General features: G+C 35.7%; 1 protein-coding gene across 1 annotated transcript; it reads left to right on the top strand.

The window, feature by feature from the left end:
* Positions 1-20,419: 20,419 nt before the first annotated feature.
* Positions 20,420-119,945, top strand: NCKAP1 (NCK associated protein 1). The gene is made up of 31 exons (XM_047773023.1): positions 20,420-20,820; positions 35,235-35,345; positions 56,665-56,757; positions 56,952-57,008; positions 57,711-57,853; positions 57,938-58,028; positions 60,645-60,782; positions 61,571-61,619; positions 64,811-64,967; positions 67,948-68,004; positions 69,814-69,910; positions 70,280-70,386; positions 71,637-71,769; positions 75,764-75,845; positions 77,444-77,502; positions 83,804-83,949; positions 85,713-85,845; positions 90,533-90,652; positions 91,302-91,441; positions 92,284-92,415; positions 94,944-95,162; positions 95,344-95,474; positions 95,715-95,812; positions 103,633-103,726; positions 108,506-108,588; positions 109,144-109,224; positions 111,635-111,728; positions 114,052-114,168; positions 114,759-114,868; positions 115,987-116,076; positions 119,019-119,945. Exons 1-31 carry the CDS (start codon positions 20,713-20,715, stop codon positions 119,133-119,135), a joined length of 3,387 nt encoding a protein of 1,128 aa, XP_047628979.1. The 5' UTR covers positions 20,420-20,712; the 3' UTR covers positions 119,136-119,945.
* The last annotated feature ends 16,823 nt before the right edge of the window (positions 119,946-136,768 follow it).

The raw sequence follows: 136,768 nt of genomic DNA, 5'->3' as shown, positions 1-136,768 counted from the left end.
ATTTATTAGATTAAAAAAAAAAACAAAACTGGTGTGTAGACTTGTGAGGTAACATTTTAAACAAAATCTGCAGAAGTAATTTTCTTCTTTTAAATTTTCTAATTATGTTTCTATATGCGGATTAAAACATAATGCATGTATATTCTGACTTCTGACCTATATTTTCATTATCAGTAAAACTGCTTGAAGAAGGCTTCATGCAATAGACAGTGTTTATAAGAAGCATTGCAGCCAGTACTTTCAAACAGAGTTTCAGTACTTGGGAGTACAAACATCCAAATTTAAAAAACAGATCAATTATAGAATGCTCCTGATTACAAAAGGATGATTTGTTTTACAAAAGAAATCGCAAGAGTTCTTTAAGTAGAATTTTTTCTTATCCCACCTAAAATAAAACACGATTTTAAATGGACTTAGACATAATGAATAAACACATGTATAAAGTGAAGTTGCACTTAAAGAACACTTATTCACAACTCCAAATATCACAATTTTTGTTGCTGTTGAATCTTTCTGACTTAAAATTAAAATAAACCAAATTTCTACCTGTTGAAATGAGTGAGATAATTGGCCCAGGGCACCCTAAAATGAAGAACTCAAGAAAATTTTTGCATCATTTAGACAATCACATGTTTATCAAAAACAACTCCAACCACATTCATTCCATGTATTTATCATAAAATGATAAAAAAATGATTACCAGGTATTGAGCACATATTACTTGCAAGATTGTGTGCTTATAAGCAATTTCTGCATTCTTAGTATTATCCATTAGGTGCTTACTGATGTTTTACACACATTATCCCATTTGATCCCACCGCAAATTCATTATGTATGTGGTATTATAATCATCTACATTTTATAGCTGACAGAACTCAAGTGCAGAGAGTACAAATAACATATCCTACATTTCACAGATCATGAGTTTAGATCCACAAGTAAAACCCAGGTTTGTTTCAGTCCAGCACCTTAGCTCTTGTTTACTATGGAATACTACGCTGCCCCCAAAATAACTGTAGTTAACAAATATTTATTGAGCATCCACTCTGTGCCAGGCACTGTTATAGTCACTGGGGATGTAGCAGTGAATAACAACAAAGTCCCCTCTTTTATGGAACTTATACCCAAATGGAGGAAACAGATGGACAAACAATGAATAAACTAAATTTTTATTCTAAGTGAGATGTTAATTTGGGACATGCTAAGTTTAATTTGCCTTTTAGTCTATAAAATGGAGATGTCAAGTGGGAAGCTACACATTTGAATTTGGACTTCACAGAAGTTCTCAGCTGAAGATGTAAATTTTGAAGTAATTGACTTAAAGATGCCATTTAAAGCCATGACTGAATGAGGTGATCTAGTAGTGAATGTTGATAGAGAAGCCTGAGGTGTGCCTTCATTTAGGGGTCATGAAGATGAGAGGGATCCAGCAAAAGAGACTAAAAAGTAGAAGTCTGGGAGGTAGGAGGAAAAGAGAGCAAGATTTGAGGATACAAATAAATGTTTCAATGAGGACAGTGTGATAAGCTCTGACATATGCTACTGAGAATGTTGAATAAGACGAAGACAGAGCTAAAATATTGAATTAAAGGCCTTCTCAGCAAGAATAGATGCTACATTCTAACACTACATAAATATTATCTGATTTAATTCTCATGGCAACCCAATGAGGGAGGTAATTGGGTTGGTAATATCTAATCCAATGGGTATGGTAATATCTATCATATTTTTACAAGCAGGGCATTTAATCTGGAAATTAAAGATTTGGGGTTCCTGTCATGGCTCAGCGGGTTAATGAACCTAACTAATAGCATCCATGAGGATGCAGGTTTGATCCCTGGCCTTGCTCAGTGGGTTAAGGATCTGGAGTTGCCGTGAGCTGTGGTGTATGTTACAGACATGGCTCAGATCCCACATTGCTGTGGCTATGGCATAGGCTGGTGGCTACAGCTCTGATTGGACCCCCAGGCTGGGAAACTGCATATGCTGCAGGTGCAGCCCTAAAAAAAAGACTAGCCTTTGGTCACAAAGTTTGGATTTATTAGGTCTTAGTAGCCAGGATTGTTGAACACTGCTACATCTTATTCAAAAACCCATGTTCTTTGCACCACTTCATTCTGTGAAGGATGGGTAGAATTGTTGGCTGCACATTGATAGCTTTAGTCCCTGTTGGTAATACTGAAATACCAACATGCCTACACCAGCACTGGATACTGACATGCTGATTCTTAGACTCTGTACCATTCAACTCTTCATTTTACAGAAGAGGAACCAAGGTTCAGAGAAGTAAACTGATATGCCTGATGTCACATCACTCATGGTCCCTGGTCTCTTGACTTATTACCTAATTATCTCTTGACTTACTACCTAATGCTTGTTCTACTGCATGATATGGTTAACTAAAAAGTCCTTTAAGGGCAAAATTCCTTTTCATTAAGCTAGCCTGGTGCAAAGGAGTTGCAGGGATAGCTCTCAAATTAGAGAGATTAAAGGGATTTAATAGATTGGAAGTGGAGGCAGATAGAGGTCATATTCAGAAAGTATTAGAAAATTCCCTTCTATAGTGTAACTTCAAGAAATGCTGACCTCCCCCACTTTCTTACCAGGAATTTACCCTCCTCTAAATATCTTAAAAAAAAAAAAATTCTTTGCCTGCATCCATGACATGTGGAAGTTCCCGGGCCGGGGATCAAACAAATGCCATAGCAGTGACCTGAGCCACAGCAGTGACAACACTGGATCTTTAACCCACTGAGCCACCAGGGAACTCCTAAATATCTTTAATTATGTTGATTGTTAAAAATATGTATGTGTAAAGTCTATATGATGTTTTATTTAAGATAAGAAGCTGATGGGAGTTCCCTTCAATCCTCAGTGGTTAATGAACCCTACCAGGATCCATGAGGATTTGGGTTCAATCCCTGGCCTCGCTGTGAGCTGTGCTGTAGGTTGAAGATGCGGCTCAGATCTGGCGTTGCTGTGGCTGTGGCATAGGCTGACAGCTGTAACTACAATTAGACCCCTAGCCTGGGAACGTCCACATGCCGTGGGTGCAGCCTTAAAAAGCAAAAAATTACATTAAATTAAATTAAATTAGAAGCTGAGAAGAAATATGACAAAATTATGTATTAAAATCATGAAGAATATTGGATAATATTTAACTAAGTTAAATCATTGGTGTATTAAATTGCTACAATATTTGAGGAAGCATTATTATTATTTTAACTCTAGTTACTATTACTTACAGTACTGATTTGGTCCCTCATCTTGCACCCTACACAATGAAACCTTAGAAGTTTCCTAGAAGAGTAGGGGGAAAAATCTAAATTAGGGAGAAAAAAAGTTTCTTACTGATTAGTATAATTATTCAAAATAATTTTTATCATGACGTTTTGGATTTGATTTAAAATGACAGGGCAAGCTGGGTTATACATCAAACAGAATTAGCCGTATGGTTTTAAGTACTGAATTTGGGTGATGGATACATGGGAGGGGCGGTGTTTGAAAATTTGAAAATGTTCACTATAAAAAAGTAAACCAAAAGTAGAAAATAAAAACAAAATTTTAATCAAAGTATACACCTTTGTAACCCCTGAAAGTTGTCAATCTCTCAAAAAATTTAAGCATCTTAAAATATTTTTGTTGAAGGAAAATAAAAGGCAAAAAAAAAGGAAAGGAAACAAAAGAAAACAAAAAAGATGAAATGATATAACCAATTAGATCAAGGGAGACAGAGAAAAACTAGGCAAATAACCGTGAAAGCTTTGGGAAAGTAACTGAAGAACGTTTTTGTAATACACTCTGGGTTTTTCTTTCTTTTTTTTTTTTTGATGTTCTTATTTTCACCCCTCCACCTTAAAGAGCAGTAACATCTAAGAAGTATTTTCTTACCATTTATTTTACATATTAAGTATGTTATTAGTCTTTAAGCTTGGTTTAGACTACTTTGCAATGTTTTTAAAAAGTAATTTTTATTCATTGTACAATATTACTTTTTAAACTATCTGCAATTTACAGGTCCTTCCATCCTCAGAGATCAGTACTGCATGGAATTTTATTATTATTATCTTACAAAGAGAGAATCAAGATAACCTCATTGTGCATGTGCGCATGGGCTCATGTGCAGTGATGTTTATATATGGCTACTTAGTCTTGGCAGCACAGAAAACTCTAACTCAAAAGCTGTAGAGTCACACAACATGTGCTCATCTCCACGGTAACCAGTTCTAAGATAAATACACTTCTGAACAATGGTCCCAAAATAGTCTGTTACCCATTTTTGTAGATTTTTATTGTACCAGCAAAAAACAATTTTGGAAAATCTTGTTCCATCCCATAACCAACAAAAATAGAGACAACAAACACATACTCAAAACTGCAGAGAAAATATAGTTAAGTGTAATGACAATTTCAATAATAAACTCAAAATTTCATTTGGTCTGGTTTTCATTTTATGCATTATCTATACTTACTGTTTCTCCTGCAACTTTTTGGCTCCCTCCATTTGAGTCACTTATCCTTTCTGAAATTTCTCGGCTATATAAGGAAAGGGAAGAAATTATCTCCTAGGTCTATTTAACGCTAAACTTTTATGATTTTCTGATTTCTCTACTCAAGTTGAACCATTACGAAAACCTGAGCTCAGGAAATAAAAGCAACTGAAACCTAAGTCAGGCAATCTTTCCCCCTTAGATTAAAGAGAATTTTAAAACTGTTTGCTATGATGACTAGAATGCCACTCCTACAAATCCGAAATATTTCAGTCTCTTTTTTTCCCCATTCAAATTGGCTATATTTCCTTAGCATTAGAATATCTTAATTTTCTAAAATGAGGACAGAGTGAGGGATTCTTACATTGGTGAAAATAACTTCTGCAGTTTTAAAGATGCTCATTTTGCATTTACTCCTCCACATCTCCACTGGAGATTCAGAATCAGAGTCCTCTGAGGTATTGGAGATGAGCCTCAAATGGCTAAGCCAGAGCCTGTGTCGATGGAGAGAACAGTAAAAAGCAGGAGTGACCCAACACTTTTCAGTTCCTGGGAAATGGAAAGCTGACTCCATGGGCTTTGGTGTCTCTACTACTTCCCCTCTCTCACAACCTCCAGTGACATTAAATTCTCCATGCTCCAAGATTTAGAGGAAGAGCAGGAAAGTTTCCTTGATTCAGGCAGCTTTAGACAAAATTATGACACCATGCATTTCCTTAGAGAGAAATCTTTACTTTAAGCCCAACTCTAGAAGTAAATCGTTTTTAACTTTTTTCCTGTCTTTGTAGTGCCACATCTCCACAGCATTTTTGAATGCTTACTCCCTTTAGTGAAGGGAAACTTTCTCTTATCAGGGAAGAGAGAATCTTTAGAACACAGCCTAGCCACACCGCCAAGACTATCATCGTTATTTTTCCCCCTAAATATACTAAGTCCTCTTCTATCTTGCCCTCAGTATGAGGCTGCCTCCTGACCAAACTCATGCTAACAAAGGAAAAAGAGGGACTGGAAAATTTGTATTTATATTTTAGATAAAAATACATTTTAAAAGTGGTCAGTGCTGCTGCAATTTTTTAGCTAAACTGAAGGATGATGGGAATTTTTGAAAGGGTAGAGCAGCACCATGGAAATGCCTGCAAAAGGAATGGTTTTGCAATAGCCTTTTCAATCCATGAAAGTGATAGATTTTGTGTTGGGCCTTGCACGTACAAAGGGATAGATTTTGTGTTGGGCCTTGCACGTACCACAAAGGATACAAAGAATCTTAAGTGCAAAGTTCATTTTGGTTCCAACAGGTTAGTAGATTTTGTGCCTCAAAAATTAAATTTGGAGTTCTGGTCGTGGCACGCAGTGGAAATGAATCTGACTAGGAACCATGAGGTTGCAGGTTCAGTCCCTGGACTTGCTCAGTGGGTCAGAGATTTGGCGTTGCCGTGAGCTGTGGTGTAGGTCACAGATACGGTTCAGATCTGGCATTGCTGTGGCTGCGGTGTAGGCCAGCAGCAGTAGCTGTGAGTCAACCCCTAGCCTGGGAACTTCCATGTGTCGTGGGTGCGGCCCTAAAAAGACAAAGAAGACAAAGAAAAAATTAAATTCGATTAGCCTTTGTCCATAGTCCAAGTGGGTCTTGAAACTCCTGTCCCTGCCTTGTCTTGATCCCCTGTCAGACCACAAAGTTTCCATGTCCATTTGAAGGCCTATTTGTCTGAATAACTTAATCCTGGGTTACGACCTTTAAAGGGACCTGAAAGACAGTTTAATATTTCACTCACTTTCTCCCTTCTGCTATAGTATCTGAGGTGAGAGAAAGTATCACTGTAATACACTAAGAGATTATGGTGTTACCATCATATCAGGTTCATGATCTACTTGTTTTCATTATAGGGCCGATTCTTTTTTTTTTTTCTTTTTTTTTATAGGGCCGATTCTATCTATAAAGACATAGTTTTTAGTTCTCAAAATCTAATAGAAGACCCCAAATAACTATCAAAACTCCAGCTAGCAACAGTATACAAGAGGTTTTAGTTAAGACCTGAATATCCATGTTTTCTTTCACTGACGTGGAATTGCTTAGAATTTTCTTGGTGTAGTTGCTCTATGACTCCTGTAACTATTCCTTACTACGAGAATTTAGATTGTGTCTAATCTATCTTATTATAAATAGTGTCTTTTAGTTTAGTTTAGTTTTTTGTTTTTTGTTTTGTTTTGTTTTGTTTTTTGGTGGGGGCACCTGGATATGAACTGGGGATAAATAGTATCTTTGTGCACATTTTTTTTTTAAATTTAGGATTTTTTTCTTAAGGAATATTCCAAGAGCTGAATATCCAATATATAAATACATAGCCATATTTAGAAGGCATGGATATTTTGAGTGTTCTCTATACATATGCCCAAAGTGATCTTCAAAAGTATTATAGCACTACATGAAAATTCCCTTTTTACTACAAAATAATTTACTTTTCTTTTTCTTTCTTTCTTTCTTTCTTTCTTTCTTTCTTTCTTTCTTTCTTTCTTTCTTTTTTTCTTTTTAGGACCACACCTTTGGCATATGGAAGTTCCCAAGCCAGGGGTCAAATTGGAGCTGCAGCTGCTGACCTATGCCACAGCAACACAAGATCTGAGCTGCGTCTGTGACCCACCAGAGCTCCCAGCAACACTGGTACTTAACCCATTGAGTGAGGCCATGGATCAAACCCACATGCTCTTGGATACTATTCAGGTTCTTTACCGCTGAGTCACAACAAACTCCCATTTTCGTTTTAAACTTATTTTTTCTTGTTTGTCAAAGTATGGAGTCTTGCTGCTCAAAATTTTGGAAAACCCTTTTTCCCCCCACATTAACAATTCATGAAGAAAATACATTTTGGATTTTTGTATGTTATAGAGAGGAAAAGGCATTTGATATCACAAGCTACAAAATTATAAAGACTAATATTTCTCTACTTTATTACAGCTTTTTTGTGCAATGACTGTTCTTACAGTGAATCAGGCTTAACTTAAAATTTAATTTAAAAATTAAATTAGACGTTCCCGTTATGGCTAGGCAGTAACAAACCCAACTAGTATCCATGAGCATGGGTTTGATCCCTGGCCTCACTCAGTGGGTTAAGGATCCAGTGTTGCCATGAGCTGTGGTACAGGTCACAGATGCTGCTCAGATCCCTCGTTGCTGTGGCTGTGGCGTACACCTGAAGCTGCAGCTCTGATTCAACCCCTAGCCTGAGAACTTCCATATCTGCGGGTTTGGCCCTAAAAAGATACACACACGCACAAATTAATTAATCAAGCTTGTTAATATAACAATTTAAATTTCCTAAAGAAGGCTATAGCCTATACTGCTAGCAAAATTGCTCTTTTCTGATTATTTGGAAATAAAAAAAGGAGAAACTATTCTTAGACTGAATCAATCAAAATGGTTTGGTAATAATATCTAGCAAATATTTAATACTAGCTGAAAAAGGTTTTATTTATTTATTTATTTATTTAGGGCTGCACCCCAAATGTGTGGCGGTTCCTAGGCTAGGGGTCAAATCGGAGCTGTAGCCACCTGCCTACACCACAGCCACAGCAATGCCAGATCTGAGCTGTATCTGAGACCTACACCACAGCTCATGGCAATGCGGGATCCTTAACCCACTGAGCAAGACCAGGGATCAAACCTGAGTCCTCATGGATGCTAGTCATATTTCCCACTGAGCCACGACAGGAACTCCTGAAAAAGTTTTTTAAATCAATAAAATATTTCACTTTGATTCTGAAAGTTACCTAATTTCTTTCAAATTGTTTTTGAAACAAATACCAGCCAGAGAACTTTTAATTTTCATGATCAAATTTGCCTGAGATTAAAATATAGGAAACAAGCATTGGGTGAGTATTATTGTAGACAGGACAGGTAGAACAAGGCCTGGTGGCTTCATGCCTGACAGTCTTCAAAGAAGTGTGAATCACCTAGAAAAAAAAATGCGATTGTTCAGTAGGGGAATTATCTTTCTCTCTTTTAACCCAGTGACGGTGACACACCAAAATGAATGTGCGGGCTTCATTCTTCACTTGCTTCTCAAAGAAACTAACATTTATCAGACAGTGGTATATCACATGCTATTAGCTTAGCTTCAGCTTGATAGATAGATATGTATTTAACTGAACTTAATACATTTTACCACTTGGTTTGGCTATTCCTAGGCATGTCTCTTGGATATTTATTCTTACAGTCTTCTCTTTTAAAAATGTTGCCAAAAATTACCATCAAGCACCATGCAAATAAAATTAAGCCTCATTAAGAATACTGTTTATAAGTCCAGTTTGAGGACTTATTGCATAAAAGAATTTTAGTTTAGATTATAGATAAATTAAAATCCTTTATGTTCAAGTTTGGGAAAGCATTAAGTGTCAAAACTGGGTAATGGGTATATGGGAGATCATTATACCCTTTAATTCTTTTTAATGTTTGAAACAATTTGTAATTAAGAAGTAAAAAAAAATTCCCACTAAAGGTAGGAACACCTCTTACATAAAAGAGACATAAATGTAAGACCAGATTCTATAAAACTCTTAGAGGAAAACATAGACCAAATACTCTCTGACATAAACAATATCTCCTCAGATCCACCTCCTAGGGTAATGATGATAAAAACAAAAATAAATAAATGGAACCTAATTAAACCTAAAACTTTTTGAACAGCAGAGGAAACCATAAACAAAACAAAAAGACAACCCACAGAATGGAGAAAATATTTGCAAATGAAGCAATTGACAAGGGATTAATGTCCTAAATATACAAACACCTCCTTCAGCCCAAACAGAAAACCACAATCAAAAATTGGGAAGAAGGGATTCCCGTTGTGGCAGAGCCGAAACAAATTGGACTAGGAACAATAAGGTTTTGGGTACAATCCCTGGCCTCACTCAGTGGGTTAAGGATCTGTCGTTGCCATGAGCTGTGATGTAGGTCGCAGATGTGGCTCAGATCTGATGTTGCTGTGGCTGTGGTGTAGGCCGGCAGCTGTAGCTCTGATTTGACCCCTAGCCTGGGAAACTTCACATGCCATGGGTATGGCCTTAAAAAGAAAAAAAAAAAAAAAAAAAAAGGAAGAAAATCTACAATCTAAATAAACATTTCTCCAAAGAAGACATATGGATGGCCAAAAAACACATGAAAAGATGCTCAACATTGCTAATTATTACCAGCCAAAATGGCCATCATCAAAAAGTCTACAAATAATAAATGCTGAAGAGGATGTGGACAAAAGGGAATGCTCTTACACTGTTGGTGGGAATGTACATTGGTGCAATCACTGTGGAAAACATTACAGAGGTTCCTCAAAAAACTGAAAGTAGAGTGACCATTCAATCCAGCAATCCCACTCCTGGGCATCTATCCTGAGAAAAACATAATTCAAAAAGATACATGCACCCCAGTGTTCACTGCAGCACTGTTTACAATAGCTAAGCCGTGGAAAAAGCTTAAATGTCCATCAACAGAGGGATAGATAAAGATGTGGGGAGTTCCCACTGTGATGCAGTGGAAATGAATCTGACTAGCATCCATGGGGACACAGGTTCGATCCCTGGCCTTGCTCAGTGGGTTAAGGATCCAGTGTTGCTGTGAGCTGTGGTGTGGGTCGCAGACAAGACTCAGATCTGATGTTGCTGTGGCTCTGGCATAGGCTGGCAGCTACAGTTCCAATTTAACCCCTAAGCTGAGAACCTCCATATGCTGCAAATGCAGCCCTAAAAAGAAAAAAAAAAAAAGGTACGTGAATATAATGGAATATTACTCAGCCATAAAAAAGAATGAAATAATGCCATTTGCAGCAACACGGATGGACCTAGAAACTACCACACTAAATGAAGTTAGACAATGAAAGACAAGCATCATATGATATCACCTATGTGTGGATTCGAAAAAAAAATACAAATGAACTTTTTTGCAGAATAGAAGCAGACTCACAGACTTTGAGAAACTTATGGTTACCAAAAGAGACAGGTGCGGGGGAGGGGGAGTGTGGAAGGGATGGACTGGGGGTTTGGGATTGGCATACAAATACTGACGTATATGGAACGATTGGCCAGCAGGGACCTGTTGTATAGCACGGAGAACTCTACCCAGTATTCTTTGATAATCCGTGTGGGAAAAGAATCTGAGAGAGAATGGATATGTGTATACGTATGACTGTGTCACTTTGTTATATAGCAGAAATTATCACAGCCTTGTAAATTAACTATACTTCAATAAAACTTAAAAAAGAGTTTCTAATTGGTTATTATTTATATTATTTATTTTCTAATTATATATACTGCATAAATAAAAAAATTTATTTTAGATTATAGACAAATTAAAATCCTTTACATTCAAGTCTAGGAAAGCGTTAAGTGTCAAAGCTGGGTAGGGTAGATGGGAGGTCATTATACCCTTTAATTCTTTTCATGTTTTAAGTGATTTGTAATTAAAAAGTTAAAATTAAAAAAAACCTATTAAATGTAGGAACAACTCTTGACATAAAAAAGACGTAAAAGAAAAAGACCTCTTTCACATATATGAAACTACTCTGTTTCCCATAGAGGGAAGAAAAAAAATCCCTTAATCCTAGTTTTCGATTATCTTTTTCACATGATCTTATTCCACAAGGAGTTTGAAGCAACGCACCTAATGCTGATAATTGCAGACAAGTCCATTGCTTTGTGTCAAATAGTTATTTAACATTAAATGATGCTGGTGGTATTTACTGTATATTTACTTTTTGCCTGTCTGAAAAAGCAATGGCAGTGTGAAACATAGGGCATATTTCACATTGTAAAGGGGGAATTTGCCACCTGGCATAGAGGTCAAGAGAGGGGAAATCTTCACTAACAAGAACATATGGCCAACATATAAAGACATATAAATGTCTAAGTATTTGAAAACCTAACCACACTGGATTTTCTTAGAATTCATTGCTTTTTCCACTTTTGTGATCCTTTCATATATCCTATGTCCCTCTCTTCCTCATGTTAAGTTTCACTTCTTATTAATCCAGTATGCATAGTGTGTACCAGCAACAGTTTTCCAAATGTTCTGCTTTATACAACGCAGCTTTGAAAGCTGAAAAGCTGGCTGGTTCTGCTTTAGCGGTAGGCTTCTGAGACTAAATTTACAATTTTTCTGCAGTCATTCTGAGGCAGACTAACTATGGCTTATGTAATGTGCAGAAACCACAGGCTTTCTTTAAGGCAATGTATGTTTCATTAAGGAGACAGCCAGCCCTTCATTACATTTGGCAGAAAGAGAAAGGGCTTTGCAGGCAAATGGTAACTTGCACACAATTCAAAAACTTAGTGCTAAATGAAAGTTTCCGGTTTTTTCTCCTTCACACTAAACTGTTTAGTCCAGGTATTCAATTGAAAGTAAAGCAAACAATTTGAGTTTCATGCTTTCGATTCTCCTTCTTTCGTTCTGTTGGAAGTGCCAAATGTCTAGCAGCCAGAGGGAGGCAGATAAAGAGAGAACTTGAGCAATCTATAGTGGGATATTTAGTCCTGATAAAATGTAGGTTACAAGGTCTACCCTATCACTTCTGTGGAAAGATTACCATAGAGTCAACTGTAATCCACTGAACAGATCAGGAAAGACATGCTTTTTACATCTCTACATGATGATCTAAAAAGTTTGTTTTTTACAAGTTCCCATTGTGGCTCAGCAGGTTAAGAACCTAACATATGTCTGTGAGGATGTGGGTTTGATACCTGGTCTTGCTCAGTGGGTTAAAGATCTAGCATTGATGCAAAAGCTGCACAGATTGCAGAAGTGGCTTGGATCCAGTATTACACTGGCTGTGGTGTAGACCATACCTGCAGCTCCAATTCAACCCCTAACCCAGGAACTTCCATAGGTCACAGGTGTGGCCTTAAAAAGAAAAAAAAAAAAAGGTTTGTTTTTCAACATTAATGTTAATTATACCAGACAGTTAACATATGATTACTTGGGTATGCAATTGCTTCTATTGCACCTTTTTGGATGGACTCATTACAATCCAGAATGGCTCTGAAGCTTGGGTCTATGGGGTCTTATATAGGCTTTGGAGAGACTATAAACACTTTAAAGTTATACTAAAAATTTATATATTTTTATTTACAGAATGCCTAGCTTTACTAGATTTATACGGGATTCATGGATCCAAAGCTAATTAGGAACTTTAGAACTAAGAATTAATTTGGTCTATAAAGACCAATGTGTAAGAAAAAATGATTTCAGCTTTGTTTTTGTTTCTGCTTTAACTCCTTGGGGGAGATGGGTCAAGAAGAGTTGTTCTCTTCATTCCTTTCTTCTGATTCAATTCAGGAACCTTAAGCTTGCTTGCTTTCTGCCTTCGTTTCTTTCTTTCTTTCTTTCTTTCTTTCTTTCTTTCTTTCTTTCTTTCTTTCTTTCTTTCTTTCTTTCCTTTTTTTGGGCTGCACCTGTGGCATATGGAAGTTCCTGGGACAGGGGTTGAATTGGAGCTGCAGCTGCCAGACTATGCCACAACCACACCAAAGTGGGATCTGAGTCACTTCTTCCACCTACACCACAGCTCATGGCAATGCCAGATCCTTAACCCACTGAAAGAGGCCAGGGATCAAACCCGTATCCTCATGGATACTAGTTGGGCTCATTTCCACTGAGCCACAACAGGAACTCCCCATAACCATTTTCTATATAAATCAACTTATATATATATCAAACTATTCTATAATTAAAATCTGACATAAGGAAGTATTTATACATATGCTAAAGTTTGTTTTAATATGCTCCTAATATTGTAGAATCTATGATATAGAATAAGTTAATAAAAAAATACTAGCTGGGAAACGTGGCTTTCCTCTCTTCACAAACTGAAAGTTAATTGCTCACCTTATCTTCTCAAATATAGTGCAAATAAAGACCATTGGGAATGGAAGAAATACACAAAGTGATTGTGGAAAATTTGAAAAAATTCTTATTCTAAATGTTTGTTGGGAAAAGAGCAATCAGTTGAAGTAATTAGAAACAATGGAAGAAATGATAAAAGTGTAACATGCAAATAATATAGGTGGGACAGTTAGTGTTCATAGTTTTAAAGCAGAAAAATAGAATTTGAGAACTTGGTATAGTAATGGTTAAGTAACACTGGATTTGAATTTAAGGGGTAATAGAAAGTTGAATTTAAGCATCAGTGAACACTTGACATACAAATATTGAGACTTTAGTGATGTTTTAATGAAGAAAATCATCTTGTAATGAGTATATTTTAGTGTAATGTATATTTTGTAATAAGAGAATATTTAATGTTCTTAACATTTGCACATAATATTAGAAAATAATGTCCTTAACATTTGCACAGTCAACACTTAGAAGCTTAATAATTATGCTGTGTGTCTAACATGAACTTGAAACAATGTCATTTTCAGAAATCATTACTTTGAAATAGGAATTTGTCAGGCAAAGCAATGTTAATACAATTAGGTGGGTTTTTAATTTTTTTTTTTTTGGTTGAATGCAAAAACATGGAGTTAGCTATGTTATTCCCTAACTACCACTCTCAACTCCTTTGCCCCTTTCTCTCTCCATGGTACTCACCTAAAACCTACAAAGAAAAATCTACACACTTTCAGCTCTTTAGCATCAGGTACCAACGTAGAAAACCACAAAACTGGGCAGACTGTGGCAATAAGAATAATCACCATAATAGTAGTAACAACATACATATTTACTCACTGAATTATACAAGGTATAGTCCTAAAAATTATCCCATACATTTCTCAAAAAATCTAATGAGGTAGGCACAATACTCCCCACTGAAGGTGAAAAACTGAGTTTTAGACTGCTTTCATCACATGTCTAAGGTCCATTGTAAGTGGCAAAGCCAGGATTCCAACTCTGTCAGTCTGACCCCAGAGCCTAGGTTTTTTCTGCTAACCATTTAAATATTTGATATCAAACTCAAATAAACATTCAATATTTCTGACATGAGACACCTCCCCCTTTTAGGCTGATGAACTATTTCTAGTTCATTGAGAAAATAGAAGATGTGAGAAAACTTTCTTATCTTCCCTAAACCAATTATACTGACATCAGTGTACTCATCAAGTGGTTAATAGCCTGAGCCCAGCCCCTTACCAGCTGTGACCTTAGGCACAACTTCCTCATCTGTTTAATAAGAATGATAAAGTGCACCTATTTCAGAGTTTGTTATAATAAAATACGTTGATCCATGCAAGGCACTTGGAACAGGGCATGACACATTGCAGGTACTCAATAAATGTTTGCTAATATTGTTATCTTGTCTTTTTCTGAAACCTCCAATCAAAATCAGTTTGACTAAATATCGTCTGCTTCTTCTCCACCTCTTTTCTTTCTGTTCTATCAAGACTTCTACACTTTTGATTATTCTTCCTCTCTGTACTGAGTTTAAATCTCTCCCTCTCTATAGGATAATCTGATAACTATCCCTGAAAATAAACCAAAGTCCCTCCTGTAATTTCTCCAGCTACTGCCCTAGTCTCTGGTCCCCTTTACACTCCTGTTCAGTCTTATTTGCTGACTTCAATTGTATCTGATTCCTAAAAGCTGGAGTTCTTCAGGGCTTTGGCTTAAGCCCTGGTTTCCTTTTAAAAATACTCTCTCTGAAAATGATCTCATCTTAATCCCATGGCTCCAAATAACATCCATATTTTGATGATCCCAAATTTGTATCTCTAGATCTCTCCCTGTTAAATATCCTTCCCAATTTTTGAAAGCCTGTTCATCCAGGGTAGACTAAATATAAAAATATAAATGGATTTTATGTTCATTTGGAAGTTGAGTATCATAGGTTTGACCTGGATCCTAATTCAAGTTTTACCATAGATATCACCAATTTTACAGGTAACTTCCTAATATTTTAAAATACTTAACATCAAATTCCAAAGACCAACCAGTAAGTGTATGTATATGTATGTATATGTTGATATGTCATCAATGAATATTCAGGTATAAGTTTAAGCATAATAAATTTATAAATCAAAAGCAACTCAAAAATTCTCTGTACTGGAAAAAGTACCAAGGAGAATTAAAACCAATCATAAACTGAAAGTGTTCATTACACTAGAGTTTTTGTACAGAAAAAAACCTGAAATTCTTTGAGTGGCTTTAAAAGGAAATTGATATTCTTTTATGGCTCAGAGGGTTAAAGACCCGGTGTTGTCACTGCAGTGGCCTGGGTCACTGCTGTGTTGTGGGTTCAATCCCTGGCCCAGGAACTTTCTTTTTCTGCAGGTGTAGTCAAAAAAGAAAAAAAGTATGTCTTTAGCTTTGCAGAGCAGAAGCAAATAATCATGTTTGAAGTGCATTATCAAGATCTGGCAGACTATATGGTGAATTTAATTGGATGTGAATGGTCAAGATTAAGTCTGTAATTAATTTTTCATTGTTTTCTTTTTGAACTTTTGGGATCAGTTCTATTTCTGGCATGTCTTCTGCTGACTGCTAGAGACATCTTATGTTTCATTTAGACATGTCTTGGTTACTCCTTTGTAATACTAAGTTGCAATCTCCAGCTAACTCTTGACTCTTTATTCATTTACTGCAGATACTAGGATACTGTTTCTCCATCTTTTTCTTATTCACTTTCTTAATCATTTTTAGTTGAGTAAATTTGAAAACTTTGTGTTCTTTGGATTTGTAGAAAAGCAGAACTTGAAGTATTGATTTAGCATATACTGTCTATCCTTTTTATGACAACACTTAAAATACAGTGAAATTTCTCTATAGTCTTTCCACAGCTATTAATCCAGAGTTGGTTCCTCTGTGTATATGATCCAACTATATGCAGTCTTAAATTGAAAAAGTAATAGTTCTGGAGTTCCTGCTGTGGCACAGTGTGTTAAGGATAAAGAGCCCATGTTGTTGCAGCTGTGGCATGGGTCACAGCTACAGTTAGGATTAAATTCCTGGCCCAGGAACTTCCATCCACCATGGGTGCAGCCATAAAAAAAAAAAAAAAAAAAAAAAAAGAGAGAGAGAGAGAGAGAGAGAGAAATAATATTTGTGTTTACATAATCTGACCTTTCCCCACAGCCTGATTCACTTTTCTCTTTCTGTACTTAATTTTGTCAGAAGGTAGCACTTTCACAGTAGGAAGGGATAGAGGACAGACAAAACAAAACAAAACACCAATAAATATCTATGAGACTATATCTAGGTTATTTCTCAGAAAAATTTCTTGAAACATGCCTAGTCATACATGGCTGCCTGGTTAGAGGTCTGATGTGAGGAGAAATGTTGCATTTGTCTTTAAGAATAAGTGGAACATTACCTTTGACAGGAGATAATCCTAATCAAAGGGCTTTTACCCTAAGAACACAAGAAGATGCTCGTCATTAATTTTCTCTCTTTTTGCTTTAAATAGGGAAGCAACAGAAGTCTGGGTGATTTAAAAGGCAAACTGAAATATACATCATGATTAGCAAAAAAACATTACAGTGATCATTCTCATTCTAGTTTCTGGAGAATGCAAAGCTAAAGAAAACCACCTAAAAGACCTAGTATATCAGTAAGGGGAAAATATGACATAGGCTAGCTTTTAATTGAAAATTTAGTGAAAGGACTGTTTGTGAAGGTTTAGGAAGAGCTGAGGAACTCTAGCAGAAATTATAGAATTCTGTTCACTGGGTGCATGACAAATTTATGCCATCCAACTTGTTGTCAGTGACACTGAAGTAGTTAAGGATATGCATGAACTTTGGAGTCAGACTGATAAAGGACCCAATACCAGCTTTACCACTTTCTATGGGCGTGACCTTCAACAACTAAAAAGATCTCTCCGTATCTCAGCTTCCTTATTTGTAAAATGAAGACAATAATATCTCAAAGGATTATTGAGAGAGGTAGATGAGGAAATGTAACTCAAAGAGTAGTACTTAATACTAATGTAAAAATATTTAATAAATATTAAAATTGACTGTTAGTCTTTATTTTATTCCTAGTAATGATACTATAATGTTGATCACAAAAACTATTGTTACTTTGGATCAAGTTTGACAGCAAGTGATAAAAAAAATCCGGATAAAAGAAGCCTAAATAAAAGTTTCTCTTTACACAAAATCCAGATATAGAAAGGGCAGGTTTAGTATTGGTAATTCTGTCCTAAGAAGCCCACTTACACCTTCCATTTCTATGTTCTGCCATCCTTAGTGAGTTCAAGGGGATTAAAATCTATATTTTACACAGCTTCACATCTCCTCTTAGAACAACAGCACTTTGCACATTTTAATTATTTGATTGTCCAATGCAATCTTAAATCTGATAATTATATAGAACAGAAAAGGATTCTTTAAATCCATCCAAGATTCATTCTATAAATGATTGAATTATTTATAGTACATATATAAAAAGCTGTATGCCATAGCCAAAGATTTGTTTCTGAAATTTTGAGTAGAACTGTATTTAAGTGAATCACTGTAAAATATATTTGAGGGCCCTATTATGAATTCATAAGCTATTATGAATTCTTTTATAAAGCCAAATTTATTCCTCCACCAATTTAAATATTTTCTAGTTTGGATTTTCAAATGTTTTTCTTAGAGTGGGTACCATTATATTTGTCTCAGTAAAAAATAATTTTTCAAATATATATAATTTTTTAAAAGTCAAATTTATTGAGATATAATTACATACAGTGAAATTTTAAGGCATACTGTCCTGTACTAGCAAACTTCCTAAGATTACTCAAATACGAAGCTATCATCTACTTTCTAAATCTCTGTGAAGGCTTATAATTTAAAGATCTCTGAATATATTCTGGGGACAAACAGCAGAAATCTCAACTAAAGTGAAACTATTTGAAAATATTTGGTATCAAAGGAACTGTGAGGACAATGATGAGGGAAATAAAATCTTCAATCATCCTTTTAAAAACAGTTTTCTAATCATTTAAACAATTTTATGCTTTTGCAGTTAAACTATAGCAGGAAAAATTCTACAAGAGGGGCAATTTTTGTAAGAACTTTATAGCCTAATTTGCATGATATGACACATTTTCAAAGACTGAAAACTGAAAGGATATATAAGATGACATATACTAATTACACTTGCCATAAAATCATAGAGGAATGGCAAAACAGATGATTATTACATTAGCACTGACAGTATACTTTTTACTACACATATGTGCAAACTTTAAAAGGGTTGGTTTTTAATAACAAAATGCATTTTAATGCAAAATACAGAGAAATGCAAGAATAGTGAATACTTCATCTACACCTAATGTTTTTTACTCAAATAGACATATTCCATCTAATCTCAGGTCAATATGTCTAAAAATTAGTTATAATAAAAACTGAATAATGAGGCTCAGCATTGGGTACTGAGTTAAAAATAGCTATGAGTGTTTTAAGTTCACATGGAAACACGATGGTGGCTCTTCTTGAGTAACAGTTGTGTTCAAATTTTAATATGGCACTCTTTTCTTGTTCTTTTTATATAGTACTTTTGAAAAACTAGAAAATGATATAAACTTTCATTGTGGGACTCTGTAATTCTGCCTCTGGTTACATTTGTTTGTAGTCGCTGAAAAGTGCTTATCTTTACTCCCCAACCTCCTCACAAGCATCCTCTCCTTCCCAGGTCTGCTTTATCTCAGGTTCCAGACCCTTACCTCCAATAAATCAATATTTAAACTATTAGGTTAGAATGTAACTAGATAAATTAAATGACCCCCGACCTGTTAATGACTAATAATAGCTCCATAGGTGATCTCTCAGATGTGTTTGTATTAAAAACCTTCATCACAATTTCCTTTGCATAAAGTGTTTTCATTAAGCCAATGATAGTTTATTTATTTTTACAAGGTCGTTCATTGAAGGTGGCATAGTATTTTGTCACTCACTTAAAATTAATTAATATAATATAAAAGATTAACGCATGGAAGGAAATTAAAGTAAAAAACAAAACAAAACAAAACACATCAAAACAGCATGAATCGTCTCTGCTGGAATCCCCACTCCAGTCAATTGTAAAAGTCCTTGATTTGCTCACTTTTGGAACCATGTCTAATATACTTGACCAGAAGGAGTGTCCCTGGGGTGTGACTGGGAGGAAACTGACCAAGAAAAAAAAGAGATGGAAAAGTAGAATACTGCAAAGAAGGAGTGGGGATTTGGGGTGGAGGCCAGAAAAAAAAAAAAAAGTGGGAGCGTTCCTTCATTTATTGAACAAACATTTTTTGCCTAGCACATGCCATTGCTTCTTAGCGTCTTCTCCGGAAGGGTGATCCTCGTCGACAAATTCCAGATTCTGATTATCTCAGGAACTTGATTTGCCCTCGCTTCCGACCTCCTCTCTCACAAACTGCCTTGAGGCGGGGGAGTTGGGATTGGATGGGGAGGAAAGGAGAGGCGAGGCCCGCTTCGCAGAGCACAACATCTGCTGTGTTCAGCCAGGAGCGTCTGTCAAGCAGTGGGAGGGAAAAGCGCACGGTGCCACCAGCCCACTCTTGGGCGAAACTCTCCAGAAAAACACCCGCCCTGCCTCCGCCCACCGCCTCCCCAAGAGCTTCTGCTGGTTTTTTCGGGAGGTGGTGCGGAAAGGCAACTTTTGGGAACTTAAAACAGAGGGGTGTGCGGCGAGGAGAGAAACGTGACTTCATCAGGTCCCGGCTTAGACTCCCAAACCCGGATCAAGGGCAGTGGGCGGTCCAAGCCCGTCGGGTCAGGTCTGGGACCCCTCAGCCGCCTCTCGGGCCGCGGCCGTCGCGAGGCCGGGCGGGGCGCGCTAGGGACCCCAGGCGCAGTTCCCCGTCCGCCCTCGCGGGGGCGCCGGCGCGGCTGATCAGGTGACCGAGAGCTGGTCCCGGGCTGCGGGAAGCGGCCTGGTTCTCAGCCGCCGGAGACGCCGCCGCCGCCGCCACACCTAGTGGAGGAGCCCGGGAAGGCGGCTCGGTGGGGGTTGGGGCTGAGGGCACCGGGGGGTGGGGACGGAAGGGCGGCAGGCGGAAGGCAGGAGGCTGCCGGGGCGCGGGCTGCTGCGGGGGAAGGGGCCCCGAGGCGTCCGCCGCGGCTCGCTCTGTCACCGGCGCGGAATTGGAGCGCGAGGGCTATGGGCGCGCTCCCCTGAGGCGGAGGTCGCGGGCGGGAGGGTAGAAGGCCCGACCGAGGTAGCTGCGGAGGCCGCGGGCCGGTGACTGGGCGAGAGGCAGCCGGCGGCGGCGGCGGCGACGACACTACCACCACCACCACCACTATCACTACCACCATGTCGCGCTCCGTGCTGCAGCCCAGTCAGCAGAAGCTGGCGGAGAAGCTCACCATCCTCAACGACCGCGGCGTCGGTATGCTTACCCGCCTCTACAACATCAAGAAGGTGCGCACGGCTGGCGAGGCCGCGGCGGGGTCGGCGGGTGGGCTGGGGAGGGCTGGAAGGCCCGGAAGGCCGGGGCGGGGGGGTCGGCGGGCGGCGCCTGGGGTAGAATTCACGGCCTCGCCGGGGCAGGCCGGGCCGGGGTCGCCGGGAGGCGCCGCGGCCTAACGCGGAGTCCCGGCGCCTCTCCCGGTGGCTCGCCGGCCGATCAGTGTCAGAAAGAAGCCATTTCCCGGTTCCTAGCGGCGAGATCCGGCGGGTCCGGCCCCGCTCGGGGTGAGGGGCACCTCCGCCCCCGAAACGGGGTCTACGGAAAAGGGGGTTGGTAGTGGGTGGGCAAGATTCTGGGAGGGGGATAGGAAAACTTGGATGTTCTGTAACTGAGGCCGAATGGTAGGAATCTGGCGGAGATGGTAGCAGGTTTTTTTCCCTCAATTTTTTGGTGTGTAAGTGGAAATGCAGGAGGGGGATGGCTAATCAGGATGAACCCCGCATCCCTTCCACTTTGCCATTTTATTCTATATTGCGAAATAAAAGCCATTCAAGAGCATATTGGCGATTTGGAATTATTTCATCTTGAAGGTGGAGAGGAGGGGGAAGTGAGGGTGGAACCAATTTTCTTCTGAAATACTTCTGGGTTGTGAGTCACTAGAACAGGAATAACAACCTTCTCTCTCGTTCCTCTTTACTCCTCCTCATTTTAGTTTTTCCAACCATGTCTGATAGTACCAAAGCATCATTTCTTAAAGTTCGGTGTCTATAAAATAAAAATAAATATGTTGCTATTATTGCTGATTTTATAGAGTAGTCTCATAACTTGAGTAGCTCTAGCTAATAGGTCTGTTGGAAGTCTTTACATGCCTTCAGAGTAAAGAATGGAAGGCTGAATTGGAGTTAAGAAAAATAGGTGTTAAGATAGAACAAATATATTAATTTATCTCAGGGGAAAAAAAGACATCCTTTTCCTTTTAAGACAAAGTAAGTTTTAAATAATTCAGTAAAGAGAAAATTAAGATTTTTTTCGTACAGTCTAGATCCTGAGAGTTTTCAGTCTATATTTGATATTATATCTTCATAATTATTTTTGTCTTTTTAATGCATCATGAATATTTCCTGTAGTTTAGTCATAGCAGTAGAATTGTAGCCCTTGTAAATTAGGGCTACTGAGGAAAGAATTTTTTTTTTGTCTTTTCTAGGGCGGTACCCGCAGCATATGGAGGTTCCCAGGCTAGGGGTCTAATCAGAGCTGTAGCCGCTGGCCTACACCACAGCCACAGCAACGTGGGATCCGAGCCAAGTTTGCGACCTACACCACAGCTCATGGCAACACCTGGATCCTTAACCCTCTGATTGAGGTCAGGGATTGAACCCGAATCCTCATGGTTCCTAGTCAGATTCATTAACCACTGAGCCAGGATGAGAATTCCTGAGGAAAGAATATTTTTAAATATTTCATATCATGGGGTTCAAGTATAAAGTTGATTTATTTAAACAATTTGATGTAGACACTGTATTCTAAAGGAGAAGACTGTCCTGGCTTAATGGTGATGAATTTTGTATAAGGATAGCTAATGTTCCAGTTGCTCACCTGGATGTGAAGATTGATTGACTCTGAATTTAGTGTAATCTGGAAGAGTAACTGCAACATGTCTGTTGGGTTTGTCACATTTTATGTAGCAGGAGCTTGAGGGTCATTACAAAAAAGCCCTCTGCATTTACCAAAGAGCCTTGATTATAAATTCATGTAAGTTCAGAATAATTTAGACAGTATTACTTCTAGGTTGCACTGACCTGAACTTTTTTGTGAGATTATGCACCTTAACAAACTTGGAAATTGGTTCCTATATGATCTTTGTTCGGAAAAAATCCGAGCAAGTCAAACATTACTAAAAGTTACTAGACTCGTGGTATTGCGGTTAAAGGAAATGGTTATGATGGTTTCCAGAAGAGGAAGTGAGAGTAACATCAAAAGTGGTTTGGGTATATGGCAAAATACCTCTTTTTTTTTTTTTTAAAGCATTCACTATAAACATTTTTATGGCATAAATACAGTCAAACTTTGTATATTTCACCTTCATAAATGAAATAATGTAAAGCCAAATTCTAAGCATTTGAACTCTTAGAATTCCAATTCACTGCCTTTCCTCAAAAGCATGTTTTTTCACTTCCTGTTTTGAGAAACTTCAGGCTCTTGTATTATTGAACTAGTAAAACTTCAAATAAGTTGAATGTGATCACTATATTCAAGTGTCTAGTATTTTAAGTTACTGAAATGTTATATTTCGGCACTCAACACATTTATAATTTGTTGAGAAATAGTTTTCTACCTTGCCTGATTGTGAGTTCTCTCTGGATGGGGCCATTGTTGCTCATTTTTGAATTACTAGTACTTAGGGCCTTACCTGGTCCATGAGGCATTCAGTTAGGACTTGTTGAAATGGATGAATATATTATGTACATTATATTTTTTGTTTATAATGTATATATGAATGTATCTATAATCTTGCTCTAGTTTTAATGATATTAGCTTTTGGTCTGTCTCCTTGTGTGATTTTGCATACAAATACATCAGATGGATTTTTAATGTTTCAGTCTGAATAGAGTTGTCTCTAAAGGCTGGCATATCTTCCTGGCTGGTTAGGATTGAAACATTTGTTCAGAAATCTTGCCAAAAAAGTAAGATCCGTTTACCATGTGTTTGTAAGGTTCCTGCTGTCTACATTTTTATGACAGTGTAAACCACATAATCTTTTTAGTCTCAATTTCTTATAGTCCTCAAAAAAACATTCTACTACATAATACGTTTCTGCCAATTATTACATTTTTATTAATGCATCTGTATATTAGCTTATCTATCAGATATGATTACTGTTCTCTATTTCAACTATAAGTCTGCAGTGGAAATATTTTAGTGAAGAGTTCCCGTTGTGGCTCAGTGGAAACGAATCTGACTAGTATCCATGATGTCACAGGTTTGATCCCTGGCCTTGCTCAGTGGGTTAAGGATCAGGTGTTGCTGTGAACTGTGGTGTAGGTTGCAGATGTGGCTTGGATCTGGCATTGCTGTGGCGGTGGCTTAGGCCAGCGACTACAGCTACAACTGGACCCCTAGCCTGGGAACTTCCATATGCCCAGGGTGTAGCCCTAAAAAGACAAAAAAAGAAATGTTTTAGTGAATGTACACAATGAAAAATACTGAAGTGACCAAAGTAATAAACTATTAAGTTACTACTATCAAGAATAATAGGCTTTAATGCTATATTTGGGAAATGTAACATGGTTCCTGTAAAATGTTGCTTTTTTAAAGAAAATGTCGTTGATTGAAAAAACCTGGAGATCTTAATATGTACAGGTTATGAAAATTTTGAATTCGTATTCTAATCAGGAACGAAAGAGCGTACATAAAGTAAGATTCAGAGAAAAGGTGAAAGTGATAGGTAATTTTACATTTAAATTTATTTCTTTCATAATTCCTTAAGATTTTTTTTAAATGAGAAGTATGTCTTCCCTTTTCCAAATCTAACAATGCTATTCACATTTACAGTGATTTTTAACATTTTCAGGCTACCTTTATATCTACTACTGTGGTATGGCAGGCAGTGTGGTGGTGCAAGTAAAGAGTTCTGGGTCAGAAGTTAGGAGACCTGCCTTCTAATCTCCAGCCTGGCATTAAGAGTTGTGTAGGATTGGGTAGGTGTCTTGACTTCCCTGAGCTTCATTTTTCCTCAGCTATAAAATGGGGAAAATTAACTGTGAAACAAACACGAACGTCTCCAGCTCTATGTTCTTTACAGTAGAAGTTAAGCACTCATTTTAAACAGTAACTGAGCTCAATTTAGTTTTCCTTAATATAGGCATGGTAATGCCTGCTGTACTTATTTCAAAAAATTTTGTTTGTTTGTTTGTTTTGCTTTGTAGAGCTGCACCCACGGCATATGGAGGTTCCCAGGCTAGGGGTCAAATTGGAGCTGCACCTGCTGGCCTGTGCCATAGCCACAGCAACACCAGATCCGAGCTGCGTCTACGACCAACCTACACCACAGCTCACGGCAACACCAGATCCTTAACTCAGTGAGCGAGACCAGGGATCCAACCCACAGCCTCATGGTTCCTAGTCAGATTCATTTCCGCTGCGCCATGATGGGAACTCCCACAGAATTATTTGTGAAGATAAAAGATAACGATGTGGAGATAATTGAAAATTTCTGCAAATATAAGATAGTATTTGTTTAGGAGTCCCAGTAACTTTTTAGGGCAACATTTGTTTTTCTGAAATTTTATTGCTCTTTAGCAAAAGTGTATAGTGAAATCCCAAAAGAAAACATTTTAGCTGAGCTTAAAAATATTTTTCTTGTTTACTTTTTTCCCTATCTCCTGTTTTTTTCCTGAACTTGATAACTCTACCAAAAAAGTTTCATATTTTTCATCTTGTTAAATTATTGCTTCAGTTCTAAAGCACAGAAATAGGAAAAAGACTCACCCAACTATTGCACACTTTTAAAAAATGGAGTATTTTTCAAGTTTCAATGTAGTTTTACTTTTTTTTGTAATTAGAGGAATACTCTCCCCAGTCTTTTCCCCCTGATTTTAGATAAATTTATTTCATGAGGAAAAAAGTAGAGTAGCAGAGTAAAATTGAAAGTCTTTAGCTGTTACCTGCTTGTTTAATGGAGCGGGGGAAAAAATGTATGTGAAGGATGCAGTCAAGGTAAAGGGAGGGGAACCAGCTTTAGTTTTCCCTTTCAGTGCTAGGTTTCTCTTCATTTAGAGCTTTATTTTCTGTTAGTTAATCAGGAGCAGAAGCACCTTATAAAGGTTGGATTCTGACAAGTTCTAGAGTATTAAGTATTGTTAGTATGTATACTTTTTTTTCTCCCCCAGTGAGATTTCATTATCAATATCCCTAAAGTAAGAAGGAAACATCATAAATCTGAATTTAAATAATATATATATTACATAAAGTCCTACTGCATCTGTTTGTAACTTTTCAGGGAAGCTGCTTGTAAAAATAAGGATTTGATTAATTCTATTTCTTGTTAGGCTGGAAGGTAGGCTGAGGAGATAAATGTCACTGAAAAATACTTATGAAAAAGAATTATTTTTATTTTTTCAAGTAGCAGTGGTAGATTATCCATTTTGTGTTTGCTTTGTAGAATTGTTAAATAACTTAGAGTTTTTTTTATTGATTACGAAAGGAATACATGCTTATGCTTATTGTCAAAAATTTAAACATGACTTCAGAAATTCTTTGCCTGTTCATCACCCACTTTTAAAAATAAGCTGTATGTACTTAATACTCTTTTTGTACAAATGCTGACATATGTGCATGCATATTTTATTACATTATGACTAAATTAGATTCTTTCCAAAAATAAAATTGAAGAAGCGGCATAGTACAGTTTACAGATAAATTAAATTAGGATTCTTAATCTATACCTGTGTACTTACACTTTAAGAAAACTAAAAGGCTGGGCATACTTAGCTAGCTACATCCAATATATTAAAAGTGAGGAAGTCCAGATAAGAAAGTCTCAGTACTGAAAATTCTAGTCCTTACTGGTAAGGATGATTAAAAATTTATGTATTTCTGTTAATTTACTGGCAGTGTTACTGTTAAGTAAAATTCTAGCAGCAATTTCAGATCACATTCAGTAGATATACATTTTATTTTTTACTGGAACTAAAACAGTTTTCTCTTTATTCAAAAACATAATGTGTAATAAAAGTAATGCTAGCCATTGTTTATTGAGACTCTATTATATGCTAAATTGAAAAAGTCTTTTATTTGTTCATAGATGTGGGTGCCTATTCTACAGATAAAGCTATTGAATTTGGAGAGGTTAATTTGCCCCTTTTTTTTTTCTTTTGTCTTTTTTAGGGTCTCACCCTCAGTACATGGAGGTTCCCAGGCTAGGGGTGGAATCAGAGCCATAGTTGCCAGCCTACACCACAGCCATAGCAGTGCCAGATCCAAGCCACATCTGTGACTTATGCCACAGCTTACAATGCTGGATCCTTAACCCACTGAACGAGGCCAGGGATTGAACACACATCCTCATGGATAGTAGTTAGTTTCATAACCTGCTGAGTCACAACAGGAACTCCTGCCCAGTTCTTACTCTATGAAAAATAAGAATTTGGACTGACACCTTTTTTGACCCCTAAATCAAGCTCTTAATTTAATTGTCTTGCTTTAGATTTATAGTTAGTGAAATTTTTATGGTAGATATAATTCGATTTTGAACACACAGTAACCTTAAAAATATGCAGCTATATTATAGACCTAATTTTACTCTTTACTGTAGACTGCTTTTGTATGAACTTTGCATAGATTTGTATGAAAAGATCATTGAGATCATAATTACTGGTATACCTATGGTTATTAATAAAGACTTCTGTTTACCTTTGTAATGTATTAAAATGAGAAATGGAGTTAGGAAATTTAAAATTCAGTTTACTGAGATTTGGGGCAAGTATATTTTCTATTTGCTTTTTATATTATATGCATTTTTCCTTTGTGATTATTTCTAAAGTTTAGCCCCTGGCAGATTATAATATACATACTGAAAATACTAACCGTGCACATGATACTAAGAAAACTTAGAGGAAGTTTTGCTTAAAATGGGGGAAGAGTACATATAAAGCAGAAAGGAAAGTGTAAACTCAAAGAAACCGTGAAACGGCATTTACCTTCCTTAATTTTAAGAACACAGTCTTTACCTAATTGAAGATATTTTATCTTTAATTTTGAGATTTCAAATTACTTTTTCCAGTTTCCATTTTGATTTCTAAAGTCAAATAGTGACATTTTTACATTGAAAAATCCTTCATGAAATGTAAGAAATACAATTAAGGAAGTACAACCAGTAAGTCTGTTTCTTTCTGTCTTTTCTATTCCTACGATGTGTTTTTTTTTTTTTGTTGTTGACTATTTTTAATATTGTCTTTATTAATAAATGTAATAAAGTCTTCTTAATTTTGATCCTATTAGGAATTTGTAGTACTGTAATTATTAGATTTTGGTTTACTTAATCTAACAGTGGTAAGAAAACTCCTAGTTGATCATTTCCTCAAATAATATTGTACTGAAATGTTTTGCTTAAACAGATATACTAAATAAGCTTTTGAATTGTTAGTTTGTAAGTGGAGTTGAACAACAGACAACAACATAGACATCATCTTGAGAAATAAATTGTAATCAGTAACTTTTATTTTTTTTTAAATTTTTTTGTTTTTTTTTTTTAGGGCCGCACCCAAGGAATATGGAGGTTCCCAGGCTAGGGGTCTAATCAGAGCTGTTGCTGCTGGTCTACGCCAGAGCCACAGCAATGCCAGATCCAAGCCACGTCTTCGACCTACACCACAGCTTATGGCAACACCGGATCCTTAACCCACTGAGCGAGGCCAGGGGAACCCGCAACCTCATGGTTCCTAGTTGGATTCGTTTCCGCTACGCCACGATGGGAACTCCGGAATCATTAAAATTTTTTAATAATGAATTTTGAAATGTATAATGAGTTGAAGATTTCAAAGGAATTTCTTGTTTTAAGTAAAAGAGCCTGTACTGGAAAATACTTTCTTATTGTATAGTTGATTTTTTTAGATACTTGACCGTAATAAAATTGTATCTTTAAAACTATTTTATAAGTCATATGAGCTATTCTTTCAGTTAGTACCAAATATTGAGGGTTTCTTTTTCATTCATTCATTTACTCCCCATTTATTGAATGTCTTCTTGGACACAGGGAAACAGATATAGTCTTCAATGCCAGTAAATTCAGATTGTAGTGGCGATAGAGATACAGATAATTAACTAAAATGAAGTATTTTAAGTGTGGTTTTGAGTGTCTTGAGAAGGGAGTTAAAAATTCTCATCTGGGGGAGATAAAAAGAAATAGTGACTTCTGGGCTTGATTTTGAAATATGAATAGAAACTTCAGCCAGGTAATGACAAGAAGTCATTATTCAAGATTCCAGACTTTTGTTCAGTAGAATATACAAAGATACAAAACAGATAAGGTTATAAAATACCCTTGTAATATCAAATGTCCTTCTTGTTGGCATGTAGCCTCTAAACTTATCTGTTATTTTCCATATTTGTAGCATATTATGTGGGTTAAGAGGGCTAGATTCTAGATAAAACTATTTTTTTTTTCTTTACTTTGGACAAACTGTTTAGTCTTTCTGAGTTACAGTTTCCTTATTTATAAATCAAGGAGATCTGTGGTTCTTAGGGATACACAGTATAGTCATTTTAGAAGTATTTTATAAAAAATACAAACATCTGGATCTTGATCCAAACCTATTGAATAAGAAAAAGCCCCTGAAGTGGTTCTGATATTAAGAACCACTGAAATAAGTGAAATGTAAGTTCTTAATGCTTCTCATTTCTTTGTCTGATTATTGTTCACAGTAGTGATTTAATTGCTTTCTGGAAATAACTAAATTTCTGGAATGCTAAGCCACACCTAAATTCTTATGCTAGCAAAACCATCTACAGGATACTACAGGATATTTATTTGCTCTCAGCTTCTCTTATGCTTCAAGTTATGTTTTTTGGTTTACTAATCCATGTTAGTCTTAATGATTCTAATTCTTGCAACTTTAAATAAATATTAGAGTTTTCCCACATTTTAATTAGCCTTATAAAGTTGAGAATTCAGTGAATTAATTTACATAAAATGCTGGTATAGTGCCTGGCACAAGAGGAAGAAGTGAATAAATGTTGGCTATTATTATTTCTATTGCTGGGGCTTGAAACATAGTGGACACTTATTGAGGGTTTTTTTTTTCCTATTACCTTTAGGAAACGTTTCTTAAATTATTCCTTTTTACTGCCTGATATTATTGTATGATATCTACTTATTGCCAATACAAAATAAATTATTTCAGAAGTTTATTTCTCAGAAATCTTTTGAAAAGTAACTTCTTTAAAACAGTAAAATTATGACCACATATAAAACTTTTAAATAAACTGTAACAGAATCCTTTTGTTTTATAAACTGAGATGTTTCTGTGTATTAGAAGCTTAAAAAGTTTTGAGGGCAACAGCAATGTAGACATCTTCCTGAGAACTGAATGGTAATTAATAACTTTAGTTTGAATCATTAAAATTTTTAATAATGAATTTTGAAACACATAATTAGTTGAAATATTTCCTAAGTTTATGATTTTCCCATATCCTATGCTTAGAAAATAATAACCATAATTTATATATCTTTAAAGCTGCTACTATTGGCTCTAATTAAGAGGTAATTTATAAAATTACATTAATTTTAAATTATTTCCAATGGTTTCAATATACTTTTCTATCAAGCTTCTTAATCCAAATTGTAGCAGTGGGTTACTTTCCCGCCCCCCCTTTATTTTCCCCACCTACCCAAACTCAGGGGGAAGTTGAAAGCAGATTGGTTGGCCAAAAATAGGTGATACACATAAGGAAAAAAAAATGGAAAATTAACTGGTAGTACTAGAATTTGAGGCTTGTTTTCATCTTGATAGATTTTCCAGTACATATTGGAAAATGTCACATTGTATTTCATTGTTTTTAAAATTAGAAAATAATTATAAGCAAGTTGCACTTATGGTCCATGATCTTAGGTGATGTCCATTTATTTTCCAGGCATTAATAATCAATTTGTTGAAGACTCAAGGGAGAATCTTGGTCCCTTTATGCTTTCAGTTTTGCAAAACCTGCTTTAAAACAAGTTGATTATTCCTTGTTTATTGAGTAAAAATTAAATTCCCCTTTCTAGAATAAATTGGTCACATTTTGTATTTTTCTCCTCTTACCTGACATGATTCACATGAGGCTGGTTTCTTTCCTGTACTCTCACAAACAGCATTCTCACTCTGATCCCTGAAATTGTGTTCATTTTTTTTTTTAATTCAGTTATTGTGTTGAAGAAAAAAACCTTTTTTTTCCCCTATAGTATTTTGGCAAAGGAATGTGTTTTATTGATGAGCTAGACCAGAAATTAAAAAATAAAACTAATCAAACTGATCACCTTTTTCTTTGGTAGTGATTACACCAATAAAATTTTGAGCAGGACCTATTGTGGCTCAGCAATAATGAACCTGAGATCCATGAGGACACAGGTTCAATCCTTGGCCTGGCTCAGTGGGTTAAGGATCTGGTGTTGCCGTGAGCTGTGGTGTAGGTCACAGATGTGGCTGGGATCCAGCATTGCTGTGGCTGTGGCATAGGCGTCTATAGCTCCAATTCAACCCCTAGCCTGGAAATTTCCATATGTCACAGGTTCAGCCCGAAAAAGAAAAAAAAAAAAAAAACACAGTTTGAGCAGCTGAGGTATTAAAAGAATATTTTTTTGAGAGCACATATATATATATATAAAATTTTATATATATATATAAAATTTTAATGGCCACACCTATGGCATATGGGCCAGACATTGAATTCAGACTGCATTAAACGACAACCCATATCCTTTAACTCACTCTGCTGGGCTATGGAGTGAACCTGCACCTCTTTAGTGACCTGAGCAGCTGCAGTTGGATTCTTAACCCACTGCACCACAGCAGGAACTCCTAGAGTGGTACTTTTTAAAAATAATTCTGTGGTTAAGATATAGTTTCCTTTTTGTCTGGTGAAATAGCCCCTTTAGCTAATTATGCAAAAAAAACCTTTTTTTGTAGGGCTGTGATATTCAGGGGCATAGACACAATTTGCCCTCTTTCTTTTTTGGGGGGAGGTGTGGGGGTGGCCAGGTTAGTAATACTCAAGATTTTTATTTAATTGAATTGGTAATTTGTTAAACCTTTTGATTCAGTCATTGTAGTAAGCCTTTCTGAAGTGTATTAGTCTAAAATGTATTGATAACTAAATATAGTAGTATGTATATTTTCTTAATTGTAATACTTCAAAGGATGATACTTTTGAGAGTAAAGGATTAATTTTGTGTAATATTGTTATAGGAGTAGACCAAGATAGGGTTTTAGGTGTACCAATTGGCAGGCTGTGCTCTTAAAGTATAAGTTGGTATGATTTCTTGGTCCTCAGTGTCATCAAAATGTTTAAGTTAGAGTAGGGAGGTGGTATGAAGATTAATCTTTTATATATTGAGACATTTGGTTAGTTGGAATTTTGCTCCGTTTCGTCAGTATAGTAGGACCTCCTTCTTCACTGAATTATTATTATTACTATTTTTTTTTATGGCCACACCCACAGCATTTGGAAGTTCCTGGGCCAGGGATCAAATCCAAGCTGCAGCTATGACGTAGGCTGCAGGTGCGGCAGTGCTGAATCCCACTCTGCCAGATTAAGGATCCAGCCCGCAACTCTGCAGTAACACAAGCCACAACAGTCGATTCTTAACCCACTGCATGGCAGTGGGAACTCTTTAACTGAATTATTAAGTATGACTCTTTACCTACATTCTAGCTTTTAGTCAAGATTTGTTTTTTTCTTGCATTTTTTCTTTTTTGCCTGAACATTTGCAAGTGTCTTTCTTGGTATTAAGTAAATAAGTGAAGTAGGTTGATTTTATTGGCTTCTTAAAAAAATTCTGCTGTTGTGTACACACACAGACACTCAGGTAATGGGCTTAAAAACTTTTTAGGGTAGATTGTAATTATTATCACCTATTTAACAGGTAAAGAAACTGCGGCACAGAAATTTGCTTATGGTTACAGTAAGGAAGAGATGAAGCCAGAATTTGAACGTGGACAACCTGTCTTAGAACTAATGTTCTTAACTACTAGGCCAATCTTTTTCTATAAGTAAAACAAATTTGTTACATTTAGATTTGGGATAAGTGAAAGAAATATGACATTGGGAGAAGGAATTATAGTCATTGCTGGTTCTGTATAGTATGATAAAGATTCCTCTGTGATTACTATTCATATGAGACTTTGTTTAGGTAATTATAATTATATCTATTGTTAACAAAAGTAAACATTTTTAGAGCGCTATAAGCCAGTCCTTTTGCTAAATACCGTACATGGTTTATCTATCTCTCTTCTAATCCTCATAATGACTCTATGAGGTAAGTACTAATTTCCCCATTTACACATGAAGAAACTGAAACTAGGAGATGTTATGTAATATATTCAAGGTTCCACAGATAGTAAGTGATGAAGACTGAAATTTAGTCAGTCTTATTCCAGAGTCTTGTTCTTAATCTTTACGGCATACTGCCTCCCATTGTAATTTGTTTAGACATGGGTCACTGAGTAGTATGGGAAAAGGTAAATCAATCCCAAGGAAAGACTTATAACTATTTATTTTTCCTCTGAAATGAAATTCCATTCTTCATGTTTTCAGTATAATAAGGAAGAGCTGTTCATATATAGATATCTTTAGTTAACTTAAGTTCTTACACAAAATTTGTGATCATTGGAAATGAGTATGGTAGTCTACCATTGTCATTTGATAGTCACTAATATTGTTAGAATGAATACCTGAATTTTTAAATAGAGTATGAAAGATCATACATTTTAAAATATAATTTGGAATCACCTTAGGATTCTGCATTACCTCAGGCATGTGTTTGAAACTTGATTTTCATTTTATCATTGATAGAAGGCAATGCTATTATGTAACTATTTCTTGGGACAAATTCTTAGTTATGTGGCTCTTAGTTATTCTTATTTTATACTATATTTTGGGAGAAGTGGATTAATTAGAAGGCAGATTTATGAGAAATAATACCTTAAGCAAATGATAGTCTACTCTGAGGAAAAGTGGATATACTTTAATATTTATCATGTTGAAATGGAATTTACCTAGTAGCCTGTGTCAATCTGGTTAAGGATTACAAAATTATAAATTTCTTATAGTTAACTTTGTTTTATCTAATTATATTTGAGAATTAAAATAATTCTTGCTGCATTCCTGTTTCCATTTGGAAAATATAGGAATGTTTGCATTGATTTTTATACCTTGGCTTGTTAAGGAGTTAGTTGATACTTGAAAAATAGTTTCAATTTGAGCTGAAGTGCAAAAGTCATCCAATAACGATTTATTTTTATTCTTGGGCTACCGTTTCTTTTTAAGGTATGTAAAATTTCACTGATGGTTTTGCTCCTGTTTTTATAGTTGCATGTAGTCTTCGTTTTTCCTGATAGTGTTATTTTGATTTAGAAAGAGCACCAAGAAACTGACGTTGTACACCTACACAGTAGTATTTAAATATATATGAATAATATAAACTCTATAAATCTACTGTATACTAAACCTTGCTATTTAGAATACCTTTAAAATTGTAGCACCATATAGTTCTCATCTTGTTTTGTTACTCATAGTCTGCAGTGCATAAGTTCTCTTCTGAAACGTATGTCATAGTTTGACAATCATTGTTTACAAGTAATTTTCTCTCTTTTTATTACAATGCTTCCCCAGCAAGGACAAGTTTGGAAGGTTTGCAAAGCTTTTCACCTTCCCTCTGCCCGCTTGCCCGCTTTCAGATCAGTTTCATGTTTCATAACTTCTCTTTCTGCAATCCACAACATAGCCATAGTAAACAATGAAAAAACATTAAATTACAATAATGTATTTCATCACACATAATAGAGAACTTTTCAAATGGACGCATCTCTTTAAAGTGAATTAAAAAGTTAAGTAGGAAGGTTATAATTTTAGTAGTTCTCTACAAAATCATATCACTAGAAAGCAGCTAATTAAATATAACAATGAGTCTAATAGTATTGGTTATATTCTGTATTGCTAATAGTTCAGATAAAAAGTTTCTAATAGTAATACCTTACATTTGTACAATGCTTTACAGTTTACTACAGAGACTGCTCTACTGCTGACGTGGTCAAAATGTAAACATTTCCATTTGTTCTGTGCTTATGAGGTATAGAATAGATGTAGATTTCATTGTTCGAAGTGCTGCTGGTATGATGGAAAACAGTTGTAACTCAGGTGTTTGGAGGAACAAGTAACACACCTTAGTTCTACAAAGGCAATTTTAGCAGCTTCCTTGAACTAGGGCTCTTGTTTTAAAATGTTTAATGTGAATAAGGAAAACATTTTGGAAAAGACATTTAAACATAAGCTTTTATTATATAACACATACAAAGAAACATTTCCAGTACTCTACTGAATATTTAATTTTGTAATATTTTATTAGCTTCAGATGAATACAATCCTACCTCAAACCAAGAGTTTTCTTTTTCTTTTTCTTTTTTTTTAGGTTTGAGCTTTTTCCTTCACTGCTGTTCTGCGCTAACTGCTTTGAAACTTTCCATGCATTTTTTTTTCAGTAGAAGAACATCTCTGTACTGTCTCCCATTGCATATTTCAGCTGTGACAATCCCTGCACTTTGCCTATTCATTTTATCACCTGCTCACCAAAAACAAATATCTCTAATTTCTAATTACAGATTTGATGTTATTTCTTGGTTTTAGAAGAAGGATGCATTTCACTTTTTTTTTTGTTACTATTGTTTTATAGGCTTGTGGAGACCCCAAGGCAAAACCATCCTACCTTATTGACAAAAACCTGGAATCTGCTGTGAAATTCATAGTCAGGAAATTCCCTGCTGTAGAAACCCGCAACAACAATGTAAGTCATTTAAATTTTTGTATTACTTGATTTTAGCCATCTGTAGTGAAAGTAATGGGTGGTAAACTGCTTGATGTTGCCCTTATTTATCTAGTTCTTTGTATTTTGCTCTGCAAATTGCATATGTTGATGAAGGGTAAGGGCTTTTAGAGATTATATTCTTATCTCTGAAACTGGAAAAAAAAAGACTGAGCTACCTTGCCATTTTATTGTAGAAAACATAGGATCTTAATTTCTTATATACACTTATTCCCTTTCAAGTTGCAACAAAGAATAAGGTAATGTATATGTATATATTCTAAGTATTTGCATGACTAATTGGGGAGTTTTTTCTTATTGTTATAAACTTTGACTTGAAGTTAGAAAATGTCTTGTGGAGCTAATGTTGCTTTTATTAATTACGTATGTTCAGCTTTAAAATATATTTATTTCTCCAGTTTTTTTTTTAATGGAGGAAAATGTTTTTAAAAATTAAATAATATAACAAGGTGATGGTATTAGGATCTTTATTATCCCATATTACTTTTCTCAGATGGGACAGTTTTGCATAGTACTACCTTGAAATACAGTCACATTTAGAGTTTTCCTGATATGTTTACATTTTTTAAAATTCTTTATAATAACTGCTGTGAATAACTAATTTTAGGAAATTAGGGTTAATTTTCACCTTACCATGGCCTTTTCATGTAAATTATGTTGACTTGGAATATTTCTGAATGTCTTTTCTTTTTCCTTTATTTTTTTCTTTGATGGTCTTATGTTATAATCCTTGCTGGGTTTTTTTGGCCATGCCCAGGGCAGGTGGAAGTTTCCAGGCCAGGGATTGAACCTGCACCACAGCAGCAACCTGAGCCACTGTAGTGACAACTGCTATATCCCTAACCCATTGTCGCATAAGAGAACTCCTGCTGTGTCTTTTTCCTAATGTACAAACTTGGTCTATATGTAAGAAATTTCCTCTTATATATGATCTCCTTAATTTTAAGAAGCTCTGCTTAAAAAATATTTTGTCATCTTTTGGTTTCCTCAGATCATGTGTGTTGATAGAAGATTTGTATTTAGTCTGTTGATACAACTTTCACTTTAAGTTTTTTTTTTTTTAATGTGGAGGGAAAATACCAGCCAATGAATAGAATAAGTCTGATAAAGTGGTTTTGTTTTTTTTTTTTTTGTCTTTTTGCCTTTTCAGGGCCGCTCCTGCGGCATATGGGGATTCCCAGGCTAGGGGTCTAATCGGAGCTGTAGCCGCCGGCCTGCACCAGAGCCACAGCAACGTGGGATCCGAGCCACATCTGCGACCTACACCACAGCTCACAGCAACACCAGATCCTTAACCCACTGAGCAAGGCCAGGGATCTAACTTGCAGCCTCATGGCTCCTAGTCAGATTCGTTAACCACTGAGCCACGACAGGAACTCCTGATAAAGTGTTTTTGAAAGAATTAATTTTTAAAAGTTTTATGTTTTTTTGGGAGTATAGGTTAATAGAGGGCTTTTTTGTTTCAAAGAAGATTGTTTTATAATTGATGTATTAAGGTGTCACAGTTAGTTCCTGATTACAGATGGGTGATTAAAAGCACACATCTTAAGAACCCTATTATTTGTGTGGAGAACTCTTTTTTATTTTTATTTTATTTTATTTTTTGGCTTTTTAGGGCCGCAGGTACAGCACATGGAATTTCCCAGGCTAGGGGTTGAATTGGAGCTACAGCTGCCCTCTTATGCCATGGCCATGCAGGATCTGAGCTGTGTCTGCAACCTGTACCACAGCTCACAGCAACACCAGATCCCCAACCTACTGCGCAAGGCCAGGTATCAAACCTGCATTCTCATGGATACTAGTCAGATTCATTTCCGCTGCGCCACAATGGGAACTTCAGGAGAACTCCTTTTTTTTGTTATTGACATTAATTAGTTAACTCACCTAAGAGATTATATATTCACTCTAAAAGAGATAAGAAAATCTTACATTTAACTTCATATTCTTCTGTTTCTCATGGCTTATGAAATCTCTGATATAAGTTCTCCCGAGAATCTTCTAAGTTTAACTTGTATATATGTAATGTATGTAATATATATATGTATATGTGTGTGTATATATAAATTTCTGTGTGAGAATAAGAATAATTCCTGGATATGATGTCTTCTCTTAGAAAAAATTAGCAAGATCTGTTAAATATATATTCACTGTTTCATAATAGTAAAATTTTTTTGTTAAAGAATAAATTGAGGGAGTTCCCATTGTGGCTCAATGAGTTAAGAATACTACTACTATACATGAGGATGCAGGTTCAATCCCTGGCCTCGCTCAGTGGGTTAAGGATCTGGCATTATTCTGGCAGTGGCATAAGCCACTGGCTGCAGCTCCGATTTGACCCCTCGTCTGGGAACTTCCATATGCTGTGGGTGTGGCCTTAAAAGAATAAATTGAAGATTTTTGTACTTGATTTGCTGAGCTAACTGTTTGCAATAATGGTGTTGTTTTTTTTAAAAATAGTTTTACTTAACATTTTCAACTTTATTGATATATGATTCACATAGCATACAGTTTACTCATTTAAAGTGTATAATTCGGTGGTTTTTAGTATAGCCATAGAGTTGTACATCTAATACCACAATCAATTTTAGAACATTTTTATCATCCCCCCCAAAAAAAACCCCAGGCCCATTAGCAGTCACTTATGCCACCCTGCTCTCCCCAACCCTAGGCAAACATGAATCTGCTTTCTGTATGTGTGCTTATCTTGGAGATTTTATATAAATAGAGTCAAATTACATGTCTTTTTGAATGTCTTCTTTTTTTTTTTTTCTTTTTGTGGCTGCTTCTGTGGTTGTGGAAGTTCCTGGGCTAGAGGTTGAATCAGAGCTGCACCTGCAGGCCTGTGCCGCAGCCATGGCAACTTCAGGTCCTAGCCACACCTGCAGCCTATGCTACAGCTGTGGCAATGCAGAATCCTTAACTCACTGAGCGAGAACAGCGATTGGACCCGCATCCTCACAGACACTATGTCGGGTTCTTAACTCACTGAGCTACAATGGGAACTCCTTGACTGGCTTCTTTTATAATGTTTTCAAGGTTTATCCAAGTTGTAGCATGTATCAGTGCTTCATTTCTTTTTATTGTCAGTTTTCCATCATGTATATGTCACATTTTATTTATTCATTTAACAGTTGATGGATACTTGAGTTGTTTCTACTTTTTTGACTCTTAGTAATGAGTAATGAGTAATGCTGCTATCACTATTTATATAAAAGTAATGTGGACATATTTGTTTATTTCTCTTGTTTATATCTCCACACACACACACACCTAGGAATAAAATTGATAGGTCATCATAATTCTATTATTCTATAAAATCAGCTGTGCAACTGTTGTTGAATGTTAGGGCTACTCATAGAATTTACTTGAGTTGTTTTGTTTGCAAAGTCTGAGTTTTGTTATATGACCTTTACAACTATTTTATGTACTGCTATTCTTTGTCTTTAACCTGCTCAAGTACTCTGTAATGAGTATTTGTGAAGTTTTCTTATGCTAGTTTTTTTTTTTTTTTTTTTTTTTTTTGCTTTTTAGGGCCACACCAACAGCATATGGAGGTTCCCAGGCTAGGGGTCAAATTGGAACTATAGCTACCAGCCTACACTACAGCCACAGCAACACAGGATCCAAGCTGAGTCTGTGACCTACACCACCAACGCCATATCCTTAACCCACTGAGTGAGGCCAGGGATCAACCTGCATCCTCATGGTTCCCAGTCAGATTCATTTCCACTGCGCCACAACGGGAACTCCCTGTTATCTTAGTTTTGATTTAGGCCTGCTACTATCCTCATGCAAACTTCCTGGCCACTTTGGGTCAGGAAATGAGAAATGAGTTTAGTTTTACTGTTATTTTTTAATTATAGAGAAATTGTTAATAAAAGTTTAAGGACAGGCAACGACAGTAGCATCTGGGGTTTATAGGAGCTGGCAGACTTCTGGCTACTTAAGTACACTGAAAAAATGGTATTGATATTACAGTTTATTTCTTTCTTTCTTATATTACCTGGCCTTTGGGCCATTGTATAAATATATGCTAGAGAGCATGCTTCCTTAATTTCAAGGTTCAGGGAGAATTATTGCTTAGTGCTACTTCTGTGTTGATTTATGGCATACACCTACCACTTGTCCCCAGTTTCAGAAAAGACAGTCACAAAAAGATTGTTTGCTGAAAAATTCAGCAACATTTGTCTTCAAATTTTTAAAATAGATCCTTATAAAAAGACCAGTCTTATTCTGCAGCCAAAAAATAGTTGATTTTTGATTGTTTTTTTGGTAAATGCTCCTGCTCCCATACTTTTATATCCAGTAAAAGCTGGGAGTACATAGTTATCTGGTATACAGCAAAAGAGGGTGCTGCCAGCTAAAAGCAGGATTGGTTCCTTGCATGACTTCAACAGTAATGATGTTGGTCTCGGTTGAGGCACTTTTACTGTCATCCTTAGGACTCTTCGTGACCACTTATTAACTTTCCCCCCAATTCTAGACTCAGGGAAAGTCTGTACCAAGGAATTCCGCCACCCCCACCCCCACCCCCATCCCTAGGTCATGGTGTTGAACTAAATGCCCTAAGTGCTTCAGTGAAGGTCAGTTAAGTAAAATTCAAATGAATGAAGGGCATCTAGTTTTATAATTATGGCAGCCACTTATTGAGTGTCTAATAGTGCCAGGCTCTGTGTTTTAATTGAATTTGCAGATTTTTCTTATTTAATTTAAATTAAGGAGCGGGAAGTTCTCAGTGATTACAAACCCGACTAGTATCCATGAGGATGTGGGTTTGATCTCTGGCCTCACTCAGTGGGTTAAGGATTTGCTGTTACTGTGAGCTGTGGTATAGGTTGCAGATACGGCTCGGATCCCTCATTACTGTGGCTGTGGTGTAGGCCGGTGGCTACAGCTCCAATTCAATGCTTAGGTTGGGAACTTACATAAGCTGAGGGTGTGGCCTTTAAAAAAAAAAAAAAAAGATTAAGGAAAGCATTTCTGAGCTGAGAGATCTAATTTGTCTATTAACATGATATCTTCCATTATTTTGAAAGTTTAGCCTTTAAATGGATTTATGATTTATTTCCCATAGTGTTCTTATGAGCATTTAGTTTCCCTGGATGAAGAAAATAGTAGAAACTCCTTATTTTATTAACAATTAAAAATGGGTTTGCCCAAGATAATCTAAAAGCTGATTTTCAGGTGTATATTAAAAGTTTTCCAAAGTTCCCGTTGTGGCGCAGCGGAAATGAATCCCACTAGGAACCATGAGGTTACGGGTTTGATCTCTGGCCTGGCTCAGTGGGTTAAGGATCCAGCGTTGCTGAGAGCTGTGGTGTAGGTTGCAGATGTGGCTTGGATCTGACGTTGCTGTGGCTCCGGTGTAGGCCAGTAGCTGTATCTCCAGTTAGACCCCCAGCCTGGGAACCTCCATGTGCCACAGGTGTGGCCCTAAAAAAGGACAAAAGACAAAAAAAAAAGTTTTCCTAAGAAATTTTTTTCCTAAAATAATTAATTTCCCTCCTTTTCTCCCTATGTTGTATGACATCTAAAAGCTGGTTTGTATTTTTTAAAACAGTAAAAATATCTAACAAAAAAATGTCATTATGGGATTTTCCTGTTTAGTGTACATTTTAGTGTAAAATTTTGGCTTTGATTCCCAAATTCAGAGAAAAATGATCTAAATTACTGTCCTCTCTATGTTAAATTAGATCTTAAAATCCCAGAGCATTAAGACATTGTTAGGGAGTAGAGTGGCACAATAGTAATAAAGGGATTCCGGAGTTAGTTGCAGGCCTTTATTGAAATAATTTGAAGTTAAGCTTTCAAACTTAGAGGAATATTTTGTGTTATAGATATTACTTCTTCCAAGGAGCACAGTATTATAGGATACTACATAATAAGTTATGTGTTTATTTAAGTAGCTTACAAGGTCACTCAAAGCAAGAGAAAATGAAGTAACTCTAAAAAGTGTCGTAATTGACAGTGAAGTTTGTTTAGAGACACAGCATTAGAGTCTGTTTTTAGGCACTATTTTATTCCTAGTGCTTGGCACATTAGAGTCACTAAAATGTTTGATGAGTGAATGAACCTAATTGGTATGCTTTAACTTAGCTAATTTTCATTTATTCAAACATTCTCTTAGATTTATGTCAGGATCCAAATTTATCAACACTTTTAAAGAACTTCATTATGTCATTACCCCCCTCCCGCCCCCCGCCTAGTATTTTAGGTTTTTTAGTAGAGCTGTACAAATACATCTCATTACTGAAAGTAACCTGAAAAAAAAGAGCGAGAGTCCCAGGTTTTTAAAAACTTAAATAAATGTGTTCTGGGCTAGGGCAGCGGTATTGGGGATGAGGACGAGAAGGCTCTTGACACGTGTACTGTGGTTTAGTCAGGAGGTAGAAGGAAAGGTTAAGGAAATTTAACTCACTCCTATTTAGTCTCTAAACAGGCATTCCTTGTTTTGTCATGGCTTCCAACATGATGGTAGTATACCTGTTGAGAGGGTGGATAGTACACTAGAATTTGTTATGGTCTTTCTACTTATTAGCTGAATAATTTTGGACAAATCATTTAACATCTTAAGGTTTCTTTATTCTTTTCTCTAAAATGGTGATAGTACCAGTCTCAAGATATTTATTTTTCTTTTTTAAATGATTTTTATTTTTTCCATTATAATTGATTTACAGTGTTCTGTCAGTTTTCTACTGTACAGCAAAGTGATCCAGTCACACATACATATATACATTCTTTTTCTCACATTATCTTCCATCATGCTCCATCATAAGTCCCTAAAGTTCCCAGGGCTATACAGCAGGATTTCATGGTCAAGAAGCGGTTTAATTTCTCCTTAAAGCACTTAGCAAATTTGTGAAACAGATTGCCTTTGAAAATGGAAGCTTGTATATACGTATGAGAACATTTTTCTTCCATGCTTCAAGTGACTACTACATTATCTAGTAATATACTATCTATAGCTACCCTTTGGACAGCTCCACAAGCTAAATAGCAAACTTCGTATCCAGTGTTGAACACATGATTATCCTTCATTTTATTTCTCTTCTATGTTCTCTGCTTTGAGCGATTACCATTCACTTGAACCTTTGGAAACACATTTAACTTTTATAAAACATCATACTAGTCATTAAGGGCTTGTCAGTTTTAATATTATCTGTGATTTTTTTAATTACTCAGTGAATTTATTACATTTATAGTTGTACAGTGATCATCACAATCCAGTTTTATAGGATTTATTATCTGTGATGTTTTTTGAATGTAGCCTTTCAGACCTGTGTCTCCTGCTGGGACAAATGTGACCATAATCCAAACACTGCTTTTCATGTCTCCCCACCTCTGCCCAGCCTCCACTAGGGGAAACAGAACAAAGCAAAAGTAATCTGTTTGGGGTGCTGTGTCTCTGTTTTCCTAGACTATGCACCCATCTTTTAATCTCTTTTGACTAGGCCAGCAAATAATACTTTGATTTTTATGATTTTTATTCATTTTTATTTTTTATTGTTTGCTTTTTAGGGCCACACCTGTGGCATATGGAAGTTCCTGGGGTAGGGGTTGAATCAGAGCTGCAACTGATGGTCTACACCACAGCCACTGCAGTGCAGGATCCCAGCCACATCTGCCACCTGTACCACAACTCACAGCCACACCAGATACTTAACCCACTGAGCAAGGCCAGGGATCGAACCTGGATCCTCATGGATACTAGTTAAGTTCATAAATTGCTGAGCTATGACGGGAACTCTCAGATTTTTATGATTTTTAAAGGAATCATTTTATAGCAAAAATAATGTAGAGGAGTTTTGATGATGCACTTTTGTGAGGAAATTGTGTGTGTGTGTGTGTGTGTGTGTTCTAAATGAGAAGTTAAAGAAATATTTGGTTTTGATTAAACTTTGCCAAAATTCAAAGAATTTTAATGCAGTGAGAACTAACTTGTGTCATTTTTTTTTTATAAAAGTATCATTAACATTCAGTTTTTCTTCCACATGTAATCTTTAATTGTAGCTTGAATAAAGAAAATAAATAAAAGAATGAACCCTTCATTAGAAGATATAAGTAAACCTTGCTTTGATGTATTTGAAAAGTATTTGAAATAGTCAAGTGCTGGAAGGGAATTGCATCAGCAAATTTAAATTTTCTTTTATTTTTAATTTTTACCAAAATAAACTGAATACATGATAATGAGCCAAATAGTCTTGTAGTGGGGAGGGGGAAGGGCCCTCCCAGAACAAAGGAAAGGAAACTTGCAACATCAACACCTGTGTGCACATGCACAGTTCTGTAACAATGTAACATAACCTGAACCCGTGGGTGTAAGCATATCCATAACTGTCCACCCAGAAATTTCAGAATGTATGTTACCCTTATAAGGGGTGACAAAGGGACTTAGGTGTAACAACAACAGTAACAGACCTAATGGGGGGATATATAAGGTGACGCCCCACTGCAGTCAGAGCTCAGCCTTTGAATATGAATCCCCTGAGAAAGTGCCAGCAGAAATAAACACTCCTTCCTGCAAAAAGGCCTCAGTGTCCTCTCTCCCTGTACGTAAGTCTAGAAGAATTTAGAATGAAAAATTAGTGTATGTGACCCTATCCCACTCTTTCCCACCCTAGTCATATTTCTCAAGGGAACTTCTGCTTTTGGTATATCTAGAGGGTACTTTCAGAACTATAAGGAATATGTTTATGCTATTATATATTCATTTGCAAACTTTAGACAAGATCTGTTAACTCTTTTCTACAAAATGCAATGATTTAGCTCATTAAGTTTCTTGTCCCTCATTTATCCTCTCCCCTCTTCCTGATGTTTGATAGTTTTTGTTGTTGCTGTTGTTAATATTTTGGGGTCATTGATTACTTCCTTTTTAAACTTTAATAGTATAGCTCTCTATATTTTTACTCTTATCCTTGGTCATTTATAGTTTTATGTTGTCAAAATTGTTAATGCTTTCCTTTAGTTCTGTAGTCATGAAGTGTTCTGAGATTGAATTATATGCTGAGTCTAAAAATTAAAAACTAGTAAATACCTGAATGTTTAGTTTACATTGCTTCTCTCCATTATCACACTGTGGACTTTCTTAGAAGTCCAAATAATATATTTATATTATGTGTATTCATTCGTATTTACCTATATAATATATGTTATTAAAATGAGATGGATTCTCTTTTCCAGAATTGTTTCACAGTTAAATTTGTTATATAGGTATATTATGACTTTCTTGAATTAGTTATGTGCCTTTATAGAATTTCAGAATTTAGCCAGTCTAATAATCATATCATCTTTCTATAAGCTTTCCTTTTTTTCTGGCGCTCACTCTCCTATAACCCTCTGTCTTCTAACTTCCTTCTGGATAGTTTTTTTAAGCCTGTTGCATAGCTCTCATCCTGGAATGTAATTCTCTTTACTGTCCCAAGTAGAATGGTTTTCATCTGAGCTTTTGGCAGAGTTTCAGTTTGGGAATCTCCTGAAATTGTGTACAGAGTTTGTGTATGAATGTATTTATCAGCTTTTGTCATATTCCCAAGAGTGCTTCTGTGAGTCAAAAACATATGTCTTTTAAGATCACATTATTTTGTGAATCTTGTACACTATATGTTCCAATCATGCTAAATTATCATCATAACCTTTTCAGCTCAAGGATGCTTTTGGTTTTTCTGCAAGTGAGATAGCCAGTGAGCATGTACTAGGGCTTCATAGTATAGTCCCCAAGGAGATGCATTTCTGCCAGCTGAAATCATTTATCCATTTTCTTCAGATTTCCTGAAGTTATATTTTGCCTTTAGTGAGAGTTTTTCAGCTATTTTCCAAACAGTTGTTAGCCAGTCCCTTTGGCTGCAATGGTGGTTATGATTTCCTTCATAATAGCAAAGGATATTACCAATACCTAATCACCTATTGATGTTTAGTTTTTGTTTTCTTGATCATTTCTTTGAAGGAGACTTTAGCCACTTTTAAACTGGTACTCTTTGAGTGCCTTTAACATGGTATCTTACTGTTTTTCATGGCCAACCCACTCTTATCTTTTGTCAAATCAAAAGTTATTTGTCAAGATCCAAAATTGAAAACAGCAAAAGAAACTATAAGGGAGTAAATAATGGGTATTGCAAAATGCTTATTTTGTTTTGTTCTTCCTAGCATTCATCTTGGCTAAAAATATTTTAAATATGTACACTAATGGTATTTGACCAAGAATGTGTAGATAGTATACTTTGTTAGTCCTCAATATCTTGTATAGGATAGAACATAGGAAATGGGGAAATAGATTTAATTGCTTTAATTGCTTTATTTTTTAAGGGAGTATTTTATTTTGGGAAAGAATTTATATACTTTCATGGCACAAATGACCATGTCTTCTCTTGCCTCTGGGCCTTATATTTATGCCATTTTTACTTTTTGGAGCAATCTTTCTCTTCCATATTCTTTTATGAGTCTAACTGCTGCTTGTCTTTCAGCTCTATCCTTAGATGTCACCATTCCAAAGAAGCTTTTTCTGACTCTTTCAGATTAGGTTAAGCGTTGCTTGTGTGTGTTCCCATAGGCCTTTCTACTCATCAGTCATTTGTTTATTTACTGGATGCCTTCTTTTAGCCAAGTCCTGTTCTGGGAGAGGGAATCCAGTAGTAAATAAACAAGTCAAGTTACTAGCCTTGTAGAGCTTATGTTCTGCCAGACAGAGGTAGGAAAAAAAAAAAATACCCAGTAGATATGAATTCCAAAAAAAAAAAAAAGAGTGATAGTGGGGAGATACTAATTTACTCTACCTGAGGAAGCCTTATTGAGGAGGAGGGAGTAGGGCAAATATTTAAAGATAGGAGGGAGTGAGGTGAGCTGGGGGAGTAGGGAGTAGTCTTCTGTGCTGATGGAGCAGCAGTGGCAAAGCCTGAGGTGGGAGCATGCCTGGTTTTTTTCAAGGAACTCAAGGTAGGCCAGTATGAGTGGACCAGAGTGGTTGGGGAGGGGGATAGGGAGATCATAGTAGGAGATGAGGACAGTCATTGAAGGGATAAATAGATCATACAGGGCTTTCCAAGGCATAGTAAGGACTTTGGCTAATTACTCTGAGTTGAAATGTTATTGGAGAAGAGTAGTAAAAGAATGAAATGATACATCTATGATCACTCTGGTTACTGGGTTGAGAAAAATGCTGGAGGGGAACAGAGGTAAAAACAGGGAAATTTGCAGTCACAGAGATAGGAGCTGATAGTAGCTTGGAACTAGGGTGGTGGGAGTGAGAAATGTTCAGATTCTGGAATCTTTTGAAGACAAAGCCTATAGTATTTACTTGCTGATGCATTGGGTATGGTGTATATGAGTGAAAAATTTAAGGCTGAAGGATTTTGGTTGAGCAAATATCAAGATTTATTGGGATGAGGAAGCAAGAGGAATAGATTTGACTTGGGAATATAGAAGGGATGTTACTCAGTAGCTCAATATTAGATAAATATTAAGCTTGAGAGACCTATTAGAAGTCTGAGTGGAGATGTTGAGTAGCCAATTGTATATATAAGTGTAGTGCTAATGCTAGCATTAAGCCGACAATCAAGTTAAAGAATTATGGAGAGAAGAGGAGTCACTGAGGACAGTGGGAGAGTGAATTGATGGTGACAACAGCATAAGTTGCTACTCAGTTATGGTTAATGACCATGAATTCACATTGAGATGGAGTCAGCCTAAGTATAGGCTTTCTCTTATTGTGGGTTTTTTCAGGCAGTTATGATAGAGGGAGAGGTGGACAAGGGAGTAATATAATGATGGGCCATTTAATCTTAAGGTGGATAAAAAGGGAAGCAGAAGATGAGAGGGTGAATAACAATAAAAAGATAGTAGTGTGAATGGATATGATTTCCCTCTGTGTTCAAAGAATTGATAAATGTAGGGTATTAAGAGGGAATTAGAGATATCAAGTGGGAATTATTCTCCCATTGATGCCACTTCACCTTGTCTCCAAATCTCCCAAGAAGAGCAGATGTCCAAAAAAAACACACAAAGAAATCAAGATAGCTTAAGCATCAACTTCATCCCTCTTTATAGGCCTGCTGATTGAGGCAATTTAGTTGAGCCACCACTGTCAGCATGTAATCAGTTAATATAATCTCTGTGTTCCCTCTCAGTTTTAGGTCTTCCTTTAATTTTCGCCATGTTGTTTATCATCGTCTCCACCTTTCGAAGCTCTGACCTTTCTTGTTATCATTCTCATTCTATTGTGTGTGTGTGTGTATGTGCATTCATGTGCATGTGTGCATCTGTTTAAACCTCTTTGATGTTATTACCAGTTGGTGAGGGTCTTTGTCTTGAAGGGAATATTAATCATTGTAGGAGTTTCCATCGTGGCTCAGTGGTTAATGAACCCAATTAGCATTCTGAGGACTCAGGTTTGATCCCTGGCCTTGCTCAGTGGGTTAAGGATCCAGTGTTGCCATGAGCTGTGATGTAGGTTGAAGACATGGCTCAGATCCTGTGTTGCTGTGGCTTTGGCGTAGGCCAGCAGCTACAACTCTGATTCGACCCCTATCCTGGGAACCTCCATATGCCGTGGGTGTTGCCCTGAAATAGCAAAACAAAAACAAAAACAAAAAAAGAATTAATCATTGTAGTTTTTCATCAGTATGTTGAAGTTAGTTGTGGCGTAACCAGATTCTAAAACTAGGTAATTATCTAATCAAAAGTGAGTTACCTGTATATCTGCATATATATTCCTCACTAGACTGTATGTTCATTTAGCACCAGGGTCAGCATTTTATTCATAGTTTTATCTTGAGCTCATCCCACAGTGTCTGACAATATATTAATATCAGGTTGTGATATTTGTTGACTAAATGAATAACATTATATATTATTTTGGTACGTCTCTCTTACCTAGAGCATATCCAATGCCTTTATGAATCACATCTGAGAATTGGGAAAGAAGCAATTCCCCTCCTAGGAATCTTCCCAAGAAAAATGAAAGTACATGTCCACATATAGATATGTTTATAGCAGCGTTGTTTTTAATAGCTTAAAACTGGAAATAATTCAAATGTCCATCAACTGATGAATAAGCTGAACTGATACATCCATTTAATGGAATACTATTCAGTAATTAAAAGAAGCAAGCTATCAATACATATTACAGTATGATGAACTCCAGAAACATTGGGCTAGATGAAAGAAGCCAGATATAGAAAGCTTATGTATTATATGATTTCATTTTATAGGGACTGTCTAGAAAGAGCAAATTTATTGAGGCAGAAAGAAGATCAGTAGTTAATTAGGGCTGGAGGTGAGAATGGGACTAACTGTAAATAGGCAGAAGGGAACTTGGAATAATGGAAATGTTCTAAAACTGCGTAGGATTGGTAATTGCACAACTCTCTAAATGTACTAAAATTATTTAATTGTTCATTTAACAGTGGGCAAATTTTATGGTATGTACATTCTACCTCAGTAAAGGTGTAAAAAAACAAATGATTTTGAGCAATCAGAAATGAAGTTTATTTAGAAGTAAGCTTTTTGGTTCTCACTGTGTCCAAGATTGTTGAGTTTACCTGAGTGAAACTAACATGTATATTTTCTAATGCATTGTATGTTAAAAGGTATCAGAAGCAAATGGTAATTGATAGAAAGAGAAATAACTTTTAAGAAGTAAAATGTATAGCTTGGCAAGAACTCTTTAATGTTGGCATGGTACCTTGCACATGTCAGTAGCACCTGAGACCATCTTGACGTAAATAGCCTAGTGTAATTATCTATTACAGTTATGACATCTAATCAGTAAAAAGCCTGACTTCTCTAGACGCAGGTTGTGAAAGCAAGTCAATTACAAATTAGAAAGACTTTTTAAAGAATTATTAAAATTGAGTTTGAAAAGACTACCTTCAATTACATTTTTATTCATAATGGAAAATGGTACCATTATGTGAGGTAAATTATGTTATCGTATTATCATTAATACAGTTCGATATTTTTTTATACCAAGATGTTAGACCTGGTTGACCACATTAAACTGAGACGTGTAATTAGTGCTTTTCTAGTACTAATGATAAAGTTAGTTTCATCAGTTTGCATTAATTTTTGACCAGAAATCTTGAACTTCCAAGATTTTTCTTGATACAAGTTAATATGCTCATGTGGTTAGATAGAAATTGTTTTTATTTCTATCACTGAACTTTATATTAATCTTTGTTCAGTTACCTAGTGCTGCATACCAACCACCCCAAATCTTAGTGGACTTAGCAATATATTTCTTATTCCAGAGTTGACTAGGCAGTTCCTCTGTGGTCTCACCAGCCTTCAGTCATAGCTGTGTTCATCTGGTGGGTGGCTGAGGCATGGGAACAGCTGGGATAGCAGGATTTTGAACCTTTCTGTGGGATATGCTATCTCAAGTTTCCTCACACATGGCTTTTTAAGACACTGTTGCAAAAAGAACAAAATAGGAAGCTATAAGGCCTTGTAAGTTAAGAGTATCACTTCTGTTTTCCATTGGTCAAAGCAAGTCACAAGGCCAGCTGAGATTGTAAGGTTGGGAAATAGATGAGAGGAACAGTAAAGTCCTACTGCAAAGAGGCATGGGTATAACCTTTAATTTTTTTTGCCTTTCTTTTCTCTAAAATACAGAACTCTTCACTTTTCACAATTAATTTAAATGGATGACGGCAATATAAACTTGAAAAAGATCACTTTAATATATAACATGAAGATTTTGAGTTAGAATTCTTAGAAGCATCAGTCTGTGAGACTGATGAAGCTATAATTAAATACAAGTATTTGCTGAAAAGAAAGTAGCATTAGCTTTGCTTGTCCCTACACTACTTTTGTGTCATTGTATAACAACTTGAATTTTGAAATGTTTTGAAGAGGTGTTTTCAACTTTGAAATCTGATTGACCTGGATTAGCATCTTGTCTTTTCTAGTCTGTTTCTGTGTCTGGAAAATGAGGATAAGAATATACCTTGATTGGGAAGATGAAAAAAATTCTAGAGATGGAGGGAGATGATGGTTGCATAACAGTGCAAATGTATTTGTAAGTGTGAACTATATATTTATAAAATATGGCTAAAATGGTATGTTTCATGTTATATTTTAGTACAATTTTAAAAATGAACCTTGAAAAGTAGTTGTGAGGATTAAGTTTGGTAATAAATCTTAAATACTCAGTAGTGTTTATTTATTAGGCAAGTGTTAGGATAATTTTTCCCTAAAATTATGCATCTCTGAAATATTGAATGCTAGTAGAATCATTTGTATGTGGTAAAAGGAAAGTCTGGCAAAACTCCATGAAACTTTTTTGAAATGACTAATCTTTGTGTTATTTTGGATTTTCGTGTAATCTTAAGAGATTTACTTATATTTGATATATGTCATCTTTAGATGTTTCTCATTTCTTTTTGCTTTCCTATCTTGTAAGGACATAATGACATATTTTACACAATTTCAGGGATTTAGTCAGGTGATTATTAAATCATCACTCTATGTTAGGATATATGAACTCATTTGAGACATTAATTGATAACCTGATACTACATTCATTTATGATTAGCAGTGCAGTTTAAAAATGAATTCCTTGACTCTTTTATTGAGAAACTTGATCATTTATTTATTCATTTATAGTACATCTACTGTGTGCTAGTATTCTAGACGCTAGAGATATAGCATGAAATGATACAAACCTCCTTGCCTCTGTGAAATTTAAGTTCAAGTTGGGATCTTAGACAATAAACAATTAAATGAATACATACTTTAATTTGGAGATAAGTGGTAGGAAGAAATAGAAAGCAGGATAAGGAGTTAGAGTAATGTTGGGTGAAGAGACTGTTTTATGTAAGTGTTCAATAATGTTTTCTCTGAAGAGAAGTGAAGTGAAGAATTGAGCTATGGGAAGAAATAGGGAAGAGCATCTCAGACATGAGGAAGAACAAGTGCAGAGGTTCTGAGGTGGGCCAGCTGTGGTGAATTTATTTGATGAACTCCACATACTTATTTTGTGACAACTACTGAGAGAGGCTGGAGGAGCATTGAAGAGAGATGAACTTGTAGAGACAGACAGGGGTCCTGTTTAGATTTTATTCTGAGGCATTGGAAAGGACTTTGTATTTTATTTTAAATGTGGTAGGAAACTGTTGGAATGGTTTTTTGTTTGTTTATTTTGGCCGTGCCTACAGCATGTAGAAATTCTTAGGCCAAGGATTAAACTTTCCCCATGGTGGCAACCCGAGCGGCTGCAGCAACAATGCCAGATCCTTAACCTGCTGCACCACAAGCGAACTCCCTGAAATTTTTAAAAAACCTTTTATTTTGAAATAATATTAGACTTAAAAAAAATACAGAGAGTTCACCTATACTCTTCACCCAGTGTTAACATCTTGAAATCCTTCCTTGAAATCATCTTTTCAGGGTAGTGTGTTACCTTAAAATGTCCACTCTCCTGCTACTATGTGAAGGAGACTGAAGAGGCAAGAGCAGAAGTCCAGGGGTCAGTTTCGAGGCTACTATACTATGGTATTCAACATGAGAGTTGTTGATGAGGGTGGTGGCTGGACAGTTCCTTAAAAGAGGTTTATGCTGATAGCCTCTGAGGACTTCTGTTTTTAAAAGCTTGGTTTAGAATATCATCCTAAGAAATTGAACAAAGCTTTTCTCTGAGCCAAATTTTTGTACTTTTTTTTTTTTTAAGAGGAACAATATAGTTACATACTTTAGACCAAGAAAGTTATTCATTACATATAAGCAGTTTTGACGATGAAAGAATAATTGAAGTAATTAAAATGGGTGAGTAAAGTTCTGTAGTCATGTTCCTTTATGTTGAAAATCTGTGAGTTAGCTTTCTTTTAGTGAAAGCATTGTACAGATATTTTGCTAATATAGTTAACCTATGTATCCATGATATGCTTTTTTAAAGTGTTAGCAAGTAGAATCGTTTCTTCTCAAAATTGTACTTATTCCTAATGTTCCATATAACATCAAATAATCTATTACTTATCTGTATTCTTAAACCATTTCTTATTTTTATTTTCTATAATACAATGAGATGTTGGAGGAGAAAAAAAAAACTTGTTCTAGATGTTGAACCTAAATTGGAGTTCCCTGGTGGCCCAGTGGGTTAAGGAGCCAACATTGTCACTATTGTGACTTGGGTAACTACTGTGGCATAGGTTTGATCCCTGGCCTGGTAACTTTTGTATGCCTCAGGAGCAGCCAAAAAGAAAATTAAATTAAATACTTCTTGGTAGTGTCTGCTGTCCTTTACTTTAAAAACTAAAATGTAGCATTTTTTGCAGTTGATGCCCAAGAGTTATAGACATTTTTATTCTTTGTTGTAGTAGTTGAACTCTTTCAAGCAGAGCTTATGGAATTTACTTTCAATAAATAGAGAATGTAATTTTAACTGTCTGTAGAGATGTTTAGGATTGCGTGATATACTTATAGGATATTTGGAACCATGCTTGGCAAAGACAGCATGCTGAGTTAATATCAACTCTTTGTATAAGTACTGAGTAATATTGGGATTATTTAAAATAGCTTTATTTTTGCTCATTTTGAACAAGTGGTCAATGAGCCTCTTCTGTTATTTACCTAATACTTAAATGAACAGCTTCTGGGTGCCAGGCACTGTTAAGACTTCTCATGTACATTATTTTGGCTAAAGTGTCTACATCAGCTCTAGTTTTTATAATGAGGGTATTAGACTTTGAGAGGTTCTCATTTAGCCATGACTTTACTGTTGTAAAGAGAGGTGGACTCTCTAGCGTCAGCTACTAAAACATGTCATTTGACACTGGCATATAAAGGTCTTTAAAATTTTTCATAATCATTCATCTGATAGATGTTTATATTGGATACTTTATATGCAGAGCTGTATGATATGGTCTATGGAGATTAAAAAGTTGAGTTTGGTATACTGTCTCAGTGTTGGAGATAGCTGTGCTGTGAGGTAAAAAGGGATATTATTTGAAATTATACACATTTAGAGGAAGGGCGATATTATTTGCATTGAGGGAATAAGTTTAATTGGGCAGGGATGGTTTCTTGAAAATGGGGTACCTTGTAAATTGACTAGTTCGGAAGTAGTGGGATTTGGTTATGTGAATGGTGGAATTTGAACATCTCTGGAGTGGAAACAGTAAAGAAAATATGAGGTGTGTAGAAAATACTGAATAGTGTGTCTTGGCTACTGTGAGTAGATGAAGGGGAAATTTAGATTGGAAAGGTAAATTAGGTCCAAATTACTTAAGGCCTCTAAAAACTTAAGTAATTTTTTCTTTTCTTTTTCGGCCTCCCTGTGGCACATGGAGTTCTTGGGCCAGGGATCAGATACAAGCTGCACTTGTGACCTAAGCCACAGCTGCGGCAATGCCAGATCCTTAACCCTCTGTGCCAGGCCAGGGATCGAATCGGCATCCCAGCCTCTCCCAAGATGCCGCTGATCCCCTTTTGCCACAGCGGGAACTCCCTGAGTTATTATTTTGAATTCAGACATCCGTTATTTCAGTAAATTTGTTTTAGTCATTGTAGAAGCTAGTTACATATAATTTGGGGAGAAATAAAATTGAGTGAGAAATTGAGACCATAATAAAATTTTATTATTAAAAAGGAAGCTGGTGGCATGTGGAATGGTAGAAAGAACATTTTATTAGGAGTATAGATATGAAATTTCTAATCCTGGCCCTGTCATATTAAGTAGTTACGTAACTTTGGGAAGTTTTTTTTTTTTTTGGTCTTTTTTTTTTGCTATTTCTTGGGCCGCTCCCGTGGCATATGGAGGTTACCAGGCTAGGGGTCCAGTCGGAGCTGTAGCCACCGGCCTACACCAGAGCCACAGCAACGCGGGATCCGAGCCGCGTCTGCAACCTACACCACAGCTCACGGCAACGCCGGATCGTTAACCCACTGAGCAAGGGCAGGGACCGAACCCGCAACCTCATGGTTCCTAGTCGGATTCATTAACCACTGCGCCATGACGGGAACTCCTGGGAAGATTCTTTTAAGTTCTGTGGGTATTAGCTTCTTCTTATGCAAAATAAGAGTTTGTATAAATGATCATTAAGACCTATAATAGGACATTGTATTATTGTCCAAACTAGGACACTGATATTGAAAGGAGGGATTTTTAACAATTAAGCCCAGTAGCAATCAGATTATTGTTTTGCTTCATATCCTATTGAGTTTACTTTCACTTATTATATTTTAAAACTCATATTTAAAGTACTGACAAGCAGGAAACAGGATTAAGGGTAATATGTTTAATGTTGTTGAACAAGGGTAAAGGTAGTATAATCTGAGGAGATAGAATCTTATTTATTTATTTATTTATTTATTGTCTTCTTAGGGCCGCACCCACAACATATGAAAGTTCCCAGGCTAGGATTCAAATCTGAACTGTAGCTGCCAGCCTATACCACAACCACAGCAACGCCGATCCAAGCTGCATCTGGGACCTATACCACAGCTCACAGCAATGTTGTATCCTTTAACTCACTGAGTGAAGGCAGGGATTGAACTCTGCCTAGTTGGTTCATTACTGCTGAGCCACACGGAAACTCCTAAAATCATTTTTAAATAGGTATCTGCTTCATGTTTTGAGTAGGAATGCTTAAAAATGTGCATATAGGGAGTTCATGTTGTGGCTCAGCAGTAATGAATCTGTCTAGTACATGAGGATACGGGTTCAATCCTTGGCCTGTCTCAGTGGTTAAGGATCCAGCATTCCAGCATTGTCATGAGCTGTGGTGTAGGTTGCAGATGCGGCTCAGATCCTGTGTTGCTGTGGCTGTGGCCTAGGCCAGCAGCTGTAACTCCCAATTCGACCCCTGGCCTGGGAACTTCCATATGCCACACGAGCGGCCCTAAAAAGCAAAAAACAAAACAACCCACCAAAAAAACAGTGCATATAAACAGAATTGTTTTAAAACATATGTTGTTCAAAATAAAGTCAACTAGTCCCATAAATAAAGCTAGAGCAGTTACACATTTCACTCTAAATAAATACCTAAATTTTCCCAGCACATAATGGAAGTAATGAGATACTTCATTTACACTTTTTTTTTTAGAAACACCCTTTAAATGTCCTCAGGAACTGCAGTATTTAGGGTACTTCATAATAGTTGAGTTTACCAGAATGCTGTGCTTGTTGTTTTAAATAGTCTTTAAAAATCTGCTGATGTTATGCTCACTATTAAAATTTTCTGATTTATAATGGTTCAATACAATTATGCATAGAGGTGCCTTTTTCCCAGCACTTCTGTGTAGGTATGAGTAAGAACTGAAGGAGGGCCTCAAAACTGTATGGACCTTGATGGCAAGTTTGATAATTTGAACCACTTTCTCATATTTTATAGTTTTCTCATGTTCCAGATAGATTATTCTCAGACATTTAATGTATACTCAGGTCACCTGGTATACTTGCTAAAGGGCAGATTCTGATTTGGTAGGTCTGAGGTCAGCTTGAGATTCTGTTCTAACAAGTTCCTAAATGATGTGGAAGTTGCTGTTCTATAGACTACACTCAGAGTATCAGATAGGTTTTAGATGGTTTTTGGATTTGCGGTGAAGTTACCATACGTGGCATTAAATATGGCAGGGTTCTTGCAGAAATTTCATTAATAGTTGTAAAAAGGAAAACTTCAGACTTTTATAAATTTAATAATGCAGTTGATTGAAATAATATTTGTCTTTTGTATTCACATTTCCCTCTTCATATGTTTACCAGTGTCTTAACTCTAGTTTTGCTTCTTTCTCATTTCTTTTTTGTTGTTGTGGTTTTCACTTTTCTTTAATGTATTAGTGTGTTTTGTGAATTTGGTCAGGGAACCGTTACTGTATTTTATGTTTGTATCTACATTTTATTTTGCATGCGTAACGTGGCTTTGCCTGGATGTTCTTTTTGGTAAGTTCCAAATTTATAAAGCATATTGTTTTTTGTAGTGTAAGTCATGTTTTTCACCTTCTTTTTCTCCCACTTCTAGTAATGTGATCATGCTCATGAGTTGTTTTTAGTTTTTTTAAGCGTTCATTTGATAATTATTTTTTCTTAACATTTTCCAATTTTCCTTAATAGTAGTGTAGTTTGGTACTAATCTGCTTTGATTTGTTTTGTAGCCTTACACTGTCAGTTGCCGATCACTACTAGCAGTTGCTATCTGAAGTATTTTGGTTTTTTAAAAGAGCCTTAATCATCTAGAAATATTGTTCTAAAAGCTTGTGCTTCCATATAGCAATCATAAAAAAGATAGTTTATAGTAAAATTAAATAATTTTATTCTCAGTAAACAAAATGCATTCTAATTTTGTTTTTACAGCAACAGCTTGCACAACTACAGAAAGAAAAATCAGAGATTCTGAAAAATCTTGCGTTATATTACTTCACATTTGTGGATGTTATGGAATTTAAGGTATGTATTTTAATATACAAAATTTAACATTTCAGAGATACATTGCTATTTGTTAATTGAATAAATTGCTCTGTCACTTGTAGGTAATAAAATTAGAATTCTTCTAGAACAAAAATTTAAAAGATATTTGTCTCTTTTTCTGAATTTAATAATATTTATATAGTTAAAAGACTAAAATAAACTTTTATTTTCAGGACCATGTTTGTGAATTGCTGAATACTATTGATGTTTGCCAAGTCTTCTTTGATATTGTAAGTATTCCTTTTAGAAAAATTTCCAATGGTAGAACTAAGGCGATCAGATGTTTTCTTTTCATTAGAGAAAATTTATATGATTGGTATATAATGTTAATTTGGCTTGTATTTTTTAAGATAATTTATAATGTTTTCTCTGTTATCACTTGTTAAATTTGATTGTCATTGAGTACAAACCTTGTACATATTGGGAAATAGTTTAGCATTTTTTTTTAATTGGCCCAATTTTATGAGGTTATACATATTTTTCTTAATAAAAGGCATACTTGATAAAATCTTTCTTAAGACAATTTCTAGATATAGGAAGTCAAGGTGAAAAATGTCTCCATTGACTTGATGGAGAACCATTTAATTACTTAATTAATATAATACTTTTTTTTCTTGCTTAGTGAGATTTGCTTCTGTGTTTTTCATTATTTTCATTTTGTTTATTCTTTTAAACTGTTAGCAGTTTGAACAGAGTAATCACAAACTCCTTTTCACACATAAACTTATGAGTCACAAACACAAAACTGTTATATGTAACTCCCAAATTTTAGGCATGTTTTTGGTAAAAGAAATTAGAATTTCAGAAATTGGGATAAAATAAATATCTATAGAAAATTATTTGCTTTGAGTAGCTGCCATGAAGACTTTTGTGTATATGCTTAAAAGTTTGTGAAATAGGAAGGAGTTGAACTTAATATTTTTTTCCCCTAGACTGTAAACTTTGATTTAACAAAGAACTACTTAGATTTGATCATAACCTATACAACACTAATGATACTGCTGTCTCGGATTGAAGAAAGGAAGGCAATCATTGGATTATACAACTATGCTCATGAAATGACTCATGGAGCAAGGTATACTGCATTATAAAAATCTGTGTGAAATTCTCAGTTAATTTGATGGCTTACAACTCAGTGAAATTTGATGTTTGTTTTAAGTGACCGAGAATACCCACGCCTTGGTCAGATGATTGTGGATTATGAAAATCCGTTAAAGAAGATGATGGAAGAGTTTGTACCCCATAGTAAGGTAAGAGCTGTTTTTTTATTTTTATTAATTTTTTTGTCTTTTGTCTTTTTAGAGCCCAATCAGTGAAATATGGAGGTTCCCTGGCTAGGAGTCGAATTGGAGCTGTAGCTGCTGGCCCTCGCCACAGCCACAGCAACACGGGATCCAAGCCAGATCTGAGCTGCGTCCGCAATCTACACCGGAGCTCATGGCAACACTGGATCTCTAACCCACCGAGTGAGGCCAGGGATTGAGCCCACAACCTCATGGTTACTAGTCGGGTTCGTTAACCACTGAGCCATGACGGGAGCTCCCAAGAGCTGGTTTTTAGATGTGCTCCAATAGGCATATGAGATAGGTTAAGGGTGGATAGAGTAATAAACTGCTTCTAAGAAAGAAAATTATAATGATAATGTGAAAAAAAGTTCTGCATGATTTAGCTAATTGTGAACTGGAGAGCTCATTAATTAGATTTGAAATAGTGAATAAGAGACTCAGGAATATATTAATTCAATATAGGTTTTAAGTTCAGAATAGGGCATAGAGGTAGTGAGGTTTAGTATTTGAGAATGTGTATCTTCATACGAGACTGCCTGGGTTCTAGTCCCAATTATGCCAGTTACTGTGTGAAATTAGCATGTTACTCAACCAGCTTCACTATACTTCAGATTTTTTATCTGTAAAAATGGAGTAATAATAGTACCTGCCTCATATGGCTGTTAGGAGATTAAATGAGTCATTTTAAAAAAGGATTTTGAGGCATTCCCACTGTGGCACAGTGAGTTAAGGATCTGGCATTGTCTCTGTGACAGCACAGGTTTGCAACCTAGCCTGGCACACCAGGTTAAGGATCTGGCGATGCTGCAGGTATAGCTCACATTTGATCCCTGGCCCGGTAACTTCCATTTGCTGTGGGTGTGTCAGCAAAGGAAGAAGGGGGATAAAGTATTTAGATACGTAGTATTTGATAAATTTTATCTATATTATTATAATGTAGCCTAAGAGGAAAATTTTTCTATGTTTTGTGGTAATTTGGAATGTCTGTCTTTTGTAATACATTAAATGAAATCATTTTTTTTCTAAAGAATTTTACCATTATGGCTTCTCTGCTAAGCACATGAAGGAAGTTTTATAGGTATCCTCATTATTTATAGATAAGGAAATTGAGGTCTAGAGAAGTGATGTGACACAGAGTAAGCCATCTGACAGTAATAGTGGCAAAACTAGAACTAAACCCCAGGATGTTAGAAACTTGCTCCACTATTCTCTTTGAATGATGGGAGTTAGATTTTCTAATAATACAGTATTTTGTGGGAATCTCTGCTTTTTGGACATACAGTTAACACCAAGAATTTTCCTCTGGTTTTCTTACTCCCATGAAAATTCTGAAGATGCATTTTCAGTTTAATTTCATTGCATAGTTGTATTGTACCTACAAATTTATAGAGTTTTAATGTCTTAGAGTTAGTTGAATCTTAGTGTTAGTTGAATACTTTGGAAGAGGCTAGTAGATGACATCGATTTTGAAGTATAAATCCACATTGTAGATGGAAGTGTCAGGGTTCCTCAAAGTGTTGAGCTTATTATCTTCACTATCTGTCTTAGATTTTGGTAGTGCTTTTTCCTCATCTTGAAATGTTCTTCCCTACTCCTTTGCTATTTTTTCTCTGGATCTATCTCTAACTTCTTACCAATTGTATATGGCCTGTTTTTATTTAGCCACTTGAAATTTTTTTTTCCCCACTTTAGGTGGTGAAAAATTAGCATATATTAGAATTATTAATAATTACTTGAAGAAAATTGTCCATTTGGATTAGACCATTTATTTCCCAATCTTGATTTTTCTGATTCTATAATATCTTAGAGTTTTAATAGAAAGACCATAATATATTCTCTAGGTTCTATTAAAATTAGTGTAATTTTAAAAAGCTGTTCAGAGTCACTTGGTAGAATGTGGTATCAAAACATTCCTGGATTTTACTCCCAGAGGTTCTGGTTCAGGTTCAGGTAGAGCCCTGGATTCTCTTTTTCTGAACAAACTCATCTGGCAGTTTATGTGCAGCCAAATTAAAGACCCACTCACAGAATATTTAGGAAGCAGGGGTGAGTAAGCAAAGGATAGTTAAAAGCAAACAAGAAGCAGATGAGTGAAAAATTAAATACCTTGATGATAAAACTGTAATTAATAGTCCAAATGACAAATAGAAGTTATTTATTAAGGTAGAGTGGGTTATTTTTAGAAGCCATTCTTTGAAGAAATATGAAACATTGAGCTCTGTTAACACTTAGTCATATAGCCCTAATGTCTTTTTCTTTCAGTGAGAGCTATTAGAGTAGAAAATGATGCACAAAAGGATGACACTAAGCTCGCTACCCTTTTTGAAATAAAGATCTCGATTGCCAAACATTTTCACCTTTAATAAAGCAACATGATTTTATGAACTAATCTTTTGCCTAATAATTTAAAAAAAAAAAACCTAAAGGAAGATAATTCACCTCAGATCTTAGATGGAGCATAGTTATAGTTAGGCTTTTGTTATTTTATGATGGTACAATTAGAAACAGCGATTGTCGCTGGAATTTAAATGGAAGAGAAAACCCATTTTATTTCTCAGCCTTCTTTTTTTCCTATTTTAGTCTCTTTCAGATGCACTAATTTCTCTTCAGATGGTGTATCCTCGAAGGAATCTTTCAGCTGACCAGTGGAGAAATGCCCAATTATTGAGTCTCATCAGTGCACCCAGTACAATGCTTAATCCTGCACAATCTGACACTGTATGGTTCTATATTTTCTTTTTTGAATGAAAATAGTAAAGTTGATTTTAAAAAATCAGTTAAGCAGTACTGTTGTAATTTTTCTTCTAATTAGTACTAGCCTACCAGTGAAGTTTATTATAAAATCCTCAGTATTTAAATCATACTGCTTAGTTTTTTTATTTCTAGATTCTGATGCTAAGTTAATACAGCTAGTAGTATGAATATTTTCTTTTAAAGTTTAAAAATATACTTTGTTATATCGTAGAAAATTTGGAAGAAGAAAACAAAGGTCCCTCCAAATCTCACCAACTAGAGAAAATAACTTGCATTCTGTTATATTTCTTTTCAATCTTTTTTCTCTATATATATGAACCTAGATGTTATGCATATGGAGAATAAACACGCATAATTACTGATTTGGGTGAGATAGTAAGCATCAAGTTACATACATCTTTTCTAAACTGACTAAAACTTTATCCTTTAGAATACTGCAAACTTCAGTAGACTTGGGAAACTTGGAAGTTGTCATCTGTCAGATTGAAAACAGTTTAGCAACGGTGTTATTTAAAGAGAAATTTCAGGATGTGTAAAAGTGAAAGGGGCAGATCTTTCATTGTCCTTTATGGAATGCAGGTGTAAATATAGATTATAAAACTTGTATCCAACTTTTCACGTATGTTGTGGTATTTGGACCAAGAATTGAGTAGTTAGCTTCTCAGGAGGAAGAGGAGGAAGTGTGACTCGGCACAGAGGAATTTTGTTTTAGAATTTCTTTAAACCACAAATGTGTATTTTCTTTTTTTAAGATGCCTTGTGAATATCTCTCTTTGGATGCCATGGAAAAATGGATTATCTGTAAGTAAAATTGGTTAGTGTTGTGATTACCCCCTCAGGTTTAAGTTTTAGACAAAAATAACAGGTAACATGTATTACTTCTGTGCCAAGCACTGTGAAAAGCCTTCTACATGCATTCTGCATGCATTCAGTCCTTATATAGACCCTATTTGGGTAGATAAGACTCTTTTGTAGATGTGGAATTAAAGCTTAGTCCACACAGCTAGACAAAGCAAGAACCCAGGCTAAATCCAAGGCTCATGGTCTACATTATATTGCCTCTCAAAACAGCCATCATGGCTAACATTTTATTTTTAATGATTTTTTTTTGATATCGCATTTATTTCAGTTAAGATTTTTAGTTTTAATTTATTACATACGAAAGACGACCCATGTATTTGGCAGTTGTTAAATGCATGGGAGATAAAATTACTAGTTTGCTCCTACATTCACAAACTATGTGAGAAATAGACGCACAGATACAATACAAAATGAGAATTACTATAAAAATTTTTTTTACCAACCCCAGGTCCACTGCCAGAAGGGAATAATTTTGAGCAGGTTGTATTTTTTTTAGTTTCTTATAGTTTGTTTCTTAGTTTATTAACATTTAGGTACTATTTGTTGACTTTATTATACTGTTTCTAAAACTGGTAAAGGATGGACTAGTTTTTTTTTTAATATGATTTTTTTAGATTGATTCTTCTCTAAAATGTAGTAGAATTGAATTACTGGAAATTATCAGAAATAAAGTAATAAGCAAAGATAAAATAAAAGCCTACATTTTACTTCTTAGATTCAGTTTAATCTCAACGAGGTTATTATTGGGTTTCTAATCATAAATCACAATTAAAAGTTTTCTAGATGAAAGCTTCTGGATATTCTCAGTTCTCTCCCTAATCTCGTTATGCACTGGCACTTTTGCGTAGCGCTCTTAGTGTGAATGAGGAGTTTAGCACACATTCCTTGTCTGTCGCCATTTTTATTCATTATAATTTTTACATTCATCAGGTTTGTGATGTTTACTTTTTTTTCTGTAGTGGTAGTTAAAGTTTTCATGCTTTGTTGATTTAGAAACACAGCTTTCAAATAATGATTTTGCTCAAAAGTGTGGTGATCCTTGGTTGTTTTATGTTTATGGATGAGGAACTGGTGTCATTAGTAGAGTTAGATGGCATGAGTGACCTCTTGTGTTATATAAGACTATTTCTTTCCAGTCATTTTCTTAACTGGGAATGCTGAATGCTCGGCTTTGTGTAATGAGCAGGTAGGTAAGTTAGAAGGCAGACTACCCTAATGGAGGATACCTGGGTGTGGAGAAGGCAAACAGATTTGAGATACCCATAGTTGCCAAAAGTAAGGAAATTTTACTCAGTTTTGCTTTTTTTATTTACCTGAGCCTTGAGTAGAGTTAATATAGAAGTTAAGAGTTACCTCAAAGTCTGCATTTCTCTTACTGACACTAATATCAGCACTGGGACTTTTCTATAGAAGATGGTTTACTTCCTCTAGAGCTTTTCTCTATAGTAGTTCAGAGGTCAGCTGCATCACCCAGGAACTTGTAATATAAGCAGAATATTAGTCTATATCCTACACCTACTAAATCAAAAACTCTGAGTGAATCATAGCAATCTCTGTTTTAGTAAGCCTTCCAGTGATTATGATAGCAAGCTAAAGTTGAGTCTCTGATCTAGATTATAGCCTGGAGCCAAGGGCTGTTGAGGATCCAGCTCTTTGGAATGCAGTTATACAATAACTTATCCTGATATTCTCTTCAGGGTTTGTTCTTGCTCTGTTGGTTGCACTCAGAGGATTCTTTGGGAAGGATCTCTATTTATTTATTTTCTTACTGTTTTTAGGGCAACATGTGCGGCATATGGACATTCCCCGGGTAAGGATCTAATTGGAGCTGCACTTGCCAGCCTACGCCACAGCCACAGCAACGTAGGATCTGAGCCATGTCTGTGACCCACACTGCAGCTCACGGCAGCACCAGATGCTTAACCCACTGAGTGAGGCCAGAGATGGAACCCTCATTCTCATGGTTACTAGTCAGGTTTGTTACTGCTGAACCACAATAGGAACTCCGGGAAAGACCTCTTTTTAAATTGATAGTCTAATCTTTCTCTCTTCAAAGATTTTCTCCAACTTTCTTATCTAGTTTGGACTAGTATCTTGTTTTCTAAGATTTTTATGACTTAATTTTTTTTTTCTGTCCTTTTATTGGGACTTTAGCAGGGAAAGGAGGTTAATGTGTAGTTTAATTAATAAACTCTTTTCCTAATCTTGGGCTATTTTAAATTAATTTACCTTTTATTGATCTTATAAACATTAATATATTTTAATTCATAATGTAACCCATATTTTAAAAAAGTAAAATATACAGTGACTCATAGTGAAACTGATTAATATTCTCAGAGAAACTTTTATTATCAACAGCAATCTTCTGAATCTAAGTATACAATGAGGTATAAGACACTAAGTGAGACCGTACTTACTAAGGGGATTTAGAGTATGAAAAGTCACTACTAAGAAAAAAATTTTTTACAAAACTTCTCTTGAGCATTCTTTAAATTTCCGTATTGTATTCTATTTCTTTGGTTATGTACCAGATCAAATAATTAGACTTGCATTTAGGGGCCCTGTTGTATGAAAAGCATTTTAATATATTTCAGGAAATTTAAGAAAGTTAAATGTACTTGTGTATGTATGATTTCACAATACATGTCTACTTAAAAGAGTTAGCTTGCTTGTGTAGTGGCCTTTTAAAGGAAGGTCGAGTTACGAATAGAAAATAAATGGCAAGTTAAATGTCAATGATTGAGGAGTTTAAAGATGGAAGTTGGTAGTTGTGTGTGTGTGTGTGTGTGTGTGTGTGTTTATGTCACTTAAAAGCCTCAATTTAGGAGTTCCTGCTTTGGAACAATAGGATTGGTGGCATCTCTGGAGCCCTGGGATGCAGGTCCATCCCTGGCCCGGCACAGTGGTTTAATGATCCGGCATTACCTCAGCTACGGCATAGGTTGCAACTGCAACTCGAATCTCATCCCTGAGCCAGTAACTCCATATGCTGCGGGGTGGCCAAAAAAGGGGAAAAAAAGCCTCAGTTTAGTGGTTGTGTTTTTGTTTATTTTTGAAAAGTTACCGTGTAACTGAAATAACCTAATTTTGGAATACTTTTATATTTACATTTCTTTTTCTTTTGTTTGTAGTTGGCTTTATTTTGTGCCATGGGATCCTAAATACTGATGCAACAGCATTGAACCTTTGGAAGCTAGCTCTTCAAAGTAGCTCTTGCCTTTCTCTCTTTCGGGATGAAGTTTTTCACATTCACAAAGCTGCAGAAGACTTATTTGTAAACATACGAGGGTATGGCATTTTCAATTATTATTATTATTTTTGAAGTGAGTGGAATATCTATTTAAGTTTTGGGGTTAGAGAAGAGTCATATTACATAAGAAGATATAGCCTGTACTAGCCTACCAGTCACAGCTTCTAGTAATGCTATTTTAGAATACAGTGCCTTTAGAAAATATATAAATCAATCAGAAAATACTTATTAAATTAATTGTAGCAGTTACAGAAATTGGATTAACGTGTATAGGAAATCATGTTTCCGTATAAGAAAGTATTCCAAGCGACTCATTTATATTCATTGCCTGTAACACAAATAATTCTTAGATTTGTTTCCTTGGAATTTTTTTTTTTTTTTTTCTGCTTTTTAGGACTGCACCTGCGCCATATGGCTGTTCCCAGGCTAAGGGTCAAATCAGAGTTACAGCTGCCAGCCTACACCACAGCCACAACAACACAGGATTCAAGCCATGTCACGACCTACACCACAGTGCACAGTAACACCGGATCCTTAACCCCACTGATCAAGGCCAGGGATTGAACCTGCATCCTCATGGATCCTAGTCAGGTTCGTTAACTGCTGAGCCACGAGGGAAACTCCCTTCCTTGTAATTTTAAAAAAAATTTTTGTTTTTTATTTTTTTCCCTTCCTTGTAATATTTAGTGCTTGAATTTCTTTCCACTTAAGGTTCTGTAGCCAGCATATAAAAACAGTTGAGTTCAGGCTTGCTAGCAATTATGAAATCTTTTGAAATTAAGAGCATCTAAAATAACCTGGGATCCCATGAACCTGAAAGTGTTGAATAATTGTATTTGGTTTGTTAGCTTCATAGAAATGAAATTTACATTTAGTTCATATTCAGTTCAGTAATGTCTTAAATGAAATTAAGATTTAACAAAATTTGGGGTTCCCATCGTGGCTCATCAGTTAATGAACCCAACTACCATCCTTGAAGACGCGGGCTCGGATCATGCGTTGCTGTGGCGTAGGCTGGCAGCTACAGCTCCGATTCATCCCCTAGCTTGGGAACCTCCATATGCCATGGGTGCGACCCTAAAGAGACCAACAAAAAAAAAAGATTTACATTTAAGTCAGTATACCACCTCAGATTTTAGTGTGCAAATGAAATAACCTGGGATGCGAATTAAAATCCAGGTTCTTGGGCATCACTCCTAACCTCCTGTATTTCCTGTATCTGTATCTTGGAGAGGCTAAAGAAATCTGCTCCCCCCGCCCACCAGTAGATTTACAAACAAACAAAAAAAAAGCATAAATTTTAGGTGTACAGCCGAACAATTTTACGTATGAATACTCATGGAAACCACGTAGATCAAGATACAAAAATATTTCCATTATCCTCAGAAAATTCTCCTATGCCTCTTTCTGGTTAGTACTGTCACCCCTGGTCCCTCTCCCCCGCCCCTTTCTCAAGTGATCACTGATTTCTGTCACCGTAGGTGATTCTGACATCCTCATGCAGGTAGTCTCTCATAATGTAAGAAATAGTGCCCTCTGTACTTTTCAACTCTTTTATTTTATTTTAGATGGTGGAGTATCTGGGAATATCCTGTGTTGTTATGGGCTTTGTCATTTTCTAATTGATTCAGATAGAAAATCCTGAAACTTATGTGATGTCTTAGCATATTGACATCTTCTCTGTGGAATCATATTTAAATATATGTAAACATCTAGAACCAGATAGCCTCTGTATAATGAGTATATTTCTAGCACACTCTTTATAGTGTACTGTACATAATGGTATGTGTAGTACAAATAAGTTTAATGGCATCATGAAACCAATTGTCTTTTTGTTACACTTTTTTAATGTTAAATTTACTATTTAAGAATATTTAGAGTCGAGTTTTAATTTTTAATTAAATTGTGAGTGATCAATCTAAAATGTGAATTATAGTAATTTCAAGTCAGACCATAAATAGAAAAACTCATTCTTTATACAAGTCACTTTTACAGAATTAGTATATTTTGGACATTTGCTTAAAGATCACAAAAATCTTAGCATACTTAATTAAGCAGTTGAAGTTCTTCGTATAAGTGATTTTAGCCAATTTATCAGGAAGATAGTTTTTCTTTAACATTTTAGGAATTTTGAGTTTTTATGTGTAGTAGTCAGGAAATTAACATGTATTTATTACTGTTTATGTAATTAACACTTTTAAATGTTGGTGTTTCTTTTAATTATTTTTTAAATTTGAAGAAATGTGTTTTTTTGGGTTTTTTTTTTGTCTTTTTGCTATTTCTTTGGGCCGCTCCTGCGGCATATGGAGGTTCCCAGGCTAGGGGTCGAATCGGAGCCACAGCAACGCAGGATCCGAGCCGCGTCTGCAACCTACAGCACAGCTCACGGCAACGCCGGATCGTTAACCCATTGAGCAAGGGCAGGGATCAAACCCTCAACCTCACGGTTCCTAGTCGGATTCGTTAACTACTGCGCCACGACGGGAATTCCTGTTTTTTTAAATAGTAAAAATCACTCATAGTTCTATCCTTAAAAATAATTTAAAGTAGTCAAATGCTTTACTGTTTCAGTTTTCTCCACCACGAAACCCCTATCCCCAGTCACTAGTGTTGATCACTAGTACTTTTGAGAAGTTTTTTATGTTTATGAGATAGCATAAAAAGTCAAAAGTGATAAAAAGTCAGAAATACTACATTTGCACTTCCAGTTTTGGAAATCATTATTAATTATATAAGAAGTATAATTTTAATGTCCCTCTTGGGGGCTTAAGGAAGTATATTTAATAGAATAAAAATCTGCATTATGAATTTCATTACTCGATTTTAATATAATATGAGATTTATTTTTCTATTGCATATTTAAAGTGCTTGAAAAGGATGTGGGTAGATTTTCCATGTGTTTCCACTTTGATGGCCAATTTTTTCTTGTTATTTTTAACTGATTAGTATTTGACTAACGTATTTTTATTGCTATTAACCAAATTAAGATTTAATCTACTTACTTTTTTTTGCACATAGGTATAATAAGCGTATTAATGACATAAGAGAATGCAAAGAGGCAGCTGTGTCACATGCGTAAGTAGTTCTAAGTTATCTCTGATACTTTTAATCAAGAATTCCCTTCTTAAAGCACTATTTTGTTGCAGATTAATGGTGTGTAAGAAGTAGTAGTAGAAGTGGGGGACTTGCAATCAATGAGGAATAAGTTTATAACCTCTGTACCTAGTAATCTTGGTATTAGTGCAGACAGATTTTCAGTATTTTTGAAGAATTTCTAAAAATAGTCTAAGGAATACCATACAAAGGATTTTTAAAAAATGTTTATTACAGTTGATTTATAATGTTCTGTCACTTTCTGCTGTACAGCCAAGTGACCCAGTCCTACATACATATACATTCTTTTTCTCGTATTATATTCCATCATCTTCTATCACAAGTGATTGGATATACTTCCCTGTGCAATACACAGGACCTCATTGCTTATCCATTCTAAATGTAATACTACTAACCCCAAACTCCCAGTCCATCCCACTCCCATCCCTCTCCCCCTTGGAAACCACAAGGTTTGGATATTATTCAGGTCTCTCTTACTGCCACTGTGCTCTGGTGCTAATATTTTGCAAGTTATGATTTTTGTACTACATCAGAAAATTGACATATCCTCACATTCTCCCAAATGGTATTTACTTTTCAAAGTATATTAATCCCATACCTTTTCCAAGTTTTAGTAAATATATTTTATAATTGTATATATAGATGACTTAAATTAGAAATTAGTGTTTTTAAGATGGTTGAATAATTTTTCAATTTTCTCATGAAATAATTTGATATTTCATCTTAATTGTTATGTCTAGTATACTTACATGGAATATTTTCTCCAAAGAGCCTAGGCAATATAAAGATAACATTATCTAACCCATCAGTATTTTTCTAAGGCAGGGAAAAGATGAGCAGCATTGTCATAGATGAAAATACAAAACCATAAAAAGTTTTAGAATTTAGATTTAGGCTGTAGGATTGATACTGGAATTTTTTTTTTTTTTTTTTTTTTTTTGCTTTTTAGGGCTGTACCTGCATCATATGGAAGCTCCCAAGCTAGGGTTTGAATCAGAGCTTCAGCTGGTAGCCTATGCCAAAGTACTTTATAGACATTTTCTCTTGAGGTTAATGTTCCTTGCAAGCAACCCTGTGTAGTTAAAATAGCCAAAATATCATTAACCTTTCTTTTTAGATATATTACCAGATGAATTTATTACTGTCAGTTAAAAGGGAGCTTGTCATTAGAATTATGCTAACATTGTAAATTTACCCATATATTATGGAAGATGTGTCTTTTGAGTCAGGTATTATCATTCCTGTTTTATAGATGAGAGGCTGAAAATTAGAGAGGTGGAACCTAAAGTCACATAGGTAAAGGTTGGATTTTAATGTGTTTTCTAAAATTAATGTGTTGTATCATGGGATTGAATTCATGCTGCAGCTGCAGCTGCAGCCTGTGCTACAGCTGTGGCAACACCAGATCCTTAACCCTTTGTACTGGTCCAGGGATCAAACCCATACGTCCTCAGAGACAGTGCTGGATCTTCAGCAGACTGTGCCAGAGCAGGAACTCCCAGGAGATAGTTCTTGAAGGATTGGTCTTGAAGTTTGTGTAGGATTTTGATAGAGAGTAAGAGAAGAAACATGGTTACAAAAGCAGCACAAGAAAGGTAAGGATAAAGAAAAGATTGGGAAATCATTTAGTGACAAACACATAGGTGATATTTATAAAGGTTTCTTCTTCCTAGGAAAACTTTGAAAGTTGACCCTGAAATGATGTTATTTAATTGCCAGTATTTTTAGTCAAAATAGATAAATTGTAATGGTGGATGTCTTTCCCTATAGTGGTTCAATGCACAGAGAAAGACGCAAGTTTTTAAGGTCTGCACTGAAAGAACTGGCTACTGTCCTCTCTGATCAGCCTGGCTTGCTAGGTCCCAAGGTAAATGATTTAATTATTTCAACTACAGCAAGTGTGCCATATTAAAAAATTAAAAATTTCTTCTCTGAAATTTTTCTGAAATTTCAGTCAGAGACTACATAAGAAGATTTTATATCTCGCTGACAGTGAATTTGCTGACTTGGCATTTGTAAATCACCTTTCTGCATTTTTCTTGTATCTTGCTTATGTGCTTGGTTTCCCTGGTAAATAATTTGAGGTTCTCCTCTGTTCTCTCATTTCTGTCTTTTAAAGTTGATATTTTAAGGTCTTGCCAGAGACTTTTTACTTGGAAAAAGATTATCTGTAGGTTTTGTTTTTAATCTTTGCATGAAAGTAAACTGTTTTTTTTTGTGTGTGTGTGTGTATCAGGCACTTTTTGTTTTTATGGCATTATCCTTTGCCCGTGATGAAATTATCTGGCTCCTTCGTCATGCAGATAACATGCCAAAGAAGAGTGCAGATGACTTTATAGATAAGTAAGTTAGCAACATTAAAAAAGTTTTTTTGTGTATTTTTAGAATTTGGGAACTAAAGTAAAATTATTTTGAAAATGTTTTTTTTTAGGGCTTTTCATATTTGTCATAATGGAGGGAATATTTATAATACATAGTTAAGTAATATGAATTAGAATGCAAAGTCAACTTTCTTAGAATAGGGGCTTTAAATACTTTCTCTCTAATGTTTGAGGTAGTCCTGGAAATCTTGTTTGTTTTCATGCTGTAGTATTTTTTATGAAATTCATGTTTCAAAATTATTTACCACACAAAAGTTTGAATAAGAATCCTAATGGAATAGAGTTGTAACTGAGTGTGTCATTTGTAATATCTTTCTCTAATTTTAGGCCACAGTCCCTTAATAGGAGTTATATAAATGAATCAGAAATAAGAGCATACAGGAGTTCTTGTCATGGCTTAGCAGTTAACGAACCCAACTCTGGTTCAATCCCTGGCCTCACTCAGTGGGTTAAGGATCCTGCGCTGCCGTGAGCTGTGCTGTAGGTCGCAGATGCGGCTTGGATCCCACATTGCTGTGGCTGTGGTGTAGGCCAGCAGCTGAAGCTTCAATTTGACCCCTAGCCTGGGAACTCCCACATGGCGTGGGTACGGCTCTAAAAAGACAAAAAAAAAAAAAAGAAGTAAGAGCATACAAAAAAATCATACTTCTTCCTAATCTAATTTTCTTTATTATTTTTTAATTTTCTTTTTTATTTGTTTGCTTTTTAGGGCCATACCTGTGGTATATGGAAGTTCCCAGGCTAGGTAGGGGTCCATTTGGAACTGCAACTGCTGGCCTATGCCACAGTCACAGCAACGCTGGATCCTAGCCACATCTGCGAACTGCATACACTACAGCTTGCGGCAACGCCTGATTCTTAACCCACTAATCAAACCCTCATCCTCATAAATACTAGTCAGGTCCTTAACTGCTGAGCCACAACAGAAACTCCCTAATTTACAATTATAATGACTTATTTATGAGCTGTCCTAATTTAATTTTTGCTTTGGATTTTCCTCTGTTCCTCTTTTTCAGTCTTAGCTTTTTTTTTTTTTTTTTGGTTTCATGATTTCTTTATTTATATGAAATAATATAAAAAGTTGTTGACATTAAACACTTGACAATAGTTTTTCTAAGGAAAAAACAATGTAGCAATATCAAAGACATTTCATATTTTCCTTGAAAACAGTGGATTATGTTTTAAAATATTTTTCTTGAATTTTTGAAAAAGGCACATTGCTGAATTAATATTCTACATGGAAGAGCTTAGAGCACATGTAAGGAAGTATGGACCTGTAATGCAAAGATATTACGTGCAGTACCTTTCTGGCTTTGATGCTGTTGTCCTCAATGAACTTGTGCAGGTAAAAACTACCTCATATTATTCTTCCTTTTGTTCCTTTTTCTCTTTTCTGGTAACTGGTTTGCTCAGTGAACAATTATGAAATGTCATCTTATACCAGGTGATGAAGATACAGGCATAGATAAGTCATGGTTTTATCTTGTCAAGGAGGTCATTATCTAAAGGGGGGGAAAATTTAGTTGTATTCCAGTTGATGGGTGTTATGCTTAAGTGTATGTAAAGGTCATAGTGAATACAGTGCGGGGAATGATTGTTTTTCTTGGGGGTGGAGGTGTACAGTAACCAAATTACAGAGGGCCTTGCAAAAGAGGGGGTTAGTTATAAATCAGATTTAATACTTAAGAAGATCACCCTAGCTCGTTGTGGATGTTGGATTGCTGGAGGCCAAGGGAGAGGAGGCAGGGAGACCAGAAGAAAAATTCCTACACTAGGGTAAGTGAAAGCTATTGAGAGCCTGGAACTTGCACATTGGCTATGGAGATGAAGAAGAGATGTTGGAGACATTATAATTGATAATTAAGTATTAGAGGGAAAACAGAAGAAAAATATTTTTGCATTGTGTGTTAGAAAATAGCTAGTAAAAAAAAAATTCATCTAGATGCCTCAATTTATAAAATTTTCTTTTCTTTTCTTTTTTCTTTTTTTTTTTTTGGTCTTTTTGGCATTTCTTGGGCCGCTCCCGCGGCATATGGAGGTTCCCAGGCTAGGGGGCCAATCGGAGCTGTAGCCACCAGCCTATGCCAGGGCCACAGCAACACAGGATCCAAGCCACGTCTGCAACTTATACCATAGCTCACAGCAACGCTGGATCGTTAACCCACTGAGCAAGGGCAGGGACCGAACCCACAACCTCATGGTTCCTAGTCGGATTCGTTAACCACTGCGCCACGACAGGAACTCCTCAATTTATAAAATTTTCATTTTGGATTTTTCTCTATTGATTTTTAGTCTTAGCTTTTTTTCATTTTTTGCTTTCCATAATTTCTTGATTTAATTTTTTAAATCTCAATATAAATTTATTTTTATTCTATATTAATTGACTAAAGAAAATAATACTTTCTTCATTTTATAAAATCATAGATGTCTATACTATTACATACATACAGTACAAAGGAAGAACAGCACAAATTCTCTTTATGTTAAGACCACTCTAAAACTACTGGTTTTCCAGAGAAATTACCATACTTTAAAGTGCTAATTTTTTTTCAAACCTAGCTAAAAATGCAAATAAGAAAAAATTTGTTTATGTAATTGTTTACCCTGAAGTCTATCTATATAGCTTGTAGGTTACTATCCTAAACTAATGTAGTCCTTCTTTTGTCCACTAGATGGAGCTCAGATGCTTCCTTTCTAGAATGGCTATTAAAAGGAAAATGGAATAGTTGATTTTTATCCCTAGAGTGTTAGTGCTTTGCTGCAATTTTTTTCTTTTTTTAGGGCTGCATATGTGGCATATGGAAGTTCTCAGGCTAGGGGTCAAGTCAGGGCTACAGGCCTACACCACAGCCATAGCAACACCAGACCCGAGCAGCGTCTGCGACCTACACCTCTACTCCTGGCAACGCAGGATACTTAACCCACTGAATGGAGCCAGGGATTGAACCCACATCCTCATGGATATTAGTCAGGTTCGTTTCCGCAGAGCCACAATGGGAACTCCTTTTTTTTTTTTTTTTTTAATAGTGATTACTTAGGAGATAAACCAGAGGCTACCATGCTATCACAATCTAAAAAGTAAACCAGACTCCTAATTTCATGAAACTTGCTATAGTTAGTTGGATATTTATTCATAAATTTTACAGATTTATTTTAAAGTTTTAAAAATTTTTCTGTCACTCCATGTCTTTTATATAAACTGATTTTAACAATACCGAGAAAATTAATTTTGTAATTTTTAATGGAATTATAATAATGGTAGTAGTAGCAGCAATAATAACACTAATATTAATAATTGGCAGAGTTCCTGTCATGACTCGGTGATAATGAACCCAGATAGTATCCATGAGGATGAGGGTTCAATCCATGGCCTCACTCAGTGGGTTAAGGATCCAGCGTTGCCATGAGCTGTAGTGTAGGTCACAGGTACAGTTTGGATCCTAAGTTGTTATGGCTCTGGTATAGGCCGGCAGCTGCAGCTCCAATTCGACCCCTAGCCTGAGAACTTCCATAGGCCTGGGTACAACCCTAAAAAGCAAAATAATAATAATAATAATAGTAATAATTGGCAAATGTATTGATAGTATATTATATTCTGTCTGTACAACAACTTTTTTGCGGATAGGTATGGTTATCATTATTTGTTCAAGAAAAACAGACCTCTGTAACTTGATCATTGTCATGCAATTTGTGTGTAATAGCGCCAGTATTTGAACTCAAGTCTTAAACACCTAAGCTTTTTACCACCCACTGCTATTGTAAAGTACCTGCGTGGTGTTTTTAACCATTTGCTAGGATTTAAATTTAGAACTAAGATTAACCTGTTAACATTGTTCACTGCAATAGGTATTAATTTTTTTTTACCTTTTATTTATTCATTTTTCTACTGTACATTATGGTGACACAGTTACACATACATGTACAGATTCTTTTTTCTCACATTATTATGCTCCATCGTACATGACTAGACATAGTTCCCATTGCTACACGGCAGGATCTCATTGCTAATCCGGTATTAATTTTTTTTAATTGTCTTAAAATATGTGAACATAAAAGTTACCAGGCAACCATTTTTAAGTTTACGGTATGGGACGTTATGTACATTTACATTGTTATATAGGTCTTCATGTTTTAAAATTACTTACGATTTTTGTGAGCTAAGCATTCTTTTTTTCGCTTTTTAGGGCCTCACTCGTGGCATATGGAGGCTCCTAGGCTAGGGGTCGAACAACAGCTACAGCTGCTGGCCTACACCACAGCCACAGCAACATGGGATCTGAGCCACATCTGTGACCTACACCACAGCTAATGACAATACCAGATCCTTAACCCACTGAGGCCAGGGATCGGACCTGCATCCTTATGGGTCCTAAACAGGTTCGTTAACCGCTGAGCCATGAAGGGAACTCTGCATCCATCTTTTAAAATATTTATGATTTAGCATCTTCAAATTAGTAGTTTATCAAATATTCACTTTTTTAGCTTGATTGAAATGGATTTTTTGGTCCTAATTTTGTTGAAGTGAAATTCATATATGATAAAAATAACCCATTTTTAGTGTATTATTTGAATTTGGGTAACTGCGTACATATATGTGACTACCACTAATCAAGATGTAGGACATTTCTAACCCTTCAAAGTTTTCTTGTACATATTGTAGTTGATACCCTCTAAACCTCCAACAATCCCTTATCTGCTTATCACTTTTTGCCTTTAAAATTTTTTTTTTCAAGTTCCCTTGTGGCACAGCAGTTCAGGAACCAGCGTTTTCACTGTAGCAGCTTAGGTTGCAGATGCAGCAAGGGTTTGATCCATGGCCTGGGAATTTTCCGTGTGCCATGGGCATAGCCAAAAAAAAATTTTTTTTTTCATAAAAATGAAATAATCATGATACAATTTTTTTGTTTTTTATTTCAATTAGCATAATATTTTTGAGATTCATCCATGTGTGTGAATCAACATTCCATCCCTGTTTTTTGCTCAAAACTATTCCACAGTATTATTATTTTTTAGGGCCACACCCACAGCATGTGGAGGTTCCCAGGCTAGAGGTCTAATCAGAGCTATAGCTGCCAGCCTACACCACAGCCACAGCAATACAGGATCCGAGCCTCGTCTTCGACCTATACCACAGCTCATGGAAATGCTGGATCCTTAACCTACTGAGTGAGGCCTGGGATTGAACCCGCAACGTCATGGTTCCTAGTTGGATTTGTTTCTGCTGCGCCACAACGGAACTCCTTACATAGTATTGATATACCAGTTTGTTTACCCACCCACTGGAGTTGTTTCCCAACCAGGTGTTTTTGACATTATTCTATTTTTTATTTCCTTTTCAGAATCTTTCTGTTTGTCCTGAAGATGAATCAATTATCATGTCCTCTTTTGTTAACACTATGACTTCTCTAAGTGTAAAACAAGGTAGGTCTTTTAAATAAAAACAGGTTTTCAAACTTGATTGTTAAGTAGAGGATTTAAAAGTTAATTTTTATGGAATTACTTATCTAATTTCTTGGACATATTTAGTCTGTTTCTTTTGTTTCAACTTTGTTTTCTCTGAAGCAGAGGTTTCCAAAATGAATGTGTGATGCTGTTTATAAACATCATATGAAGTATAGCTTGACATTTCTTATTATTCAGTGGTGGGAAAACAGGCATTTTGTAGTTAAAAAAAAAAAGAAAGAAAAGGAAAATGAGCACCCCCATATCATAATATTGTGTATACGTGGTCCAGGCATTACCTTTGACAACAATGGATACCATTAATAAACTGCTTAGTCTGGGCAGGGATGTTGTATATTATCCTGTTTAATCCGCATCAGTTTTTAAAAAGCTGTCATTACATTTATTTGACAGATTTGGAAACTTAGGGTTTGAGGATTAACCTCTTGATTATTTAGTATGATCTGCTCATACTCTAACAGATATCTTCTAAGTGCTAGAATAGGAACTTAAGTTCATGTCAGTCAATCTCAAAAGTTGATGTCATATACCAGACTGCCTCTCCATTAGTTGAATATTCCATTCCGAGAGATTGGTATGATGTTTTAGTTTTATAATCTTTATGTAAAAGTTATCAGAAATCTTGAAAATTTCTGAGTGATAAATTTTAGTTTTATCAATCTTTACCACAAGTAATGAACCTATTATAAACTTGCTTAATGATATTTGGTTTACATAAAGTTATTTTGCAGAAATTCAGCATACTATCTAGAATTTCTATTCATGGGATTCCTCATGCTGTATTTTAGGTTCTTTAAATTGACATGTAAGCAAAATGAGAATTACAGAGTTTAAGAAAAGTGTGTACTTACCCTTCTCTTAGCATAACTTCCTCTTTTGTCATCATCTTTATAGGATATGAGAATTATTTCACTCTTAGATATTAAATTATTTTTAAATTGTGGTAAAGTAAACATAACATGAAATTTACCACCTTACCATTTTTAAGTGTACAGTTCAGTAGTGTTAAGTGTACTTGCGTACATAGTTTTACAGTCAATATTAGTAACTTTTTGTCTGGAAAAACTGAAACTCTACAGCTATAAAATAGCAACTCCTATTTTTCTCCCCTCCCCTCCAACCTCTGGCATCCACTTTTCTACTTTGTTTCTATGACTTACACTATTCTAGATACATCAACTAAGTGAATCATATAGTATTTTTCTTTTTGTTGTTGACTTATTTCACTTAGCATACTATCCTTAATGTCATCTGTGTTGTAGCATTCATGTGATAGAACTTGCTTCCGTTTTAAGATCAAGTAATATGCTATTGTGTATATATACCACATTTTGCTTATCCATTCATCTGTTGATAGACTTTTTGATTATTTTCACCTTTTGGCTGTTGTGAATAATGCTGCTGTAAACATTGGTGTACAAATATCTCTTCAAGACCCTGCTTTTATTCTTGTATATAAATGCCCAGAAGTGGAATTAGCTCTTAAATTTTAAAATGTGATTTTAGATTTGTAAAAACATTTAATTTGCTTTGTAATCTTTTTTCTATTATTGTAGTTGAAGATGGGGAAGTATTTGATTTCAGAGGAATGAGATTAGATTGGTTTAGATTACAGGTAAGCATAACAATTTTCATTGTCATTCTCTTTTGTTATTGGATACCGTAGCTAACATGAAAACATAACAATATGAAAAAATATTCATTGTTATATACCTAGTGAAAAGATTTTTTATTTAGGACTAACCACAGTCTTTACCTCCTAGAAGAAACTTGAAAAAATTAAGATGTAGGAGTTCCTGTTGTGATGCAGCAGAAACAAATCCGACTGGGAACCATGAGGTTGTGGGTTTGCTCCCTGGCCTCACTCAGTGGGTTAAGGATCCAGTGTTGCTGTGAGCTGTGGTGTAGGTTGCAGATGCAGATGTAGGTCAGATCCTACATTGCTGTGGCTGTGGCATAGGCCAGCAGCTGTGTAGCTCTGATTTAACCCCTAGCCTGGGAACCTCCATATGCAGTGGGTGTGACCCTAAAAAGCAAAAAAAAAAAAAGAAAAAAAAAATTAAGATGTAATTGATACATAATATAATGTTATTTTTTGATATACAACATAATGATTCAATGTGTATATTTTGGGAGGATCACCACAGTAAGTCTAGTTAATATCACCGCCATACATAGTTAGAAATTCTGTTTTTTCTTGTGATGAGAACTTTTAAAATGTACTCGCTTAGCAACTTTCAGATATACAATTCAGTGTTATTAGCTGTAGTCACCAACCTGTACATTATATACCTAGGACTTATTTATTTTGTAATTGGAAGTCTGTGTCTTTTGACCACCTTCACCCATTTCACCTACCCTTGACTCCCCTGCCTCTGGCAGCCACAATCTGTTGTCTGTATCTGTGAGTTTGGTTGTGTCTTTTTTTTTTTTTATGATTTTTATTTTTTTCTGCCACAGCTGGTCCACAGTGCTCTGTCAATTTTCCACTGCCCAGCATGGCAACCCAGCCACACATACGCTCTTTTCTCCCACACCACCATGCTCCATCACAAGTGACCAGACACAGTTCCCAGTGCTACACAGAAGGATCTCATTGCTAATCCATTCCAAAGGCAATAGTCTGCATCCATTAACCCCAAGGACCCCATCCATCCCACTCCCTCCCCTTCCCCCTTGGCAACCACAAGTCTATTCTCCAAGTCCATGATTTTCTTTTCTGTGCAAAGGTTCATTTGTGCCGTATGTTAGATTCCAGATATAAGTGATATCATATGGTATTTGTCTTTCTGGCATTGCCACAAGCTGTGGCATAGGTCACAGATGTGACTTGCATTACATGTTGCTGTTGGTATGGTGTACACTAGCAGCTGCAGCTCCGATTCTACCCCTAGCCTGGGAATGTCTGTATGCTGGAGGTGCAGCCCTAAAAACAAAGAAAAAAAAATTTAAGCCTGAAATCTTTGTATGTACTACAGATTTAATGATAGAGCCCCTTAAGTATTGCCAGCAATGGGAAAACTGGCATGATATTTTCACTGGCTGCATATTTCAGAAATATATATATTTTAAAATAATAATATGCTCTCATTATGAAAAGTCAAAATATCCAGAGGTAAAGTAGAAATTGAAAGTTCTCACATTTCCTAGTTTCATTCCGCAGAAATATTCACTTGTAATAATTGGCCTATACAGTATCCTTTTAGATGTTGAAACCTGTTAAATGAGATGATACTGTATACTGTTCTGCAACTTAAAAAAATTTAAAAATATTTTAATTAAATGGTAAAAAAAATAAACACTTTGTGTTTAAGGAAGAGATTTTTAGATTATACAGTCTCAGGAAGGACTCCTAGAAAGAGCATACTTTTCTGGCATTCTGCTTAGTTCCTTGAGGTGCTTTTGCTTTGCTTACGTTCTTTCCCTCTAATGTTAAAATAAATAGGCACTTCTCTGACTCTTGTCCTGTGTTCTATAGCAGCCTTTTTTTTTTTTTTTTAGAAATTGTAATTTTGTAAATTAAGCTACAATATTAAGTAATTTGCCTGAGGTTGCAGAGCTGGTTAGTGGGAGATTAGGGAAGAATAATTGAGATACTATCATTCTAAAACATGTGTGTATATATTATCAATTATTTTCTTCCAGTTAAAGTTTAGAAATTAACATTCCCTTGTTTTAAAAAATGCTATGAAACAATACAAAAGTAGAGCTTACAAAATGAATGAAAATAGAAGGATATTTGCCAAAGGATATACACATTAAAAATTTTGAGAGCCATTGTCACAGAATTTGAACTGTTTTCATTCTCTCACTCAGTTTGTGGGAGTGCCTAAACTAGCATTTAGTTTCAAAGAATTTTAGATTTAGATGCATTTTAAATTAACCTTTATTAGATATTTCCAGGGTTATTAAACTTTCATTTGAAGGATTCACTTGAGAATTTTACCTTTGTTCAGTGCAATCATATAGCAGAATATAAAGCATTTGGGTAAGCGTTAGGAATATAGAAGCAATATTTCCCTAAATGAGACTTTTTATTTTCCTTAGCTTATAGATGCAACACTATGAAGACAGTATTGCTCTCTCTCTTCACATCGTCTTCCTTTTTTGTATATCTCTCTGTCGAAATTTTTTCTTTTTATTGGGACACTAGTCGTATTGGATTAATGATCTCATTTTTAACTTGACTACCTCTATAAAGACCCTATTTCCAAATACAAGTATTAAATGCTGAGGTATTTGGAACTATAATTTCAGTATATCTTTTTGAGGTACGCAATTCAACCATAACATTTTTGGATGCAAACTATTATATTTGGAATGGAGAGGCAGTGGGATCCTACTGAACAGCACAGGGAAATGTGTGTGATTGAGTCACTTTGTTGTACAACAGAACTTGATGAAGCATTGTAAATCAACTATACTTTAATAATAATAATAATAAATAAGTAAAAATAATGAGTACATACAAAAAAAATTGCTCTTAACTATCATTGAGACATAGTCATTCAGCTGCTTTTTATTGCATAATAGACTCTTTATTTTTTAGTGATAATAGGTCAGAACATACCAAAGAAGAAAAGAATGGGACATACAACCAAGCCTGAGAAGTCTTGGCTAAGAAAAGAGGGCAAAAGTGCAGGTGGGACACAGTGTCCAAAATCTAGGAGGTTTGCATAGATGATGAAGAGCAGGTCATCAGTGGGGGTTCCAAGACCACACACAAGACCAGAGGATTCAGGAGATAAAATATTGTGAGCAGTGTTGTATAAAGCTGTAGAAGAGTATAAATCCTCTTATGAGTATTTTATAAATCTGGATATGGAGACAAGGCATAAAAGATAATGAAAAATTAAATGGCAGTTTAAAATCTAAAAGCTTAAGTTAAAAGATACACTGACAGAGTATGATTATCAATTGATTATAGTTTTCTTAGGAAGGAGAAAGTTTTTTTGAAGTTGGAATCACTAGTAATGGCTTTATAGAGAAAGCAATGTTTTACCCAGACATTGAAAGGTGAGTAGAATTTGAATAGGAAAATAGCTTGAGGAAAAGGCAGATAAAGAGACTTTTTAGTGTAAGGTATTACTACAAAAAGGGAAATATCTTCACAAAAATATGAATGATCTCACTTTGACCAGTTATCTGGTAGAAGGACAAACATTAGGTCTAAGCATATGGCCAGAGAAAGATGTATAGCTCTGTATATATCAGTTCTTGAGTAGAGCAGGGCCAGAAGGATAAGCCTTTGAAAGAAAGTTAGCATGTGCTTTGTGCCTTCACTGGAGTCTTTTTAGTCTTAAAAGAAGAGTTCTCCTCTCTATATATTCTATGCCATTTTTTTCTGTTCCCTAAGTTATCTCATTCCCCCATAGCTTCTCTTCTGTCTTCTAATTTACTTGGGTTCTTCATATCTTAGACGTTTATTTAAACCAATTCTTCTTTATTTAGTAATGTATATTTCTCCTTCCATTCTTGTCCAGCATTTCAAATGAGTGTTTTAAATTAAATTATCTCATGTTGTCACCATCCATTTTATCTGACCAGTGATACTTCAATTTAGAATTTTTTTTTTGTCTTTTTTGTCTTTTTTGTTGTTGTTGTTGTTGTTGTTGCTATTTCTTGGGCCGCTCCCGCGGCATATGGAGGTTCCCAGGCTAGGGGGCCAATCGGAGCTGTAGCCACCGGCCTACGCCAGAGCCACAGCAACGTGGGATCCGAGCCGCGTCTGCAACCTACACCACAGCTCACGGCAACGCCGGATCGTTAACCCACTGAGCAAGGGCAGGGACCGAACCCGCAACCTCATGGTTCCTAGTCAGATTTGTTAACCACTGCGCCAATTTAGAATTTTTTAAATGAGGGTCAAATGGTAATATTTATTGATCTCATGGCCACTACTGATTCCTTTTTGTACTTTAAAACTGAGGAAAGGTAAATTGAATTTCTATCAGATTTAAATTGTCTAACAGTATAATATATAATGTCTGGAATATATCTTGCTATTAGAATATTGCTATCGTATTCCTCATTCTCTCCACTTTACTGGCAGACACAGACAACAATATAAAACTCTGCTTTGTGATATGCCTATTTTAGTGAATGGTAGCTTCATCCTTGTGACCTTTCACCATTATAAAGTCTGAGATTTGATTGTTATCCTACCTTCTCCCCCCGCCCCCCTTTTTAGGGCCATAACTGTGGCATATGGTGAAGTTTTCCAGGCTAGGGGTGGAATTGGAGCTGCAGCTGCCAGCCATAGCCACAGCCACAGCAACATGGGATTTGAGCTGCAGCTGCGACCTACATCGCAGCTCACACAATGCCAGATCCTTAACCCACTGAATGAGGCCAGGGATTGAACCTGAATCAGCATGGATACTAGTTGGGTTCATAACTTACTGAACCACAGCAGGAACTCCTGATTTTTATCCTACTTAAAAGGCAATAATTATTTAGTCTTTTATTGCTTCATGGATACTGGCAGAACAACAGGGGGCTCCTGGATCAGAGACAAAGGACTTAATTCGTTGCACAGGAATTAAACATCAGTATGAGCATTAGTATGTATACATTATTTTTTTCTTGCTTCCATGTCTCATGGGGGCAGTGTAGAGAGACCCAGATGAATGCTGTGTATGAATTGGGCTTGTGTTGCAGCTAATGAGAACTGAGTTTGAGGGACCCTCTGTTTTATCATCAACAGTAAGCACACTTACTCTTTGTTCTAGAGGGACATGTTACCTTATTTCTCAATTTTGGTTGCTACAAATATAACCCTGAGAAATGGCCTGCGTAGTGAATGGTCTGGGCCTTGCATTCTTGGCATATCCAGCAGAGTGTATAGGCGCACTTGAGATTCGTGAAGGAATGTCTTCCAAAAGCCAGAAGAACTCTAGCCATCGTCTGTAATTATTCTGTTGCCTATCACATCTAGTCATTCCCAGATTAAGCATTTTTGAGCTACACCTCCGTAGACTGCATCATAATCCTGTCTGTATTTTTGCCACCACTGCCTCCTAACAGATCTCTGCCTCCTGCTCCCTTTCTCTCCACTTCTCTTTGTTTCTCCCTCCACATAGAATAATAATCTTTCTGAATGATAATTAGCCATCACACAGAACCTTCAGTGGTTCACCCAAAAGTTTAAATTCTTTAACATGATGTACAGTGGTCTATATGATCTGGTTAAATCTCATCCTTCACCATTACCCTTCTCTTCTTTGCACTCAAGCTATAGCCATAGTGAACAGTGTGTTCTGAAGGCACCCCTTTTATTCTTGTTCTCTGCTCTTCTGAAATGTCCACCATCCATGGGCAAGTTTCCACCTTCCGTGAGTGGGTACCTCTTTAGTGGAATTTCTTTCCCTCACAACCTATCCTGATGGTTTTGATTAAGACCTATCACCGTTTTGGTTAACCTGCAGTAATTTTACTGTCTTTATCACTTTTCTAGAATCCATCAGTTAGTACAGTATATTATGCTATCCAGTTTTTAATGATTCAGTATGATCTAAAACCTCCCTGAATCAACACGTGCAGTACTTTTCATCTTATCATTTCTTATACATGTTTTTTCTTGAACTAAATTGAAAACTTCTTTCAGTTGAGTCACAATGATAATACATTGTTTTATGATTTTGATATTGTAACCACTTATTTTGGGGTTTCAAGATGAGTGACCCATGTATTAGATTCTGTTTTATGGACAGTATTTCAGTTTATCTAAAGAAATTCTTGGTAGTAATTTCAAGTTTGGGTCACTGTAGACAATTTTTAAAAGATGTTGCTCATACAATGTCATAATAACTTTAAGTATTTTTCAGTAGTGAGGTTTTGCTTTTTTTTCTTGTAAACTTGGTCTATACTTAAAGTCATTACCTAAAGTACCTTTGTTTTTTGCATTACTTTTACAGGCATATACCAGTGTCTCTAAGGCTTCACTTAGTCTTTCAGATCACAGAGAACTTGGAAAGATGATGAATACAATAATTTTTCATACGAAAATGGTAGATTCGCTGGTGGAAATGTTGGTGGAAACATCAGATCTCTCCATATTTTGGTATGTTGTAGTTTTCTTTAAATCAGAATTTGTAATTTTTATAAGCCAGAGGTGTATTTCTTGATTATTTTACATTAGTGTAGTGCTGAAGACAGTTCATTAATAAACACTTAAGAATAAAGGGAATAGTGGACAACTTGCCAACAAAATGAAGTTTACCAAGTTGGAACTTTATGTCTATTTTTAATTCTCTATGAGATCAGCTCTTACTGATGTGAATTTATTTTTTAAACTTTCTTTGAGGAGGTAAAAAGTGGTCACGTCAAATTGCATCATTAGACTAAGGAATAAAAAAGGTTTGGGATCGGTCAAATAGAGCAAATATTGGAAATTAAATACCGAATAATTTTACTCTGTAGTATTAAGTCAGATGTTAAGATGATGATGATGTGACTGCTTCCTCTATTATGCTCTGCTCTCCTTTGCTTCACTCATATAGCTCTTTTGTTGTACTTAGTAGTTTACAACTTTTGTCCCTTCTTTCTTCCCATGTAAGGCAGTTCTTGAAGAAAGATCATGTTTTTGTTGTCAGTGTCTAACATAGTAGGTACTTAATAAATGTTTAAATGAATACATGAACTTGATTGTGATAAAATTAATAAATAGTAGTGTCAGGACTCAAACTTAAGTATTCTGACTCCAAAACTGTACAGTATCAACTCTGTTTCTGCTTATTGACCTTTTTTCCCCTTTAGGGCAGTTGAAGGGAATAAACTAGTAGGTTACTTTATTGCTAAAATGCTGACTTAGTCTCAGTGGATAGTGATAGTAGTTTCCATTTTTTGAGCAGAGATCATTATGAAAAGCTGCTCACTGCTTTTATTTTTTAGGGGAAAAAAACTACATTTTTTTTTTTTTTAGTTTGTTAGTATGACTTTAACTAGCAATATTATAGAAGAAATCCAAATTGCCAGACAGAGAAGGCATAAGGGATCTCTTAAAGGAACTCATGAAACACCATCATTACATAACAAGTTTTAAGAATTTTAAGATTATTTTGAACCCTGTCCTTTTATCTGACCTGAAAGCTACCTTGGAAAGAAAATGGAATGAACATTTTATGTTTAGGGGTGTTTGGGCTATAGAAAGGTTTCTATTGCAAAAGAGTATATAGCAATTAGAAATTCCTCTTCTCTTTCTTGGAATAAAGACATTTTGAGTAATGTTTAAAATTTGCAAATTTTCAGTCATCCAATTTTTATCCATATTTTCTCTTAACCATATTCTTATTTTGTCTGTCATATCCAAAATAAAGACATGTTTACTGCTTCTGTTTATCTTATTATTCCAAGATGTGCTATATTTTATCACTTCACGTTCTTTTAGGTTTAACACCTCTTAAATCTGGAAGTAATTTAAAATTGATGGTGTGTAATTGTTTAATTGACAGTATTTTTCTTAGTGGTACATAAAATAATGATGTTTCTTAACAATTGATAGTGACTTAGCTTTGATAAAATTTGATGATGTAAGATTTGAATGTCATATATTCATATGCCATTGATATGGTTTATTTTCTCTTTAACTTTTTTTATTTAAAATGTGTTAATGTTATACAAATAATATTTTTATTACTCTGAAATGATTATTGGTATGTAAGAGAGAACTCTGGAAAAATATTCTCTTCCTAAGAGAATAAATACTACAGTTGGTAATTTTTATTCACTTGAATCAAGTTAAATTAACTGTAAGTTATTGTATCATAAAATTTTATTTTTAACTATAAAATGTTTTATTCTAATTTTTAATTTGTTTACTTATAGTTTTTATAGTCGTGCTTTTGAGAAGATGTTTCAGCAATGTTTGGAGTTACCCTCTCAGTCAAGATACTCAATTGCATTTCCACTACTTTGCACTCATTTTATGAGTTGCACACATGAACTGTGTCCAGAAGAGGTAATCTCATAGTACTGTGATTTATATGGTATGCAGAATAAGCTGTACCAAACATATAGCTGACCAAATGGAATCTAATCTAGCCGCCCACCTAATGCATCTCTCTGCAGAATCAGAAGAATGCTTGAATATATATATGATATAGGTATAATAGACAAATATATTTTTGAATGAATGAATAAATGTACATAGATATTTATAAAAATAAATCATGCAGTTACTTGAAATTACCTTTATTAAAGTAAATGTCAGGTATTAACATTTATGGTAAAGTTATATGTGGTGATTAGTTTTTATATGCTTAGTTTTCTTCTAAAACTATTTTTGAAAAGACTTGATAATTGAACAGAGAAATTACTGACTAAACAAACATCTCGAAGAGGAATTTCACTGACTTGTAAATTTAATAGATGTATAATTGGCAAAATATAGATTTGCTGGTTAAGACATTCACATAAAGGCACACACAGTTACTAAGTAATTGAACTACTCAGTAGTTTTATAAGTACCAAGTATCTATCAAAAATGTACTCAGTATTTCTTCTAATCTTTCAGGAAGAAATAACACTTTGTGAATATAAGAATGAATATATGTTGAAATTAAATAGTAATTTTAAAAGTAATAATTTAACTTAGTTTTGAGTCCCTTAGAACTGCAGAACTTGTAGAGGAGAAACTTAGAGATAGCAGTAGAATTAGTAATCTTTAAGCATTAGGTAATATCTATTGGAGGTTATTTTTCAGCATTCCATTGGAAGAAGACTTTGAGCCTGCAGGAAGTTTATTAGGGAGTGTTTTAAGGATTAATACCTGTGAGGATATAACACCACCAATTTTAATAGATTTATAGATTTTTTTAGATTTGATAGATTTTTTTCCCCCAATCATGACCCCTAGGGTATACTATTAATTTTGTCCTCACCATCATTCTTCCCATTAGTTACTCATCAGGTCCTCTTAATTTTATTTTGTGTGGTGTCAGTTCTTGAATTCATCCTCTACTTCCCATTGCTCTTGTCACTATTATAGTTCAGCTTTACACTGTTTTTCATACATACTCCTAATTAGTTTTCTTCCTTCAATATTTCTGCCTTTAACACAATGCCACCAGAGTGCTTCTTTCCTTCTTAAAGAGCTGTCAGTCATTCTCCATTGCATATCAAGAAAGTAAAAATTTCCCAAGCATTTAAAATCCTCAACAATTTGATCTCTATCCCCATTCTTCTCTTTTTTTAAAGAAAAAATACATATAACAAAAATGTGTAATTTTAACTATTTTTAAACATACAGTGCAGTGGCTTTAATTACCTTTACAATGTTATGCAACCCCACCACTATCCATAACTAAAACTTTCATCACTCCAACCAGAGACTCTGTATGCCCTTAAGCAGTAACTCCCCATCCTTCCTACCCTTGGTATACTCTAGTGTACTTTCTGTCAGTCTGACTTTGCCTGTTCTAGAGAGTTCATATAATGTTTGACTCTTTATGTTTGGCTTATTTCATTTAACATAACATTTCAGGGCTCATCCATGTTATAGCATATATCAGAACTTCCTTTTTATGAATAATCATCCACTATATGTATATACCACATTTTGTTTATCTACTGTATTAAGCACAGTCTTCTACTTTCCACTCTCTAGAGTAACTAGACCACCTTATATAAACTGTACTAATTTACTCATCTACTTTCGTCATGTTAGAGTCTTTTTCCTTGTACATAAAATTCACTACATTTTTACCTGTTGTATGTACTTTTCTTCAGTGCTTAGCTTAAATACCACCTCCTGCAAAAAAGTTTTCAGCATTTCTCCTGTTAGAATTTGTCTCCCCTTTACCATATTGTCGTAGCACTTTACATCATTATTTTACCTATTACCATCACCTCGTATCATTTATTTTAATGTTTCTGCCTCTTTTAGTTGGTAAAGTTATGGTTCCTTAAGAGGGTAAGACTCAATTCTTACCAAATAATTACAATTTTTTCTTTTTGTGCTGTGGTAGAAATATATGTGAAGCATTCTGGGAATATGAAAGGGATTCTCTGGAGTTGGTTGGTGTACACAGTTAGTAGTTCTCAGTGCAGTCTTGCTTTATAATTTTAGTTTTAGCTATGCATCTCATTTAGATCAGAAATATGATAGAATAGGCCTCTAGAACAATTTCTTAATGCTAAGGCCTTGTTTTAAGCTAGAGTACTTAAAGTGAATTTGCAGAGAATTTACCTGCTGCCTCAGCATGTTAAGGATCTGGTGCTATCACTGCTGTTGCCCTGGTTACTGCTGTGGCATGGGTTTGATCCTGGCCTAGGAAATTAAGCATGTCTCAGGCAATGCAAAAAAAAAGAAAAAAAAAAGAATTTGCCAAATGATAGTATCTTTTGAACTAGATTCAAAACTCACACCCGGAGTTCCTGTCGTGGCGCAGTGGTTAACGAATCCGACTAGGAACCATGAGGTTGCAGGTTTGGTCCCTGTCCTTGCTCAGTGGGTTAACCATCCGGCGTTGCCATGAGCTGTGGTATAGGTCGCAGACGCGGCTCGGATCACGCGTTGCTGTGGCTCTGGCGTAGGCCGGTGGCTGCAACTCCGATTCAACCCCTAGCCTGGGAACCTCCATATGCCACAGGAGCAGTCCAAGAAATAGCAAAAAGACAAAAAAAATAAATAAATAAATAAAAACTCACACCCTTCCAGGTCAGCAGAATTCCCAGATAGGGACAGCCAGTACCAACAAGAAGTTAATTATTGTGTTGCTATAACTGTACCATCCAGTATAGTGGTTCACTCAGTCTTTCCAGTCTCATTGTTTAAAAATCTTTCATATGCTAATGTCTTCTAAATCTGTATCTGTAGCCCAGACTTTTCCCTTCAGTTTAGATTTTCTCTATATCCTGCTGTAACTTAGATTTTTTTTTAGCCATCTGAAGTTTAATATGTGCAGAATAGAAATACTGATTTTCCACATCCACCCCAACTTGGGGCCTTTTCTGTTTTTGGCTCTACCTTCTCATATATTCAGACTTATACCTCTTCTTACCTTTGTACAAGCCATGTCATCTTTTGTCTGATGATTGTTACTGCCTCCTAAGTGGTCTCTCTGTTTCTGCCATTATCTTTGGTACCTAGCAATACCGCCAAAGTTAAGAAACCTTAGTTTTGCTTTCCAGTCTTAGCATTTTTGAGCCATTGGATAGTAGTGAAATCTGTATTTTAATAAGTTAGTCCAGTAAGTTTGAGGCAGTGCTGGTTCCATATTTTTTTCAGGGAGAAGTGATAGCAAGGGATATGTTTTACCTTTAAGGAGTCAGAATTTGGTTAAACAAAACCCAAATGTTTATCATTTGAAATCTTTCCTTAAGTTGAGTGAACGATTATTTAATTGATCTGGCCTATAGATCCTTTTTAGTCTGGCTTCTAACTGTAGTTTTAAAAGGCTTTTTTTTTTTTTTTTTTCTTTTTAGGGCCACACATGCGGCAGTGGTTCCTTCCCAGGCAAGGGGCTGAGTGGGAGCTGTAGCTGCTGGCCTATAGTACAGCCACAGCAATATCAGATCTGAGCCACATTTGCAACCTATGCTGCAGCTTGCAGCAATGCCTGATCCTTAACCCCTAGAGCGAGGCCAGGATTGAACCCGCATCCTCATGGATGCTTGTTGGGTTCTTAACCCACTTAGCCACTATGGGAACTCGTATAAGACATTTTAAATAAAATACATTATAAGGTATCATGGTAGATTGAGGAACAGTTATTTTACATGTTTAAATATTTTTATATTCTTTTATATTAATTTACATTTGTTTAGCATAGAATTTGTGTTGTCTACATGTTTGTTATGTAATTATGGATGATCAGCGAAGGAAAACCTGTAAAAATCTATTTCTTTGTAAAGTATTAAAAATGTATAGTGTAGAATTGTCCAGCATTATATACTTAACATTTCAGTTACTGTTGACAAGGAAAACTTTTTAAACCTATTAAATACCCACCAAAACTAGAATTCTGTAGCTAGAGATAGATGGATTTGAGTGAGTGTATGCAGCTACATGTGCATATGTAATCTCTTCAAAGTTAGATATAATTTTCTTTTTTCCTCTTATTATGTTCAGAAAAATACATGCATGGTCAGCTTTTTTTTTCTCTTCCAGGATGGGGAATTTGATTTTGGGGAGTTAGTTGAATGCCTTGTGAAGTTTTATTGACTTGATTGCTGCTGATTTTATTTAAATATATGACCTTTTTTTCTGTTTTATACTGTGTGTGTGTATATATATATATATATATACATATAATATAATCAGGTGAGGTCAGAAAATATTACTCTAAATCTGTTCTTTCACATTGTATATTCGGTGTTTTAGTATTTAAGAATTGGATATGAGACTGGAATTTGAAAATAATAGTTTTTCTTGTTAAAGAAAATACTGGTTCTTTCAGATTCCTTTCAACCATATTTTACTTGTGTAATCACCAAGTACTTATTTTATGTCAATTATGTGCAAATACAGTATGATAGGTTAGTTGTTATAAGAGATAAAAGAAATCTATAACATCTCCCACCCTCATTCCTTATCGTAGAATAGACTTGAGCCTTCTTTTTGATGTTTATTTAAAAGGTGTCTTAATTCAAACTACTTTCTTATAATTTTTATTATTGTTATTGTTACTCTCTTGCTTTAACAGCGACATCATATTGGAGATCGAAGTCTTTCCTTATGTAATATGTTCCTTGATGAAATGGCTAAACAAGCTCGAAATCTCATCACTGATATTTGTACTGAACAGTGTACTCTTAGTGACCAGGTAATAAATGTTAAATGTTTCCTTACAGGTAGGAAAACTGTGTATGAAGGCAAGAAAATGATCTCTTAGCTAGTTTTGTTTTTTTGTTTTTTTTTTTTTTTAGTATTTTCATTTTTAAAATTCTCAAACTCTTAGTAAATCTCATTACCTCTTACTGTGAAGTTCCATTATTAGGTTTTTTAAAAATTGCCACTGTCCTTAGGATTACTTATGGTGTAAAATCCAGCCTCTAGCTTGATATTCAAGTCCCTTTCTGGTAGCTAAAGCCCCTCTACCCTGCACTTTGCATTCCATTACCTAGTCATTCTCACTGGATTCTCAACACATTGTGGCCTATAGTTTTGGTCTTCTTAGGCCATTTTCCTTTCAGTAACGTGTTCATTTTTACTCCTGACTTGCCTGGTATTTTTTAACTTTTCTTTTAGCTGTAGCTCTATGAAGTGTTTCTTCACACAAGATTTACTTGTTTCTGTTTTCCATCAAGCTGAGTGAGCTCTCCAAGCTAGCTAGGTAAACTCTACCTCCCACTTAATACCTCTACTCTTAGTGCTAACATATTTGCCACATGGCCTGGATTTAGATAAGGTTTATTTCAGTAGTTAATGTTTTAAAGTAATCAGTCTAAGGTTTTATTTCTTTTTAAATTTAGTTACTGCCCAAGCATTGTGCCAAAACCATCAGTCAAGCAGTGAATAAGAAGTCAAAAAAGCAGACTGGTAAGAAAGGGGAACCTGAAAGAGAAAAGCCAGGAGTTGAGAGCATGAGGAAAAACAGGCTGGTCGTGACAAAGTAAGCCATCCACTATTGTATCTTTTTGTTATAGGTAGAAGAGTGGTTTTTTTGGTATGATATTAGTACTGAGGAAATTCTTGTAATTGTAGATTCTTAATTTCCCAATCAGGGTTTTTTTGTTTTTTTTTTTTTTTGCCTTTGTGAACTTGCTTAGCCAGTTAGTGCTTATTACTTCATCCCAAAATATAGATTTTTGAATTTTTCCTGTAATAAATGTCATTTGTCTTTATAAGCTAAATATTAAAGGCCAAGAATCTGTCAAAAAATTTGGGAGCATGGATATCCTATAAGCAATCTATAATTTTCAGCTTATTTAAGATCAGATGTTTGAGACTATTTTGGCATCTTGTCATGTATTAGAAAATACCCGATATCATTACTTCAAAATAGGTATATTATACTAGATAGTGTTCAGTGGTTTGTTTGTTTATAGAGGAGATGAGCAATAATGGGTGAATATTTTTTGTTGAGAGTAAATTTCCTACTTCTTTGCTTCCTGTGTTGAGCAAGCTTCTTGCCATTTTGTAGACAGCTTTCTTCCTCCACAACAGAAAGTACGACAGGAATTGGAAATGATTATCTTTATGAGTGCAGAAAACGCTCATTCATATATATTAAGTCATTCATCTGAATGAAGAAACAAATGATGCCATCTTTAGAAAATTGCTCTCCATGCTTAGTGATACCCTTAAAGATTTTGAACTTGTCAGTTTAAGAGAGAGAAAAAATTGAATTCTATAGTTATCCCCAAATAAGGTCCAATATGTTTATAAAATTAATTTTTTATTGCTATGATGAAATGTTAAAGTTTTTATTTTATGCTTGTTAATATTTTTCAGCCTTGATAAATTGCACACTGCACTTTCTGAGTTGTGTTTCTCTATAAATTATGTACCAAACATGGTGGTTTGGGAACATACATTTACCCCACGAGAATATTTGACTTCTCATCTGGAAATCCGCTTTACTAAGTAAGAAAGAATATAAATTCTTTTTGTTTGTTGGTTCAGTTAATGAGTTTGTTATTTTATTCTTCTTATCTATGCAGTATCTCCTTTTGTCAGAGAAAGTACTAGTAGAAGCAGTATAGTATAAAGAATAATAAACTGGGGTGTATAAAGAATAGTGAACTGGGAATTACTTAAATTACCCAGATTCTTATCCTATACTTATTAACTGGTTATAATACTGGACAAGCCAGTTAATCTTTGTGAGTCTTCCTTTCAAGCAAAATGAGAAGATGAAGCAAATCGGTATTCTTCAATTGGCAGGTGACAACCCATTAGGCTTATCAAATCAGTTTAGAATGTTGCAGTCAACATCTAAAGAAAGATAGAAAAGAGAGGAAAGGAAAGAAGAAGTAGGGAAAAAAATGAGTGCATTACATGTAGTAAATAGAAATATTGCTTCATGAAACTTTATGTATATGTATGTGTAATCTCAATTGTGATACTAAATAAATACATATTTTGTAGTGGGACACAGTCAAATGTTTGAAAACCTTAAGACTAAATAACGCTTAGTCTTCTGATTCCAAATGTATGCTGTTAGGGCAGCAGAATTCTAGACTCTTGAGGCACTCAATTCTAATATATATGCTTCTTGAAATGATATTTTACCTATCGAGTCAGAAATCTTAATTTTGTAAATATTAATTCAACCTTTTTATGAAATTACTTATTTATTAAAGAAAATATTGATTGATTTGACAAGGTTTTTTTTTTTTTTTTGAAGGCCTTAAGGGAATTTATAAAACAAAATTTTGCCAGAGCTTTTTCAAAAACTTTGGTAAAAGAGTGTAGTCACTGAAAGTAATGTTTGTACCATATGCAAAACATTGTGTTAAGTACTATGAGTAATAGTGAAATGGTGTGAATCTTAGAGCTACAATTACAGAACAAAATAGAATAGGTAAGTGGGCAGTAAATTGAGTATTAAGTCATCAGTTGAGAAGAGTCTGGTGTTGAACGAAGACTATCTTTTGCTCTTCTTTAGTAAGGAAGGAATTCTGACAGTGACACTGAGAATATTCCATTATTTAGACCAAAGGGACATTATGCCTTCTGGTATTTATTATTTTTATCTGGGTGGTGTGGTGGATGGATGGAGCATAGGGTTCACGTTATAGCTCCCTTATTTTTCTTCAGTAGACAGTCTAGTCTGTTAATCCTTGGAGAAGCAGATCTTATTTTTACCAAACATATACTTAATGATCAGGATCAAGGCAAGGCTGTAAACTTGATTACCTGGGAAAGATTTTTATACCAGGACAAATAGCTTATGAATATTAGTTGGTTAATTTTTGCTGACCATTTGATCACAATCTTAGAATTTAGGGTCTCTATACAAAGATAGCAGTTTTTGTCTCGAGTTGGTCTTCGGGAACTGTTACTAGTGATGGGGTTTGTGTATTTTCTTTACGGATTCATCCTTAAAAAATACAAGTCTAAGGAGTTCCCGTCGTGGTGCAGTGGTTAACAAATCCGACTAGGAACCATGAGGTTCCAGGTTCGATCCCTGGCCTGGCTCAGTGGGTTAAGGATCCAGCATTGCCTTGAGCTGTGATGTAGGTTGCAGACGCGGCTCGGATCCCACGTTGCTGTGGCTCTGGCGTAGGCCAGTGGCTATGGCTCTGTTTCGACCCCTAGCTTGGGAACCTCCATATGCTGCGGAAGCGGCCCAAGAAAAGGCAAAAAGACAAAAAAAAAATACAAGTCTAAGATTTTTATAAATTTAATGTTCAGGGAGTTTTAAAGAAGGTAGAATGGGATGACTAATGTAGGAAAAGATCATTTAGGAGAGTATTTTCAAAGTTTGTTTCCTTTTAGACTGACACAGTTTCTTAGGATATAAACCAAACAGATCTGTGTTTTATGTGCCATGAGTGATTAAATACAATAACTGTTTGTTTGTTTGTTGCCTTGTTTTGATTGTCATGCATTTTGTTGAAAGGCAGCACTAGTCAGTCAGGTGTGGGCCAAACCCTAGACCCACCACTTCCAAATAAAGTGACCTTGATCTGTTTACTTGAGTTTTGTGCCTTAGTTTTCATCTATGCAATGGTGGTGATAACTGAATTGTAAGATTATTAAATAGAAGAATTGTAGGTAATATATATAAAGTATAAAAAACTACTGGCACATTACAGTGTCAAAGGAATTCAAGCAATGGGCTAAAATAGTCCATTAAACTTGCTGTAGATACCATATCATGTTAAAGGAATTTTTAAAACCCTCTTTATTCTTAAATCACTTTTATTACTGATGCCCATAGTATTTTTTTTTAAACATTCATATTCCCATTTCATTATATCTTTTAGGTGTATATTCTTTTTTAAAGTTGTTTCTTTGAAAGAGGATAGTAATTTCATGGATTTGTAACAAATTGCATTTAAAATTAATTTCATTGCTTGTTTAACATTAGAGATCAGTAGATTGAAAGGCCTGCTTACATAAATGCAAAAATTAGAACTTTTTTATTCTTTTTTTTTCTCCTTCAGGTCAATTGTTGGAATGACTATGTATAATCAAGCCACACAGGAAATTGCGAAACCATCAGAGCTTCTAACAAGTGTAAGAGCATACATGACTGTACTCCAGTCAATAGAAAACTATGTGCAAATTGATATTACGAGAGTATTTAATAATGTTCTTCTTCAACAAACACAACATTTAGACAGTCATGGAGAGCCAACCATTACAAGTCTATATACAAATTGGTAAGGAACATATTTAGAATTTTGGAGTAATATAAAATTTCTTTGTAATGAACATCATATTAATTTTTTTTTAATGGCTCATTCCTTTTATTAGTCAACGTAAAATTGTACAGGGATGTATAACATAATAACTTTTGAATTAAATAGTTTCTCTTAGTTGTAAATTTACTTTTCTCCTTAGGTATTTGGAAACTTTGTTAAGACAAGTCAGCAATGGTCATATAGCTTATTTCCCTGCAATGAAGGCATTTGTGAACCTACCTACAGAAAATGAATTAACATTCAATGCAGAGGAATATTCTGACATATCAGGTGAATACTACTCTTGACATGTTTTAGAGAATGAGGAAACCTTGATTCTTCTGGTTTTTGATTCTTTTATGACTATTTTCTTTCAACTATATGGATAATCATACATTATCACTTAGATGTACCTTTGCATTTTTGTTCTTTTTTTTAGAGACTTTTCTTTTCCATTAATTGCTTCTTAAAATATTTGCTCTGTCAAAGTATAAAAGTATAAAGTATAAAATTAATTACATTTTCTTTCAGAAATGAGGTCGTTATCAGAACTATTAGGCCCATATGGTATGAAGTTCCTAAGTGAAAGCCTTATGTGGCATATTTCATCACAAGTTGCTGAACTTAAGGTAATACAGTCTTTATTGCTTTTAACTTTAAAACATTTCAACAATATGAACAAGGCAAGAATGTTAATAATTTTAATCTAATGTGAAAGCTGTCATATGTAAATGAAATTATAGACCTAGCATTGTCTTTCAATAGCATCTTTGTTTACTTCTACTTTACGAATGATAAAACAGAAAGCCTAGGAAAGTTGATTGATTAGCTAAAGGACTGAAACTCACATTTCCGAACTTTTGGTCAAGTCTTCATTCTGTTGTACCATCATGCTTTTCTTTGAATGACAGTGTTCAAAATTGCAATTAGTCATTTGTTTAAATTTGTAGTTTAAATGTATTACTTTCCACAGATTATAATACAAACATTATTAGACTTAGTGTTTTTTCTTTATTATTAAGCAGTGTTTTAAATTATATTGTGCCTTTTAAGTTGGATGAAAAGCATCTTTGGAGTGCTTAGCATTTTAATAAAGGTGTGAAAGAGCTCAAGCAACGTTTTAAATAACTCAAAAAGCCTTTTAGGTCTCAGTGCTGAGGTGATTTATATTGAAGGGTCTATGTATATAATAATTATTTGGTTTTTGAAAGAATTTTAATTTGGACCACTAAAACTTTAAATTTCTGAAAAGAATAGAAAAGGCATGTTTTAAAATATACGTTTTTCTTTTTCAAAGTTTTTTGGTGGTTATTTGTGCCTTACATTTTTAATTACTTAAAAATATGGTATATAGATAGCATTGACAAGTAGCTTTCATTTCAGGTGTAACAGTTAGTGGTCTAAATGTGGCAATCTGGTTTGCTGAAAATTGAACAAATATGTAGAGAAATCATTTCCTGCAAGGTTAATATTTTACTAAGTGAATGAAACAGATGGTAAGACTCAGTGTAATTAAAAGGGGAGGCGATCTTACCCAGGGGTTAAGAACTCAAGCTTTCTAGTCAAGCTGTCCTGAATTTCAGTCCTGTTGCTAAGGAGCTTTGAGTTTGAGCAGAGAATTATTTGTGGTAATACATGTGAAGCTCTTAGGTACTCAGCATAGTCCCTGACACCCAGTAAGTACTGAGTGAATATTAATTTGGTATTCATCATGTCGTTGTCCTTTTCACCATTCTTCTTGAAGAGAAAGGTCTGCATTTCTTGTGTAAAAATCAGCTTTTAAATGCTTTATAATGAGGGTTTTAAATATACAAACTTTATAGTTTCAAATACACAAACATTGCAATTCCAGTTTTGGTTCTTTACAAGCAGTGTACTATTAGACTCATTCCCCTGTGCATGCATGATCTCTTTTCTGTCCTGCTATTCTCAGGTAACAAATTTCTCATTTCCAATTTACTTTCTTTGGCTTCCTTTTGGTATGAGATAATAGAAAAATTATGGTCCAATAATTTAGCCTTTGCTAGCTATTTTTGATTTCAGGCTGAATAAGCAGATACTTATAGAACTGTTAGTATTTTTAGTGCATCTCTGCCCTTTAATGTGGTGGGTTGAGTATTATGGTATGATAATAAAAATTAGCCTATTTGGAGCTCTCTGTGTTCATACTCTGAGAGTTCAGAGGCATCTGATATCCTTAGCAGTACCGAAAGGCCCCCAGAGCATCTGGTCTTCCACATTTTCACTCCATCCTGGCTGGTGTACTTGTCATCTCAAAATACTCTTCACTGAGATAGTGTTTTAGCTTGTCTTTCTCATAATATTCAGAATTATCAGTATATCATCTCTTGATCACACTTTTTAAAGTTGCAACCATTATCTTTTATTCTTTTTATCCAACTTTATTTATATCTTACTTGTGACCTTTCGTATCATGTATTTTATGTCACTTTCACTAGAATTAAAAATTAAAATTCTTAAAATCTTGGAGCTAAATAGTGTCCAGCATATAGTAGGTACCTGGTAAATATTGGTTGGATTCAAAAATAAAAATAGCTTTCTTGACTCTATTCTAGGACTTCCCTAAGCTCTTTACATACATTTTATTTACTCCTTCAGATCCTATTGTCCCTATTTTATGAAATTATAAAAGACCAAGAAAGATTAAGTAACTTGTCCAGGCTCACATGCTTAATAAGTGGTAAAACTTAAAATTTGAATCTACATAGTCTGTCTAGCTCCAGAGCTCATGCTAGCACTGTAATACACCATCTAGAGAAATGAAAGAGATCTTAGCAGTCAGTTAACCCATCCTTATCTGATGCAGGAACATACGGTTTTCTAGGTAGATGATTTGGTCTTCTTGAAAATGAGGCAGTCTTTTTCAGTTACTGCATCTCTCTCACTATGTTAATAGCTAAATCTTTTTTTTTTTTTTTGCTTTTTTGAGGGCCGCACCTGCGGCATATGGAGGTTCCCACCCGGGCTAGGGTCTAATTGGAGCTGTAGCCACTGTCCTATGCCACAGCCACAGCAACACAGGATCCAAGCTACATCTGCGACCTGCACCACAGCTCACGGCAACACGGGATCCTTAACCCACTGAGCAAGGTCAGGGCTCGAACCTGTGTCCTTATGGATGCTAGTCAGATTTGTTAACTGCTGAGCCACAACAGGAACTCTGAAGACCTTTTTTTTTTTTAAAAAAAAAAAGTATTTATTTCTAGACTAAAATCAAGGAGACTGTGGGAACTCAGAGACAGGCCTAGCACTGAAAGCCACTTTTGATGTAAGGACTTTTGCTGATCCAGAAGTAACATTTTTAAGATTAAGTGGTAGCTGTGGTGGTCTTATGGAGCAAGGGACTCCATAATCAAAACCCGAAGACTACTCAGAGTGGGAGTCTAAAGGAAGTCTGCTTAAACTCTCTAATTCTTTTTTTTCTTTCTTTCTTTCTTTTTGCGGCCATACCTGTGGCTAATGGAAATTCCTGGGCCAGGGATCAGATGACAGCTGCAGCTGAGGACTGTGCCACAGCCACAGCAACACACGATCCGAGCCTACACCACAGCTTGCAGCAACCCCAGATCCTTAACCCACTGAGCAAGGCCAGGGATCAAACCTGTATTTCAAGGAGACAGCATTTGGCCCTTAACCTGCTGAGCCACAATGGGAACTCCTGCTTAAATACCTTTCACCCAAATTCTCTTCACTCACTTTACATAGGTACCCCAAAGGTTAATACCTTTCAGAATAACAATGAAGTAGAAATGATTCACTCCTCTCTCTGATTCGTGTTACTCTTTGTCTTGAATCTCAAGTCTTGAATGTGTATTAAAGTCCTTGAACAGTTGTGCCCTAAGGGTTCAACTTATTAGCTTGGCTATTAGCTTGGCAGAAGCTAATAAAGAGCCTCTCTGGAAAAGGGTATCTTCATCCTGGGCTTCAAATGATTCTTGCACATAATTTTTCAAACATGGTAACCTCCACTGGAGAGTGTGGAAGTCTATTGGAGATCAGTGGAGGGTGGAGGGTGGAGGTAGGAAGTCTGATATACCTGGCCAGCTGCAACGATTCTTAGGTCTTTTTCTCTCTCTCTCCTGCCACCCTCTTGGATCCACTTGGAGTCACTGGTGCTGGATGAGAAAGGCAGGTGCATCTCAGCCCAGGTTACAGGTCTCTATCCCTGATGTTCCTGAATTTAGAGTCCTCCTTGTTTATATTACTTCCTAAGTTGTGTGTGAGACAGCGCTTCATACAGACACATAATAACCCTTTTGTTTGTTATCAACCCCAAATCTTCCTTTCTCTTTTCTCTGCACTGCTTACAATTTCTGGGTTCTGCCTAGGCCCTGAGGCTTCCGTTAACTTGCTTTCTGCGTTGTATCCCCTGCAAGAACTTAACTGCTTAAATTTCTCACCTCTAGTTATTCTTTGCTCCTCTTGGCATCTTCTAGAATTTTTATTGGCATCTCTCATTAGGTCTATTCCTCTGTTTCCTTTGTTTTTATAGATTTATGTCTTTTAATTTTTTTCTCTCACTACAGTGGATTTCTGGAAGAAGCTGTCCTAGACATATGTATAGAGTTTTCTACATTTAACCAGCACTTCCACATAGTTTACATACTTGTTTGAACGTTTTGATAGGAAGATTTTCTGGAAGTGGGTCAAAGGATATGAACATACACTTTTTGCTGATATTGTAAAATATCCTTCTGAGAAGATTGTAATTGACGCTGTCGACATTAGAGCATGATGATACTGATAGGGCATTTTAATCATTTTGAAATTAGTGCCTATGATGTTTTGGGGTAATTATAATGTTATATATAGTTATATATATATATATACACATATATATACTTTTTTTTTTTGCTCTTTAGGGCCACATCCGCAGTGTATGGAGGTTCCCAGGCTAGGGCTACAGTTGGAACTACAGCTGCCTGCCTATACCTCAGCCACAGCAACGCAGGATCCTAGCTGTGTCTGCAACCTACACCACAGCTCTTGGCAACACCAGATTCTTAACCCACTGAGTGAAACCAGGGATCAAACCCACAACCTCATGGTTCTTAGTCAGGATTGTTTCTCTGAGCCATGATGGGAATTCCTAGTTATAATATTTTTAAGATAGCTCTGTAAATTCTTAGCTTTTAGTTTTCTCGATATTTATTTACTTCTTTTTTGCTGTTTTAGGGCTGCACTCACAGCATATGAAAGTTCCATCAGATTCGTTTCCACTGCTCCACAATGGGAATTCCTAGTTACAATATTTTTAAGATACTCTGTGAATTCTTAGCTTTTAATTTTATATTTACTTATTTATTTGTTTATTGCATATGGAAGTTCCCAGGCTAGGGCTGAATCAAAGGTACAGCTGCCGGCCTTTGCAACAGCCACAGCAGTGCATGATCTGAGCTGTGTCTGTGACCTACACCACAGCTCACAACAGCGCCAGATCCCTGGCCCAGTGAGCAAGGCCAGGGATTGAACCCGCATCCTCATGGATACTCATGGAAATGGTCGGATCCGTTTCTGCTGTGCCACAACAGGAACTCCCTCTATTTTTATTTTTTATATTTACTCTAAACTGAGAAACTAAATATTATGTGGCTGCATCTTTTTCTTTTTATCTTAAAGATGACCTTGATTGATTTGTTTTAGTTTCTGTTTTAGCTGAGGACCTTTTAATTTCAGAATTAATTTGTGAGCCAATAAAAAAGGAAAGTTTCTTTCTGTTTAATGATTGTGAGTAAATCGTATGTCAGACATAGTCAGCACTATGCGTATGTACTAATGGTTAATGTGTTTATTACTTCTGGAGAAGAAAACAACCAGTGTTTATTTCTATTAAACTTTTTGGGGTGTTTCATTTGGAGTTGTGCCCATTGAGACAGCTTTTTTTTCCCACCCTGCCAGAATTGTTTTGGCATTTTATGGATCAATTCTTATGGTTCTTCAGTCTTAGAAGATGTTTTTTCAAAGGAAATAAGAAATTTAAATATGAATTGTGCCAAGAATTTAATGCTTTTCTAACAGAAAACTGTGGTGTTTTTTTTCAGTAGTCTCAATTTGTTTCACTTAATTAGTCTCTGCTTTTTCCAAACCATTTAGTTGTAATTCCAGGTATTATTTCCAGCTTTTGGGCCATTTGTCAGTGATATTAATCAACAGCTTCAAATACATAGAAAGCTGTTTCAGAATGCAATTGAGGAAGAAAAGAAATTTGTATAAACTGTACTTATATAAACGAGACATCATTAATTTTTTTTTTTAAGTAACATGCAAACAAATACTTTAGGGTAATCATTCTTGAAGTACGGTCTCCAGATCAACAGTGGCAGCCTTGCCCTGGTTCTTATTAAAAATATAGTTTGGAGTTCCTGCTGTGGCACAGTTGGTTAAGAATCCAACTACAGCAGCTCCGGTCACTGTGGAGGTGAGGGTTCCATCCCTGGCCCAGTGCACTGGGTTAAAGGATTCAGCATTGCCACAGCTGTGACTTGGATTCAGTCCTTGTCCTAGGAACTTCCATATGCCACAAGTGCAGTCATAGAATTTTTTAAAATAGTGCAATTTTTGGTTCTACTTAAGACCTACTAAATCAGAACTTGGGGGCTGGAGCCCAACAAGTCCTCCACATCATTCAGATGTACACTAAAGATTAACAGCCATTTATTTAGGGATTAAGAATATGAATTTTTAAATCGGAAATACCTAAATTCAAATTCCAAATTCCACTATTTGATACCTGTAACTTTTGGCAGCTAACTTCTTTTGAGCCTTCGTTTTCTGTTGTAAAATTGGAATATTACCTTCCTTTAGATCCAGGTAAATGAGACCATTTGTAAATTGCCTAGTAGAGTAGCTTAAAAATGATTACAGGATCTTTACTATTAAATATATATTATAATTTATTTATTCTAAAATATAGTTGTCCTGTTTTCTGAAATTGTGTCTTACAGCCACATGATTAGAAAACATTGTGTCTAACTATTGGAAGAGGTTTTTTTTTTTTTAATATCATAGAATAATGGTGCATTTCAAATTAAGTTCTGCCTCTGATTCACTGATGCTTATTCAAGGTGTGTGAGCACTGTCAAGGATGGGCATGTATTTGTGTATTGATTGATGGGACAAATAGTGCACTGGCTTCAGAGAGAGCAAGCATTGTAATTAGACACTGTAGAGGTTGAATTTAGCAAATAGATGTGACTGGCGCTGACCATCTAAATGAAAGCATAAAGAGAAATAACCCGACGTGTAACAAACAAAACTTATACTAGTATAGGAAAATTATTTTTATAGCTTTTCCATAACGATTTTTCATGCTCTTTGGAGTGGCACAGCCGAAATGAATCTGACTAGGAACCATGAGGTTTCGGGTTCTACTCCTGGCCTCTCTCAGTGGGTTGAGGATCCGGTGTTGCTGTGAGCTGTGGTGTAAGTCACAGACACAGCTCTGATCTGACATTGCTGTGGCTGTGGCGTAAACTGGCAGCTACAGCTCCAATTTGACCCCTAGCCTGGGAACCTCCATATGCCGCGGGTGCAGCCTTAAAAAGACACGACAAGGGAGTTCCCGTCGTGGCTCAGTGGTTAACGGATCCGACTAGGAACCATGAGGTTGAGGTTCGATCCCTGCCTTTGCTCAGTGGGTTAATGATCCGGCGTTGCCGTGAGCTGTGGTGTAGGTTGCAGACGCGGCTCGGATCCCGCGTTGCTGTGGCTCTGGCGTAGGCTGGTGGCTACAGCTCCGATTAGACCCCTAGCCTGGGAACGTCCCATATGCCGTGGGAGCGGCGCAAGAAATGGCAAAAAAGACAAAAGAAAAAAGAAAAAAAAAGACACGACAAAAAATAAATAAATAAATAAATTTTCATGCTCCTCTTAAATCAGTTGCCATCAGTCTTTGGCTTGTAACAAAATCAGTGTGGCACTTTAACAGTATGCTTGCTGTATCCACATCCAGAACTTCTGAATTGAGATACCCTAGTTTTCCAAAGACATATATTATCTCTGCCCAGGTAAAATTAATTACATTTGTTTTAGTTATTTTTAACTTCTCTAGGCTATCTTTGGTCAGCCTTATCTTTAGGTAGTTCTTTTTGTTTTGGTTGGAATTTATTGCTCTCTGTACCCATTTCAGTGTCTATATTTTACTATTGATGCTGTTCTGTGTCTAATCAGTAGATAATTCTTTATCCTTCTACTTATCTTTATTACTTTTTCCTGAACTCCTCCCTTCTTGAATTTGCAGACTGAAGGAAAACATTAATTTTATGTAAATAATTTTAAGATTCTTTTATGAAAACAATTAACAAAAACATACAGCATTGAGCATCTGGATTTTGTGAATTGTTTTCCCAAGCATGTAATTTCCAAGCATGTTCTTATCTCATCAACATAAGAAAGTCTGTGCCTGACCTGGGATCTCTTTCTTTTTTAGAAACTTGTGGTGGAGAATGTTGATGTGCTAACACAAATGAGGACCAGCTTTGACAAACCCGACCAGATGGCTGCACTCTTTAAAAGATTATCGTGTGGGTAACTCATGATACTTTTTATAAGCATTAAGAAGACCTTGACACTCAGTACTTAGCTTTTGCTCAAAATTTATAAATACGAGTAAGTTATGAAAAGTACCCTTCAGTAATGAAGAGTACTAGAAAATTTTTGCAAAGGATTTATAAAAAATGGTTTATCTGTTTTATAATTTTTTTCTTTACCAGACATTTAGTACCATGTGTTAAATATTTGATATCATTGTCAATTGGTTCATAAAGCCTAAATTAGAGAAAATCTATGTTAATTTAGACTAAAGGAGATTTAACTTTTGAGTATATAACTTTCTAAAAATTAACTTTATTGAGGTATAGTTTACATACATTAAAATGTGCATATTTAAGTGAACAGTGTGATGTGTTTTGACAGATGTATGCATCTACATAACCATTACCATACTCAAAGTATATGGAGTTCCCGTCGTGGCTCAGTGGAAACATATCTGACTAGTATCCATGAGGACGCAGGTTCGATCCCTGGCCTTGCTTAGTGGGTTGGGGATCCAGCATTGCTGTGAGCTATGGCATAGGTCACAGATGCAGCTTGGATCCCGTGTAGCTGTGGATGTGGTGTAGGCTGGCAGCTACAACTGATTCGACCCCTAGCCTGGGAACTTCTGTGTGCCTTGAGTGCAGTCCTAAAAAGACGAAAAATATATATATAGAGAGAAAGAGAGCAGTCCCATCACCTCAGAAAGTTTCTCATGATTCTGACTTCTCAGTTTCACACCCCTAAATAATGACCAATTTGATTGCTATCACTATAGTTTAAATTTGGCTGCTTTAGCCAAATAGAACTTAAAACAGAATCACATAACACTTCATATAAACAGAATCACTGTATATACTCTTTCATATATGTCCTTGAAATTCATCCCTCTGTGTTGTGAAATAGTATTCACTGAGTGAATACCTGAGTGTACAACTTAAATTTTTTTTAAATATCTTCTTGATACTAATTCTTTGTGGGAAATATATTGTAAAATAACAGTGAATCTTAAATGAGTAACAGTGAATCTTAAATGTTTATTAAAGTATTTTTAGCCAGGTGACTGTTTTACATGCCCTTGAATTAGTTTTACATTCATTTACTTTTTGTACTTAAACTCAGTTATAATTAAATATTATTTTAAAGTCATACTTCTTACTTGACTCATTTAAAAGCCTTTCCAACTTTCAAGATTTAGCAAAATCCTAAATAGTCTATTTGAGAAACAAGAGAAGGAATTTATTTCCCCAAATAAAAAATAATCCTGAAATAAATCAAAGCCATGCATATATTTTACATACTTCCCTTTTAATGTTTTTCTTTTAAATGTTTCGCAGCTATGTCAAGTTTTATAAAACTAAAACGATTTAGAAAATAATTTTATTGGGCTATTTTATCCTGCTTTTACAAATACAAACTTCGAGTTCCTGTCATGGCACAGCGGAAACAAATCTTAACTAGGAACCATGAGGTTGCAGGTTCGATCCCTTGCTCAGTGGGTTAAGGATCCGGCATTGCCGTTAGCTGTGGTGTAGGTTGCAGATGCGGCTCAGATCTGGCGTTGCTGTGGCTCTGGCATAGGCTGGCAGCAACAGCTCCGATTAGACCCCTAGTCTGGGAACCTCCATGTGCCACAGGTGCGACCCTGAAAAAGACAAAAACAACAAAACAAAACAAAAAATACAAACTTAATTTAATAAAATTAACATAAAGCCATAGTACAGGTTGCCTTTTAGAGTCAATCAGTGGTTGCAAAATCTATTAAAGGGAAAGCAGCAAAGGAATCTTTTGGGGTGATGAAACTGTTCACCACTGTCGTGGTTTGCTCTCTGGAAGTTTGTTTATTTGTCATTTTAGGGCTACACCCTCGGCATATGGAGGTTCCCAGGCTAGGGGTCAAATTGGAGCTACAGCTGCAGGCCTACGCCACCGCCACAGCAATGCAGGATCTGAGCCACATCTGTGACCTACACCACAGCTCACAGCAATGCCAGATCCTTAGCACACTGAGTGGGGCCAGGGATTGAACTAGCGTCCTTCTGGATACTAGTTGGGAACCACTGAGCCATGACGGGAACACTGATGGAACTTTAAAAAATGAAATTTTAAAAATGAAAAAGATTAACTTGATGAGGTTATAGGGAGGAGGAATGTGAATAAATACTTAATAGAATATTGTTTTTTAAGTCCCTGTCTTTTTTTGTTCATTGTTTCACTATATACTGATACTTTTTAATACGTTTCATTTTATTATTTTAGTTATTTCTCGTGTTGCACTCAATTTTTAGTACTCATCTGAGCACCCAACTGGCCTTAACCCTACTTAATTTCCTATCAGTAAAAAACGTTTTGACTCTTATCAACTGGTTAGAGGCACCTAATCCACTTCAGTGTTCTGTGCCTGTTTATTCTCACTTTAATTCTCCTTCTCATGGAATTCAAAAACAGAAGCTTGTTTGTGATTTAGAAAAAGAAAAGATCTGCTCCAGAGTGATTTAGGGGAATAGAGAAAGCTACTCTTTTGAACTGAACCTTTTCCAAAATGCTCTCTTTTGTCACTGATCTCCTTTACGTTTGTGCTGCTAGAAATTAATGTAATTTCGTAGCAGTTTTGTTTTCACAGTCAACAAACACATTCTTTTAAATACCCTTTAAAAGAAAAAGCATATAATTTATTAAAAGTCGCTGTGAATTGGGAGGCAATCTGAAATTAATTTTTAGTTTTTTGGAATTTCTGACTGTGACTTGAGTAAATTTATTTTATTTATTAAAATGGTAAGTTAAACAAGATTTCTTACTATGAAATTTCTCAGATTTTTTTTTTTGCTTTTTTTTTGTGTGTGTCTTTTCAGGACCGCATCCACTGCATATGGAGGTTTCCAGGCTAGGGGTCCAATTGGAGCTGTAGCTGCCGGCCTTCACCACAACCACAGCAGTTCAGGATCGGAGCTGCACCTCAACCTACACCACAGCTAACAGCAGCGCCGGATCCTTAACCCACTGAGCAAGGCCAGGGATCGAACCCTCAACCTCATGGTTCCTAGTTGGATTCGTTAACCACTGAGCCACGACGGGAACTCCCCCCAGTACTTTTAATATATTGTTATTGTTATGCATATTCAAAATGACGTTATAGATGTAGACTTTGCAAACTTTGTTAACTCTTGGGTAACATCCTTTGGGATATATATGATTATATCACACTAACTTATTTTTTGATTGTTCACTTTATTTTCTGCATTCTTTCTTCTGAGTTTGCTGTCTTAGTTTTTGGCCTAGAATGCCCTTCTCTGCTTAGTATTCCTTTAGCCTAACAGGTGACATATTCTTGGAGAATCTTTTCTTTTACCCTGTTTCTTCTCTCCTTTTCTAAATAGTAACAACTGTCTAGTCTCATTTTTTTTTTGTCTTTTTGCCTTTTCTTGAACCGCTCCTGCAGCATATGGAGGTTCCCAGGCTAGGGGTCTAATCGGAGCTGTAGCCACCAGCCTATGCCAGTCATAGCAATGTGGGATCCGAGCCGCGTCTGCAACCTACACCACAGCTCACGGCAACGCTGGATCCTTCACCCACTGAGCAAGGCCAGGGATCGAACCCACAACCTCATGGTTCTTGGATTCTTAACCACTGAGCCACAACAGGAACTCCCTAGTCTCATTTTTTGAATAACCATTTCATTGAACAGCACCTACTCTCTTAGGCACTCTGTTAAGTGCTAGAGATAGGTAAAAAAAATGAATAAAACTTTGCTCATGTGGAATTTATAACGTATTTGTGCCTTACATTGTATTGTTATCACTACCATTTTAATTCTCATCATATTTTGGTTTATATTATGCCCTTTCATGTGTATTAATAAAAGATACTTATGATAAAGGTTTAAATAAACCACAGAGAAGGTAGAAAGTCAAAACAAAACAATTCTCTCCATTCCTTTTCCTCAAAGTTAACTACAGTTAACAGTTTTCTACACATCTTTCTAGAAATTTGTTAGGTATATACAAATATGTATGTGTGTGTGTGTATTTTTATCTTTTCCTTTCACATAAAGAGAATCATAATTTTCTTGGTTTTCTTGAGAATCCATTTAGACTATTACCTAAGGTCTAGATTACTATCTTATTTGTATTTGTATTCTTATTACATAGTGAAACATCTTGCCTATAGGGAGTAATTCAGTAAATGTTGGCTTTTTAAAATATGAGGGTACTGATCCCTCAAATTCTATTCTCACTTTATTTTATTTAACCATATTTTGATCATCAATATAATAATACTTTTCAGAATAATGCTGTCTAACCAAAGCGTTATGAAATCCATTCATAGTCTTCAGAAGCTTGGCCTTAGTGGTTAGAATCTCAATAGTTAATTTCTGTTTAGACTCTCTGGACCTCACCAACTTAACTTAGCATCTCCAGGTTCCAGAGCCATTTGATTTTGGGGATCCCCTCTAATCAGCGGCTTTCTCCCTTTCCCTCCTCCTACTTCTGTCATTACTTGTGATTATAATACAAGTGACTACTTATATGATTGTTTGAAGATTCCAGTGAACTATCTAAACCGTTTTAAAGGACAAAGTGTACTCCACTGGAAGTAAACTAATTTCCTTAATTTTAATGTCAGGTTTCAATACATTTGCCTCTTTAATCATTTATTGTAATCACATTGTTTTTAATTGTTAACATGGGGATTATATGACAAGAGTTTTCTCCAAGGTTAAGAAACTATCCAATTCACCCTCTTTTCTTCTCCCCTTCCTTCAAATCTAGCTGTTGACAGTGTCTTGAAGAGGATGACAATAATTGGTGTAATTTTATCCTTCCGATCATTGGCACAAGAAGCACTTAGAGATGTAAGAAACCATTATAAGTATATATCTTATGGCTAAATAATTTTTTAATTTCCCAGAAATTTATAAATTTAAAAATTTATAGTTAGCTGTATATAATTAAAATTACAGTTTTCGTAGTTAAAAAGTAAAATTATCTAGAAATTATAGTTACTTAAACTCATTTTTTGTTATAATATTGGAATTCAAGAGATGTAACTTGCCTGAATATTATGCTAATTTTTTGACGTTTATCTTCATTAAAGCATTTTCTTTTTTTCTTTCTTTTTTTGGTGGGGGTGGAGGTATACCCATGGCATGTGAAAGTTCCTGGGCCAGGGATCAAACCTGCACTGTAGCTGCAGTCTTGCCAGATCCACTGCACCACAAGGGAATTCCTTACTAAAGCATTTTCTATTTGAATGTACTTGGTTTGACATCAAATACATTCCATTTCTGTGTATTTTAGCACTTTAGAAAATCACATGAAAATAAAGTTTTTGTGACAACTAGAAGTAATTGGTAATATTTTATAAGTTTAGAGGTGGCCTTTTAAAAATAATTATGTTTCCTGTCTAGGTCTTGTCTTACCACATTCCTTTTCTTGTAAGTTCAATTGAGGATTTCAAAGATCACATTCCAAGGGAAACTGATATGAAGGTAATAAATTTTCTATTTGAATTTTATGGTTCCTAATATGAAATAAAATTTAGTAAATCCTAAAGTACTATAGGTTTCTGTTTTAGAGTGTTGGGCTAGCATGCTTACCTTTGAAAAATGTGTCTTTGAGAGCTGAGCACCAAAATATTACATAGGCATTTTGAAAGTCAGTCTTCTTTGATCACCTATAGCAATATAGGTTAATATCAGTCACCTTTTCCTTAAACTGATAGTCACTTATACATGGTCATAAGCAGAATGAGAAAGATAAGCCAATGAAATAAGAATTGTTTTGTTTTGAATAAAGCTAAATTCAATCAGTTTTTTAATTGATGTTAAAAGTCTTATTAAAAGGAGGTTAGTTATAGACTAGTTTTTTAAAAAAACTATTATGCTATTTATATATGTGTGTGTGTGCGTGTGTATATGAATGTTGGTAGCCTTATTAGAGTCAGCAGGTTTTATTGTTTTGAAAATTTCCTGACTTTTATGTTTCTCGGAAAGACTATTCTGCTTTGCATATTTCAAAAAGCCCTGACTTTAAAAAGTTATTTCTAGAGAGTTCCTGCTGTGGCACAGTGGGTTGAAGATCTGGCATTGTCTTTGTGGCAACGAGGGTTCCCTAATCCCTAGCCTGGAACACTGAGTTAAGGGTCTGGTATTGCCACAGCTGTGGCATAGGTTGCAGCTGCAGCTTGGATTCAATGCCTGGCCCAGGAACTTCTATATACCATGGGTATGGCTGAAAAAGGAAAAAGAAAAAAGTTATTTCTAAGCTTTTTTGTATGATGTTCAAGTCTCTTGATTTTTGAGGCTTGTCTTCCATCACTTATTCCATCCTTCTTGCATTCTCTTCCCTTTCTTTCTCTACCCTTCTCTTCGTTTGGATCCTATAGGATGATCAGATCTTGCTGTGTGCATTCTCACATTTTCTGTTTTGTTCTCTTATTTATTCTTCCTGAAAATCCTGCTTTTTTCTATTTCTGCCTTTTGAAATCCCACTCAACTTTTAAGTCCTGAGTCAATTACCATCTTCTAAAACACATTCCTGGATCTCCAAGTGATAGAAAATTTCTTCTTAAAAAGAATTTATTTATTATCTTTTCTTTAAAAAATTTTTTTTTACAGCCACATCTGTAGCATTTAGAAGTTCATGGCCAGGAGTCAAATCAGAGCTGCACTTGAGGCCTGTGCTGGATCCAAGCCACATCTGTAGCCTATGCTACATGTTGCAGCAGTGCTGGATCCTTAATCTACTCAATGTTGGTTCCGTAACTCACTGTACCACAATGGGAACTCCTCCTTTTTTTTGTCTTATCAGAGAACTTTTTGTTTGTTCATTGTAGAATTAAATATATTCTGCCTTGTGTTATAATTGTTTTCACCCATAAATATATACTAGATTTTAAACTTTTGTTGTTGTAGTATCAGAGGTAACCAGTTATGTAGGTTTATTTTAACTGAGGTATTGAACAGTCAGAATATCCTTGAAATCCATATGCGATACCAAAAAAATTACTTTAATCGTTACAAATGGCTTTATCAGATTTCAAATTGGTACTCCTTTAAAAATCTATTATAATAAGTAATTTACTGTATTTATAAATACAGCATGATTAGGCATTGAATCACTAATTTTTATTTTTTTCTTTGTCTTTTTGTCCTTTGAGGGCCATACCAGCATCATATGGAGGTTCCCAGGCTAGGGGTCTAATCGGAGCTGTAGCTGCCAGCCTATATCAGAGCCACAGCAATGCCAGATCCAAGCCGTGTCTGTGACCTATACCACAGCTCACAGCAACGCCAGATCCTTAACCCACTGAGCAAGGCCAGGGATCGAACCCGCAACCTCATGGTTCCTAGTTGGATTTGTTTCCGCTGCACCACTACGGGAACTTCCCTTAAACTCAAGTGGCTGCACCTGCAGCATATGGAAGTTCCCAGGCTAGGGGTTGAGCCACAGCCACTGTAGAAGCAGTGCCAAGTAGTTATGTTGTGAGCCACACTGGAAGTCCACTAATTTTTAATAAATATGATTTTAATTAAACATATGGTCAGCAATTTTGATCCACTTTTATTCTTTCATTTGTATCTTTTGACTTGATGTTGATCTTACATCTGTGTTTCTAAGAAATATGATAACTTTAGAATGATTCTGTTGGAATTTTCCAAAGAAAGTGTACAAGGTTTGTTTGGCCAAATAGTAGCACATTATAATCACCAGCACACACAGAGTACTAACTTAGCTATTTGTTATAGTTAGTTGTGCTGTAGTTCCTTATACAGCCGAATTTCTAAAAGTCTCTAGTGTTCTTGTAGGCAGACTAAACACTATATCTTTCCTTACTAAAGTGAGATTTCTTAGAAATTTGTTAGAATACTTTTTACTCTGTAATCTTACATTTTTTAGGTTGCAATGAATGTGTATGAATTATCATCAGCTGCTGGATTACCTTGTGAGATTGATCCTGCTTTGGTAGTAGCTCTTTCTTCACAAAAATCAGGTAAAATGCATTAGTAAATACATAGTGGTCTTAGTAAATTACCAGGACAACACAGATAGGTATGAGATAGATACTTAACTATTTATTCAAATGCCTGCTTTGAATATCAAAATGTTGTTTACTTCATTTTTTGGTAGTTGGAGTATATCAATGCAGAAAAGATCCCTGTCTTCTGGAGCTATGTTATTAGCGTAACCATCATACAGATTAGATATTTAAATCATAAGACTGGGTGAGATTATTTAGTCCATTCAGTGCACAGAAGTGAAGAGAATCAGAGTCTGAGCCCCGGGACACTTTCAAGTTTAAGAAAGTGGGACCTGGGACACTTTCAAGGAGAAGGGGAGGAACTACCAAAAGAAACTGAGAAGGATCTGTGAAGGAGAAGAAAACCCAGAAGAAAATTGCTTCCAGGAAAGTGGAAAGGGCACGATCAGCTATATATGTGTGGTAGGAGCAGTGTCAGTGGAGTCTTAGAGGCAAAAGGCTCGTTAAAGAGTGCTTAAAAGAGAAAATAGGAGAAAAGTAATTGGAGATAGTGAATATAAAACGACTTTATCCCAGAGTTTTACTGTGTAAAGGGAAGCAAAGAAATAAAATTATAGTAGCTAGGGCAAGAGTAAATCAGAAGTTGTAGCCCCAGCTACTATAATTTTATTTCTTTGCTTCCCTTTCACATTCATATATGTTTGAGGAAAAAAATTAAGAGTTTTTTGGGATGATTTTGCAGAGTAAGTTATGAGATAATAAATTTTCTATGTTGTAACAGAATTTTTTCTGTAAAATAATTTGTTATTTTCAAGTAGGAAATTTTAGTATTCCACAGTAATCGTAAACATATTTTTAGTCCTGTAACCTTACAATTAAAAAAATTTTTTTGCCTTACTGTTTTATTAGAGGTTCTTGAAATATGTCTGAGAACTTGGTAATAGCCAAGTGATATGTACTATTTCTATAGTAATGTGTACTGTTTATATTCATTCTATATTTCTTTTTAAAAAATGATTTTTATTTTTTCCATTATAGCTGGTTTACAGTGTTCTGTCAGTTTTCTACTATACAGCAGTGTGATCCAGTCACACATACACACATTCTTTTTCTCACATTATCATGCTCTATCATAAGTGACTAAATATAGTTCCCTGTGCTATGCAGTAGGATCTCATTGCTTATCCACTCCAGATGCAATAATTTGCATCTATTAACCCCAGACTCCCAGTCCATCCCACTCCTTCCTCCTCCCCTTTGGCAACCACAAGTCTATTCTCCAAGTCCATGAGTTTCTTTTCTGTGGAAAGGTTCATATGTGCCGTATTTTAGATTCCAGTTACAAGTGATATCATATGGAATTTTCTTTCTCTTTCTGACTTATTTCACTTAGTATGAGAGGCTGTAGTTTCATCCATGTTGCTGCAAATGGCATTATTTTGTTCTTTCTTATGGCTGGGTAGTATTCCATTTTGTATATATTCCACATAATCCATTCATCTGTCAGTGGACATTTAGGTTGTTTCCATGTCTTGGCTATTGTGAATAGTGCTGCAGTGAACATATGGGTGCATGTGTCTTTTTCAAGGAAAGTTTTGTCTGGATATATACCCAAGAGTGGGAATGCTGGGTCATATAGTAGTTCTACATTTAGTTTTCTGAGGCACTTCCATACTGTTTTCCATAGTGGTTGTACCAATTTACATTCCCACCAACAGTGTGGGAGGATACCCTTTTCTCCACACCCTCTCCAGCATTTGTTATTTGTTGCCTTGTTAATGATGGGCATTCTGATAGGTGTGAGGTGGTACCTCATGGTAGTTTTGTTTTGCATTTTTCTAATAATTTGTGATATCAAGCATTTTTTCATGTGCCTCTTGGCCATCTGTGTATTTCCTTTGAAGAAATGTGTATTCTGGTCTTTTGCCCATTTTTCAATTGGGTTGTTGGGGTTTTTTTTGCTGTGCAGTTGTATAAATTGTTTGTATATTTTAGAGATTAAGACCTTGTCAGTTGCATCATTGAAACTATTTTCTCCCATTCCATAGGTTGTCCTTTTTTTTTTTTTTTTGGTTTCCTTTGCTGTGCAAAAGCTTGTCAGTCTGATTAGATCCCATTGGTTTATTTTTGCTTTTATTTCTGTTGCCTTGGGAGACTGACCTAAGAAAAATGTCAGAGAATGTTTTGCCTATTTATTCTATATTTCTTCTAACAAAATTGTAATAGATTCTATAAAGGCTCTGTAAACTATACAGAAATTAAATTTGCTTTTTCTGATTTAGGTAATTAACTATAACCAATCTTGAAAGAAATACTTTTAATTTTTCTCCCTTAGAAAACATAAGTCCAGAAGAAGAATATAAAATTGCCTGCCTCCTCATGGTCTTTGTGGCAGTTTCTTTGCCAACACTGGCCAGTAATGTGATGTCTCAGTATAGCCCTGCTATAGAAGGTAATAGTGGTTTAAAATTGTATTGGCACTGGAAAAGTTACAAGTTTTGATATAGTAGCTACTTTTCAATTAATTGATTTTTTTATGCAGTAAAATGTGGGTTAAAGTTCTGCCACTTACTAACTGTATAACCTTGAATAGTCGAATTTTCTTTTTCTAAGCCCCAGTTCCATAATCACATACGAAATGTGTATGTGAACCTGTGGGTGCCTGTGTGTGGCAGTGAATGGTGAGGGAGTTTCTAACCCAGGATTGTGTTAAGGATTGATTGAGGAAATGCTCATAAAGCAGCCAAGCATTTATTTTTTAAATTTCTAAAACAATGTAAAATTTATAAATGATTTCTTTTAGGGGTTTTTGAAAATGTGCCTCTTCAATACAAATAAAATTATTTCTTGCTCTTTTGCTACACTATTTTTCAAAGCAGTAATTCTTTGAAAAATGAAAGAAAAGCAAGGCAGGTTATGCCAACTCTGTATTTAATCATGCCACTATTCATATAGATTACGGAGTCATTAAAGATTACTTTTTATGTGTTTTTGATATTTTGGAGTCACACAGAAACCAAAACCCTATTTGCACTTTCTCAGGGCACTGCAACAACATACATTGCTTGGCCAAAGCCATCAACCAGATTGCCGCAGCTTTGTTTACAATTCACAAAGGAAGCATTGAAGATCGGCTTAAAGAATTTCTGGCGGTATGTATAATCAAGTAGCAAAACTAATGACGCTTTTTAAAGAAAATTAAAAATCATAACTATGAGGTTATAACAAAGTAAATTTTATTTATTTACTTATTTATTTATTTTTGAAAAAGGAGCAGATGAAGGCAGGGCATAAAATCAAGGAGCAGTTAATTTAGTATTTTTTCCTTTTGACTTAGAAGTTTCTCATTTCTAGAGCTCTGCAATATGACCTTTTTTCCTAAACTGGTGTTTGGACTACCCTAGAATTTTGCCTAGGATTTGAAAGAGAAAAAAACAAAACGAAGGAAAATTGAGGCAAAGGGTGAATGTTCCCACTAACAGGATATATTTTACTAATTTCCATTTATTTGGAGAAAGACTGTTAATGGTCCCAAACTCAAAAGGAAGACTACTACTCACTATCCAAAGAGGGTAGTAGTGCCAACTGTTGCCTCATAAATATGGCTCTTAGTTTCTGTGGAAGGGTAGCTCTTTCCTTTATCACTGTACTTTTTGTATGTATTACTTAAGAGAAAGTTGCACTGTGATATAAAGCACACTAGAATATTTGCTTCTTTTCAAGTTATAAATGCTGTTAGCTTTTTAAATTTTTTAAATTTTGAAAGCAAATGTAGTACTCACTTGAGGACAAAATAACATCTATTTCAAAGGGAACAGTATTAAGAGTTAAATTTTTTCTTTTCATTTTTTTCTTTTATTCAAAATTTAGTGTCCTAATTTCCCTATGGTCCCATTAACTCACACTCAATTTGAAAATTTCTTATTTGAGAATTAAGAAATACAATTCATACCGATATTGGGAAGAGAAAAATCAATTTAAAATCATTTTTTTAAAAAAAGGTTTGTTCTAAAAAAATGAATTTTAAAGACCAATAAGAATATTGAATTACATTTATTATCTTGTGTCTGTTTATACCCTAATAGCTCTTAAATTTTGCTTGAATGTGAAGAACCTAAGTTCACCTTGTTATTTAATTGCTCATTATCTTAAATGTAGCCACTGAATGGTTAAAATGTCTTACAAGCACAGTGGAAATAGACAAGTAACTTTTGAATATTTTATTTTATTTTAAAAACTTATTTATTTAAAATGTATATATACTTTTAAGCTTGCGTCCTCCAGTCTACTGAAAATTGGCCAGGAGACAGATAAAACAACAACAAGAAATAGAGAATCTGTTTATTTACTGCTAGATATGGTAAGTCTTATTTTAATTTTTGTTAACAACAAAGTTCCAGTCATTCCTGATAATCTTTTCTTGGTATTTTAGTTATTAAATAACATTAAGAGCTTTTATGTGTGTCCATTGCCCTAAGGTGAGTCTCTTGTATACAGCAGATTATAGGCTCTTGCTTTTTTATCCAGTCTGCCACTCTGTGTCTTTTAATTGGAGCATTCAGTCCATTGACATTTAAGGTAATTATTGATAAATATGTATTTATTGCCATTTGAAACCTTGTTTTCCACTTGATTCTGTGTTTCTCCTTTGTTCCTTCCTTTCTTTGGTTGGATGATTTCCTTTTATTTTATGCTTGCGTCCTTTTCTTTTTAGTTTTTGTGAATGTAACATTTGAAATTGATCTGTGGTTGCCCTGTTTTTCCAGTATGTTAACCCCTTCCTTTATCTGCTTGCTTTAGCCTGGTAGTCATATAGGCTCAAACATATTTTTTAAAAAAAGTTAGATTTTCTTACTGTCCTTCCCCACATTCTGTGATTTTAAAGTCCTTTTATAAGATCTCCATATTTGTCCTTTTGCTGTTCATTGTGTTTGTCATCACTTTTACAATAGGGTTTTGGTTTTTTTCCCTTTTAGATCTGTATACTGACTTATTTAAATGATTGCTTTCCAGTTGTGATTTCCTCCATCCTATTTCTTCTTATTTCTTTTTTATTTAGAGAATCCCTTTCTGTATTTCTTTTAGAATGGGTTTAGTATTGCTGTACTCTTTTAGCTTTTGTTTGTTGGAGAAATTCATTCTCCTATTTTAAATGGTATTCTTGCTGGGTAGAGTATTCTAAGCTGCAAATTTTTCCCTTTTAGAACTTTGAATATATCTTGCCACTCTCTTCTGGCCTATAGTGTTTCTGTAGAGAAATCAGCTGATCGCTTTATGGGGGTCCCTTTATAATTAACACTTTGTTTTTCTCTTGCTGTCTTTAGAATCCTCTCTTTATCTAACTTTTGCCATTTTTATTAGAATATGTCTTGGTGTGGGCCTGTTTGGGTTCAACTTGTTTGAGGCCCTCTGCGCTTCCTGTATCTTGATATCTCTTTCCTCTAGATTTGGAAAGTTTTCAGCCATAATTTCTTCAAATATATTTTCAATCCACTTTTCTTTTTCTTCTCATTCTGTAATCCCCATTTGTAGATTGGCCCGCTTTATATTATCCCATAATCTCTTACCTTGCTTTCATATTTTTTCATTTGATTTTCCGTCTGCAGTCCGGATTGGGTGATTTCCATTATTCTATCTTCCAAGTCACTAATTCATTATTCATTCTGTTCTTTAGTGCCTTTAACTCAGTTTACGCCTCTGCAAATGAATTTTATAATTTTTCTTGGTTCCTCCTTGTATTTTCTAGTTCCCACTACCTGCAGATCACACAGGAGGTGCTGCTTCACGCTTAGCCCCCACTGCCATTAGCTCTCACAAAAGGTGCCTGGCCACCCGTATCCTGAATGAGAGGCATTTGGTTCTCCTGTGGGCCCAGGCCTCCTCCCAGGTTCCCTGGGCTGTGGCCTTCCACTCCCTGGCCCCTCAGGCTGTCTCCACACAGCCAACCCTAGTCTGGAGGAACTGATCTCTGGAGCCAGAGTCTCAGCACCCAGCCCCCTCTCAAGCATCTCAGGCTGTGGTGTCAAGAGGCAGTGGTGCAGATGATCTCTGCAGCTCTCACTCTCCTTTGCCCTCCTCAGTCCAGTTGCTGAGCTTTTTCTCAGTGACTTTGGCTGTTCTCCTTGTTGGTTAGGTGGTTTCCCAGGGTGTGTGTTCCTTTTCTCTTTAACAGCTCCTTCTTAGGAGTGCTCGTCCCATCTTGATTCCTTTTCTCTCTCTCTCTCTCTTTTTTTTTCTTTTGTTCTACCCATTTATGTGGAGGGTTTCTTGCCCTTTTTGGAGGTTTAAGTTCTGCCAGTGTTCAGTAGATGTTCTGTGTGAATGATTTTACATGTAGATGTGTTGTTTTGATGTTTGTGGGAGCAGGTGAGCGTGACATCTTACTCCTCCACTGTCTTGGTCCTACTCCCTAAATAACATTAAGAGCTGATGTACTTTTTTGACCATTCATTTATATTCACTCTACCCAGGCCACATACTTTTTAAAAATTGCTGAAAAGACTGATGTCACTTGTATTTTACCATGAGAATCACATGAGAAAACAAAATAAAAGATCACCATTACCTGTAGAGTATTGTCTTATGAATAATTTTTCAACCTACTAGGAAACACTTGGGCCTTATATATTCCTAGTGTATCAGTGTCGGCTTTTCTAGTTTTCTGAGTTTTTTATTTTCTGACTCCATTCTACCTATATAATAAATTTTCCTATGCCTAGTCAGTTCCGTCTCTTCATTGCCCATGAAACCATTTGTGTTTGTTTTTACCATGCGATTCTTTCCTCTCTTGTAATAATTTCTTTTTTCTGCAGGGGTCTGTGTCTGTCCTAATAATGATTCAGTGTACTTCCTAGATCAAATCTTTTTTTTCATATAAACTTTCTTGATTACTTTGGACTACATTTATTTTTCTTTTGCATATTCTAGAACTTTTAAGAGTTTTCCACTTGATCATAGATGGTCTCATGTTTGATTTGGCTTTTTAGCTTAGTCTTGGATTCTTAGTTAGACTTGAAAACCACATTTTAAATATGTATGTGTTCTATTTTGTGTCTAATATGTTGTTATGGGCAATGAAGGTGTTGGATATTTCCCATTGATTAATTGATTTAATTGAAAAGTAGTGATTTAAAGCATTTTGATAGTATATACTGTAGCACATTTACATTTCAGATTTTAAAGTAAAAGGAAATAATTTATGTCTGTTTCTATAAGAACAGTATAAAATTACACTTTACTAGTTGTCAATAAATGTTCTCATTATAAATAACTTAAAGTGATGTATTTTTTGGAATTTTTCAGATTGTGCAAGAATCCCCATTCCTGACAATGGATCTTTTGGAATCTTGTTTTCCTTATGTCTTGCTGAGAAATGCATACCATGCTGTCTACAAGCAAAGTGTTACATCTTCTGCATAAAACATCTACTTATGAAGACAAGCACGCATTTTTGTTGCCTCAGTTTTACCTGTAAACAGTGGAACTATTTTACCTTAAGGCCTGAAAAACAGTTTTGTGGATTATAAATTACTTTCATACGGTTGTATTTTCTGATCATTGGTTTCTTATATGGTTGTACTTCCATATACTTGGTTGATTTAGGTTGCACATTTGCTGAATTTACTGAAATTATTCCAATAATTTTAGAGTATCATTTGTTTAAAAAACATACATTATCTCTATGTTTTTGATATTTGATAATGAAAAAAAACTTTGCTTGTTTATTTCTGAAAAAGAATTGTATTTAGTGATTATTTTAGGTAGTAATATTATAGCATTCATCTGTGTGTAAATTATTTCATATAGGGAAGAGTTCTGACCTGTACCTATGGTTCTTATTGAAAACAAAACTGGATGTGCATTTCTGTGATGTTATGAATACATTTCTACTTTATTTTGAAACATTGCCAAACTAATTACTGTAACACTGTATAACATTAAAAAATGTTTAAGGACTGCTTAGCATTAGAAGCAGACTATGTCCCAAAATTCTAAAACAGCAACAAAATTGTTGCTTGTATAAAGCCTAGTGATAATTTTTAGACTAATTTCCATAGTGCCCTGTTGGCATTAGCACTACCATTGTACCCCTGCTGTATAATAAACACCCTTAGACATTTATCAGCTCTTGATACAAATGTTAGTCCCTAACCACTTTTTATATGTTTTAAATTTTTGAAATTCAAGTGTATCTGCCATAACATAAAATAAACACTAGACTGTATCACATTTTGAATGCTTTCTTTAATTTGGGATCCTCAGAAACTTATTCAACAATAGGAAAGTTTTCATTTAAACTTAGTTTAAAATAAACTTTAGTTTAGGAATATCTAAGTATGGTATTTGATACCAGATTAGCTCTTACAAGATTCTTCTTCTTCTTTTTTTTTAATCTTTTTAGGGCTGCACCCCAACATATGGAGGTTCCCAGGCTGGGGGTCAAATCAGAGCTGTAGCCCCTGGCCTACATCACAGTCACAGCAATGTCAGATCCAAGCCTCATCTGCAACCTACACCACAGCTCACGGCAACGCCAGGTCCTCAACCCACTGAGCAAGGCCAGGGATCGAACCTGCATCCTCATGGATACCAGTCAGATTCCTTTCTGTTTAGCCACTACAGGAACTTCCTTACAAGATTTCTTTAAATGCTTGAAAAATATTCCACTAGAAAAAAATATTCAAATTAGGAAATAAAATTATGTAACTTTTTTTTAAAAAATTAAGAACTAAAAAGAAACTTGTGTGCCATTAGCTTGCTAATTTTGTGAGCAAGTGGACAGATTTATTTGAAAGACTGGGAAAAAAATTAAATGATCACAGAACTAGCGAAAATGTTGAGCACTACTACATCAGTCAATAATGAATGGGAAGGACATAAGGGCCTGTTGCTTGGAAGCTGGCATGGAGGGTAGAGTAGCTCATTTAGTTTGAAAACTAACCAGATGTTTTGCTCTTTGATTGGCATTGTGAAGACCGATCCTCAGCTCTCTGTATCTGGGTATCAGAGCTTCTGTAGTTCACAGCCTCTTAATTTATGTACTGATAACTTGTATTAAGATAAAAGGAGGCTACTGTGAACTCAGTTATAATTCTCATGTTCAGATACAGGAATGAAAGTGAAATGCCACAGGTTTATCATCTTTCCATTTTGTGTATGATAGCTCTAGTCTATATTTAAAGCAGAGAATGGTTGTCACCGTCTGCTGAAAATTACCACTGGTTCCATTGAGGATTTTCTATAAGTGAAGGAATTTTTAAATGAAATAGTTAAAGCTTGAAATAGCCTGAATATACAGTGAAGAGTTGAAACTAAGATTAAATGCTGTTTACTTTGAAAATATTAGGATCCTAGAGTGGTTATAACTTGTCTGTAATGATATCCTCAGAGGTAAACTAGACATTTGAGTATATACAGTTCGATTGAGGTAATACGTGGAAGGGCATAAGGACCTACATTAGACATTATTTAACTCTGTTCAGGCTGAAAGAAAAGGTCACTCTTTTATAGTCAGGTGAAGTTTGTCTTGCCCCAGTTTTTTTCTCATATACCCTGACTGATTGACTGACTGGTGTACTGTGTGATTATTCTTTGCAGAGAGTCTTTCTACCCTCAAAATAAATGAATTTTTAAAAATAAAGTTAAAAGTAAATTGACAACTACGGCTTTTAACATCTTGTTTGTCTTAACTTTTCTTATTTCCTTCCAAATTTATACAACATACTGTTTTTGTTGTTTCCTTTACAATAATGTGATCATACCATGTATACTTGCCTGTAATCTACTTATTTCACTCAAGTAGAAAAAGATCTTTGATATTTGATATTCTTTTTAATACCTTCATATTTAGCAAAACTAGTTTAACAGTCTTATTTGGATGAAAGTTTAGGCAGGTTTCTTGTTTTTAATTACAGGCATACCTTGGAGATACTGTGGATTCAGTTCCAGCCTAGTATAATAAAATGCATATTGCAGCAAAGCGAATCACATTAATTTTTTTTGGTTTCCCAGTGCACATAAAAGTTATATTTACACTATAGTGTGAAATAGCATTATGTCTTTTAAAAAATGTACATACTTTAAAATATTTTACTGCTAAGAAATGCTAACCATCGTCTGATAATGCAGGGTTGCTACAAAAATTCAATTCAGAAAAAAAGCAGTATCTGCAAAGTGCAATAAAGCAAAAGTGCAATAAAATGAAGTATGCTTGTATTATAAATACATTGTATCTTGGGGAACTTGGGCTATTATTGCTTTAGGATAATTTCTCACAAGTAAAACTGCTTGGTAGAAGGATGTATACATTTTAAACTTTGATACATATTATTATATTTCCCTCCAATAAGATTGTATCAGTTTTACTCCTACAATTGTGTGTGTGAGTATAATTTCCTCCACTATTGTCAATGAATCTTTGCCTCTTTAAAAGATGAAACGTAAGAGCTCCCTCTGTGGCACGGCGGGATTGGCAGCATCTTGGTAGTGTTGGGATACAGGTTTGATCCCTGGCCTGGCACAGTGGGTTAAAGATCTGGCATTGTCACAGCTGCAGCTTAGGTCCCAACTGCCGCTCGGCTCTGATCCCTGGCCTGGGAGCTTCATGTGCTGCTTTATATGCTGCTTCATATGTGGCAGGGCAGCCAAAAAAATGGAAAAAAAAATTTTTTTAAATAGATGAAACATAGATCTTGCTTTAATTTGCTTATCTTTGCTTACTAGTGGAGTATCTTTTTTATGTTGATTGTTTTTATTTAATGAGTTACTCATTTTCATTCTTTTTGTTATTTTCCAATGGAGTGGTCAAAAGATTTTCCTTTAAAATACTAATGGAACACAATTGCATGTGTAACATTTTTTAGTGCATGTATTTAGGATTGAAAAAAAACCCTATACAATACTGAGTATAGTGATATAACTAATAAAATGTACTAACTGTGCATAGTAATTAATGTTAGTATATGGCTATTTTGATTACCGAATTTTCTTTCTTTCTTTTGACTATGTCTGTGGCATGCAGAAGTTCCCAGGCCAGGGATTGTTTTCAAGCCACAGCAATGGCCCAGACCACATCAGTGACAGTGCCAGATCCTTAATCTACTGGACCACCAGGAAACTCTGATTACTGAATTTTAATTGACTTTTAGAGATATTTATTTACAAATCCAAGGTAAGAACAGCATTGATATAAAATGGGTATATACCTGTTAAAGAATGAAAAGATGTCCAATTTAAATATATGAACTTTAGATTGAAATTATACTAATACTCAAATTCCTTTATTCTGAATTTATACTGTTAAATAGGTATATTATAAATTACATACTTAGCAGCTTCCAAAAGATGCTCTTTGTGTGTTCAGATACTATATGTAGCAGACTGTATACCAATTTTAACCTCAGGTAAAAATATCTACTGATGAGAAGATAAAAAGTTGTATAAGACTTCTCTTGCCTTTCATACTCATGGCCTGGTACACAAAATTTTCAAAAGAAAAAGTCACTTTCCTCCTAAATTGATGTAATTAATACTAACCTTTTTTTATTTTTGTCTTTTTAGGGCTGCACCCGTGACATATGGAGATTCCCAGGCTAGGAGTCCAATTGGAGCTACAGCTGCCAGCCACAGCCACAGCCGCAGCCATAGCAATGCAGGATACAAGTCATGTCTGCAACCTACACCACAGCTCACAGCAAAGCTGGATCCTTTAACCCACTAAGCAAGGCCAGGGATCAAACCCGCAACCTCATGGTTCCTAGTCAGATTCGTTTCCACTGCACCACAACAGGAACTCCAATACCAACCTTTTATATTACCAATAAAATAAGCATTTACATTACATCCTCTATGTTAATCTGTGAAGTTCTTTATATTTTAATGTGCTAGCTAAAATTAAGCATCTATTATTCCATCCTAGACTTCGTTTTATGGAAAGTCTTCCCATCTTAAAAAATGCTTTGGAATCTAGGTAAAGTGGCCTTTTTGTTATTAAAAATGCAGAGGAACAGACAGACAGACCAATGGAACAGAATAGAGAATCCGGAAATAAACCCTGACACCTATGGTCAATTAATCTTTGACAAGGGAGGCAAGAACATCAAATGGGAAAAAGAAAGTCTATTCAGCAAGCATTGCTGGGAAACCTGGACAGCTGCATGCAAAGCAATGAAACTAGAACACACCCTCACACCATGCACAAAAATAAACTCCAAATGGCTGAAAGACTTAAATATACGACAGGACACCATCAAACTCCTAGAGAAAACATAGGGAAAACACTCTCTGACATCAACATCATGAATATTTTCTCAGGTCAGTCTCCCAAAGCAATAGAAATTCGAGCAAAAATAAACCCATGGGACCTCATCAAACTGAAAAGCTTTTGCACAGCAAAGGAAACCAAAAAGAAAACAAAAAGACAACTTACAGAATGGGAGAAAATAGTTTCAAATGATGCAACCGACAAGGGCTTAATCTCTAGAATATATAAGCAACTTATACAACCCAACAGCAAAAAAACCAATCCATCAATGGAAAAATGGGCAAAAGACCTGAAGAGACATTTCTCCAAAGAAGATATACAGATGGCCAACAACCACATGAAAAAATGCTCAACATCGCTGGTTATAAGAGAAATGCAAATCAAAACTACCATGAGATATCACCTCACCCCAGTCAGAATGGCCATCATTAATAAATCCACAAATAACAAGTGCTGGAGGGGCTGTGGAGAAAAGGGAACCCTCCTGCACTGTTGGTGGGAATGTAAACTGGTACAGCCACTATGGAGAACAGTTTGGAGATACCTTCGAAATCTATACATAGACCTTCCATATGACCCCGCAATCCCACTCTTGGGCATCTATCCGGACAAAAATCTCCTTAAAAGAGACATATGCACCCGCATGTTCATTGCAGCACTATTCACAATAGCCAGGACATGGAAACAACCCAAATGTCCATCGACAGATGATTGGATTCGGAAGAGGTGGTATATATACACAATGGAATACTACTCAGCCATAAAAAAAAATGACATAATGCCATTTGCAGCAACATGGATGGAACTAGAGAATCTCGTAATGAGCGAAATGAGCCAGAAAGACAAAGACAAATACCATATGATATCACTTACAACTGGAATCTAATATCCAGCACAAATGAACATCTCCTCAGAAAAGAAAATCATGGACTTGGAGAAGAGACTTGTGGCTGCCTGATGGGAGGGGGAGGGAATGGGAGGGATCGGGAGCTTGGGCTTATCAGACACAACTTAGAATAGATTTACAAGGAGATCCTGCTGAATAGCATTGAGAACTTTGTCTAGATACTCATGTTGCAACAGAAGAAAAGGTGGGGGAAAAAATGTAATTGTAATGTATACATGTAAGGATAACTTGACCCCCTTGCTGTACAGTGGGAAAATTAAAAAAAAATGCAGAGGAAATAAAATCTCTACCATATATTATATTAAATATAATAGAAGGGTGGGCATGGCTTCCTGTAAATTAACTATCTTATGGCTCACTACTTGATGACTTGGGCTTGGTTTAGAAAGCCTGATGCTGTATAACAGAGTTTACAATTCTCAGATCAATGCCAAAGCATTAGTGAATTCAATTTATTTTCTTCTTTATAACAAACCTACTTTAATTGGATCTGTGAACTCTGAATGTAGCAGCAAAGAACAAATGAAGAAGACAGGCAGACCACAAAAAGGAGAAAAAGAGCTAGTTAGTGCTGCCTGTGACAGACATGCTAATTGATGGAGGAAGCCATAGAAGGCCATGTCTTATTTCTGATTATTGTACCCATCTTGACCCTCACCTTTCTACATCTTTGTCTTTGTAAGACATGAACAAGTTCTTGGTGTAGGAGTATTCTGGCCAACCTCTTCCATGAGGTCCACAAACCTGGGAAATAGGTGAGTGAAGATGGGGCTATATGAGGTACGCAAACTTGGTGATTGCTGTGTCTTAACTGGTATATGGTTGAGTCACACAGTTCACGTGTTGATCAAATGCTCAGTGGTTGAATCTTGAAATTAATATTTGGACAAGTGCTAGGTTGAAAAGTACTGTCATAAAATACAAGTTCTATAATACATGAATAAAATTTATTGAAAAATTATTACATTTTTTTCAGTTTTACTTAAAACTTTAATGTAGCTCAAAATCATTAATTTCTCTGTTCTGTCGATTGATAAATTGCTCCAACACTCATGATAAATTACTCATTTAAGATAAGAAATATTTACCTTCAAGTATAGGGCAGAGAGCAACTCATGATGAAGTTGCCATTAAATTATTAAAATTTGCTTTTTCTCCATTAGTAATGAAGTTAAAGACATTTCTTCTTTAACTTGGATTTAAAGTTTTGGAGGGCAGTGGTGATGCTAAAAATTTCGTTAAAATACACTCACAAACTGAAACTTTGTGCACTCATGCATAAGCTTTTCAGAAACGAACCTGAGATACAGTGCCCTTGTTTATTTTTCTCTAATATTTTTGCATGGATTTACTGTATCATACTATTGCTTGAGAACAAAAAACTGTCAGTAAATCTTGGTTCTAGAAATGTGGCAGTGGAGCCGTATGACTGGCTCTCATCTCAAGATAAAAATATTGCTTCTGGGTTCTCTATTTGCATATTATCTTTAGTTACATACACACCAATTTCAGCATCTCTCCTGCAGTAGAAAGAGAATTTTTACAGCAAGTATCACATAAAAAATACCTTCATTCTAAAGTTACATTCATAATTAAACTGATGGATGAAATTCAATATATTAAATACATAGGCCGATTATTCCATTCCAAGCTACATCTAAAATGTTTATTTGAAAGTGAACATTCAACAATTACTTATAAGTCAGTCAAGATGTCGTACTAATTAGATATAACCATAACCTATGTGATTACATAGTCATTGATTACTCACAAGCTATGGGTGCCAGAAAGCACTCTAAAGTAGGCTTCAACTGTTAAACCTCCCAAAGGCTGAAGCTGAGGCACAGATAATGTACACATTCCCAAGCAGAAGCTTAACTTCAGTTCATTCGTAATTCTTACCTTCAGCCAAAATGTACAAGGGTCTTTGTGTGCAGTCTGAAGCAAGGCCCAACTGGCAGAACTTGAGGTGGGACCGAAGGGAAAATTTGACCTTGACTATTAATAGGGGCTTTGTCCAAACCAAAATTGTTGGCTAGGGTAATAATGAAAGCTAATATTTATTGAGAGGTCACTATGTACCAGACACTGTGGTATTTTTATATAATTTAATTCTCTAGCTATTGCTCATTTCATTCTCACAGTAACCCTATGTGATGATTATCCTCATTTACTTATGGGGAAACAGAAGCTCAAGGAAGGTAAGTAACCTGTTCAAACTCAGACTGCAAGGAAGTAGCAGAGCCAAGATTTAAATCTGGCCCAAGCTGCATTCTTATTATATTGTCTCTCAGGTCTTCCAGATATGAATGTGGCTTTTTCTAAGCCAATAGTATTTAAAGATGCTTTGCATGAATTTAACTGCAGCTCAAGGAGGAAAAAAATAATACTGAGTGCTTATATTGCGCCACTCTCAATACTAGGCATTTTCATGTTCCTTATTTAATCTCCAAAACCAAATTACATAGTAAGGGTATTTTCACAATTTTCATGAATGAATGGGAAGTTGTCTCATATCTTTACTTTTATATATTGTTTTACAGCTACACCTTCAGCATATGGAAGTTCTTGGGGCTAGGGGTTGAACTGGAGCTGCAGTTGAGGCCTACTCCACAGCTATGACAATACTGGATTCAAGCTGCATCTGCAAACTATGCCACAGCTTAGGGCAACACTGGACTCTGAACCCACTGAGCCACAACAGGAATTCCAGTCTCACAGCCTTAAATCTCTTACCCCAGTGTCACAAAACTACTGAGTGACAGCACTGAGATTGAAATATACCACTGTTGGATTTCTAGCCCATGCTTCTGCTATCTCATGCTCTTTCTCAAAACACTTGAAAATATTTTCTGGTGTAAAAAATAGCTTGGGGGTACATGCCTACTTTCTGTCCTTTTTAGCAGGATTTGCTTTGTTTTTTTTCCCTCTCATCCTTCACAGCTCAATCTCTACTGAATTATATGTCTTTCCTAGTCTATTTTCACACTCTCCTATCCCTCCTATAGTATGTCATTTTTATCAATTTTGAAATTACTTGTTTTAATTGTGAGGCTCAAGCTTATGTAGTAGTATTTGCTATGTTAAGAAAAATGGTATTTTGGTAAGTTTGTGAAGCTAACCCAGCTATTGAAGTGAGATCCTCCTTTGAATATTCATTACCTGTCCTAGCATTAGACTTAGTGTAGGGAGCTCTGTAAATGACTGAATGATTCTGCATTTATGAAAGATGAACTTATTTTCAAGATAATAGCTAATACTTGAATGAAAAACCCCTTAGGCAGCAATGCTTGTAATAAAGGAACAAGTTAATTTTTTACACCTAGATAGCCCCTTAGAAATTACTTCAACCTACTCAAAGATTAAGTACTTAAACCAAAGTTGCATAGAAAAAGACATTTGGGACTAGAATGCTAACTTTTTTCTTTTGGGGTGTGCCTGCAGCATGAGGTTCCCATGCAACAGGAGTGACCCGAGTCACACAGTGTCACACAGTGACAATGCTGGATCCTAACCACTAAGCCACCAGGGAACTCCTAGAATATTCTTGATTCTTGGTATAGTGCTCTTTGCACTATGTAATGCTACTGCATATATACTTGTAGTTATATAGTCATAAACCCTTAATCATAATGAACATTTATTGGTTCTTGGTAGGACTTGGGGTGGTGGATGTAAGGTATGATGATCATGTTATCAAATTAATCTGAGATTTGAATCCAGCTCTGTCACTTAAGGATGAATTGCATGATTCTTCTGAGTTTGTTTTCTTAAGTCTAGAGTATGGATAATATCTACCTCAATGGCAGTTGTGAGGATTAAAGTAAATGAGATCATATATGTAAATCAATGAGATGGGGTCCTGCCATATAGTAGGCATTCGGTAAATGGTGTTTATTTTTCTGATATTATTGGCTTTTTGGTTTTCCTTCTTATATGATTTGCTTTCAGAGAGTTCATCATGGTTTTTATGACTAGTATAACATCACAATTTACGAGAATGGGACATCTTGTCAAGACTACATACATCTAGCTCTGTTTTGAAAGTTACTACATTGTCTTAAACGGTAAGTTTTATTTTATTTTTTTAAGACTGCTCTATACTATGCAGACTTTATACTGTGTTTTTGTATACTGTAAACAACAAACGTAAAGGTTATATTTTCAGATGTCATTGCAGTATCCAGAACAATTTCAACAGTTGCTCATTGGAAGCCTCTATGCTTTTCTTTGCATTGTTTTCTATCTCTGGAAATAGAATCTTTTCTTATATTCTGGTGGCAAATCATTACAACCTTTTTCCTTAGCACATCATCCTTTATTTTGAACCCTGTGGATGCCTTTATTATAGTACTTATTGAATCACAGTGTAATCATTACTTATCTGTGTCTTCTTCAATTCTGGAAATGCCTTAAGGTCAAAGTCCATGTTTATTTCATCTTTCAGTTTAGTCAACCCCCAACACTGCACAGCCCTCGAAAAATATTCTGTGAGGTTGAAAATGCTGATGGCTAGGCAGATGCTACAGAACTCCATTGGAAATGATGCCCTTTATGTCATGTTCAGAGCAAATGGTTATTTTTCTCTTTGTTCTTGTGGAGTGGCAGGGCATTATCAGTTACAGGTAAGTTCCAGCACCTGGAATAGAGATTGCTCAATGGTGACACAAAAAAGTGGTTTCTGTGATTTTTCCTAATGAGGTGATTCATATGTCTGGAGTATTTGGACGGGGGGGTGGGAAGGAGGAGAGATGAAGGAGCTGAGCTTCTTATATAAATAGGCATAAGAGCGGGAAGATAAAAAGGTATTCCATGCCACAGGGAAAAAAAAATCTTTTTTTTTTTTTTTTCCAAATTAAGTGAAATGCCAAGGGCAAAGAAGAGGAACCATCAGAGAAATTACAAGGTGACTACTCAGGTCACTGTCCTGAAATAGAGATATGATCCTTTCAATCTGGTGACTCACCTCTAGCTAGAGCCAGTACTTCATTAAAAAGGCAAGAGCTTTGAGATACTTAATTGTAATCTTATCCCTTTGCAGAAATACCTCCCATACTCAAGCTGGTCTGATGATCTTCTCATGTCACCAGGCACAAGGATTAGTTATCCTATCAGTATAACTTCTCATCTTTTCTCAGGATTGCCCTGGCAATTAATAGCCTTGGCAAGTGATCACACAGTGAGGCCCGACCAAACTCATAGGCTTCCAAGACAGCCCAACACCCTTGAAGAATAAATGTCTCTGCTGCTGGATGTCACAGCACCCAGAAAGTGATTAAAGGAAGCAGCTGATGACCTCTCCAATGAGTGCTGCTATTCCTGTCACATCTGAACCCAAGTCCAAAGGTTTTTGGTGAGGGAACCAATACCATGACTCCCATCTGAAAGATCACACCACTCTACTACATGCTCTTCAGCCATAAGCCAGTCAGCCTTTGAGACAAGTAGTCTTTCCATTGATTCTATACAGAATGTTACAGCTGAAAGATAGGGGTGGTATCTAAAGAACAGCGTCTGAATCTCCCAGACCACCGTTTGTAAGCCTATTGTAGGAATTCTGCTTTGCTTCATATATTTACCTCATTGTCCTTTGAAGCAGAGGTTCTAAAAGTGTACACAGGGTGGATCCTCATAATGAGTTTAACTCTCTCTGTGTGTGAGAAGGAGAACACCTCGAGAGTACTTGTATTCCTGGGGGACACCCAGGTAGTGGTGCTCACCACATGCTCTGACATAATTACTTTCTCCCAACATACAGCCAAGGGCATCTCTACCAATGCATTTCTGTAACATCTGTCTAGCCATTAGCCTTTTCCTCCCCAAAGCATCTTTTCTGAGAGGGAAAGTTATTGGAGAGGGGTTTGTTTCCTTACCCTTTCAATTTTGAAATTAATGGGGCCCTTCATGTAACTCTAAATAGCATAAGTTCTAAAGGGACTCAGAAAAGGAGAGAATAGTGTTGTACTTTTTAAATGTACAATATTCTCAAGAATGGTTATGATGGACAATGGGTTTCTGAAAATTATATGCTAGAGTCTCTTGTTTTAACTGTTTAAATTGATTTTTCAAAGATTGATTTGAAAAGGGTTTTCATTTTTAAAGTAATGCTTCTGCAGGAAAGTTAAACATAAATTTCCAGCTTTAACTCTACTCTACTCCTCCTTTGAGCATTGTGTATCTTTTCAGAGTCCCAAACCTCAGCAACTATTATTTCATTTCCCTCTACTTTCCTTCTCCATCCCACTTAATTCCAAAATTTAAAAGGAATAACACATTATGTCATGTCCTAGCAGTAGTTCAACAAATATTTTTAAAAAATACTTAACTAGGTGCCAGATACTAGGGGCAGAATGATAAAAACCAAACAAAACTAACAACTAAAAATACAGTTTAACTAAGCTTATCTATGGTTACCTGCCCTACTCACAGCCTCCTCTTGGGGAGATATTCCTAAGAGAATATCCCTTCTGCGAGCCCCCACAGAGCCCCACACACTCTGATCCTAATATGTGATTTCTCCCTGGCTACAGCTGATTAAATGAGGGAGGAAACTTAATCCAAGGGGAGTTAGTGCAATGACTTGAAAACAGTGGACTCTTTTTGTCAGACTTTTCCCACATAAATTAGAACCTGAAGGCTAAAACTTGAAGTGGCTGCTTAAACAGAAAATCTCCTGGAGTCAGGACTAAGGCAGCTATTTTATGAGGGAGGAGAGTATGAGAGAAAAGCTCAGATGAAAAGAAGGGAGTGGATGCACAGGGAAAAGTAAACAACTATAAAAGGATAAGGTTGAGAAAACATCCAGACTCTTTTAATTTTATTCCTTGAATTAATTTGATTAGTTTTAAATTTCTTATAACCTAATTTATATTTCTTGCGCAGAGAATACCCTCAACATATATTTGCTGAATGGATGAATCCATGGGGCATTGTGTCCTAAGTACTTGATGTGTACATAAAACAGATATGGTCTTTAACATCCCAGAGTACAGGGAGGAGAGAGATTTTACGGATTTGACCTTGATCACAACATGAATATTAGCATTCATTATGTGATGCAGGAGGAGAATGGTAAAGCAAAAAATGGTTGTTCATTGTTGTAGTTTTAGAACTAAACAGGGGCTCAGGTAAGGGTTTCATTGTTATTGATCATGGCCAATGGATATGTGAATGTATTAGAAAATTATTATGATATCATTAGCAAATAAAATAAATCATGCTTAACCAGAATCTAATCTGATCTGGACTTTCCTTCTTCTCTTCCTTCCTTCCTTCGTCTTTCCTCTCTTTCTCTTTTCCTTTCTTTTTGATATCTGGCTACAGTATTGTAGTCATGCACATATTTTAATTTGGTGCAAGGCTTGCATAACAAAATAAGTGAAAAAGTATAAATGTTAGAGTGCACATATATTATTTATTCCAGTGACTAAGGAGTAATAACTTATTTTGTCAAGTTGCACTCTAACATTCAAGTTTTATCTATTGTGGCTACTTGGCCAAGAACTTGCAGTTCTGAACTCCATAGAATGGGAAGAAATTGTATTAACTTGTAGCAATAGACCATTGAACTTATTAAATGTACATTTCTGAATTCATATTTTCTTTTGCTGAAAAAATAATGCCTCTTTCAAATATAAAATTTTACAGGTTGTTGGAAAAAGAGTGCTGCACAACTGTATTATTATAATGTGCTAAAAGATGGTACTTGTATCTCATTGGAATGTAGAGAGCTCATGTGAAAACTCTTTGATCTTTGCTGACTTTTTAGCTGAGAAGATTTGGAAATCTTTTTGGCGCTGGCAAAGACAGCACTCTAGTGGCTGTTTATAGTTGGTCGATTTTTAGCAACAGATAAGATAGTCTTTGTTGAAGTCAGGTTATTAATACATAATAGGAAACATGTTACTTTAAAAGTAAATGAATATTTTCTCACATCAAAAAATTCCTCTGGTATTTGCTAATATCCAAAGGTACTTAAGAGGGGTCTATACCTTGTTTTCAATTGGTCCTATGACAAGAAATAGTACTGCAATACTCTGAGCTTTAGAAGTTTTTAGGTAAAAGGAATTTTTCATGATATAATTGATATTATAACTACTCAGCTGGACTTAAGCTTTCAAAGGCTAAGAGCATTTGCTGATTTGTTTGCATTTCCTACTCCAGCTGAAAGAATTCAAAGACATGAAGAGTCTATTGTGAGAAATGCATAAATAATGCAAAAGTTATCCTCAAGTGGTCTATCATAAAGGATGCCAATGAAGTTATTGCTTTCAAATACAATTATGAAAAACTTAAATTGAAAAACATATAACCTTCTCAGTTATGTTGAGGTAGTTGTAGAAGTTTTTGAGGGAAGATTTCCCCTGAAATACATTTTTTTCTTCAGTGAAGTCTTTCCCCCCACTTCATTGAAATATAGTTGACATATAACATTATACAATTTTGAGGTATACAAAGTATTTGTTTGATACACTTATACATTACAAAATTATTACCACCATAGTATTAGTAGCTAACACCTCTATCCTGTCACATAATTACCATTTCTGTTTTTGTGGTGAGAATACTTATGATCTACTTTCTACTGTACATCTGAAACTAATACAATGCTGTAAAATCAACTATATTTCAATAAAAAATAAAAATTAAAAAGATCTCTCTTATCAACTTTAAAGTATGTAATACAGTATTATGATTAATCATCACTATGCTCTACATTAGCTATCCAGAATTTATTCATCTTCTAACTGAAAGTTTGTACACTTTGGTCAACATTTGCCATTCCCCCCTAACCCTATCACCTGGTAGTTGCTTTTTTTTTGGATCCATTTCCATGGCATGTAGAAGTTCCGGGGCCAGGGATCGAAATCACGCTGCAGCAGAACTCCAGCCCAGCAGTGACAACACTGGATCCTTAACCTGTTGAGCCAACAAGGAGCTCCAGGTAATCACCATTACTAATACCTGTGTCTATGACTTTGGCCTTTCTATTATTTTTATTTTTTTCTTTATTGACCACCCCCATGGCATATGGAAGTTCCTGGGCCAGGGATGGACTATGACCCACGGCTGTAACCTACAGCAATGCTGGATCCTTAACCCATTGCACCAGGAACCTATGCTGCCACAAAAACAGTTCTTAACCCTTATGCCACAGCGGGAACTCCTATGACTTTGACTTTTTGCGATTCCACATATAAGTTTGTCTTTCTTCTGTCTTTTGTCTGACATATTTAAATTAACATAATGCCCTCAAGATTCATCCATGTGTCATAAATGGCATAAGTTTCTTCTTTCTCATGGCTAAATAATACTCCATTTCATATATATATACCACATCTTATCTACTCATCTGTTGATGGGCACTTAATTCCCTATCTTGGCTATTGTGAATACTGCTGCAGTGTACATGGGAGTGCTACTATCTCTTCCAGATCTTGTTTATGTTTCCTTTGGATATTTTTCCAGATGTGGGATTGCTGGATCATATGGTAGTTCTCTTTTCATTTTTTGAGACACCAATATGGCTGTGGCCGTATTGGTCCCAACAATGCACAGGTGTCCCCTTTTCTCTACATCACCAGCACTTGTTTCCCTCATTTTTGAAAATAGCCTTTCTAACAGGTATGAGACAATTGTCACTATGGTTTTGATTTGCATTTCCTTGATGATTAGGCATAGAGCACCTTTTTATGTATCTGTTGGCCTTTGTATGTCTTCTTTAGAAAAATGTCCATTTAGTTAGCTCTTTTTTTTTTTTTAGGGCTGCACCAGTGACTTATGGAAGTTCCCAGGCTAGGAGTCAAATTGGAGCTGGCCTATACCACAGCCATGGCAACGCTGGATCCAGACTGCATCTGTGACCTATACCACAGTTCATGGCAATGTCAGATCCTTAATCCACTGCGTCCTCATGGATACTTAAACTTGCGTCCTCGTGGATGCTACTCAAATTCATTTCCATTGAGCCATGATGGAATTCCTAGATAGCTCATTTTTACATTGGATTGTATGGGGTTTTTTCTTTTTGATGTTGAGCTATATGAGTTCTTTATATATTTTAGATATTAATCTCTTATCAGATAAAAGATTTGTAAATATTTTCTCCCTTTCTCTAGATTGCTTTTTCATTTCGTTGATTTTCTTTGCTGTGTAGAAGGTTTTATTTTTATTTATTTATTGCTTTTTAGGGCCACACCTGTGGCATATGGAGGTTCCCAGGCTAGGGGTTGAATTGGAGTTACAGCTGCCGGCCTACACCACAGCCACAGCATTGCCAGATCTGAGCTGTATCTGTGACCTACATCACAGCTCATGGCAACACCAGATCCTTAACCCACTGAGGAAGGCCAGGCATCAAACCTACATCCTCATGGATACTAGTCAGGTTCATAACCTTCTGAGCCACAATGAGAACTCCCTTCTTTTTTATTTATTAGTTTTATTTTTTTGATTGTGCTTTAAGGTGTCCTATTCTGCCCCCGCCCCCGCCAACACACACACACAAAGAATCATTGCAAAGACCAATGTAAATGAGATGTCCCCTTGTTTTCCTCTAGAACTTTCATGGTTTCATGTCTCAAACCTGTTTAAGTCTTTAATCCATTTCAACTTAATTTTTGTGTAAGGCATAAGTTAGGGGTCCAATTCCATTCTTCTGCATGTGGCTATGCATTTGTCTCAGCACCATTTATTCAAGAGAATATTTTTTTTCCTCATCGAATACCTTTGGCTCCTTTGTCTGATATTAGCTGATCATGTACACATGGGTTTATTTCTTGATTTTGTTCCATTGGATTATGTGTCTGTTTTTATGTCAATACATGCTATTTTGATTACAATAGCTTTGTAGTATAGTCTGAAATCAGGAAGTGTGATGCCTCCAGCTCTGTTCTTTTTCAGTGTGCTTTGGCTATGCAGGGTCTTTTGTAGTTCCATACAAATTTTAGGATTGTTTTTCTATTTCTGTGAAAAATGCTATTGGAATTTAATAGAGATAGGTTTGACTCTGTAGATGGCTGTGGGTAGTATGAACAACTTAATAATTTTAATTCTTTGATGCATTATATCTTCCCATTTATTTGTGTTTTCTTCAAGTGCAATCATTGTTTTATGGTTTTCAATGTACAAACCTTTCACCTCCTTGGTTAAATTTATTTCTAAGGGAATTCCCGTCATGGCGCAGTGGTTAATGAATCCGACTAGGAACCATGAGGTTGCGGGTTCAGTCCCTGACCTTGCTCAGTGGGTTAGGGATCTGGCGTTGCTGTGAGCTGTGGTGTAGGTCACAGACGTGGCTCAGATCTCGTGTTGTTGTGGCCCTGGCGTAGGCAGGTGGCTACAGCTCTGATTCGACCCCTAGCTTGGGAACCTCCATATGCCACGGGTGTGGCCCTAAAAAGCAAAAAAAAAAAAAAAATTTATTTCTAGGTATTTTATTGGTTTTGATTTATAGTGAATGGGATTGTTTTCTTTATTTTTAATTTCTTTCTTTTTCGGCTTCACCTGCAGCGTACAGAAATTCTTGGCCAGGGGTTGAACCCGACCCACAGAAGTGACAATGCAAAATATTTAACCACTAGACTACATGAAACTCCAGGATTGATTTATTTCTTTTTCATTGTTGGTACATAGAAATGCACCTGACTTATGTATGTTGATTTTGTATCCTGCAATTGTACTGAACCCATTGACTAATTCTGAGAGTGTTTTTGGTAGAATCTGGGACTTTCTACATCAGCAAACAAAGAAAATTTTAATTTTTTCTTTCCAATTTGGATACCTTTTATTTTTTCTTGCCTGATTACTCTGGCTAGGACTTCCAGTACTTCTATGTCAATTACAAGAGTGGGCATCTGTGTCTTGTTCCCAATCATAGAAGAA

The sequence above is a fragment of the Phacochoerus africanus genome, chromosome 3 (genome assembly GCF_016906955.1).
Source record: "Phacochoerus africanus isolate WHEZ1 chromosome 3, ROS_Pafr_v1, whole genome shotgun sequence".
Classification (NCBI taxonomy): domain Eukaryota; kingdom Metazoa; phylum Chordata; class Mammalia; order Artiodactyla; family Suidae; genus Phacochoerus; species Phacochoerus africanus.
The sequence above is the reverse complement of the archived record's forward strand: the minus strand, read 5'-3'. Positions and strand labels throughout refer to the sequence as shown.

Bases quoted from the DNA above. Each gene is read 5' to 3' on its own strand.
- NCKAP1 (XM_047773023.1), top strand. From the start codon at position 20,713: ATGTCGCGCTCCGTGCTGCAGCCCAGTCAGCAGAAGCTGGCGGAGAAG. The intron at 60,783-61,570 runs GTATGGTTCTAT...TCTTTTTTTAAG, and splicing joins ATCCTGCACAATCTGACACT to ATGCCTTGTGAATATCTCTC. The intron at 83,950-85,712 runs GTATGTTGTAGT...GTTTACTTATAG, and splicing joins TCAGATCTCTCCATATTTTG to TTTTTATAGTCGTGCTTTTG.